The sequence below is a fragment of the Acartia tonsa genome, chromosome 14 (genome assembly GCF_053477335.1).
Source record: "Acartia tonsa isolate MP-2025a chromosome 14, ASM5347733v1, whole genome shotgun sequence".
NCBI lineage: Eukaryota > Metazoa > Arthropoda > Copepoda > Calanoida > Acartiidae > Acartia > Acartia tonsa.
In genome coordinates this window covers 9484434-9602283 of record NC_137273.1, presented here as the reverse complement: position 1 = coordinate 9602283, position 117850 = coordinate 9484434, and the positions used below count along the sequence as shown (strand labels likewise).

At 32.0% G+C, this 117850-nt stretch overlaps 3 protein-coding genes and 3 long non-coding RNA genes across 6 annotated transcripts; 4 read left to right on the top strand and 2 right to left on the bottom strand.

The window, feature by feature from the left end:
- Window positions 1-54532: 54532 nt before the first annotated feature.
- LOC145306686 (uncharacterized) lies at window positions 54533-57380 on the bottom strand. Its single transcript, XR_013875142.1, has 5 exons — window positions 57201-57380; window positions 56267-56335; window positions 55437-55512; window positions 54905-54951; window positions 54533-54650 (listed from the first exon to the last, which is right to left on the bottom strand). It is a non-coding gene; the product is annotated as an uncharacterized LOC145306686 (long non-coding RNA).
- Window positions 57381-71031: 13651 nt separating this feature from the next.
- Window positions 71032-84262, top strand: LOC145305894 (uncharacterized). Its single transcript, XM_080147750.1, has 14 exons — window positions 71032-71178; window positions 72106-72167; window positions 73087-73187; window positions 73838-73881; window positions 74693-74770; window positions 75277-75338; window positions 76116-76244; window positions 76585-76664; window positions 76864-76896; window positions 77524-77575; window positions 78469-78600; window positions 79112-79154; window positions 80042-80093; window positions 81354-84262. The coding sequence occupies exons 1-14, from the start codon at window positions 71037-71039 to the stop codon at window positions 81511-81513; spliced, it is 1170 nt and encodes a 389-aa protein (XP_080003876.1). The 5' UTR covers window positions 71032-71036; the 3' UTR covers window positions 81514-84262.
- Window positions 84263-90201: 5939 nt separating this feature from the next.
- LOC145305821 (uncharacterized) lies at window positions 90202-92980 on the top strand. The gene is made up of 4 exons (XM_080147644.1): window positions 90202-90290; window positions 91232-91313; window positions 91840-91888; window positions 92892-92980. The coding sequence occupies exons 1-4, from the start codon at window positions 90205-90207 to the stop codon at window positions 92978-92980; spliced, it is 306 nt and encodes a 101-aa protein (XP_080003770.1). The 5' UTR covers window positions 90202-90204.
- Window positions 92981-94228: 1248 nt separating this feature from the next.
- On the top strand, window positions 94229-95442 carry LOC145305820 (uncharacterized). The gene is made up of 3 exons (XR_013874716.1): window positions 94229-94306; window positions 94852-94901; window positions 95345-95442. It is a non-coding gene; the product is annotated as an uncharacterized LOC145305820 (long non-coding RNA).
- A 1053-nt stretch (window positions 95443-96495) lies between these two features.
- LOC145305819 (uncharacterized) lies at window positions 96496-98072 on the top strand. The gene is made up of 4 exons (XR_013874715.1): window positions 96496-96661; window positions 97090-97185; window positions 97559-97652; window positions 97983-98072. It is a non-coding gene; the product is annotated as an uncharacterized LOC145305819 (long non-coding RNA).
- A 6955-nt stretch (window positions 98073-105027) lies between these two features.
- LOC145305849 (uncharacterized) lies at window positions 105028-116344 on the bottom strand. Its single transcript, XM_080147671.1, has 9 exons — window positions 115950-116344; window positions 113052-113085; window positions 112403-112466; window positions 111780-111865; window positions 111234-111337; window positions 109583-109665; window positions 108636-108757; window positions 106522-106618; window positions 105028-106121 (listed from the first exon to the last, which is right to left on the bottom strand). The coding sequence occupies exons 1-9, from the start codon at window positions 115971-115973 to the stop codon at window positions 105998-106000; spliced, it is 738 nt and encodes a 245-aa protein (XP_080003797.1). The 5' UTR covers window positions 115974-116344; the 3' UTR covers window positions 105028-105997.
- Window positions 116345-117850: the final 1506 nt, after the last annotated feature.

The following is a 117850-nucleotide window of genomic DNA, read 5'->3' as shown; positions in this document are numbered from 1 at the left end:
TCTATAATAAGTCTGTCTGTTTGTCCGTCCATATTTTTTCCTGCTTTGCTTTTAAATAAGCACATTGTAAGAATACTAAAACACCATGAAGAATATTATTGATATTTTCTGCAACAGTTTCATAAACATAACTCCGTAGTTATGAAAATAATAACCTTTTAATAACCTAAATTTTTAACACACGTAATAGTTATTTCTCGTATTGTATTATAAACGGCTTTCCGCGGATATAGAATGTACAATTATAAGATTAAAACTAGTTTTTTTAGCCCCGTGGTGCCGAAGGCACCGGCTAAAAAAACTAGTTTTAATCTTGTGATTGTACATTTCTATATTCGTAGAAAACTGGATATAATACGATGCTAGACATAGTTTTTTCGTATGGATGAGAACCGGTTCCTATCCACCGGATTCGAATGAATACGAGAAAACGAGTTTTCTCACAATTTCTATCTAAATAAAAATGAAAAAAATAATCTTTCTTGCAATCCAGTTTTCTATTTTTAAAAGCTAAGCTTTTCTATGATTAGGGCCGGTCCGTCTGCCCGAAAACGGTTGGTTCTTTCCATTAATTTAGGCATGTAAAAATTGTCCTATCGATTTCAAGCTTTGCAGGATGCTTCATGTAACAGTTAGGTATGATTTAGAAAGCGTAGCAACTCTATAATCGTTGTCAGAATGTCCGAATCTCCGTTACAAACATGTAGATTTTTAACCTTTTAAAGTTAAACAACCATTTTCATATTCATCTAATTTTTGGAATATTGATTCCTATTACAACAAGTTATAATGGTATGAGCGAAGCATCTCTATAATCAAGTCATAAAAATATAGGTAAATTGTTTAAACTTTATTATCTTTGTTACTTTTGAATGTTTTCATCCTTGTTATGTTAATATTGGGTAAGCTCATACAATTTTGTATTTGACTGTCTGTTTTCCTTTTAAATTACTAGAAATGTGTTCTTAAAAACCTAATGAAAATGTCTATCTCGCTTTGTTTCTCTTTTTCTTATCCTTTTTAGTAGCGAAGCTACTCTATAATTAACTTTGTCTGTCCATCCGTCAGTCAGTCAGTCAGTCAGTAACGCTATGGGGGAAACGTGATTTTCACGGCTCCTATTCAAGATAGACAGCTGAAATTTTTAGTGAAGATAACCATTATATATGCCCATTTAATATATACATTGTTTTGACCATATGTCTGTTATTTGGGGGTTAGATCCATTCCTAGATTTTTACGTTCTCGTGATTTTCTCAACTCCTTTTTAAGATAGAGGGCTGAAGTTTTCAGGGATTAATTAACTTTACATTCTACATATTTTAACCAAGTTTTATTACGATTTTTCTATTATTAGGGATGCTAGATCGATGCCTAGATTTTTAGGTTTTCTATTGTTTTCTCGATTTTTATTCAGGATTTGCGGCTGAAATTATCAGGGATTGAATATGCTCATATTCTACATTTTTTCATAAAGTTTCATTAAGATTTGTCTATAAATTGCGGTGCTAGATCGATTCCTAGATTTTTAAATTTTCATGATTTTTAAGGTTTTCTGATTTTCTATTTTATCAAGTTTAATGTTTATTATATGACACTGTTTTAGAGTAAAAATTTTCCTGATATCCCTTCAGCATTTTTCAGCTTCGCTACTTATGGATGTTGTCATCCTTGTTTAATCTCCTTCTCTCCTCTTTTATTTCTCTCTTTAACCTTATAATAAAGTAACAGGGTGTCATTGAGTTTGTCTAAATGTCTGTTAGTACCAATTAGAATCTTGATGACTGCTGAACCGATATGATTCTCCTTTACAATGTAGTTTCTAACTATTTTTTCACTTTAAAACTAAAATCAAAATGGGATGGGGATGTCAACTCCAAGCTCTAAGGGCGTAGTTTTTAGTGTTTATATAAGACCCTCTTAACATACTAACAAGGATGACAACATCCATAAAAGCGAAGCTCTGAAACGGTAGGACAAACGGACATTAACACTTGTATAATGTCAGAACTGAATAATCAGAATGTAAATGTATAAGAGTCAAAGCAAAATTGTAAGCAAATTTGTTGAAAATTTGCTTGATACAGGATAATGTTTATGGACATACTTACATTTTTAGGACTTGATTATAGAGTTGCTTCGCTTATAATATTGTACTTTGTTGTCCCAGGAATCAGTATACCAAAAATCAGACCACTCGGATAATTGGGTCACATACAAATTTGTTGTTAAAATTGTAAAAAAAATCAACATATTTTAAATGGACGTACGGACATTCTGTTAATGATTATAGAGTTGCTACGCTTTATAACTCGTACCTAACTTCTAAAGGAATCACCATGCAAAGTTTAAAATTGATAGGACAATTCTAACATGCCTAAATTAACGAAAAAAGCTATCCGTTACGGACGGACGGACGGACAGACCCTAGTTATAGAAAAGCTTCGCTTTTAAAAATAATTACAGATAGCCTTGATGAACAATCCCTTAATTCTACCGATAGTATCACAGTGTAGGGCGAATCTGACCTCATTATTGACTAGAAATTGTACACAGCTTGGCATGAACGGATAGAAGTTTTCCATTTTATGTACATGATTAGTCAGCCACAAATAGATGAATTTCTAGGATAAAACTTCAGCTAGAATTTTATTTTTTCCAAGGATTAAAATTAAGGAGGGGGTAATGGTTCAAAAAAAGGTTTTAGTAAAAACATTCCATATACATTAAAAAGTTTATGATAATTGAAACACTCTATTGTATATGTTAGGCCTAGACGCTGTAGGCAGGCGAGCCTAGCTGTATCACTAGGTCAACCAACTTGCAAAAATGCACATTCAAATATGGCGAGCTTCAAAATTTCAGTCAGGCCAAATATGTTACACACGTACATACACTGGCAAACACACACACATTCATATGTGTTTGTATATTGTGTAGTACATTTATTTCAAATTAATTAAGAAGGAAGTCAAGAAATAAGTTGACGCACTAAATGCATAATGAGATCAAGGGCTTCAAAGCTTTTTCATTTGGAGGGAGATTTAAAATTAAAAATTTAAATTTTGGGGGTGCCTAATCATATGGCACCCCTTAATCTATTTAAAATTTAATTTAAATTAACTTTAAATTCATTGGGGGGGGGGGGGGGTATCACCCTTTTACCCCTTCGCTGGACATCCTTAAATGTGGTTCTAAACCTGCAAGCCATAACAATGCCAAATGAATATAAAAAAAATGTAAATAAAAAATTAAAAAAACAACTACTAGATTTATGTCTTGGTAAATATAAAGTTTTTTTTGTTCATATCTTTTAAAGTTGTATTTGATAATGTGGTTGTCTGCGAAAAAAACAAAAATATTTTAGTCATTTTGATGGGAGTATTAGTTTGCTATCATTACATTTTTTAAAAGTAACTTTTTCAGCTCATATCCTTAGGCACATTTTATTTTTACAAAAAAATTTCTATGCAATATTTGCAAACATATTATATATTATCATATTTATATCATTTTGTAAATTCCTCCTATGGTGTCATTCAAGGTGCTATATGAGTTTGTAAGTTTTGAAGAATTAATACAGAGAAGGATTAACCTTATTACATAGAATATGTTTGGTCCAGATTGATTTCATAAAAGTAAAGCTTTTCTATAATTTAGCTCAGTCCGTTTGTTTGTACAGTTGGCTTAATTCATTAATTTAGACATTTTTAAAATTAATATCAATTTCTTCTCTCAACCTAAGGGAAAGAGCGCCTAGAAAAAAATTCCTATATAAAATTGTTCTATTCTGTTTTGAACAAAGGTTCTGTTAGTTAAAAAAAAGATTACTAGCTGATAAATAAAGCCTATTGTTGACGACTTCATTTTAAAAACTTTGCAGTAAACCTACTCTTGCATATAAAGCTGCGTGCTAAACCTTCAGACTAAGAAGTCTGCAATTATCTTAGGAATGTTTTTGGTCTGTGAACAGTTTTAAAAAATATGTTAAATCATAATAAGTCACATGTATAAGTTGTTTTGATTACTTAATAAGTAATATTGAAACTTTGAAACTGCTGAATAGTTGGGTCAATTGATTTTTTGGAATTTTGTAAAGAAAATATGAAGATAACAAGCAAATTTACAAAATGATTTCCTTGATTGCCCCTCAAACTCTGTTTTAAACTAAAATGTTTCTCTTTGTGTAACTAAACAATTACTGGGGGGTGGTGAGGTAACTTTCTTGCCCCTAAAAATAGGTAAAAAGCTACTCGTGTAAAACAAGCTGATTATAATGTTTTAAAACCTGTCGATGAAATATTTCTTGATTATTGCAAAGTAATGTTTGTATGAATACAAATGAAAGTGTGTGTGCTGAACTCAAAGACAAAGTACAATTATTATTGAAAATAGATTAAATATAAAGAAGATTTAATTTTGATGTTTTGTTCTGAATGAGAATCTACCAGAGTAATCATTGAAGGTCTAGATAATCAACCATTGATAGGACTAATACTAAAAAGGCGTTGAAGCAATCTGAAAACATTAATGGTTATAAAAAGTTAATTTAAAAGGGATAATTTTATTTTAAATTTTAATTCATATGATAAGTCATTTAAAGACAATTGCCTAAAAAAAGCTGCCAATAATCATCTAGAAGAGGAGAAATTTCATCAGATTGATAAAAATGAATGGCTATCCATTTATAAAAATCTGCAGCATACGAGATCACTTATAGTGTGTGAGTATTTTTAAAAATTTATGTGCATAGCATTCCCTGTCCATGCGAGGTTGTGTTGTGCATGTGAGCATGCAAAATATCAGACGCGCGTGAGTGTGAGAGAGAGAGTGCGCGCATATGAAATATGATGACATACTTTTTAGGTGACTTTGTAATTACACTTCACAAGAATCATTTTTTCAGGATATAATAATTTTAAGAATGCAAAGAAAGTTTTATATTTTAGGGTTCGCCAATATGAATTATTCTAGAAATGCGCTTTGACAATTTAAATTAACTAGTAAGTTTAGATACGAATTTAACTTCGCAAAAAAGTTAAGGGCTAGGTTTTCCAAAAAAAAAATGCTCAGTCTAAGAGTCAAACAGAAAGTAAATTCTTTTTTTGTAACAGGGGGGGGGGGGGTATATCAAACCTTACTAAAGAGATCTCACGGTTAGCAGGATCAGTACATAGCCTGCCTTGAAAGGACAGAATACATCACGAGCTCTTATTTTTTAATTGTTGTGCATAATTATAAAGTTACACCAACTTTAGACAATGCACCCTTTGATTGCACGACCTTTGTCTGAGTCCTAACTGTGCATGGTTATGAGATGGATGCATGGCCAAGGCATTTCCCCTTCTCTATTCATGTCGCACACCCGACATAGCAGTAGTAGGCACCACTATAAACGTCTTTGGTGACGTGGCCGAGATTCGAACCTTTCACCTTCCCGTTAACGAGTGGTTTCGATAAGTATTACGTAACAGTCGTATAAAGAAGAGTATAAAAATCACTTGATGACAATTATGCACTAAAAGATTCTGAAATTAATAAGGTAAATGTTATTTACATTAGACTATAAAAGTTTTAAAGATTTTTAATCAATATAATAGATTTGAAATCTGCATAAAATTTTAAGGATTTTTTATAAAATTAGTTTTTTATATAATTCTTTATTTAAAGGCGCAAATACAAATCAAGTTAAATAATTTTGAGATCTGTGATTAATGGATTGAAAACTATCTGCGCTCTGATTGGAGAAGCTTAAGTGACGTACATCATTCAACCAATTAGAGCGTAGGTAGTTTCCAATCCAGCTATCCTATTGGTCAAAATTTATTAACTTAAATCGTATTTGCGCCTTTAAATAAAGAATTATATAAAAAACGAATTTTATAAAAAATCCTTAAAATTTTATGCAGATTTCAAATCTATTATATTGATTAAAAATCTTTAAAACTTTTATAGTCTAATTTACATAGCTGTTGCCAGGGAAAAATATTGCATGTCTGTCAATTGCTCTTTTATATTTATGAGATTAGGTTTCACGGATGTCGACATCCTTGTTTGTAATCGGCTTTGATATCCTTTATAAAAAACTAGCGGCTTCGCCCCTAGCCTCTAGGGGCTTTGCCCCAAGAGATGGTAAAAAAAGTGTGGAAACCTTCCACAAAGGTAACAAAAAAAAAAAACAAAAAAAATGCAGCCTGCGGCAGAGCAAAATAAAAAATAAGGGGTGGGGGATTTTTTTGTTTTGTGGGGAGTTGGGGGTTTCCCACCCCCCAAGAAAATATTTTAAAACCACCACAGGACCAGTAGGTATATTCCCTGAAGAGAAGAGCCCATTCGGTTCAGCGGTTACCGAGATCTTAAGCTTCAGACGGACAGACAGACGGACAGACATCGTTCTACTTTGTATTATAGATAGGAATTTTTCAACAATCATATCGATTGATAATTTTTTTAAAATACGATTTTGCCCCTTTTTTCATCTTTTTCACTATATAATAGCGGCTACGCCCCCAGAAGCCTCCAACACATTTTTATTTAAAAACAAACAAAAAAAATTTAGGGAAAAATTTTTGCTCTAAAAACGATATCTCTTTGAAAGGTGGTATTGACGTACCCCAAAATAGATACATTTAGGGCCTTCACTGTAATAGATAACCAGAGCAGTTCAGCGGTTAACGAGATCCTTCGGTGAACACATCAGTCAAACAGACAGACACTAGATTCATAGACATCTTATTATTTTTATATAAAGATTTTAAATTATTGGTTTTTATAAGGCTAACCTGTGCAGAAATAGCCACCTAACCCCTCATCTATGTGTATCTATGCATTTTGTTAAACACAAAAGATTTAAAACAAAGAACAATTCTCCCAAAGTGCAGTTTTTTGGTGTTTTATAATTGTAACCGACTTAAATTTTGGTTGTTAAATCTCCCCCTAATCTAATTTTTTTTGATTATCAAAGTGGTGTCCACCAACCCCCCTCTTATCCCTCCAAGGATCCTCAAACCTGTCTAGTATCACTACTAGTCTTTTGTGAATCTATTCCAGGCTATTCTAGATTATTTTTGGGCCCATTTTGCCAGTTCTAATGATTTCGGAACGTAGTCTGCGCAAATTACCTACCCTTGCGCATATCCTACTCAAGCCTGTAAATATAAAAGTTACAGAATGTCTGTCTGTATGTTTGTACTGATGGATCTCGCTAACCACTGAAACGTTATGGTTCTCCTTTGAAATTAAGCTTCTCTAGTTCCTGGGAACCATGTTGGTACTGGTCCTGGGTAGGATCGATCAACATTCCAAGAGAAATCGCCCCTTAAAAAATTACCCCCATCCTTTCACTTTTCCTTATTAAACCTAAAATTGAAAATAGGGAGGGAGGGTTGTCGACACCCCCATCCCAAACCACCACCCCTAGACGCCTCTATCTAGCAGCGAAGCCGTTACTAGTTAATCATATAGGAAATTGTTTGTTTGTGTGTGAGTAAGTGGGTATTTGAGGAGTCATGTAACTTCTCAAATACACTATTATTAAATTCACGGATGAAAAATTCTACAGGCAGCTGTGCTAATACAAATGGAAAAGTGTGTAATTTTACATTTTTCAACGAACATTCTGTTTTAGTGTAATTTCATTCAAATAATTTTAAATTTTACATCTTCACGTTTTTTTGTCCAATTTTCCTTACGCTGCGCGATATCATAAACACAGGGATATGACATTGGAAAATAATTTAACCAATTTTTTATTTTGCTTAAAGTAGAGGGTAATAAATTGTTTTTGTTTGTAACTAAAGATACTTATAACAGTAACCAATGAACCGATTGAGTTCTCCAATTTATAGAGGCATAACATAGATTCTAAGATTATTTTTAGATATGGTTATTGAGTTGGTTTTCTGCTATTTTTCTATCTTTCCCTTCGAAATTTTTTTCTTGGATACATCCCGGCAGCTCTAGCAGCCATTCAAAATCCAATTATTGTATACAGGTATATTTTTAAAGGTCTCAATATAAATTACATAATCACATTCTTGATGACTTTTTTTGCTATCATCTTCGAATACAGAGCCCCTAGAAGCTATAATCGTGTCCGTTAGTACCTTAAATGACAATAAAACTTAACTTATGAATGTAAATGTCCTTGTTACACCTTTTAAAGAATTGCCATAAAAATATTTGTAACGTATATAAATGGAAAATATACAATTTATGGGATTACTAGATTTGGTTCTCATATTTATACACTAGCGGCTTCGCCCCTAGCCTCTAGGGGCTTTGGCCCAAGAGGTGATCAAAAAAAATTTAAGCGAACAGACAGACAGATAGACATCAAGCTACTTTGTATTAAAGATTATATATAAGCCCTTTTTATTCAAGAATAACGACCTTGTCAACAAAGTTTTAAATAGAATTATTATAACACAGTAAGGAATTGAACATTTTCCTTATCAAAGACAAAATTTTGCGTTTAAAAACAAGGATGAACAAACAGATAGAATAACTCATAGAGTAACTGTTTAGTGGTCTTAAAAAAGGAGAGGTATAGAAAAATACTATAAAAGCACTACACTTTTACATATCAACATAGTAAAGTCTTTTGTAGCCTGACTAACAGACTGACGAACCAAGTAAGTTGACTACCAGATGCTTGTCTTTGGTAAGGGGTATCTTCACACACAAAAAAACAGAAATTTATCTTGAGTAGCCGCCGAGTAAATCACGCTTCTCCTGTACAGTTAATGGACTGACAGACTGACGATTGGGTCGACGGACAGACAAAGTGAATTATAGAGAAGTTTGATACTTAAAATAGTAAAATTACACAATAATAAGACAGTACACAAGAATGCTGTACAAATATAAGAATTGGGATTTTTTGTTTCCATTGCTAAACAACAATTTATCTTTCTGGAAAGAAAGTCATTAATTTTAATTTCATGCAAACGCATAAAATTGCTGTGCAAAACGTAGCTACTCTAAGAATTAATAATCAACATATGTCATAAAGTACATCACAAATAAAAATTATTTATTTTTACTTTACAAGTGCACTAACCCTGCCAAAAGAACCTCCCTTCCAAAAAAGTATATATTTCTTATCATACAGTTTTATTTCAACATTATGGCTCCGAATCCAATCATTTTTTCTACTGGATCAAAACCATTCCTAGGTCATACTGAAAAATCATGTATCGTACCGTATAATATGGATAATTTTCCCCAGAAAAAAAATAATCAAAAGTTATAAAATTAATCACTGTTTTGATAAGTTCAAGGGCTAACAAAACTGTCTATAAAACGATAAAATTAATAACTATTCCAGTTAAGGATAGAATATTTTCATTCTTGTTGAGTTTAAAGAAAAGAAATACGAAGTTGGCACTTTGAATTTGGAAATTAAGATTTATTTCAAATGCAGAATAAAGAATTTTATTAATTTTAACGGGATATATTTACGACATATTTAGAAACAAGGAGGACAACAAATATCCATAAGTAGCGAAGCACCAATAAATATAATATGTTTTTTTTTAACTATGACCGACACACAGACAGACCAAGTAAGTTAAATACTGGATGCTATTTGGTATGGGATATCTTCACCAGAAAAATCAGCCGTCTATCTTAAATGCAGTCAAGAAAATTACATCTTCCTCAGCCACTCATTCATATTGCTCAAATTTATATAATTGCTGTATGTGACCTTACCCTAAGAATGTAGTGGCTTTGCCTGTATACGATTAATATTGCCAGAAAAAAACTTTCTTTGTGGATCATTTACATTAGTCTTGTTACCTTAAACAAGGATGACAACATCCATAAAAGCGAAGCACTGAAACGGTAGGACAAACGGACATTAACACTTGTATAGTGTCAGAACTGAATAATAAGAATATAAATGTATAAGAGTCGAAGCAAAATTGTAAGTAAATTTGTAGAAAAACTTGATACAGGAAAATGTTTATGGACATACTTACATTTTTAGGACTTGATTATAAAGATGCTTCGCTTATAACATTAATCTTTGTTGTCCCAGGAATCAACATACCAAAAATCAGATCAATCTGATGATTAGATCACATAAAAATTTGTTGTTAAAAAAGTAAAAATCAACATGTTTAAAATGGACGTACGGACATTTTTGTAATGATTATAGAGTTGCTACGCTTTCTAAATCGTACCTAACTAATAAAGGAATCACCATGCAAAGTTTGAAATCGATAGGACAGTTCTAACATGCCTAAATTAACGTAAAAAGCTATCCGTGTGTGACGGACGTACGGACGGACCGACCCTAATTATGAAAAAGCTTCGCTTTTAAAAATAGAAAAAGAAGAATTGTGTTTCAATCACACCTTCACCCAATTCTTTCTTCGTGCTATTGTGGTAGACGGCATCATACGGACAAGCCTTTCCTAGAGTATACCACGCTCTGGGATTCCCGGCAAATGCAGATGTTAAAACTCCACCCATCAACTTTAGATATGCTATAAAAAGACGGTCATTTTGATAAGCAGTCACCCAACCCATTGTTATGGAATACAATGGCCACCTGGGCATGGGGAGGGGATTACCCCCCTCCCCCTTTCCGCAGCCTTCCCTTTTCTCTGCCATCACCTGCCTACCCCAAGGAGGCAGCCTTCCCTCCTACCCTTGCGCCTGTGGACACAGCCCCAGCTCAAAGGAACCCCTCACCAGCTACCCCTCATAATCTATTATTATACTTCTATTTGCTATATAAACCTGTATATCTATTGTAATGAATCAGTTCAAAATATATCCTTTAATCAGTAACTACTTGTAGTTATTTATTGGTAGAATCTTTAAGGCTAGGGGCTCGTTTGAATCGAACTCGCGATTGTAGGGTTGAAACGCTTCACCCTACCACACTATCAATTTCACAGATATTTTTTAATGATGATTATTTCTTCCATTGTTTATCCCTTTGTCTCTTTGTAATATGCAGAATATTACAGGAAACCAATGAGGGGACTTTGAACTGGTGCTCAAATAAAACACGTTTTCCCAATCGTTGGCTTAAAAACTTTAGATAAACTAGGGTTTTAATCATTAATCATTTTAATCTACGAAAGGTTATTGTTTTATTTTCATCAATTCATCTTCCATTGTCTTATCCCTTTAGATCCACGCTCGGAGAATAAAGGATATGCTCAATTTATCCTCTAATGTTCTATGCCTGTACCCCTGAGAATGTGTTTGCACTCATCAAACATACACATTCAATATTTATAGCCATCATTATTTATCCTCCAATGTTCTATTCCTGTAAACCTGAGAATGTGTTTGCACTCAGACATACACATTCAATATTTATAGCCATCATTATTTATCCTCCAATGTCCTATCTCTGTACCCCTGAGAATGTTCATTTGCACTCAGACATACACATTCAATATTTCTAGCCATCATTATTTATCCTCCAATGTCCTATCTCTGTACCCCTGAGAATGTGTTTGCACTCATCAAACATACACATTCAATATTTATAGCCATCATTATTTATCCTCCAATGTTCTATTCCTGTAAACCTGAGAATGTGTTTGCACTCAGACATACACATTCAATATTTATAGCCATCATTATTTATCCTCCAATGTTCTATCTCTGTACCCCTGAGAATGTGTTTGCACTCAGACATACACATTCAATATTTATAGCCATCATTATTTATCCTCCAATGTTCTATCTCTGTACCCCTGAGAATGTGTTTGCACTCATCAGACATAAACATTCAATATTTATAGCCATCATTATTTATCCTCTAATGTCCTATCTCTGTACCCCTGAGAATGTGTTTGCACTCAGACATACACATTCAATATCTATAGCCATCATTATTTATCCTCCAATGTCCTATCTCTGTACCCCTGAGAATGTTCATTTGCACTCAGACATACACATTCAATATCTATAGCCATCATTATTTATCCTCCAATGTCCTATCTCTGTACCCCTGAGAATGTTCATTTGCACTCAGACATACACATTCAATATTTATAGCCATCATTATTTATACCCATACTTTTCAACCCCTGTCTCTTTCTCTTTTATCTCTCTCTCTCTCTCTTTTTAAATCTATCTCTCTTTTATTCTTCTCATTTTTTATCTTCTTTTATCAGTTTTTGCAAATCTCATACTTTTCACCCTCTCTCTCTCTCGTTCTTTCTTTCTCTCTCTTTCAATGTTTTATTTTTCTCATTTTTAAAAGCGAAGCTTTTCTATAATTAGGGTTGTTCCGTCCGTACGTCCGTCCGTCCGTAACGGATAGCTTTTTTGCTAATTTAGGCATGTTAGAATTGTCCTATTGGTTTCAAACTTTGCATGGTGATTCCTGTAGTAGTTAGGTACGATTTAGAAAGCGTAGCAACTCTATAATCATTACCAGAATGTCCATACGTCCATTTTAAACATGTTGATTTTTTTACTTTTTTAACAACAAATTTTTATGTGATCTAATAATCCGAATGATCTGATTTTTGGTATACTGATTCCTGGGACAACAAAGTACAATATTATAAGCGAAGCAACTCTAAAATCAAGTCCTAAAAATGTAAGTATGTCCATAAACATTATTCTGTATCAAGCAGTTTTTTAACAATTTTACTTAAATTTTGCTTAATTACATTTATACATTTGTATTCTGATTATTCAGTTCTGACACTATACAAGTGTTAGTGTCCGTTTGTCTTACCGTTTCAGTGCTTTGCTTTTATGGATGTTGTCATCCTTGTTTATATGCTTTTGTCTATTTTTTGCAAACCTCATTCTTTCCTTCATATCTTTCTCATTTTCATACCTCTCTCTCTCTCTCTCTCTCTCTCTCTCTCTCTCTCTCTCTCTCTCTCTCTCTCTCTCTCTCTCTCTCTCTCTCTCTCTCTCTCTCTCTCTCTCTCTCTCTCTCTCTCTCTCTCTCTCTCTCTCTCTCTCTCTCTCTCTCTCTCTCTCTCTCTCTCTCTCTCTCTCTCTCTCTCTCTCTCTCTCTCTCTCTTTTATCTCTTTATCTCTCAATACAGATTACTCTATTTTTTTCTTTTATATCTCTATCTAATTCTTTCATTTCTCTCTCTCTTTTCTTTCTCTCCTTTTCATTCTTCCCCTCCCCTTTTCTTCTTTTTATCTATTTTTTATTTTATGTTTAGTGGACAATTGAAACTTTTATTTTATTCACCTTATTTTAATCATATTTTTTTCATTCTTTTCATTTCTTTGTTTTCCTTTTTAATTTGTTTGACATTTTTTCAAAAATATATCATATAAAACATTTTTTCCAATTACATTATCCTCGAGACTCTTTATCTGAATAGGCATAGTTACCTATATATTGAATAGACTTTAGGCTATTCCTAAAGTGCCTTTGAAACGAAATATTACAGCAAATTTGCAGTACTCTTTACTCTATTGAATCTTATAAATAACAATTGCCTAAGAAACAAACCCAATACACATACTGACATTTAAAAGGCCTATTCTAGAAATATGCACTTGTAGACAAAAAAAAATAGGGGACCTTAAATTTTTTTTATAGTTTCCGGCTTTTAGTTCAACGAACCCGTATCTTTAGCTTAAATGGTTCGATTCTGGACAGCATTGCGTCATGCTAAAGACTTTAAATATGGTACTAACTGCTTCTTTACATGGCAGACAACACTAATAGCAAGAGGAAGGGAAATATTTTGGCTTGTGAACAGGCGTAACTTACCTTTCACAGCAAGGACTTCCAGAAAAAGGTCGTGTAATAAAAGGGTTGGTTGTCTAATGTTGTTTTAGTAGACATTATTATACTGTGTCTTTACAAGTGGATTATTCATTAAGGTCTAATAAAAAGTTTACATTATTTAAAAGACTAAACTTTAAAATTTATGGCATTCGCTTAATATCTATAAAAACAAATAAAAATTAGGCAAATCTGCTGTTAAGATAGGTTTACCTCTTAATAATTCTAATAACAATGACCTATTCCATATATTTGCCTAACAAAGTACCAAAACCTGCCTACTGTATAAAACAGCAAAATACAAAAAAAAATCCTTATTGCAGAAATGATTTTTTGTTTTGTTTTCTTAAAATGTAATTATTTAATTGTTTGTGAATTTTCTTGACCCACTTTCCCATAATTATTTGCAACAAAATAAAATAAACTGTAAAGATTTCTTAAAAAGGGAATCTGCTCTAAAAATTATGGGTGTCTGTCTGTTGGTTTAACATACAACTTTATAAGGTGAAAAATGAGGTAAACACCCCCATTCGGCACGCTTATGTATGGGATTAAAAATTGTTAGGAAAAAAGCCTTAGATAGGTGAGGCTATTTATTTGAATTGTTTACTCTTTATTGTGATTAGGTTAGGTAGTTTATTTTTGCTTATATGTTATTCTCCCAAAGGGGTCAGGCTCCCTTTAGATGCTAGGGACTTGGATAATTAGTAATGTTATGTTAAAACTATCAATAATTTTTATTTTTAAAGTAGTATTTTCCTTCAGAAATTAGATGAAAATATTGTTAAAATAAGGCAAAACAACAACAAATACAGCTTTTGATAAAAAAAAGTGTGTCACCCTTTAAAAACTTCTCTTTTCCTGAACCCTTTCTCTTTAGCCAGACAGGCGTGTGTGTGTGTGTGTAAAGGGTGTGTGAATAAATTGTGGGCCAACTTGCACAAAATAATCTGTGCACATAACTTTCCATTCAAGTAGTGTGCGTGCATCACAACCAAAAAATCCAATATTACAATTAATGATTAATGTCTATTTTACTTTTTTTTTAAAGAAATTATAAGGGTAAAACTAAAAGCCAAGAAGAATGAGATCAAGATTTTATTTTTATTTTTGTGGAAATTTTGATAAAACTCCTGTTTTTTTTTAATTTGATTCAGAACTGGTTTTATCCTGTGTAAAATGATTGAAAAGAGACCCTTAACAAATCACTTGAATGGCTATATGTTTTCTTTGTAATCTATTTCTGATATGATAAACTGTGCACATACCAAAAACCATTACTATCAAGCATTAGAATTCTTCTCAAAAATCCAACAAATTACCCTTACATACCCCCTTTTTTATTTAAACATACTTTAGATACTTTTAACAGTTATAAATCTATCTCAACCATAACATTTATAAATTAGTAACTACTGCTGCTTCATAACGAAATATATTTCAAAGAAAAAAATCTTCATTATCAATTGCATCTGTAACAGAAAACAACAACATAAATAAATGAAAAAAAGCATTAAGAATTATACAAAAACAGTCAATATGTTAAAATATATCATAAAAAATAAAATTTTAAATTCACAGCTACTGTTTAGATTTTTACTTGAACACAACCAAACAACAAATAAAGGAGAAGCGGTCAAACTGGCTGTGTTATGAGAGAGAGAAAGGGAAGGGTATATAGTTTGAAAAAAATATTTTTTAAAAACAATTGCAACTGCATTTTGAATCAAGTTCTACGATTTAGATACTTTAGATAGATTATAGTAAGTATTTGCTGATTCATAAAATTTGTTGTAGTATTTAAAAACCCATTCAATTCAAGCACCCACCAATATTTTAAATTTTAGTTTGAAGCCGGCAGACAAACATACACACACTGAAAAACACACACAAAACATTAGAGTTTGCATGTACAAATTGTCAATAATTTTATTCTTCTTTAAGATTATTTATTATAGTTAAGCATAAGAAATTTAATTTTTTTTTATTTCCAGACAACAGGAACATTACTATTCATCTTCCAGATTTTTTTTTCAGACAAACAGTCAAGCTTTTACTAAGTTTGCATAACAACAAGTTCAATGTTATTTGCACTGCACATTGGGGCAAATCAACCAAAAAGGGGATTTAATTATTTAGTACCCTTAAAATTCATCTCACAAAAATTTCATTTTATACTTTTTTGTAGGTAATTTAACAACAAACAAATTTGCTTTTATGTTTTTTTTCTGTCATTTGAATGGAACATGGAGATAAAGGTCATTTTATGAAGGTAGATAGAAAATTACCAGATTAACCCCTCCCGAAAATAGCCCCCCCTTACCCTATCCATCTATCTACCCATCAATCTATCCATCTATCTATCCATATATCTATCCATCTGTCTATCCATCTATCTATCCATCTATCTATCCATCTATCTATCCATCTATCTATCCATCTATCTATCCATCTATCTATCCATCTATCTATCCATCTATCTATCCATCTATCTATCCATCTGTCTATCCATCTATCTATCCATCTATCTATCCATCTATCTATCCATCTATCTATCCATCTATCTATCCATCTATCTATCCATCTATCTATCCATCTATCTTTCCATCTATCTATCCATCTATCTATCCATCTATCTTTCCATCTATCTATCCATCTATCTATCCATCTCTCTATCCATCTATATATCGATCCATCTATCTATCCATCAACTATTTATCTATTTATCCATCAACTATCAATTTATCCATCCATTAATCTATCCCTCTATCTATCCATCCATCTATCCATCTGTCTATCCATTTACTTATCCATCTATCTATCCATATATCTATTCATCTACCTATCCATCTATCTATCCATCTATCTATCCATCTATCTATCCATTAACTATCTTGAATTTCGTGTTTAAAATGTCTAATTAGGGGTTTTGGTTTTCAGAGCAATATGAGAATTTTTTAGTAGCGCAGCTACCCTATCCCTATCTTTTTGGGCCCTTTAAAGTGTAACTAGGTTAATTGTAGTCCGATTTTAGTGTTCAAAGTGTCAAATTTGGGGTCATGGAATTCATTTCAGTAGGAGGGGAGTGGATGGTGTAAATGGGGGTGGATGGGGATCCTTATTTTAGCAAGCTACAAATTTCACTTTATTTTTATGTTTAATAAATCCGTTATAAATGTGGGCATGATTAACATAAATTTTTATTAACTAATATCTATATTTATAATGATATTATGATTCTTGTTTACTGTTTATATGTACACTAGCGGCTTTGCCCCTAGCCTCTAGGGGATTTGCCCCAAGAGGTAATTAAACAAGGATGACAACATCCATGAAAGAAGCAAAGCTCTGAAATTGAAGGACAAACGAACATTAACACTTTTGAAGTGTCAGAACTGAAAATTAATGCATGTCTATACAAAATTGTAATTAAAACTGATTAAATACATGTTACTGTTTAAGGACATACTGACGTTTTTAGGACTTGATTATAGAGATGCTTCGCTTATAACAATAGATATTATTGAAATAGGAATCAGTATTCAAAAAATCAGATGAATAGGATATTTTTAACATTCAAAACCATTATTTGTTGTCAAAGTAAAAATCAACTTGTTATAAATGGATGTACGGACTTTCTGGTAACGATTATAGAGTTGCTGTGCTTTCTTAGTCGTACCTAACTGTTGTAGAAATCAGCATGAAAAGTTTGAGATCGATAGGACAATTATAGCCTGTTTAAGTTAAGTAAAAGAGCTAACTGTACCAAAAGTACCGACCCTAATTATAGAAATATGAAAAAATTGAGGGGGATTTTTATTTTTGAAAAAGATCTTTAAACAACCACAGGACCAGTAGATATATTCCCTGAAGAGTAGAATTCAATCGGTTTAGTGGTTAGCGAGATCTTAAGGGATGGGCAGACAGACAAACAGACATCAAGCTACTTTGTATTATATATTAACACCTAGGGATCTAAGGAACAAAACAATAACCGATTAATATGTACATCCCCAATATTGATACATATTTAATAAATTATATTACAAAATTATTTGTCTGTAGATGACAATTAGTGGTTGAAAAGTTTTGACACTCATCTTGATGAACCAACCAATAAAAAATCAATTAAATTTCCTGAAGTTCTTATGCTAACGAATATAAAAACGTTATTATAAAACTTTGAAGTTTGGGGACTAGTGTAATTAACAGTCCCCTCCCTTTCTAAATAAAACTGCTGACTTTAAACATGAATACCCTGTAACTACATAATTTAAAAACAAAGCATTACCAATAGACAGACACAAGACTACTTGCTAATTCCAATTTAGAATGATTATAAGAACCTCACGTTATTTGCATATTAACTTTACCTTTCCGCAGTGAGGTAGAGGACATTGGGCTGTTTATAACACTAGTCCCCAAAGTTTTACAGATGTGTGTTCAAACGTTTTAACTACTAACTTTAATCTACACAAGGGGTAATTTTGTGTATTATCATTGGGGATGTACAACAATTTATTGACCTTTGTCTTATCCCTTTAGATCCCTGACATTTGTAATAATCCATAGAAACGATTATTTAGTTACATTAAAACATCAAACATAAAGAGGTTTAGGTTTAGGTTTAGCCCCCCCCCCCCCTCTCCTCTCCATCATTTAGTGCAATAGAACTTGAAAATATTTATTATTAACTTTAATTCTAAGTTAGAATAAATATTTCCCAATATGTCTATGTTTTTGTGTCTTTTATTTATTTGAATTATATCTTAAGTTTTGACTTTAAAAGCGCATTTAAACGCCTTTTCTTACAAGCTTTTTGTGCACCCACGTTCAGAAAACGGGCTAAAAACCCCTACGGGGGCGCGGGGGGGTAAATGAAACCAGTACTGGCGATTAAAATATGTCTTTGGGTAATCAAATATCTTTTTTTTAGCCGGCGACACCCGGCGAAAACATGTTTCCTCTTACTATCTTCTTAAATGTTGATTAAAAAACAAACAAATAAAAACTAAAATCTTGACTTCAACTAGAATTATTTAGAACTAATTTCTTCAATTTGTGTTTTTTTCTTTTATACTGTCAAAATATATGTAATGCATGACTCATCAGAAGTTATTTTGTCTAATTACGTTAATTCTAAGAGATTTTATAATACTTTTAAAATTGTTGGTGAAACACAAAAAGTATGCCTTTTTCTGTAAGAAAATTTTTGCATTTCTTGACTTCCATGCATTAGAATGCTTACTTAAAAAGCGTATTTTTACGATTCCTTTGAAATCTGATGTACATTGGGTATGATAATACTCATAGAATGTTTAAAACTTGATTTGGGGGTGGTGAATTGTTGCCCCTTGTTGCCCCTATGTGCACTGGTTTAAAGAATAAACATGATGAATTGATAGGACACCAAGATTTAAGATTAGTAGAAAACCACCTGGGTTACATGAATGTTTTAATATTTATAGTTTTTTAAAGTTTGTGATATTGAAGATTCTTGACCTACTCTACACATGGTAAGCTGGTTATTAGTTTGAATCAGAGGCTTGCAAAAGGGGTGTGTGTAAACCCTTGCTTCTAAATTAAGGAGGGCTTACATTCCCCTAAATCAACCTGAACAAGATTAGTCTATATCTATTTTATCTTTTAAGCTTGCAAAAACACACAAACACAAAAATGTGTATAGGCCCAGACACCTGCATGATATTTTGCCTAAGTATTTGCTGGTATTGTAACACTTTGTACTTGACATTTATATTATTAAGAACACTGTTTAATTAAATATCTTCTATTTCAACTAACATGTTTCTGTATTTAGTGTGCAAACTAATTAAACATAAAACCTTGATAAATTGTGTTTAAGAATGAAAGTTTTACATTTAATTTGCATCAAATATCCCAAATGTAAATGATTAAGCTTCTATACAATTTTACAATCAGGGAACAATTTTTTAGTGCGTATTTTTCTTCAAACTATTCTGGCAGCTATAGGAACTCTCTAAATTCTGGGTTTGGTAGTTACACATTTTAAAATCATATCAGTTTAATTCTGGTGTAATGCACACATTTAAAGAGGTATTCTTTACCATGATTTATGTGATTGTGTCACCAATGCAACTATGTAGAACTCAGAAGCTCCCCCCTTAACACCAAGCTCATAGAATTTATGACTAGGATGAAAAAACCTTTAATTATGAACTTATAAGTTTTGCGTATATTGCTTGACCTATGTTTTCTGACCAACAAAAGTTTCTGACATGAGTCATTTATAGAAATTAAAGATATTATTATTCTATTTTTCTGTTTTATTTTTTTTTATCATCTCATAATTATAATTGATTCATAATTTTCATATTATTAAATTGTTAATGAGGAATATGTAACCACACCCTTCCACTCATGTTTTGTTAGATTGTTAGAGTGCAAAATTGGTTATACAGCAAGGTAAACTGGTTGTTTATTGAGAAAAAGTTGTAATATAGCAACAATGTATGTTTAGCAACTTTTATCTTTATTTTGTTTCTCCCCTACCTAAATGATGGAATATATGATTGGGTCTTACTTTTTCACCAACTAATGCTAGTAATAGGCATGATTACATTACCAAACCTTTTAATTGCAGGACCTCCATTTGAATGTCCTAAATGTGCATTTACTTAGGACAAGGCATTTTTCTTACTTTGACAATTTAAGACATAGATCTGATTTTAACATATTTTAACATCTATAGCTATGGTATGTTGTTACGCCAAGTTTCTAACCAATTACCTACTGAATAACAATTGTATGCTCTACATGTTATGCATAGATTGGCCTTTCCCTAGCCTTTACATCACCTCCCTTAAATTTTTAAAAGATTAAATCTACCTTTTTTGCAGTGACAAACCCACACTAGCAATATATTAACAAATCGTACTTTTCTCTAATGTGGTACCTTGAAAATATGAAATAATAGAATCACACTAAAGTTGTAGTTTAGTTTAATAAATATTTTGGTGTGATTATTGAAATTGTGACCTTTTGAGGACCAGCTTTATGTCGGCCTTTTTACCAATCCATACTGCAAAGAGGTTCATTGACATTTAGATGACCGTTTTATAGACTCTTTAACCTACAGAGATGAGCTTGGAAGATAATAAAATCTAGCAACGAGATGAAAAAATTAATACAGTTTTGAGCGTTTTGATAATATCACCATAATAAGTCGTTAATGATAAAGTCTACTATATGTCAGCCATGGCCAAATAGTCGATATAAAATAGCTTTAGAATAACGACATGACATATAGATAATAAGTCAACCAATTCCACTTTTCTTTAATGACAAAAGTCGCCATAAACAATTTGTTGCTTTCAATTGAACTAACCCCCTCCCCCCCTTTAGTAAAATAAGGGGATGATAATTTTTTATGAATCATACTTGTGAGGTGCCTTAACCATGTGGGGATAACCTGTTCCAAACCTAACCTAAGCTAACCTGACTTAAAGTAAACACAAACACTTAAAAAATTACCACATATTACCACTGTTAACTTTCTGCTAAAAGTTTATTTCTAGAAAACAAAATTAAAAACAAAAAATAGGTTCTTAAATCCATCGTAGAGATCTTTATAGACAAGCAAAAAAAAGAAATGTCAATAGTTAAAATATGGTTTGGAACATAGAATTGTACTTTTAATACTAGTGTAACCAACAACTGAAATGGTTCTTTCACACAAAGTACTTCTTGAGCACTGGTAACCCCCCTTTCCTTACTGTGAAATATATTAAAAATAAGAGAAAGGGGGGGCGGATTTGTTTTCTCATATGCATATCTTCTGAGAATCATCTACCAACAGTGCCCTAACAGTGCCTCAACAGTGAAACAGAGGCTTCCCAGTACCAATTGGGGGAGTGGGTTGGAGGAGGTCCAGCACTCAACGAGATATTCAGCTACAGAGTGACACAAACAAAGACAGTCAGCTATCCTGTTACTTTTCTTTATGGATTGCAATGACCATATACCTACATTTCCTGATATAATAAAATCAATTCCCGAAGTTAGTGCACTTAAGTTGGCAAGTAGAATTTAATTTCATGTGCGAATACTAACCAGCCAAATTTATACTTAATCTGAAAATAATCTGCAGGCAGCCACTTGCACGACCTTTATCTGGAAGTCCTAACTAAGCATCGTTAGGAGTTTATCTTACTCGAACTAACTATAAATGCGCGCATCTAACAGAGCAGCAATAAGTACAATTTAAATCTATTTTGTGTTTTGAACGGTTTTGTTTGAATTTATCAAATTTACGAGAGGAAGGGCGACACAACTTGAATTTAAGAATTAAAACTTTTGCCTCAAAAATACACTAATTATGTACCTCCTTGTAAAACTACACTAGCCTATTATTGGATGTCATTTTTTAAAAAAAAAAGCGACACGTGATTAGTTTTATTTTAGCGCGCGCGCCTAATTCAAAAATTTACATCAGTTTTACGCTTTTTTTAACATATGTATATGTAAATATGCTTCCTATGTAGTTTGATAATATAATTTCATTCGCATGGCATAAATTGGAACTTTCTTATTACATTTAACTTAAATTGTAAAATAGTAGTGCTACGGAGAAAAGATTTATCCTAGCGTTTTCGAATGGACTCCAAATTTAATCAGCAATAAAATGATGTTTTGTCTTTTTTAACATCAAACTTATATATTCCACATTAGTGCAAAGGGTCAATGGACTTAACAATATAGGATAGATTTATTATTATAGATGAACAATCACAATAATCTGTCAGAAGGTAACAGATAAACTTACACAGTGAGTTATTGGGTTACCAGGATATTTACAGAAATATTCAGCTTACAGCTATTCATCTTTTATAACAGCTAAGAAATTATCATTCTTTAATCATTTAATGTTATCTGATGCCCTTCAGACAATTTCAGATGGACCAAAGAAGCAATAAAATTACAGATTTTTTGGTCAAAGGAAAGTAAAATATTTACAGAAAATTCAGCCTTATATCATTAAAAAAAATGAGAATCTTTTTTTCTATTGAATTGAAATATGTTTTGGAACATACCGACACTAAGTGTAATTTTAACACCTGTTTTCAGACATATATATATGATAACAGACAAAGTTATAGATTCGTTATCAAAAATCCATGAAAGAATCCCGAACCACAAGCTGCAAAACTGGGGAATGGACAGAATGGGTTTTGAACGATGCTCTCAGGTTAAGGAAATATCCATTTGTATTTCCGTAGTCCATTTTTGTACATTAGCCATTCATTTGTCATGTGATTCTATTCTATAAAGCAAAAAATGTACATATACAGATTGACCCACGAAAAAGTTTAGTTTAGCATCTGCAGCCCATATCTCTCAATGAAGTATTAAAAAATGTATATGTCCTTGTTCTTTATAGATTTCCACATAAGTAAATAAAAAAATATTCTTTTTTAATTCAATTAACAGCTGAGATTTTTAGAGCTAAAGTTTTGAAAAAGTGGCTGAGGAAAAAGTAACATTTCAAGAAAATGCTTTTTAAAAGTAAAATGACGTGTTTTCTTCACAATTTCAATACTTTTTATAAAACTAGTCTTATATAAAGATGTTTCCAAGAAATTTATTTCATGCTGAAAGCACTTTTTTCACTTATTCTAAAAGGCATTTTTAGAAATGTGTATTTTGCAAAAACACCCTTACACAAAGAAATCCTATAAAAACATAGTAGCAGATTAAAAGTTTATATAAACAGAAATCAAACACTTTTTATTTTATTAAATAAGTTAAAAAACAAAAAAGTTACAGCTACAAACTTTTATTAAACATTTAACAATTTTGATGATTTTTATGTGTCTTTAAGTAATTTGTATCAGTGAAAGTGAATTTATTGAGCAAGGTTGCGCTAATCCTATCGGTCATAAGCATAAATTGGGGTGGTTGGGGTTCATTTAAGGTCATATTAAGAAGTAGGGGATATTATAAGGTTTGTGGGTAAATGGTATAAGAAAAATGCATTCAATAAAATTTTTAAAAATAATTTTTCATATGTAAAACTAACATTTTTTATTGCAATAAAAAAGATATCTTTTGTAAACTTGGTCTTCTTTCTAATTTTGTTTTTTAATTGGTTGAAAAAATGTATTATACTAACAAAAAACTAAGAAACATTTAGAAACATGTTGCAGTTTCTCGAGCACTTTTTCCAAACTTTGGCTTTTAAAATCTCTGCTGTTAAAAAAATATCTTTATATCATCTGATGTGGAAATGTATATAGAACAAGGACATATGCATCTTTTAATAATTCATTAAAAAATATGGGCTGCAGATGCTAAAAAATACTTTATCATAGGTAGAATTATTATAAAGAAAAAATTTAACCTGTTTTATTTTGTTTTACAATTGAATACATGTTTTATTATTAAAAGTGAAGCTTTTCTATATTTACCTCTTATCCGTTTGTCCACATTTCCGGTTTTTAGTCTGTACGGCTGGAAAGATTGTTCTCTAATCGTAAATTTGATTTTATCTCCTACTATTGATTTAGTTACAAATTTACTTTTGCAATAATTCAAATTACCAATAAAAGCATTACGACTATTTACTTAATGATAATTTGCACTATTTTAGATTCCTTGCAGATTCGCTTTTTCTGCATATGTTATGATCCTTGTTTATGCAAAATTTAAATGCAATACTACTATTAAATGCATATGTTAAAACTAATTTCTTTTAAAAAGCAACACTACCCTTCACAAAACCCTTGTCCCCCCCCCCCCCCACCCTCATCCCCCTTCCCCACTTGTAATGTTATTTTTATATCTTTATACTAAATCATAATTATGTCCTTTGACCCCTTTTCTTCTCCCCTTTAATTTTTCCCCTTATTGCAATTTTCTTTATCGCCATTTTTCCCCATACCTTCCTCTTTACTCTTTTTCTCCTTTATGTATTCTTTTTCCCCCTTAATTTTAGCGGTGCATTTACTTTCGAATATTGTTATTTGTTATTCGCAAAAAGATACAATCCATAAACATATAAAAGTAACAGGATCTGTGTCTGTTTGTCTGTGTTTACTGAAGAGTCTCTGTAACCGCTGAACCGACAAGGTTCCCTTCAAGTGTAGCTTTTTATAGGATTTGATAAGATTTTTGAATATTTGGGGGAGGGTAACACCACCCCCGAAAGAGAAATTACCCCGTGAGAAAAGTATGTGTCGAACTTTCCCCCCAAACCCCCCCCCCCTCAAGTGCCCCTAGAGGCCTTTTGAGGCGTAACCACTAGTATCAAATATGCTACTTATGTTGTTGTAATAATATGCAGTTCTTTTACATATACTTAATATCATATTAATTTTACGGAAGTGTATGCACACTTCAATTTTCATTTGATTTGTCTACCCTTTCTCTACGTGTTTCCCTTCCCCTCCTTCCCTGTTATTCAAGTGGTGCAAGGAGGGTGTTTAAAATGCATATATGTAAGTGTGCATGTCTTCAGAGAAGTAGGGAGGGGACAATGGACTGTAAACTAAACAGGTACCCAAAGTTTTCTACATGCTTTATCATTCATTGGTAACAAAATTTTGATTTGTTGGTACAAACTATTTAGCAGTGTCCAACCGTAAAACCAATAATATTTTTCTATAGAAAGTGCAATTGATTGTAATTGAAGGTCCATTTATTAATTTATTGTCCATTGTCTTATCCCTTAAGATCCCTGGCATGTTTCTATGTATGGGATTTATGGATACTTCTTCGAAACCAATATCATTTTTCACATACTAGTTGATTAACTCCCTTTGAACCTATTTTCTTAATGAAAAAATCAAATTTTTTTATGGGGGTGTGAGAAAATTAATGAAACTAAAATTCCTTTACCCCTGAGAAATATACAATATACTATGCATTAAAAATATAATAATGCTCCTTATTTTTACCAGATTATAACCCCTTCAAACCATGGATACAGGGATGGGACATTGGATATAAGATATAATAATACTCCTTATTTTTACCAGATTATCACCCCTTCAAACCATGGATACAGGGATGGGACATAGGATATAAGATATAATAATACTCCTTATTTTTACCAGATTATCACCCCTTCAAACCATGGATACAGGGATGGGACATTGGATATAAGATATAATAATACTCCTCATTTTTACCAGATTATCACCCCTTCAAACCATGGATACAGGGATGGGACATTGGATATAAGATATAATAATACTCCTTATTTTTACCAGATTATCACCCCTTCAAACCATGGATACAGGGATGGGACATTGGATATAAGATATAATAATACTCCTCATTTTTACCAGATTATCACCCCTTCAAACCAGGGATACAGGGGGGGGGGTAATGGATATAAAATATAATAATACTCCCTATTTTTACCAGATTATCACCCCTTCAAACCAGGAATACTGGGATGGGACAATAGATATAAAATATAATAATACTCTTTATTTTTACCAGATTATCACCCCTTCAAACCAGGAATACTGGGATGTGACAATGGATCTAAAATATAATAATACTCCCTATCTTTACCAGATTATCACCTCTTGAAACCAGGGATACAGGGATGGGACAATGGATATAAAATATAATAATACTCCCTATCTTTACCAGATTATCACCTCTTGAAACCAGGAATACTGGGATGGGACAATGGATCTAAAATATAATAATACTCCCTATCTTTACCAGATTATCACCCCTTCAAACCAGGGATACAGGGATGGGACAATGGATATAAAATATAATAATACTCCCTATTTTTACCAGATTATCACCTCTTGAAACCAGGGATACAGGGATGGGACAATGGATATAAAATATAATAATACTCCTTATTTTTACCAGATTATCACCCCTTCAAACCAGGGATGCAGGGATGGGACAATGGATATAAAATATAATAATACTCCTTATTTTTACCAGATTATCATCCCTTCAAACCAGGGATGCAGGGATGGGACAATGAATATAAAATATAATAATACTCCTCATTTTTACCAGATTATCACCCCTTTAAACCAGGGATACAGTGATGGGATAATGGATATAAAATATAATAATTCTCCTCATTTTTACCAGATTATCACCCCTTCAAACCAGGGATACAGGGATGGGACAATGGATATAAAATATAATAATTCTCCCTATTTTTACCAGATTATCACCACTTCAAACCAGGGATACAGGGATGATACAATGGATATAAAATATAATAATACTCCTCATTTTTACCAGATTATCACCCCTTCAAACCAGGGATACAGGGATGGTACAATGTCATTTTTACCAGATTATCATCCCTTCAAACCAGGAATATAGGGATGGGACAACAGATCTAACATATGGATCTAATGGATCTAAAATATAATAATGCTCCTTATTTTTACCAGATTAGATTATCCCCCCTTCAAACCAGAGATAGAGGGATGTGTCAATGGATATAAAATATAATAATTCTCCTTATTTTTACCATATTATCTCCCCTTCAAACCAGGGATACATGGATGGGACAATGGATATAAAATATAATAATACTTCTCATTTTTACCAGATTATCACCCCTTTAAACCAAGGATACAGGATGGGATAATGGATATAAAATATAATAATTCTCCACATTTTTACCAGATTATCACCCCTTTAAACCAAGGATACAGGGATGGGATAATGGATATAAAATATAATAATGCTCCTTATTTTTACCAGATTAGATTATCCCCCCTTCAAACCAGAGATAGAGGGACGTGTCAATGGATATAAAATATAATGATTCTCCTTATTTTTACCAGATTATCACCCCTTCAAACCCTTTCCTCAGAGACAGACACCCATTAGACTGATAATTTACACAATTTTTAAAAATACAAGGGCTGGGCAATTTATCAATATCATTAGGAATCTTAATGGACAAATGAATGATAAATTGATATACACCCGCAATGATGATAAACAAAATTACCCCTTCCGTAGATTTAAATTATTAGTTGAAACCTAGTTTGAAACCAACCAATCACAAGTCAATTCAAGTAATCAAAGTCTTTTAAGCCAACGAATAAGATGCTGCGCTACTTATGGAAATATAAGTTCATGTTGAGAAATATCAATAAACTTTAACATAGTAACAATCATAAAAAAAATCTTCAGACAGAAAATTGCAAAATTGCAACGTGTATTTTTAGATCCTAATAACAAAGGGTGTGCAGGAAGGGGCTGAAATAACAAACCCGGCCCCCCCCCCCCCCTCATCCAAAAAATAGTCGGGAAGGGATTGCTTACCAAACCTTTTAACTTTGGACCATAAATTAAAACGGTACCCAAAGTTTTAAAACCACATTTTCTTATTCATTGACATTTGGGTACTTTAAGTTAATTTCCATTGGTTAGTTCCATACTATCCATGTCCAAACTTTTCAATCAATAATTTTAATCTAGAGAGGTGGTGATTTTGTTTATTATCATTTACACCCCCTAAGTTTAACGCTTCTCCTTCTACAAACTTCTTAAGTCAGTAAAGAAACCACCTAGATTTATGCCGCCCTTCTCTTTTTTTTCTATGCACGCCCCTACAAGTGAAATAAAGACTGGAGGATTTATTGCCTTGTTGTATTATGTTTTAACTACCTTTAACTAGACCATTACTCTTACTGTAAAAGGACTAAAGTAATTCTTACCCTATTTACTAGTAGCAAAGCCACTCTATATTTGCAAATATCCGTCAGTCCATCCATATTTACTTTAGAAATGGATTAAAAGTCTCCAAAGTTTAAATCTAACACAGGGAACATGTATTAATAAAACTTTACCAGTATTTAATATATATTTTTTACCTAATTTTTATGGGATCTATATAGGAGATAGGCTTCTTAGCCTTATGTAAAGATGACTTCATCCCATGGGAATCTACTATATTATGCTTGTCCGTCCTTCCAGGCTATTTTATGATCTTTATATTTTTGGGCTCCGCTAGTTATGGATGTGATCTTTGAAAGTCCTAATTTTATGACAAATATTTAGTAAGATTCATTAGATTAACTCTATAATCCAAAAGGGATAGATGGTGAGGAGGTGGAGGGTGGTTAAAAAAGACGCACCCCTTGCCACCATTTCCGTTTTTTATAATTGAATAATTTTATTTCATATATATTAACATCTTTACCAAAAATATATATAATTAATCAACTGCTAAACCCTAAAAAAGAATTACATACATAAACTTAAAGAATACCTTTCCAAAAATAGACTTACTTTTTGGAAAGTAATAGAATCTATTTTAAATTTGTTAAAATGTTATTTGTAATTTTACTGAAATAAATTAGGCTAATAATAATAATAAGAGAATCTATTTTAGGACTTAGGTATACTTGTTCCAGGTAATTTCAGAACAGTTTTTTTTCGGGTTTTATGGAGATCTTTAGCTTTTTTTCTAAAAATAAGATTTTCTTAGTGGCTTGGGGATACTACCATATATAACAACTTACAAAGTAGAATAACCTCAAAGATCAATTAGGCATACCTATTTTTATAAGTTATAGAAAATAAGATATGATTAGTTTATTGCTTGTTACTTCAGGTAAGGTTAGGTTTGGTTATATTGAGTATCCCCGCAGGGTTAGCGACCTTCGCAGGAGTTAGACATAGGGAAACCACCCCTAGGTGGGGTTAGTTTTCAGTGCTCAAAAAACACTTAGAATGAAAGCCCCTCCATTTTCAATTAGAATTGTATTTTTGCTAAACATTGGATTAAGTAAAGTACTCTTTCATAAGTTATCCTTGGCAAATTAGTCATTATCCTATGCAATGCAGTTTACAGGGTTCACCTCGAGCATTAATGATTACAGATGCCCAGTAGGCCGAGAATATACGCAAGTTTAAAAAGTACAAAGGCAAATAAAACCTAAAAAACTGCTTTTTGGAATTGATATTTTGTTTACTATTTGTTTTTCATTTCAATAGATAAACCTTTTAAGAATATCAACTAGAATTTATAACTTTTTCTTATTCTTTGGTTTAACAACTTTTGAAACTTTTATTGAATTTCGATTTGTTAGTTTATCAAGCTGAGTGTCTAAACGTTTTAACCACTAATTGTAAACTACTGAAGAGATAATTTGTGTATCATCATTAGGGATGTACCTCAATTAATCTATTAGTTGTAGGTATACATGGATAAAGGAATGTAAACATGAATGGATTTGGCCCTAGAAACATAGCTGGAAACATATTAAGAAATATATTGTATTATCCCTTTATATCCCTGAGAATTTGTGTACTAAATTGTGACCTGAATTACCTTATCATTGCATTACTCATAGAACTAACTAACTTTACACTTCTTCTACACCCCCCCCCCCCCCCATTCTTTCTAGGGCTATTGCAGAATAGTTGTTTGTACACAGGGATAAGGAATGAAAACAAGAGCGAATTTGGCCATAGATACATAGCTTTAAACCCCCCCTCCCCTACCTTTAAAGGATTCCCCAATTATTTATACTCCCATTGAAGTATACATAGATAAAGGAATAATAAATGTATTAAGTATAGATAATTGCCTGGATGCAGTGTTGGAGACCCTTTTTGTCTGCTATCAAATTGCTTTCTGATCTTATGTTGCGACTTGGCTGTGTTAATATTTCCAACATTATGGGTTGATATTCAAAGACCCTATTAAAAGTCGGCATGGGTCCTTGGGTCGGGGGACATACAGTTATTTAACCATTTCCCCCCGCTATTTTTTTACTTTAAGGAATGAAAACATGAAAGCAATTGGTCATAGAGGTATAGCTGCAAACTTACAAATGAATGTAAATTTTAATAAACTTATCTAAAACTCTTTTTATACGACTTTTGCATATATCTTTTCCAATATCTCTTACATAAATAAACAACTTAAATCGCAAATTGCAAGATATAAAAATCATTAAAATCAACGATTACTTAGTAAATTTGACCAATCACAAAAAAGCATCTGAAAATTGCTGAAAATATTCCTCTTTTCCGGATTGGTACCCCGGCATTATTCTATAGTACATAGAGACGCTATGTGCATGCACACATACACACACACACACACACACACACACTGTTTGCAAAATGGTGCACTTAATTCATTGCAAATTTTTAAACCCAATGCATTCAATGCCCTCTTTAGTTCTCCTTCTGTCTCTCCTCATTGCATTGTATCTCATCATTGCATTCTCTCTCTCTCTCTCTCTCTCTCTCTGTTATAGTGCACCAGCACTACCACAATTCTTAGAATCACAAAGGGGTGTGACAACATTATAGTTGTGGTTTTTACATTAGTTTGCATTGCTCAAATAACTGACAGTTTAAGTAACCAAATATAAATTAGTAAATAATATTCTTCACTTATTTACCGATATTTAAGCCACCTTACCCACTTTGCTAAAATTCTTGAAAGTCGCTTATATAGTGTATTGTGTTACATATCAAATGTTAATTAGTACATTGCACATTTTACAAATATGACACCACCTCACCTACTTTGTGAAAGCCTGAAAAGTCATCTTTTATTCTCCAGTTATTTTGTTGGTGTATTGTGTTACATATCAAATGTTAATTAGTAAATTGTACTAATATGCTTTGCCTATTCACAAATATTGATTATAACATAGACATCCAAGCTTTTTTTTGGGGGGGGGGGTAAAAAATTTGAAGGGGGGGGGGGGTAATTCGTATTTGGGGGGGGTAAAATGGTGCGCGAAGCGCTGAAATTTTATTTTTACCCCAGGGGTAAAATTTGCTTGAGGGGGGTAAATTTAGTTCCCCCCCCCCCAAAATTTACCCCCGGGGTAAAATTTTTGGGGGGGTTAATTTAAATTTTATTTAATATTTAGTATTCAAAATGTGCGCGAAGGGTGCAGAAAAATTTTTTATTAGAGATTTTTTATTTTGGGGGGGGGGTAAATACCCCCTCCTTAATGGTTGGGGGTGCCTACGGCACCCCCAGGGTAGGGGTAAATTTTAAATTGAACGTCTATGCCCTATAAGTTTAACTGCTTTACTAAAAGCCTTAAATGTTGTCTTTTATTCTTCAGTTATTTTGTTGGTCTATTGTGTTACATATCAAATGTTACACAATACACATCAGGTTTTACAAATGTTTGTATAATCAAGTTTACCCAATTTACTAAAAGCCTTAATAGTCGTCTTTTATTGTGTTACATATCAAATGTTAATTAGTAAATTGTACTAATACCCTTCGTGTGTTGTGCAAATTTAAAGAGTCTCTAGGATGAAAATGTTGGAAATGGTGCAAGCGAAAATATCCCCGAAAATTTTGGTGATCCAAAAGAAATCCCCACAAACCATAAACCATAAAAGACACTCGTCGAGTGATTGAAATTGATAATTATATTGGGATTAATGTAATTGAAACGTACTAGACCAACAGTCAAAGAAATAAATATGTAGACAATCAACATAATTAATTACACGAGAAAAAAAATAAACAAATTTAGATTTAATATTTAATATTTTAATTTAAATATTTAATAATTCAACTTTGTAAGTTTTAATCCTTAGCTTCAATAACAACTAAACCAAACGAGTTCTCTATCTTAGAGAAGATTGGATGTTCCTGGGAGGGTTTTGAGCTATTCATTTTTTATTTTAGTTTTCCATTTCCTTCGAATGCTTTGAGCACAGCTGCTAGTATTATATAATTTATTATGAAATTATAAAAAAGGTAACAAATCATATTGCTAAATTTAAAGACACAAATGTAACATGTAACTTTCTTAAACAGAGCTAGGGAAACAAAGTTTTAAAACACAATAAAAAATAGCAACATTTTGTTGAACAATACAGAAATGAATAATTTAATTTTGCAGTTTTGTCCAAAAAAAATCACTAATATGTGCAAAGTGGCCATTGAAATTAGACATAAAAGAGGGGGTAGATGTGTGGTCCATTTAAAAATTGTGGGATGTTTCCATGCAAGCGTTGCATAGTTGCATATACTCCACTTGCAAAAGAATCATTTTCCGTCCATTAAGCTCTCTCTCTCTCTCTCTCTCTCTCTCTCTCTCTCTCTGTTTATTTTTTCTCTCTTTTTCCCCTCTCTTTTTCTCTCTTTCATTGTCTTTTTAACATTTTTTCCTTTCTTTCTCTCTCTCTCTCTTTATCTTCATTTTTTATCTTTTCTTTTTTTTCTTCTTTTACTTTGCAATCTTTCAGTCACTGCATTATCTCCTTTTTCTTTCTCTCTTTCTCTCTCTTTCTCCTTCTCTCTCTCTCTCTCTCTCTCTCTCTCTCTCTCTCTCTCTCTCTCTCTCTCTCTTTCTCTTTCTCTTTCTCTTTCTCTTTCCCTCTCTCCTCTATCTTTTCCTTTCTTTTCTGTTTTATGCGCGTTTTTATTTCTAGATTTTTATTTGTTTTCATGTCTTGTCTGTCGAATTTTTTCACAAATTTCTTGTTCATTTCGTTTCTTAAAGTTTACTTTTATATTTCTAACACTTTTTGTCCAATTCTACATACATACTACTTTCATTATTTTATTAAAGGAAAATAAGAAACAAGAATAAAATAATTCATAATTAGTGCAGCACAAAATACCAATTGATAAAGTGAGTTATAGAACACAGATTCAGTTGTCAAAGGAAGAAAGAGAGAGAAAGTCTGGGAGAAGGTGATAATCAATAGAAACCACGAAACATTTTATACAATTATTTTTTTAGCACAGCAGACAGAAGAACGGACCATGTAATAAATTACCTGATGCTTCACACACCAAAAAACATCAGATGTTTAAGAAGCTGTGAAAATTAAATTTCCCCCAAATTTTTTAGACAATCACGCAGACATTCCGAATTTCAGAGTAGCTCTATTATGAAATTAATTTTCTACTAAAAAAGAGGACAGACATTTCGAGGGACTCCTTCTTATCCCGGTACGCTTATATAGCCCCACTCCCATGCTCCTATCAGCTATCACATATCTCAAAAATTATAAATCTCCCTAAAAGAAGCAAATCTAATAAAAAGAAAGATTTTAATTCATATTAATTCATCTAATTCATAACCACCACCATGGCTTCTCTGTTTATCGTTGAAAACGGCGATAACAGGAATTAACCAACAAAAGTAAAATGGTGCATAGAGAGTTTGATGAAAAGCTGTGTTTAGCGAAGGATTATAAAACCGCTGAATCGACATGGTTATCCTTTACAGTAAATTTTCATGGAGGTCCATTAAAAGTTTATAACTATTTTGAGAAAGGCTCCTCTTTCTTTAGAGAAATCGCCCAAAAAAAGATACCTAAAATTTTATTTTATTTCTCCTCTATCTCGACTTTTATTGTTTGCCTTAAAATATAGTTTTTATCTTAAACATCTCCGCTAACTTTCAACCCTGTTTTTATTTACTTGTGTCTATATAGCCTCTGTGAGAAGAGCTCTAACACTCAGAGGCTAACACAGCTCGTCGTTTGGGAGTCAGTAAGTTCCAATAACGGTCCAACCGCGTTTTAATACGTTAAAAGTTGTACCTGATCTTGCTATGTCAGATACCAGAAGAGGAGGAATGCCTTGGTCTAAGACAGGCGCAACTCATTATCATAAACAGACAGAAATTCCAAACGAAGGTCGTGCAATCAGAAAGTTGGTTGTCTGCAATAGTTGTTATTGGCTTTGGACCTACGTGGGTGTATGAACCTTCCTCAAAAGGTATTTTTCAGGTAAGCACTACGTATTTATAGCCACGTGGGAATATAACTTAACCAAAAACAAGTTTACAAATGCATTATTAAGTTTCCAAACCCTCCAAACCTCCGGGAGACCAAAACTTGCGGGACCAAATTCTGAGGTACCTTAACATTGCAGGGCTACCGAGTACCCAATATTACCTAACCTGGTCTAAAGTAACAAACAAAAAATCTAAATATACTCCCCCACACACACTCACTTACGATTTATTAAAAATATTTTTAAAAATTTAATTGGGGTATTTAGTGTTCGACAAGGCACTTAGAGGTAAATTGCCAATATATCTTCTTCTTTTCTTCAATATACAACTTGCAATTTCTATTGTCTAACAACTGAAGGGCTGGGGGTAAAAGGAGGGGAAGGAATAGAAAATATAGGCCTAACAGGAAGGCCTTTTTATGATAAGATGTCTGGGGAGGGGGGGGGTGAGGTTACATGGATGATTTGCTTTATTCAGGCCTTTTTAAGGCCTAATGCATCTTACAATATGTTTTTACAATACAGATAAATGGTAAAATAGCACAAATAATTTTTTTATACTATATTCTAAGGCTTTGCCCGTATCATATAAGAGCTCTGAATTCTAATGGGGAGTAATTGTAATTTTAAAAAAAGCTTTAAACAGTGATAAACAGTGTGTAAACGTAAATACTAAATACTAAAACCATCCCCTAACTCATGTAAAGCTTCCCTAAAATAGACAAATCTATTGATATTCTTCCAAACTAAAAGTATAAATAAAAAGAACTAATTAGCTTTCAACAATTTGATCTCAATATAAATTTAAATTTCTAAAATTATGAATTTATTTTCGTTATTTTGTTTAAACACTTTATTGTTTGGTTGATTTGGTCTGATGAGTTGAAAAAACTTTACGTTGGGTTTGTTTAAATTTTTTTATCCATAATTACATGACAGTAACATAGCATTAAATCAGTTAAAGTGCTGTGTTATATCAGTCATTTCAATCTTCAAAATCCGCCAAAAATAAGTAAGAAAAGGGGGAAGATGAATATAGGTTATAGGGTAGACTTTTTATATAGTGTTATTACAAAGCAACGAAAGTTTTACATTCTATTAAACAGCCAAAATAAAGTAAGCTATGACTTTTTTTGAATTTCCTTATTGCTTGATAAGTGATAATACAAATAAAGAAAACTGTTTAAGAAAAAATATCATCTAACTAGAGAAAAAATGGCGTATAATTGTGGTAAAATTGTTATTCTTCAGATGAATTATTCCTTTTCCTGGCTTTGATACCTTAAATACTGAGACTCGAACTTATATCCTCCTTGAAAAGTAACGGAAGCCATAATTGCATCTTATCATTATATACAGTATGACCCTCGAAAAAGTATTTTTTAGCATCTGCAGCCCTTATTTCTCAATGAATTATTTAAAAATGTATATGTCCTTGTTCTCTATGGATTTCCACATAAGTAGATATAAAAATTTTAATTTTACCTCCATTAACTCCAGATATTTTTAGAGCTAAAGTTTTGAAAAAGTGACTGAGAAAAAGAATTTTTTTGTTTCTTATAATTTTTGGATGGTTATATTATGTTTTTTCTGGCAACTGAATAATAATACACAAAGAAAAACAAGTTAACTAATTATTTCTTTTTTTATTCCACCAAAAAATATCAATTTTATATGGCAAAAAATACTACTGAATGAATTGATTATTTACAAATTCTAGGTTATTTATTTACCTTTATTTATGAAATAGATTAATTATGACAGTTGCTCCGCCCCCTTTTCTGACATCTCAATCATTTAATAGGGGGTTAATTAAGTTTTTTAGACTAAAAAATCATTATGTTCTAATTTTATTTTCTTTATAACTTTTTTGTTATTAAAGTTAGGATTATGAAACAAAAACAATTTTCCTGCCATATTTATAAAGATTTATTTGTTTTTTTAATCTAAACCAAATTTGCCTAATAAGTAAGTTTTTCAAAATATCATTAAACTAAAAAGACTCAAAAAAATGCTTTTTACTCAAAGCCAAAATTTTTTATTTCATTTTTGTATAAAGTTTCTTCTAGTAACAACAATAAAAGGACTTCTACCTTAATTTTGCTAAAAAAGTCGTTTCATGTTAAAAGTTACTTTTTCCTCAGTCACTTTTTCAAAACTTTAGCTCTAAAAATCTCCGGTGTTAATGGAGGTAAAAAAAAATATTTTTATATCTACTTATGTGGAAATCTATAGAGAATAAGAACATATACATTTTTAAATAATTCATTGAGAAATAAGGGCTGCAGATGCTAAAAAATACTTTTTCGAGGGTCATACTCTATAAGTAAAAGGATGTCTGTTTTTCTCTGTGTGTGGCGAAGTATTTCGCTAACCTCTGAAATCGAAAGTTAAGGGCTGAACTCTCGCCATTCCCATTGAGTTCCCCTTAATGCATCTAGGGGTGTAGCTGCTAGTGTTCAAAATAGAAATATGTACTTTTGAAGCCTACTGTAGGTTAGGCTAGGTAAAGTGAAGGTAAATAAAGCCCTATTATGAAATTACTCCTTGGGTTAGTCTAGAAGTTTGGGTTTGCTTTAGCCTTAATAAGTATCTGTCTATAGTGCCTAGCAAAATGGGGATAGATGTCACTGCTTTTGGCCTACCTATTCTATTGACGTCAGGAAATACCCTATACAACATCTCTTTTCTTTTCCCCTTCCCTTTCTCTTTCCCTCTATATGACGTAAATAGAATAGGTGACATATTTCCCCATTTTCCTAGGGCACCAAACACAGCTATGCAATCTTGTGAGGAATACATTTGAGAAATCACCAAAAACCTTATCATACACTAGCGGCTTCGCCCCTAGCCTCTAGGGGCTTTGCCCCAAGAGGTTTGATCAACCTAATTTTTCGTATTTTAGATTTAAAAAAGAAAAAGTAAAAAAAAAATTTTTTGGGGGGGGGGGTATTTTTCATTTTTTTGGGGGGTTGGGGGTGTCCCACCCCCCAAGAAAATAGCCTAAAACCATCACAGGACCAGTAGGTATATTCCCTGAAGAGTAGAGCCCAATCGGTTCAGTGGTTACTGAGATCTTAAGCTTCAGACGGACAGACAGACGGACAGACGGACAGACAGACGCACAGACATCGTTCTACTTTGTATTATAGATAGGGGCTTTAAAAACGGAAAATTTGTATTGTTTAAATGGATATAGAAAACGTTGAGGGAAAAATTTGCCGTCAACTTATGTTTTGATATTAATCTCATTTATTGATCAGTTCGTTCCTTCTAGTAAAAGGGGGCAGGATAGGGTAGAGGGAGTAACTATTTAATTAGCCAGCTGCGAGCATCACTTTATTAGAGTACATACAAATCTGGTGCAACATCATAATACACCTCTTATTGTATAGAAGCTCCGCTGGTAGAATACTTGTGTCAATGTAGAAACATTTATTGTACAGTCTAACTTTAAACCGGCATATGCAATTCTTGCGGTGACTGAGCGAAATTTTATGACTAGCCAATTGTGTGTTAATGATCATGGTTGTCAGGGTAAAGTTTTTGAGAAAGATAATTAAAATAGTACTTAGAATGTCTTTGTTGAAATCGACCCTAATCAGTGGTGAGCACAGGTTTTTTGCCAACAATATCAAATAAGTGTTCTTTGATTGGTAATTTGATTGATAATTTGTTGCCTGAAGTGAGCAAAGATTTCACCAGGGTGTGACGTTTTTAACTTGACACTGAACCCTCCCCCCCCCCCTTTGGCTGTTTTAGAAAGGTGTCTAGGAGGTTGTTGAGAGGTGTAGGGGGATATACACCCCTGTTCTTCTCTAAACCAATCATGCTCCTTTACAGACCTTATTACTCCTTATCTTCTCCACCCACCCCCCAAAAAAAAAATAATGTGTATAAAAAATAGCCACAGGGCTTAAAACATGTTATATATGTACTTACTGCTGCTAGTAACCTCACCCCTAGGAGAATGTATGTGTGTTTGTCTGTGTGTACTGAAAGATCTAGGTAACCGCTAAATTGATATGTTTTTGCGCAGTGTAAGTTTATTACTATTTTAGGGGAGGGTACGGTTCACCATCCTTGCAAGATAAATTGCCCCTTGAAAATAAGCCACACCCCCACCAAAAAAAAAATAAAAAAGAATAGGTATTGTTTTTGACTTTTTTTAAATCAAAAGGGAGGGTCGCCACCGCAGAAACAAAGCTTGGTATCCATGCTTATGTACTGTTTACATGGCATTTGTTACATGTCTTGCGATGTGATTTTTAACCAGAATTTATGCGCATGTACTGTCAATATTCATTGTTCCCCAAATACAATGGGAAATATTGACAGCTCTAAAAGGCAGAATATTACATATTAGCCTTATATCCAAATTGAAGCACACACAAATCTTGGAGAAGACAAAGGGACAAATTGAGTTATAGAGCAAGTGTTCAGTTGTCATAACAAAGAAATGAAAAAGAGAGAGTATGCAAAAACTGAAAGAAAATAAAGAAACCTTTTAAAAAATAAGGTTTCTGTCTTTTGAAGCATGATCAACAGACAGACGGACAAAACAATGTATATACAGCAGATGAGCATCTGACTTCATGTAATATTCAACTGTCTATCTCCAATTGCAGCCTAGAAAATCACATTTCCCCCATAGCTTTACGGACTGACTGACAGACATACAGACAAAGTAGTTTATAGAGTTTCTTCGTCAATTAAGACGTAAATCTAAGAATAAATAGCCGCAATCTATACAGGGACCTGTAATGCTTCCTTGTGAATGAAACCAGTTTACTAGTAATTTAAATCTAGAATAACAGTTGCAGAGAACTTAATTAGCAGAACATTTATTTGTAAGTGGTTTCAAAGCTGTACATAAATTTGTTGCAAAATTGGTTAAATACAGGATACTGTAGATGGACATACTTTCATTTTTTTGGATTTGATTATATTTTTCATACTAGCTTATATTGTTCTTCTAGGAATATTTAAAAAAATCGGTGAATAGTACAATTATATCATAAAAAAAGTTGTTGGCATTGTTAATGATAAGTAACGAATATAGAGATGCTATTCTTCCTGAAATCGTACCGAACTATTATTGGAATCGATCGGACAATTCTATGAAAAGACATATCCAAAATGAAAAGAGCTATCCATTACGGACGGACAAACTTACGAGTCGACCGTAATTATAGAAAAGTATTGCTTTAAAAACGTTGCTAGTACTTCCAGTAATTTGACATATATCCATAGATTAAGACTCACAAAGACATTTCTCAACTTATGACCAAAGTTTCTAGATCAACTCCCCTTACCCACCAACCCCCGCTCCCATCCATCTCCTAAAATAGTTTTCTTTCCCCCCCCCCCCCTCTCCTTTTAGAGAAAGGAGAAGTCCATTCACCTTCTTAATTTCTTTTATTGACTTCCACTTAATCTTACCTCTCCCCCCCCCCCCCTAAATCACCCCTTTTTGGATATATTTCACCCTCTTCATTCTCTCCATATTTTAAGGGATAAATTGTTAGGTAAAATATCCCATATATAGTTTTCTGCAGATAAAAATTTAATTGGAGTAGATCTCGTTTTGTTAGCCCCGAGTGGTCTAAGACTGAGCCGACAAAACAGGGATTATTTTAAGATTTTCATCTTAACTATTGTAAAATATTCTTTATGATACATGTTTAACATGAGTAATAATTAAAAAACAAGGATGACAACATCCATAAAAGCGAAGCACTGAAACGGTAAAACAAACAGACATTAACACTTGTATAGTGTCAGAACTGAACAAACAGAATATAAATGCAAAATTGTAAGTAAATTTGTTGAAAAATTGCTTGAAACAGAATAATGTTTATGGACATACTTACATGTTTAGGACTTGTTATAGAGTTGCTTCGCTTATAGTTTTGTACTTTGTTGTCCAAGGAATCAGATCAATCGGATAATTAGATCACTTACATTTGTTGTTAAAAAAGTATAAAAATCAACATGTTTAAAATGGACGTACGGACATTCTAATAATGATTATAGAGTTGCTACGCTTTCTTAATTGTACCTAACTACTACAGGAATCACAATGCAAAGTTTGAAATCGATAGGACAATTCTAACATGCATAAATTAACGGAAAAAAGCTATCCGTTACGGATGTTCGGACGGACCGACCCTAATTATAGAAAAGCTTCGCTTTTTACAATAGCATCCCTTACGTAGGTACAGACGGACGGACGGACGGACGGACTGACTGACCCTAATTATAGTAAAGCTTCGCTTTTAAAAAGCATCCCTTATTTTGATTTGCTATAAAATTTGCACTATTAGTTTAGAACAACCAATCAAGAATAAGATTTAAAATCCCATTTTTTTTAAATGAGCCAACGAATAAGAGACATATATATCTATGAAACTTTTAGCAAAATTTACAGTTCAATGTCACCTTCCTCTCTGGTTCAATAAGATTTGCTTTTATTCGACGTAATTGTTCTTTTTTAAAGCAAATTTGTCAATCTCTTAACCCTATGAATCATAGTGACTATTTGCGCATGCAAAATTTTACAAAGTCCTCTCCATAGTATCTTACAAGTCATAAGTTGACCATCCATAACACCCCCGGCCTCCCCCCTCCAACACCCCTCTTTAAGCCCTTATAGATTTTAACAATTTTTAAAAGAAGAACAATTGGATAATGAATTTATTAAAATTCTTTGGGGACTTCCCCTTCATAAAAATTGCCAAAAACTTGACTAAAAGCAAATTCTAAAATGTTAGACAACTCGTTATAATTCTAGCTACGATAGATAGGAGAGTTAGGTCAGGTTAGATACAGTTCAGGTTGGCCCTGAAGGGTTAGTATTCCAAGGGGCTTAATTAAAAGGGGTATGTGGGAATGGTAAGTCTTAAAGTCGATTAATGGGATTCTGCCCTCTATTCTCATTTCTTCATTTTGCATTAACGTTTGCATCATATAAGAATACTGAGCAGAATCTATCTTTTACCCCTTTAGTAGATTACAAGTATTGGTCAAAAAGTTCAGACACTTATTTTTTTGTTAGGCAAGGGCATTTAATTATTATGCTTAACCATGTGGGGCTACACAGTGACCATAATAACCTAACTTAACCTGAATAAAAGTAATAAACAAACTAACGAAAACTGCCCCCCCCCCGCCCCCCCCCCCCTCCACACAATTTTAATCATTTTTTATTTGGGTATGTTAGAACTATCCTACGATTTTCTTACTCTATTTTTGTCTTTCTGATTTATTGAGCTTTGAATTATGTCTTTTGTTGTTTTATCAACATTATTAAGCAGTTAGGGAGTTGAATCCATTTTTATAGAAGCAGAAATATAATCTATGATTATGGTTTGGACCCTCTAAAACTGTAATCTACCCTTCCACTTTCCCCTCTCTTGGTGAAGATATCTTCAACGCCGATGCGATTTTTGAAATGTAAGATTCTACATTCCCTTCTCTTGGTGAAGATATCTTCAACGCCGATACGATTTTTGAAATGTAAGATTCCACTTTCCCCTCTCTTGGTGAAGATATCTTCAACGCCGATACGATTTTTGAAATTTAAGATTCCACTATTGCCTCTCTTGGTGAAGATATCTTCAACAAGAGAGACAAAAGTGGAATCTTATATTTCAAAAATCGTATCGGCGTTGAAGATATCATCACCAAGAGAGGGGAAAGTGGAAGGGTAGATTACAGTTTTAGAGGGTCCAAACCATAATCATAGATTATATTTCTGCTTCTATAAAAATGGATTTAACTCCCTAACTGTTAAGGTAGTTTGGTAAAGTTAAAATCACGAAAACGGTACATGTTACGCACACAAATATCAAATAAGAATATAAAACGGGGAGACGAGAATACTACTATACGTTTGTGTAGGGGGGGGGGGGGGGTAAGTTGAAGGGAGGGGGGGGGGTAGAGATATCACCACATTCCTTCATTTTCATAACTGCAATTCTTGCAAACTATTCTGCAAAATTGCATTCTCTATCTTACCATATTTTTCTCTCTTTTTCTTCCTCTCCTTCCTTTCCTTCCCTTACTTTGCTGTATTTTTAAGATGCATAGCATCTCTATAAATGTCTTACACAAACAAAAAACGCTTTCTCGTCCCTCCAATTTTTAGTTTAATCAATTTTAAGAATGTTGTTGATGTTTAGACTCTTAAATTTCTTATGATTTTTGGTGTTTTGTTAAAGTAGCGAAGCTACTCTGTAATTTCAAATGTCCGTCAGTCTCTCCGTTTTTCTATCTCTCTTTTCCTGATTTTCCCTCTTTTTTTGATGATAATATACAATCTGCTCTTTAACTTACTTTGTCCGTTTGATAATATTTGATTTTTTTGTGCCTCGCCACCAATGGCTGTTGTCATCCTTGTTTATCTCCGTGTATCTCTTAGCTCTTTCTAGAGTAAGTAGTTTAACCCTTTCTCTCTCATTTCTCTGTTTTAACTGTTACCCCACAAAACAACAAATAAATTCCTTAGCTTAATGAGCGTAGAACGATTCTATCTTTAAACCCAAACATATATGTATGTACATAGGAAAATCATTATTAAAATGGATTTTCATATCTAAAAAAGAACCCTCCCTCCAACCCCACTTAGTTATATATACATGTTACTCCATTTGCTGCTTTACCAAATTTGGTTGCTAATATTAAATCTTGATTGGTTGGTTTAAACCAGAAGTGTTTAAACTTTTTAACAAATAATTTCAACTTAAAGAAGAGCTAATTTTGTTCGTCATCATTGGTGATGTACATAAGCTTATAATCAATTGTATTATCCTATATTATCCCATGGTTTACTGTAGGTCTTTTCAAAAATTCTGGCTAAAACACCAATTAGACAGTAATGTGTGTATACAATACATACCCCAATTATAATCTACAGAATGGGTAAAATTGTTTATCATCTTTGGAGATGCACATGAGCTTATCATCCTTTGTAATTTGTATTATCCTTTAATATCCCTTAGGTTACTACAGTTCTTTTCTATAACACTGGCTAAAACACCAATTATACAGTAATGTGTGTAAACATACCCTAATTATAATCTACAGAATGGGTAAAATTGTTTATCATCATTGGGGATTTACATTCATTTATAGTCCTTTGTATTATCCTCTAAAGTTGGCTAAAATACCATTTATACAATAATGTGTAAACATACCACAATGAAATGCAATAATATTGCAAAGAGTGCAAGAGAACTGGGAAGTTAGTAGGGGGGGGGGGGGGGAGAATATGAAGGGGTTGATACCAATAACAAAGTTTGGCTAGAGTTGACTATATATGCAAAGTTTAGAGTTTTATTATATAATTTGAAAATAATGAATTGTATAAAACAAGAAGCATGCATAATAATAATTTAAAGAAGGTGTATCAACTTTTTTTATACTTAGCCGGTTCTTTTAGTAAGTAGTAGATGTAAAATTTTTCATAGAATTCAGATATGCAATCGGTTTTTTTGTAGACCTCTTATTTTTTAAGTAATTTAAGTTTAAAAAAAAAAAAAATTAAGTCGATTTTAAGGTACTAAAATGCAACAAAAAAAAAGAAAGAAAATGGCCATTATGAACAAAAATAGTAAGATCTTTAATTTGACACCTTACTTTTTCAATTCTGTCAGGTAATTATTGAAAAAATCGATTTTTTTAAACCCACGAGAATAAAAACTTTGAACTTAATTTTATTATTTCACAGATAAAAAAATATGGGTTCATATATACCTTTAGAATCAGAAAAATATTACGAATTCATTGTAAGCAAAATTGAAAAAAAAAGTTTACAATATAGTATATAAACTACAATAAAAGGAATTATATGAAAATATCATATTATATTGTACAGGCAACGTCTTAATTCTTGAATTGAGTATAAAAATGGGAAGGGGGTAAAGAGGGGGTAAAGAGGGGGTAAAAAAGGGAAGACGATAGTGTTGCCTGAACAAAAAATACAATTGGACATTTGTTTAATTTTTTATTTTTTTACTTTTTTTCAATTTTGCTTACAATGGATTCGTAATATTTTTCTGATTCTAAAGGTATATATGAACCCATGTTTTTTATGTCTGTTTGAGAAAATATTTAGGTCTAAAGTTTTTATTAAACTGAGGTTAAAAAAATAGATTTTTTCAATAATTACTCAACAGAATTTTAAAAGTAAGGTGTCAAATTAAAGATCTTACTATTTTTGTTCTTACTGGCCATTTTCTTCTTTTATTTTGTTGCGTTTTAGTACCTTAAAACCGACTTAATTATTTTTTTAAAAAACTTAAATTACTTAAAAAATAAGAGGTCTACAAAAAAACCGATTGCATATCTGAATTCTATGAAAAATTTTACATCTACTACTTACTAAAAGAACCGGCTAGCTATAAAAAAAAAAGTTGATACACCTTCTTTTAAGCAATATTATAATTATGTGCTGACAAAACATTGTTTTAATTTGCTGTATATTGGTCTATCATAATAATAAAGTAACAGAATGTCTGTTTGTCTATTAGTCTATTTGTCTGAACTGAAGGATCTTGCTAACCTCTGAACCAATCGGGTTCTCCTTCGCAGGGTAGCTTCTCATATGTCCCAGGAAGGTTTTTGGGGGAGAGTACCACCACCCTCCCAAGAGAAATCGACCTTGGAAAAAATTACCTTCCCTCCCCCCAAAAAAAATCAAATTATTTTTTTTTAAACTAAAATAAAAAATGGGGTTCAAAATTCAAATAAAAATAATAGGTTATGGGATTCAACTCCCCCCTCCTCAAGTGTCCCTAGAGGTCTCAAGGGGGCGTACCCGCTAGTATGTTATATAATAATATTAAGTGGTTACTTTATGTGTCTGTATCTTAAGATATCAATAATTAATAGGCTTTTCCAATTTTGGAATTTTTCCCATAGGTCTCAGAATGGTTTTGGGCTATTTTATTTTTAGATTCAAGTATTGAAAGAAATTTTGCTATTTTCTGCTGTAGAGGCTAGGACATCAGCCACTGGTGAGGAAAAAAATAATATTAAACTATTCTACTGTATGATAATAGTAAATCTTTGAACATATTGAATAAATTTATTTATTGAAATTTAAACAACAAAATATCCTGTTAATGTAATTTTCTAATAAGATTTTTTATATATCAATGACCTTCTCAGAAAAGTGGTGTTATGACCGTTTGACCGCTCCCTGACCGACTTTATGACCGATTTTTGTCCGGCTTTTACTACAGACATATATCATGAATATCATGGCTTCTATTACAGCTAGAGACCTATAAATTTTTTTGGTAAATCCTTGAGCAATAATAAACAGATAAAAATATTAATTTGCGCCGCCAACCGACGTTTTACTGCCGTAACTGCCGAAAATGGCGGTTTCAGTTATTTGCTGTTTTTCGGCGATGATCAGAAAAAGTAATTTAGCGGCTGGCCGCTAAAAAGCGGCTATGGAGCGGTCTGACCACTATGACTAGAAAAAATAATTTTCTATAAAAATAAACATGAACCACCAGAAAAAAATTTACGTCTTTATCCAGTAGCCGAGAAATAGAAGGGGGCTCTTGGAGCCCCCCCCCCCCCATACATGGATTCCAGGGAGTGGTGAAAAATTTGCTGTAGGTGTCTAGTATTTAGCAAATTTACGTTTATAAATTTATATATGCTTTTAATAAACAAATAGTAACTTTGACATAATTAACTTTCATGATTGATGGATGAACATACATCTAAAATAGAAAGATTTATGATTTGCCAATTAAAATCTTGCTGACCAATGAACTAATTAAGTTCTCCATTTTAGTAAAGCTTCAAATAGGTAATTGGTATTACTTTTTTTTATTCTATTCTTTTTCTTAAATTAAGACTTGGGTTGGCTTTCTCTGCCTCCTCATTTTCCCGTAAAAAAAATAGCTCCTAGATGCTAGTGGCGCATAATAGCCTATAATACACTATTTATAGAGTAGCTTTGTTACTTATAATGACATGGAAAGGGGGTAAATTTCTCCGCACATTAATCAACGACAAACCGTTTGGGTAAAATTAATTGACGAACATTAGCTGGATAATTTGATATGTCATGTCCCCTCTTTACTACAGTTTATCTTAATCACAGAAAAAAGCGAGGAGATGGAACATAAGTTTAAAAGACGTTATTTGGTAATAAAATTACAGCACAATATAGGGTTAAAGAAGGCTTGAATTATACTGTGATGTTATCAAAAATGATATTCTAGAATCCATATCTAAAGAATGCAAAGAGAGGTGAACTGAAATTAGTTTCCGAATGTGAACACATTTTCCTAGGTGTTATATTTGCTACTAGCTAAAAAACCTTCAAACTTCAAAAAAAAATCAAAATTTGAATATATTAACGATTTATACATTATACATTCAAAGTTTTAATTTTTCAAATTTTGATTTTTTTTTTGTTGGAAGTTTGAAGGTTTTTTAGCTAGTAGCAAATATTGAGATAGGATTGGGAAACACCTAGGAAAATGTGTTCACATTCGGAAACTAATTTCAGTTCACCCAAAGAGAGTATAGAATGGGTGCATAAAAGCAAAGAAGAAAAAGACCAATTTTAAACACAAAAATTTATTTGTATGACCCACTTAATATGGACAGAAATCGATTATTAACTTAAATAATCAAAATAGCCTATTAGATCACATATTTATTAGAAGAGAAACTGATAAATTAGATACCGGATGATCTCATTGGTATAACTTACAGAAGTTATTGAGTACAGGCTAAAATTATAACTAAGATTAGATTTTTAAAATGATCATTAAATTAGTATAGCAATTGGTCATCGAAGAGATAGAGAAATAAAAGATGAGAGAGAGAGAAAGAGTAAAATTAGAGAGAAAGAGAGAAAGAAAGAGATAGGGGGGAGAATACAGAAAAATGTTTATTTTCAGAAATGCACGGATTTATGCCATTTTCAATGATGCACATTTTTATTTTATTCTTTGTGTGCAACCCACGGTGATGCAGGGATGCAGCAATGGAGGATAAATTAATCTTCCCCCTAATATTGTAAAATACTGTCTTTGGAAGCCTTAGATTTTGGGAAACAAAGTTGTGGTTAAAATAATAATTCTAAGGAGGAAGGGGACATTGGACTGAAAATTATACTGGTGTCTAAAGTATTTCTTTTATTCGTTGGCTGTAACAACATTAAGTACTTTTATCAAATCTTGATTGGTTGGTTCAAACTTGCATCTAATATCAATCTACAGGAGAGGCAATTTTGTTTATCATCATTGGGAATCTGTATCAATTTATCGTCCATTGTCTAATCCATTAAGATTCCTATATCAATTTAAAAGAGTAAAATATATTCACAATTATCTTATCCCTGTATCCCTGCCCTGCAATGCACTCATGTGTCCAACATTGCAGAGGAGGGAAGGGGGGGGGGGATAAATTCATGAAGGGGTTAGATTACCCCCTACTCCCCCCCCCCCCGTCCTTAAAAATTTAACAAGGGTGCAAAAGATGCAATTGCAATACAGAGGGGGGGGAGGGTTACTACCCATGTCAAATACGAATGCAAAATTTAAGTGGAAATGGAGTATGGGAGGAGGGGGTGGTAAAATTTTGCAAATTTAAGTCGAGGGGTGCAAAGGGGAGTTTAATGCACCCATGAGCCTTATTGCATAAAATTACAACAAAGAGTATAATGAAGGGAGGGGATTTAAAGGGGGGGTGGTAGAAAATAATGCACTTAACCCTATATAGTATATACATATGTATATAATAAAAGTATATTTTGGTTGGCTATCATTAACGCAAAAATTAATAGATTATTAAACCAATAGATTTATTACCCTTGATGATAACTAATTATTCGGGCAATTTAAAAAAACTTATTGCAGACGAAGATTTTTTTATTAATGGAATTTTTGGACAGTATTATTTCTCAAAGCAAAGGTTTCTCCTAAGAAATTAAACTGATCATAGGTAATAAAATGAAGAAGAACCACCCTTTTGTTACTTGTACCAAGATATGTACACTATCTAACCAACCAAACATAAATATAGTTGGATTGTAATTGTGTTGATTAAAAGGGGTTTTATATATTAAATATACATATTTATTATAAATTACCTTTTACTTTCACTTTTAGAAGAATTACATTAGGTATAAGCGTGCCTTTGTATTTTTTTCAGTGTCGCGGAGCCGGAGCCGGGAGCCGTGGAGCCACCATATTTTGCTGGAGCCGGAGCCGGAGCTGGAGCAATAATTTTCGTTAATGCTCCGGCTCCGGACTAGATAAATAAAGAGATTTTTTATAAATTATAATTTGGTAACTTTATTTTGTCATGTGCAAAGGCCCCTTTTTAAGTTTTTCAAGTCAATTTTTATCAAAAATTGAACTTTTAAAACCTTCAAAAGTCAAAAATAGACGTGGGAAAAAAATATATTTTTCTTGAGCCGGAGCCGCACCAAAATCAAACGGCTCCGCAACGCTGATTTTTCTCCAACATTTTTTTTATAATTCGCTACTCTGGAAGCGATATCATGATGATAAACAAAATTACTTTTTCTGTAAATTAAAATTATTGTTTGAAAAGTTAAGACATTGCTATTTGGACCAAGATTTGATAAGATTTAACAACAAATAGGAGAACGTGTTCAGTTCAAAAAACTTTGGGGACCAGTGTAAAAGATTAGTGTATTTTGACATAATACTTATTTCCATTCCAAGTGTTTGAATCGGGAATGTCAATCGACCCTTTTTTTCATTCTCTAATGGTTTCATGCACATCCTCTTAGTGAATCGCTGTGTACGCCACTGCACTGGTTTGAATAGTTTGATAAGTTAAATAGGATAATGGGGAAAAATCCATATAATAAAGTATTGTGGACCCCCCCCCCCCCCCCCGAAGACGAAGAAAGTCCCTCAATGACGTCATAAATATGAGGGATGAGGAGGAGAGGAGCGGGAAAGAAAACCCCTAAAAAAGAGATGGATAATACCTCGTTTTGATGACGTAACATGCGGATTTTTTGATGAACTTTCTTTGTCCTCCCTCCCCTCTTTCTTCCATCCTAAAAAAAATATTTTTTTCACGGAGCAAGGACTATAAATTATACTGCTACGCATAATTGTATAAACACATTCTCTCATTTGTTGGTTTAAGATATTAGGGCTATTCATCAAATCTTGATTGGTTAGCACAAAACAGAAGTGACAAAACTAGATTGGGGTAATCTATTGATGGATATCCGAAAAAATAAACAATAGAGCAGTTTAATAAAAAAAAAACATTAAACTAAAAAATCACGAAACCTTGTAAGATTTAAAGTGTGAAAATCTAGGAAACGATCTTGCACCTCAACTAATAAGCAAATCATAATGAAACTTTGTGGGGATATGTATACTAATAACTTATTCAATCCCTGAAAATTTCGTTCATCTCGAATAGGAGTAAAGAAAATCATGAAAACTAAAAAATCTAGGAATCGAACTAGCACCACAACCAATAAGCGAAGCTCGATAAAACTTTATAGAAGTATGCAGAATATAAAAGTATTCAATCCCTGAAAATTTCAGCCATCTATCTTGAATAGGAGTTGAGAAAATCATGAAAACTTAAAAATGTAGGAATAGATCCAGCACCCCAACCAATTAACTAATCTTAATGAAACTTAGTGAAAATATAAAGAATATTAATATGATTAAACCCTGAAAATTTCAGCTCTCTATCTTTTATAGGAGCCAAGAAAATCACGTTCTTCCTTTCTGTCTCAGACGGACGGACAGACGGGCGGACATTTCGAATTATAGAGTAGCTTCACTACTAAAAGCACAAAAATTGCAATTAATACGGGGGGCTGTTGTGAATCTTACCTGACCTAACCTAAAAGAAACATAAAGAGAATAAAAAGAGTCATCTAAGTATATTGAGAAATCAAGCGATAGAGAGAGAGGGAGAGAGAGAGAGAGAGGGAGGACGGGAGGGAGGGAAAGAGAGAGAGGGATGAAGGGAGGGAGGGAGAGAGATTGGCAACAAAATTGAAATAATATGTACATTGTTAGGGGTTTATATAGAGAAGGAATGGAGGACATTCACACTCTAACAGTAGCTTCGCTACAAAAATTACAGTTAGGGGGGTTTAAGTGAAAATCCGCTGGCAGTTATATGGAAAGTTCCCGATAATGCAAAATTCAATATTACAATAAAATTTAAAGAATTGCAAAAAATTTCAACATTCTTAATTAAGTAAGAAAAATGCATTTTTAGGCATTTTTGCCAAAATTTGCTCCAGTTTTATTTAAAAGGGTTAAGATATTAATTTAAAATCTACTATGCAACTACCAATTATGACTTTAAAAGTTAAAATATTCATTCTAAAAGTCCCCAAAAATAACAAATATTGATATTTAATTACTAAATCACTGTATAATTATATCAGACTTATTGGTTCAATAGTTTGGACACTACTAGTGGGGGGAAAAAACAAGCAATCTAAATTCAATTAAAGTACTCAAAGTATTTGAGTAACGAATAAGATAACGTGTATATAAAAATTTGGGTACCACTGTAATTTACAATCCAGTGTTCCCTTCCTCCCTGTGAAACGATTAATATTCAAATTGAAATAGAAATAATTTAAATACACAAATTAAAACAATAGTAAAGGCAAATTGGATATTTTGCTAAATCACAACTAGTTAAAAATCACATTACAAATATTTAAGGATCTAACTCTGACAAATTACAAATATTTAAGGATAAAACTCTGACAAATTACAAATATTTAAGGATCAAACTCTGACAAATTACAAATATTTAAGGATCAAACTCTGACAAATTAAAAATATTTAAAACTCCAAATGTGACAAATTTGAAATATTTAAGTATCGAATTGCCAAATTACAAATATTTAAAGCTCCAAATCTGACAAATTTGAACTATTTAAGGATCGAACTGCTAAATCACAAATATTTAAGTATCGAACTCTGCAGAGAAAAATTACAGGGTTGATTAAACTGATGAAACAGTGCAAAACTTATGGCCAGGCCTAAAGTCTTTAAATCAACATTGTATTACACCACAAAAGTAGGATGTCCGTATATCTATGTATAACTTGCGCATTTGCTTTTTTTTGGAACTTTCGGCTACGACTTACTATTAAATTTAAATCTCTTTGTAGGTTTGAAGCATTCTCCTCCAAAATAGTAAAAATCTTCCCTAGACATTGAAAGTTTAATTGGCTGTATCTTCTATACAGTGTAGTTAGTGATTGGACTGTTTATAAAGGAACCAAATTATGTATAGGCAATTAATTTATGTACACCCCTACTGATGTTACACAAAATTATTATTAAGATTTAAATTATTAGTGGAAAGGAAACGTTTAGACACTGATAACTTTATCCAAACAAAAGTATTCAATTTTTTGAGCCAACAAATAAAAAAACGTGTTTACAAAACATTGGGTACCAGTGTTATTCACAGCCCAATGTCCCCTTCTTCCCTGGCTGTGATAGTTAGATATTAATATTCCCAGGAACCATCTTGATTTTGAATTGAGGTTAAGGAGAATGCAGTAATAAATATGATCATGTGTCAGATAGATAAATAGATAGATAGATAGATAGATAGATAGTAAGGTAGATAGATAGATAGGTTTTTAGTATCTCCAATAAGATCACCAAAATCGCAAAACCGATTGATTCCTTCCTAATGGGATAGTTGTAGGCTATGTTGCCCCTACTATTTCGAATACAAAACCTATATAAATGTTAAGGACGACACCTTTATTAGGATTAAAAATCTTAAATTAGTCTTAACTTGAACTTAATATACAGTCGTACTAACAAAGATAACCTATTATAAAATAGTTACGCTTTTAATAATTTGTGTAATTAAGCCCAATGTAACTGAATCCGCATATATTATTAATTAATTAACATATAAAATTAAAATACAGTGCAAAGATGAAAATATAATTTCAAATAGGATGTATATTGTAATAGGGATGCCAAAATATTCACTTTTACTCAAAAAAAGACTAAATCCACCTTAACACTTCTATCTAAAAGTAAAATAGCAAAACACAATCCCGGGTAAAGCTTCCCTGAAGTGGCTAGCGAGATCTAAACTAACAAAAAAATATTGCAATATACTACTTATAGACATTTCAAACTCAAAAATAGTTTATAACTTTGTGGATCCCTGTTGAAATTTACTCAAATTAGAATAAGGATGACAATATCCATAAATGCGGAGATAATACACTAGACGGCCAGACAAACGAACCGAATATTAACAAATGTAGAGTAAAATTTTTAGTAGCCTGAACAAAAATTCTGTATAAATATTAAATATATTCTAAATGTACAGCATACTTGATATAGACATTTTAAGACTTTATTACAGAGAAGCTGCGTAAATACAATATGCCCAATGGCCCTAGGAATCATCATGCAAAGTTTGAAATCGTTTTTATGTAATTTTTCCATATTTTAGCAGCATTAAATATAAAAATATGCACAAATATATAACACAATGATATTAATTAGTGTATTACATATACTGCATTTCAAACTGACATTGCAAAAAAGTTGCAGTAGTATATGCCACTTAAGTATAGCATAGCTACGTTAAGGGCACTTAAGGGGGGAAGGGTAAGTTAATTTAGATAAACTATTGTTTTATTTTAGATTTTAAAAGAAAAAAAATGGGAGGGACGTTTTCTAGGGACGGTTTCTCTTGAAAGGGTTGTGGTTACCTCACGAGAAAAAGTTATAAACCTTTCCAGGAACTATAAGAAGCAAATTATATAGAAGAACCATATCAGTAGAAAGATCATTCGGTACAAACAGACAGACTTTGTTTACAGAACACTAAGGCCGTGAAACAAAATCTTTTATGAATTAGCGTGCACAGAGTTTTCCTTAGGGGTGAAAAAATATTTAGAGCTAACTTACTCTCTTTGACACTCCCCCCCCCCTTCAAAAAAAATGAAGGGAGAATAAACTTTAGGGGTGTAATTTGAGTTCTTTTAACTTGATACCCCCTTGGCTGTTTGGTGAAATGATGGGTATTAGGGAGCGTATCCACCCACCCTATTTTTGCAAGGGGGTTGGAAACGCCATTGTTCACCACGCTTCTTGCTGTAAAACATACAATTATCACGGACTGACATACTTGGTCTAACTGTAGAAATGCTTCAACTTGGGTAAGGTAGTTGTCAATTTTCAAAAGTGGTTTAAAATATTTTTATTTAACAGGGAATTATATAGAGAAATATGAAATTAAATGTCGTCTTGCCAGAAAAAAAAATTTAAAAAGTGTCTCTCCTCTGAATCCTAAAGTTTTGCTGTAAGGAGTGTAAGATTTCGACAACTGCTTAATTTTCAGGAAAGCACATAATTGGTCCTTGACAGGTTTTAAACCATTTTCAGTACATCAGGGAGGGGCATATAACCATTAATAAATATAAATAACATAAAATTAACCATTGACCAACCAGTTTGGTCGCTCTTGAAAGTGGAAAGGGTTTTATAAAAATCAAATCATCATACAGTTAGAAAAAAAACAAGGATAACAACATCTATAAGTAGTATAAGAATGTTAAATCAATGAATTACATGAGCATAAAGTGATTTATAAAGCATAGGATCAGTCAGTAGTTATAAATTAAGAATGTATCACGAAAAATCATGAAACTTTTCACTTATGTTTCTTGTATAGGTTTTAGTATTTATATTTGTAGTATGAAAGACGGTTAAACGGAGCAAGTTAATTATACACTGGATCATTATTGGTATAAGTAGTCTTCAAACAAACATCTATCTCGAATAGCAGATAAAAAATTTCACATTGCTTTACAGGCTGATTGACAGCCTGACGGACGGACAAACAAACAAAGTCAACTATAGAATATTTTCAGAAAATAAAATAACAAATCTTGACCTGACATTTAAGATTATAAAGAAGTGAAAAGTTAAGGTAAACGGACAGAAAACATTATAGCTAAATAGTATTTTCGTTTCAGTAAAACACATTTTTTGTACAATAATGTATTTAAACAAATTCAAATTCCATCTATCAAACAGCTATGTAATGTATTTCTTGTTTAGGTAATACAGAAGGGCTTAATTCTCCCCTGGCAACTTGGCTCTTCACAAAATACATCCAATCAACCTAGAAAAAAAAGAACAGTTATGTCAACAAAAAACGTAATTAAAAAAAAGTGTCATGTATAAAAACTCCATTTTACTGATAAATTGACACACCTTTTTGGCTGTTTTAGGTTTGGAAAGGGGGGACACCTAGGGGGGAGTATATACCTCCTTAATTTTACCATGGGGGTGGATACACCCCCATATACCCCTCTTCTACATGCCTCTGATAGCTATCCTTATAAATTGTGGCTTTTTAATTTAAAAATAACTTACTTTATGTGATATAACTTTTAGGTCATAGCCACCTTTTTTGTAAACCTATGCGAAAAAAAGTAAAAACCTCTTTGTTAAAGAATTTAGATAATAAAAATCTTAGCAGACAAACGGACATACACACAATTATTAATACTGTATATAAAACTAGCGGCTACGCCCCTAAAGGACACCCCCCCCCCCGTCAATTTTAATTTTAGTTAAAAAATTATTTTTTTTTGGGGGGGGGGTGGGGATGTCCCACCCCCCAAGAAAATAGTTATAAACCTTCCCGGTACCTATGAGAAGCTACCCTGTTAAGGAGAACCCGATCGGTTCAGCGGTTAGCGAGATCCTTAAGTACAGACACACAGATACACAAACATCCTGTTACTTTAGTATAAGGATAAGGTTTTTCTCCGTTAACCGATAACGTTTTAAGTTCTCCATTTTTGAAGTCTTAACTAAGGTCCATAGATGGTTTTGGTCTATTTTTCTGCCCTCCCTCGGATAGTATTTATAACGAAATTTTTAAGGTTTTTACAATTTTCCTCGCTCATATGCTGTTCTGGATCACCCTTGTGTCCGCACGAAATTGGCAACATACCACAGCCATTGTAATGAACTATCTAAAATAAAATATATCAAAAAGTTGTGTCGTTGTAATATTCAACGCTAGCGGCTACGCCCCCTAGATGCCTCTAGGGGCACTTGAGGAAGGAGGAGTTGAATCCCAAAACCTATCTTTTTTAATTTAGATTTTTTTAAGTTAAAAATAGTTTTCTATTAGTTTTAAAAAAATTTAATTTAACTTTTTTTTTGTGGGGGGGGTAATTTTTTTCTATGGAGGATTTCTCTTGAGGGGGGGGTGGTACCCTCCCCAAAAATAGTTATGAACCTTCCTGGGACCTATGAGAAGCTACCCTATTAACCCGATGGGTTCAGCGGTTAGTGAGATCCTTCGGTACAGACAAACAGACACACAGACAAACAGACACAAAGACAAACAGACATCCTGTTACCTTATTATTAGTATGTAATTATTATGTCATTGGATTGTCGATATTTCTATATAATGTCAGCCATGTTGTCGACAAAAATAATTCAGAAAATGCTTGTCAATATTAAGTCACCTATAAAAGCTATAAAAACAGACAGGCGGTATTACTAATTGATTAGCTTTGCTTCTAAAAACTAGAATCATAATGTCCAAGAAAGAAAAGTTTGAATATTGATAGCATTTTGACATAATAATAACATTTGATTTAAAATGGTTTTGATCCTTATTGGAATTTTACGGAGGGAGCAGGCAATGAAGATTAAAATAATCTACAGACCTTTCTCCCCCCCAAAAAAATATGTAATTAAGCAAGTTAACCTTACCTTAAGTTTTTGATAAATACTGCAGAAATGGAAATCATCGAACAAATTTTTCAACTCAGCTCTCATATACTGAAATTAAAGCAAGAAGAGTTTGAGAGACAGCGCAAAGTGCATCCAAAAAATTGACGCCATACAATAAAAATGACCAACGAAAGGCATTTTATCATTGATCAATTACAGTGTATACTGGCCTATTATTGGTCAATTTTTTATGACGTCATATTTTTGGTGGCTTTTTACGCTGTCTCAGAGTGTTACCCAAAAGTAGCTAACCTTTTAAACAAGCATGACAACATCTATAAGTTTTAAAGTATTAAAAATCATTGAAGAACAACCGTATATAATGAGTTAAAGTGCAGATAATCAAAGAAAAGGGTGAAAAAGAAAAAGAAATGTAAAAGAAAATCACGAAACCGAACACAGTAATAGTGTTTGACTGATTATGACGTAACAAAAAAAATTAGCCAATGAGAGGCCGTTATTGACCAGTGGTAAAATTTATAGTGGCCTCTCATTGGCTAATTTTTTTTGTTACGTCATAATCAGTCAGGCACTATTACTGTGTTCCAAGAAACCTATGCAAAAAATCAACAGAAAAATTTGCATTTATTTTCTGAGTTATTGACTAAAGAGTGGATGGACATACAAGATAAATTTAGAATAGCCTAGATACTAAAAAATGTGATGTACAAAAATTTTAAAAATACAGGTATAAAACTATTCAAGAAATCTCCAAAATCGAAACTACTTTTCTTTTAGGATACTATCAATCCGTAGCTCTGATCAATTCTTGTAACTTTTTTTGTACATTTATCAGTTCTTTTGGCTGTCTTATTTCAATATCAATTTAAAAGGTCATACCGATTCTTTACTATGAAAATAGAGCTACGGATACAAAAATTCAAGAGCAGCTGTGCCTCTAAAATATAAATACCTCTAAACTTGTTTGAGCATTAAATTCGCATGGCAGAACGTAAAATAAATCAGGATGAATAAAATCTAAAAATAAAAAAAATCTTTGAAAATTTTAAATAACAGTTATTTCTCGCATCGTATTATAAACAGCTTTCCGCGGATATAGAATGTACAATTATAAGATTAGAACCAGTTTTTTTAGCCCCGAAGTGCCGAAGGCTAGAAAGCTGGATATAATACGATTCTAGACATAGTTTTTTGTATGAATGAGAAACCGGTGCTTATCCACCGGATTCGAATGAATACGAGAATAGTTATTTCTCGTATCGTATTATAAACGGCTTTCCGCGGATTTAGAGTGTACAATTATATGATTAAAACTAGTTTTTTTAGCTCCGAGGTGCCGGAGGCACCGGCTAAAAAAACTGGTTTTAATCTTATGATTGTACATTTCTATATTCATAGAAAACTGGATATAATACGATGCTAGAAATAGTTTTTTTGTATGAATGAGAAACCGGTTCTTATCCACCGGATTCGAATGAATACGAGAATAGTTATTTCTCGCATTGTATTATAAACGGCTTTCCGCGGATATAGAATGTACAATTATGAGATTAAAACTAGTTTTTTTAGCCCCGAGGTGACAAAGTTGCTCTGGGGGAGAAAGTCTCATCCCTAACTTCCTACAATTTTCTACATTATTATTATGGTAAAAATTTGTCCCTACTCTTTGCCTATTGTTAACATGAAAAGCAGAATATGAACAAAGGATTGATTGCTGAATGAACTTAAGGATTTACACAGATGAACTTTAATTTTGTGTACATTATTTCAATAGTGTATTCCATTCCTGGAATTGTTGATAGGACTGTTCAAGGCTTAGTATTCGGTAAGAAATGTCCAGGTCTTTACCTTGAAATATTTTTTGTTTAAATCAAATCATAATGAATCAAAGATTGTGGCTCTATGCAAAAAAAAAGAAAAAAAATCGTAGTTGGTGAATGTTCAAGTTACTTTTTAGATAAAATTCTGTAAGCATGTATCACAAGAGTATCATTGTCAAGATTCAATGTTTCAAAGACTTTGTAATAGAATATGATCATATGCTTTGTTTTATTTATTACTAGCTGCTGCACCCCTAGAACACCTTAGGGACAATTAAAAATAGTCAAAAACCTTCTTTGGACCTAAAAGAAGCTTCATTGTAAAAGAGAACCAAATTATCTATTATACAAAGTAAAACGATATCTGTCTGTCCGTCTGAAGCTTAAGATCTCAGTAACCATCTATAATACAAAGTAGAATGATGTCTGTCCGTCTGTCCGTCCGTCCGTCCGTCTGAAGCTTAAGATCTCGGTAACCAATGAACCGATTGGATTCTACTCTTCAGGGTATATACCTATCGGTCCTGTGGTGGTTTTAAGCTATTTTCTTGGGGGATGAGACACCCCCAACCCCCCCAAAAATGAAAATTTTACCCCCCCCCCCCCCCCGAAAAAAAATAATTTTCTTGAGAACACATTAGACTATGAGCAGCACCAGTAGTAATTTTCTTGAGAACACATTAGACTATCTTAATTTTTTTTTTTTTTTTTGCAGAAGATTTCCTTGGTCCTTTATATTTTTTTGGAGAAGATTTCCTTGGTCCTTTTTTTGCAGAAGATTTCCTTGGTCCTTTTACGAATTTTACCTTAATTTTTTTTATCACCTCTTGGGGCAAAGCCCCTAGAGGCTAGGGGTGAAGCCGCTAGTATAATATAAAGCATTAAGCTTTTTTGTCTGTAACGAAGGAAATCGTTAACTGCTTAACCGATATGGTTCATAACTTCATACAGCAAAGCTTCTTATGGGTTCAGGGATGGTTTATATCTATTTCGGGCATGGCTACCTCCACTTTTCCTAGAGAAATCGCCATAGGAAAAAATTAACCCCCTAACCCTCACAAAAAAAAATCCTTTCTTACAAAATAAAAGTTCATCTCTATTTACTCAAGCGTTCCTAGAGGCGTAGCCGCTAGTTTCTTTATTTGATCGGAATAAAATTGTATGTAAAAATACAAAGATTACTAAAATTCTAAAACTTCCATTTTAAAAACTTCCAATTCTTAAACGAGAGCTTAAGAATAACTATTAAGTACATGTTAGTAAGTTTAACAAATGATGACCAAACTGCAAAGTATAGGCTATACTAGTGTTTATGCATATCTAAAGATCAAAAGCTATGTTAATTAACAGAGAGGAAAGATTGGCCATTCGACTGTAAATTACACTGGTACCCAAAGTTTTACAAATATTATTCGTTGGCTCACAGCTTTTGGATATTTCAATTAAACAAACTATTCAATAATCTAGAGAGGGGTTAATTTGTATATTATCATTGAGGAAAAAATACATGTAAATTTATTTTATTGTCTTATCCCTGGTTAACTAACCAACCAAGGCCAAATTCATCCACACTCACAAGTATACAAAATTAAAAATGGAGTTATTATAATTTAGATCCTTCACAAGATTATCATGTATTCTTATAAAGTGAAATTTGTAGCTGGCAAAAATAGCTAAAACACCCCTTGCCCTTGAATGTAAGTGGGAGGAAAATATAACCAAACACCCCTAAAATACTAACCCTCTTTTTGTCGTTACTACACCTCTCCCACACCTACATCACGGGATGTTAAAATTTCAAAGCCCATTGCACGCCTCTGGTTAAACATTTTACAGTTGTCTATAGAATATTGGAGTTTAAATAGAATGTAGAATTTATGTTATTGTGCACTCTAAGAAAATTTTATTATAAAATGTCTGCATATTTTTTTTAAATTGTTCGCAAATAGAACCCACAATCCTCTTTCTTTTTAAAAGCGAAGCTTTTCTATAATTAGGGTCGGTCCGTCCGTACGTCCGTCCGTAACGGATAGCTTTTTTCGTTACTTTTGGCATGTTAGAATTGTCCTATCGATTTCAAATTTTGCATGGTGATTCCTTTAGTAGTTAGGTACGATTTAGAAAGCGAAAGCGTAGCAATTCTATAATCATTACCAAAATGTCCGTACGTTCATTTTAAACATGTTTATTATTTTCCTTTTTTAACAACACATTTTTATGTGATCTAATCATCAGATTGATCTGATTTTTGGTATATTGATTCCTGGGACAACAAAGTATAATGTAATAAGCGACGTAACTCTATAATCAAGTCGTGAAAATGTAAGTATGTCCATAAACATTATCCTGTATCAAGCAGTTTTTCAACAAATTTACTTACAATTTTACTTTGACTCTTATAGATTTATATTATGATTATTCAGTTGTGACACCGTTTCAGTGCTTCGCTTATGGATGTTGTCATCCTTTTTTTCATTTTCGATTCAATACCTGTTTTAGAACTGGTTTTAATTCAGCAGAAATGGCTCAATTTTTAGGCTGAAAATGGAGTAACGATCAGTCAAGCCGGTGACACGATTTTTCCGAAAATGCACATAACCTTTCATTTTATATAATAGGATTCCTTAAAATCTTAGCATAAAGTTTCAACTAATTGATATGTTTTTCAGAGTGTCGGTAAAGTAATGCAGCATTTAAAGTGTGTATTGTTCTTATTCTTTTATTTACAAAGCTGCTATACTGCAAGCTAGTGGCGTGCGCAAACAAGATGTAGAGATTGTCAACACCTTCCTAAAACAAGATTCATGAATTATATCTAGTACATAAGATTTTTTATATTTAAAAAAATCTTGGGATTCCTAAAAAAACATAAATTATGTATTCTTCACTTATACTATATTAAATGTTGGATGTACACAGTAATGGCCTTCCTCGTACTACCTAATACAAAACTTTACTAACAAAAATTGGTAAGTTTTTATTGTTTCTTTTTTGTTGTTGTTAAAAATGAATGATAGTTATCGAAAGAGTAAATTAACTAGATACTAGCTGCATAGCTGCTAGTTGTTTGTATATTAGCTACGCTACTTAATATGAGAAGGGGGAGGGGGGGTACTTTTGTCCACTTTCAACATCAAGGATACTATATAAGATGTAAGATAGTTTAGAAATAAGAAAAGGTAACCGATAAACTCTTTCTCATTGTCAGACAGAATAGGCTGGTTGCTTTTTTTGCCAAAAAAAAAATTTAAGGAACAATGCAAAATAACAAAATTCTAAAAAGTAAAAATAAAATAAAGAGGACAATATGTAGCACAAATTTTAAGCATGCTCACAATATTTTAATGCAGGACATGAGATGCAAATTTGAAAGATGCGGTAGTCTTAACGGCTGTTGCTTTACGAAATTGACTGAGGGGTTAGCTGTATTAATCCATGTTTGGCCACGTTTTGCGTTTTAGAAAAGTCTAATAGACGCATAACGATTCAATTTTAGAGTAATAACTCTAGGATTTAACATGAAAAATATGTTAACATAAGCAAGGTTGACAACTTTCAGAAGAATCAAGGCACTAATCTTAATTATTGTTGGACGGATAAATGATTAAATAGCAGATGTGTAGTGATCATAATTTAAGTACATTTCAAATAAAATAACCCCAAAACCCTTTAAATATCTTTCACACAAAACTAGTATTCTTAAATATCTATCTTAAATAGCAAGCGAGAAAATGACATTTTCCCACTAGAGTTACGGACATCCGGGCAATTAAAGCAAATTATAGAGTAGCTTAGCTACTAGAAATATGTGAGCCATCCTAGTGTTTAACGGTTAATGTGTAGCAAAAGCATCCATCATGTGTTCTATCTTTCTGTAAATGTTATATTATGTTATGAACAGTATGGCATGCCGTGATCTCTGCATTAGATGTTAGAGTAAAACAATAGAGGGAGAAAGGGTTAAAAACTGTATAACTCTCCAACGCAGTGTCCTTGTGCCGACTCTTAATCGGGTCATTGAAAATCATTAAAAATAAAGAATGGAATGATAACCTATTTTAAAACTTCAGAAATGCTAATGATTATAAAAATCAAATCCTACATATATATCTTTATCTATATGATGAATGTCTATTTGGTCTATCTCCATAGATGAAAATAGATAAAGAATAAGGTAGCTTACTGTGATTCAAGACACAAGACCAAAGAATGTAAAAGTATCCACATGGCTAGAGAAAATGCGCAATTATCCGATATTATTTAATAAATAATAATAAATTAAACAAGTATTGTCTATTCCATGTGCGCTTAACAATTAAACAAGGATGGTCTTAAACAGAGCTAAATAATTATACTTTTTAAATTGAACATACTGACTTCAGTGTAATAATTATAGTGTTGCTACACTTTCCAAATTGTACCAAACAGTTACAAGAATCATCATGCAAAGTTTGAAATCGATAGGACTATCAAAACAGGCCTAATATAATAACAAAGGCTTTCCATTACAAACGGACTCAACTCCCAAAACAAAGAAAAGCTTTACTTTCAAAATCACAAGATTACATCTTTTCATATTTTGAATATTTTCCATCGGTACCTTTTCCGCCAATTGTAAGTATTCTATATTATTATTCCATGGTTTAGTCCGCATTGTATATAGAAGTATTTTAACCCATTAACATCCTCTCATTGTATTATCCCATTGTCTAATGGCCTTTAGTCAACCAAAATATTAAACTTTATTCAATTACTAAAGGTATTGATAATCCAAATAATTTTCAAAATGAAAAATATGCTCATAAAAGATATACAAACATAAACTTTTTTGCAAAAAATTTTGTGACTTTGAACTTTTACAAGACTGATTATCTTTACAAGAGAGTAAATTCTTTTATCTATATTTTATTCTGCAGTTTTTGTTTTTTTGATAATGTGCAGGAACTTTTTACAAAAACTTCTCCATTAAATATCGCTTAATTAGTAATCTATCAATTAAACATTTATCTATTAGTAATCTGCCTTGTTATGGGACATATTTAGATTTCTATACAAGAAATGGGAAGATATACATCTTTTTTTTTTGTGATGATTCCTAATAAAATGAAATATACTATGAGGAGCTGCTATTATGAAAATATATGTCTGTTTTTCTAATTTGAAAGTCACTCCAATTATCTTCACGCTTGAATCCACTTTTTTCTAATTTATGAGCTTTGCTATTTGTGTATATTATTATCCTTGTTTATCTAAAACTGAGTAAAATAAAATGCATTTAGTTCAAGAGGCTTTACTGCCTTCATATCATCTCAGGGCTGAAAGAAAAGTTTCGCTTCTACATTAATCTTACTTTACTATAAATTTCATCATAAATTTATACCAAAAAGATATTACTCCAATTTTGATTGACAGTTTAGTGTAATTATCGCTCGCGCTTCAAGGCATAAGACACAGCTAAAATGGTCATCCCTTAGGCAATTTTAATGCACTTTTAGGCCCATTATTATCAATATACTTCCATATATGAGTAATACTGGCCTATCTATGGTAATCTATATGTGATTAACTAATGTTATATGTTTTTATTGAACTTTGTATCTATTGATAAAATAACCATGTAACAATTATGTAAACTAAGTATACCTAAAGCCACTGCTACATTTAGGTCATAAGCTTAACATACAGACACTGTCATGAACAGACAGAACATTAAATCCGGGTAATAAGTTGTCTTTATAGCTTGTACCTTCTAAAATCAGTCAGTTATTTACTAACTCTTGAACTAAAAAGTTCTCCTCTTCTCTCCTGGCTTAAAGGTAATGAACTTAGTTAATTTAGCATGCATTGTAGTTTAAATTTAGGTTCCTTAGTACTTAGCATGAATTGTGCATAGGTCTTATGTTAGAGGCCTAACACTATGCACAATTAGATGCTTTGGACTTAAGGCAATCTCCTGTCCTACACTACTTATGTTTATTATCTCCTATCCTGTATCGTTCATACTTTATTGATTTACTTGAAATGTAAATACACTTTATTAAGCCATCTTCCTTAATTTATACTTGATATACTTATATTATATAGATCGAACATTATAACCAGCCATTTATTCTTAGTTTAAAGCAATATAATACCGTGCGTGGGTATTTGTTGGACTGCCACGGGTTCAACCAAATTCTTAAAATACTTGTGGGAATAAAAGAAAAAGCATTCTTCACTGACAAGCTGACTTTGAGAATGTCTATGTGTATTGCAGTAAAAGTAGGATTTAAGTAGTACTCATAGAAGAGAGATCTCCATATCCCAGATTTTGGACAAGCGCCCCATTCGCACTACCACACTGAAACGGTAGGACAAACGGACATTAACACTTGTATAGTGTCTGAACTGAATAATCAGAATATAGAAGTATAAGCAAAATTGTGAGTAAATTTGATGAAAAACTGCTTGATACGGGATAATGTTTATGGACATACTTAAATTTTTAGGACTGGATTATAGAGTTGCTTGGCTTATAATATTGTTCTTTGTTGTTCCAGGAATCAATATACCAAAAATCAGATCAAACGGATAATTAGATCACATTAAAATTTGTTGTTAAATAAGAAGAAAAATTAACATGTTTAAAATGGACGTACGGACATTCTGGTAATAATTATAGAGTTGCTACGCTTTCTACATTGTACCTAACTACAACAGGAATAATCATGCAAAGTTTGAAATCGATAGGACAATTCTAACATGCCTAAATTAACGAATAAAAGCTATCTATCTCGGACGGACGGACGGACAGACCGACCTTAATTATAGAAAAGCTTCCCTTTTAAAAATATACATATAACTACAGTATAGGTTCTCTAACATTCAGTAAGCAAAGTTTGTTGATGGTTTGTCATGATTCTCTAATTTAACAAGGATGACAACATCCATAAAAGCAGAGCTCTGAAACGGCAGGACAAACGAACATTAATTTTTGTAGAGTGTCACAACTGAATAATAAGAAAATAAATGTATAGAAGTAGAAACAAAATTGTAAGTAAATTTGTTGAAAAGCTGCTTAAATACAAGATAATGTTTAGGGACATACTTACATTTTACAACTTAATTATAGAGATCCTTCTTTTATAGCATTGTACTTTGTTGTCCTAGGAATCATTATTAAAAAAATCAGATAAATCGGATAACTATATCACATACAAATTTGTTGTAAATTTGTAAAATTAGAAAATCTTCCAAAAAAGGGTCTCCGGTAGAGAAATGGAAATAAAGAAAATAATTTGTTTAGAGGCTCCGGGAGAAAAATGGAACTTTAATATGGGTCTCCGGGAGTAAAATTGAAATTTTGCTTTTCTTCCCTTTCCCTTTCCCTATCCCTATATCCTTGGTACAACTTCTTTGGTGCACTGGGTTCGATATCCCTAGAGAATTTAAAGGTGGACAGAAGGTTCTCTTTGATATTAGTAGTAGTGCAGCTACTATATAGCAAGACTTTGGGTGGGTCTGTTAGTTTATCATGTAAAGAAGTATTTACAAAATAGATCAAGGTAACGTCTCGTCCTTTAAAATAATATTCAGCATGCCTGTCTGTTTGTATAAAAAGATCTTGCTAACTGCTAGACCAATATGACAATGAAAGTTTTTTCAAAACTTCTTTTTGGGGAGGTTATTGGGGAGGCCCTACAACTAAAAATATCTAAAATTAGGCATTGACGTGAAAACCAATAACTTACATATAACAATTCATTTAAAATAACACAACATTTATTTAACTTTATCATCGTTGAACAGTAAGGAGGTTGACACCATTTTCATAAAATCATTTTTTAATTGAAAAAAACTAGTACATACCTTACAAATATGTCAATTTAAATATGGATATCAATGTTTATGAATATGCTGGTATGTAAACATAAATGTACATTCCAGTTTCGTCTCAATAGAAAGTGGAATGGTGCACTACAAAAAGCATATCGGCCATGATGTTATTATCACCAAGGGAGGGGAAAATGGAATAATACTTTACCTTTTTTTATAGGTTCAAAACCGTAATAATAGTTTATATTTCTGTTTTTATAAAAATGATTTTATCCTCCTAACTGTATAATAATAATTTTTTTTAGAATAAAGAAATAATCATAATAACAGTATAGCAGCTATCATTTACAATTGGTGTGAGTAAAATGCACTTTGTGCAAAGATTTCAAAGGTTGGGAGAATTAGAATTTACTTAAGTATAACATGATAAACTATCTATTTTTTAATTAATGTGTGTTCGTGTGTCTGTCACCTCGTAAGGAAACTTTAATAACTTAACCAAGCCTTCTTTTAATTTCTCTAACAGTTCAATAATGCAAAGAATAAAGATTTTTGCCTATTTAGATATCTCCACCTATTGATTTTCAGGAAAGCTTCACATTGTTCCTCATATAGTTTTAAGCTAGTTTTTGTAAATTATATCCTTTTAAGGCTATTATCTACAATTTTAATAGGGAGTTTGAGAATCTGGATAATGAAATAGCATAAACCCTAACACCCAAAACCTCATCCCCCAAGAAAAAATATATGAAAAAGAAAAGTTCAAGTAGGAATATAATATAAAGATATTCCAATTTAAAGTTGAAATTTTGCACAGATATATGTTACTAGCGGCCTCGCCCCTAGCCTCTAGAGGCAACCTGTTTTTTGTTATTTAAATCTAATAAAGAAAAATAAAAAAAATATTTTTTGGGGGGGGGATGTCCCACCCCCTAAGAAAATAGCTTAAAACCATCACAGGACCAGTATGTATATTCCCTGAAGAGTAGAGCCCAATCGGTTCAGTGGTTACTGAGATCTTAAGCTTCAAACAGACTGACAGACGGACAGACAGACAGACAAAAAGACAGACAGACATCGTACTACTTTGTATTAAGGATAGAGGAACAAAGTGGCTGCTTATTTTTGCTGTGCATGCTGACAAACTAATATGAAGAAAATATTCTGTTCGGCTGCGGCTTTTTTAAACCGTAAATTTTGCGGCTATGAAACAAATTATGTTAGATGCAGGCTGGCGACTGTAAATCAGAGGTGTATTCTTTAACAAAAGAGGAATTTTATTTAAATTTTTTGTTGTTTACTTTAATTCTTCGTTTTATACTTAACAACATGAAGAATAAAATCTGTATAAACAAGGATGACAACATCCATAAAAGCGAAGCTCTGAAATGGAAGGACAAACGAACATTAACACTAGTATAGTGTCAGAACTAAATAAACTGAATATTAAACATAAATGAATATAAACTGACGTTTTAGGATTTGATTATCGCTTATCACATTCGCTTATAACATTGTACCTTATTTTAATAGGAATCAGTATTCAAAGAATCAGATGAATAAGATAATTTTAACATAGAAAAATTTGTTGTCAAAAAAGTAATTTTAACATACAAAAATTTGTTGTCAAAAAAGTAAAAAATCAGCTTGTTTTAAATGGACGTACGGAATTTCTGGTAGGAATTATAGAGTTGCTTCGCTTTTTAAGTCGTACCTAACTTTTTTAAATAACGAAAAGAGCTAACTGTAACGGACGGACGGACGTAAGGACCAACCCCAATTATAGAAAAGCTTCGCTTTTAAAAAGAACAAGGATGTGTAACTGTACGTTTTTTTGTACCGAAAGAATTCACTAACCGCTGATATGGAACTCCAACATAGTGAAGCTTTCAGGGAAGGTTTCTAACTATCTTCTCGAACTTTTAGGAAAATATATCTCCAAAAACTATTTTATATTAATGTTAATAAAAATATATAACCAAAAATTACGGAATGACGGATGTACGTACGGATCGATCCAATTATAGAAAAGCATCGATTAAAAAAATTAAAGAAAAACTCCTTAAGAAGCACGACCTAATCGGTTTAGCTGTAACCGAGATCTTAATCTACATACGGATAAACGAACAGACAAACAGACATTGTCTAACTTTCTATAATATAGAGCCTAACTAAAATACTAAATAATTGTTATGAAAATTAAATAAAATTATAGTTATTTATCGTATTATAGACAGCTTTCAATAGATATTAAAAACCAGTTGTTTAGCCCCAAAGGGCCGACCTACGTAAACTGGTATTAATCTATGATTTTTATTTTAATATTTGTGGAAAATTGTTTGTAATACGATGCTAAACATGATTTTTCAGTATGGCTGATAATTGGTTCTAATCTAGTGGATATTAATCGGTTTCGAAGCCATACTGTAAAATATTGAAAGTCATTTTAAAGACTCGAGTTCACTATGACAGCCTTTAATGACTAATTCCCAGGGCCGGGTAGGGGTAAAACTCAACAAAAATATTCCTGCATTAAAAAAAATAACTAAATTAAAGAAAAGGAATCTAATTTTTGTTTGTCTTTTAAATTCTCGCGAACCGCTAACCAGATTGAGTTTCTTATTTTAGGGAAGCTTCAAAAAGATCCTGGGCTGGTTTTAGGCTATTTCATCTTTACATTTGTGTCTTGGGGGAAAAACAGGTTTTAAGCTATTTTTCACGTCCATATCTTCTTCCCCAAACATAAAAAAATTCTTGAGGAAAACTAAATTGTACATTAAATATTTTTTTAAAAGCCATTTTTTGCCAAAATGGCGCCACACCTACACTTAGTCTTAGTGAAAGTTAGGATCATATGATTCAACCTTTTTTGGGACTGGCTTAGTTTTCTAAAATCTTTATAGACATATCCTCTCCATTTAAATCAGTGAATATTCTTATATAAAAGTAACAGGATATCAATCTGCGCGCGTGTGTGTGTGTGTGAATGTGAAGCTTAAGATCTCGTTAACCGCTGGACCGATATGGTTCTCCGTTGCAGTGAAGATTTTCTTAGGTTCAGGGAAGATTTACAACTATCTTTTTTTTTTAAAATTAAAAATTAAGTGAAAGACTTTGTGATTTGTTTTTTGTTTAATAAATCTTTGTTTATTTCAATACAACATATGTTTTGGTTTATGTTTTGGATGTTATTACACAACTTTGTAAAAATTGTTTTTTTTTGTCTTTCTCCCTTTTTTGCCCTTCTTCCTAATCTTTCTCTTTCTCTCTCTCCCTCTCTCTCTCTCTCTCTCTCTCTCTCTCTCTCTCTCTCTCTCTCTCTCTCCCCCTCTTTTCTTTCTCTCTCTCTCTCTCTCTCTCTCTCTCTCTCTCTCTCTCTCTCTCTCTCTCTCTCTCTCTCTCTCTCTATCTATCTATCTGTCTATCTATCTATATCTATCTCTCCTTCTCTCTCTCTCTTTCTCTCTCTCTCTCTCTCTCTCTCCCCCTCTTTTCTCCCTCTCTCTCTTCTCTAACTCTGTCTCTTCTCTCTCTCTCTCTCTCCCTCTCTTTCTTTCTTTTTCCATCATCTTTTTTTCTCTCCCAATTTCTCTTTGTCCTTATCTCTCTCTCACACACACAAACACTCAATCTCTCTCTTTCTCCCTCTCATACTCAAACTCTCTTTTCTCTCTCTCTCTCTCTCTCTCTCTCTCTCTCTCTCTCTCTCTCTCTCTCTCTCCTCCTTTCTCTCACTTTATTATAATATTTTAAGCAAAGCATCTCTAAAATCATGTCATGAAATGTTAAGTAAGTTGTTAATCAAAATCCTGTATATATACCATTTTGCAACAAGCTTTTATTCAATTTTGTTGATACTAAATTAATCATTATTAATTTATTATTGTGCTTAATAAATACAATAGAAATAGAAGAATAGAAGCATATTCTGAACTCCTTTTTCGTCAAATCTAAGAAGGAACATTTCTAGCAGACAAAAGTATTGTTTACTTTCGACTCAAGCTGATGTGGATTCTTAAAAAAATATAGACTCGCTACTCGATAGTGAGGCAAAATTATTGTTGTGAAAAATCATCCAAAATCACATTAAAAATCTACAAAAATTAAACAAAATCATATGTTAATAACCCTTTAGTATTTTATTTAATTTTTGTAAATTTTTTTTACGATTTTGGAGGATTTTTCACAAAAATAATTTTGCCTCACCAGCGAGAATCCACCTCGTTTCGAAGCTTTCAAATTTAAACGAAATTTTTGGGCAATTAATTCTGATTCCGCAAAGCTTTCTACTAAGAAAATATACTGTTTACAGCTGACTTTTAACTATGTATAAAATGAAAAAAACATGCATTCGTGACAAGATGTGTACAAAATTTCAACCAATGAAATTAAATGTATGTACCGATGCGATTCTCCTATTGGCTCAATCAGACAATCCCTCTCTTTCTTAGTACCTTTATTATAAATACGCACCTTAAAACATACATAATTGCGATGTAAAGCGTCCATTCGCCCTATAGATTATCAACCCTTTGATTACACGACCTGATTCTCAGAAGTCCTAACTTTGCAATGTAATGAGTTGCGCCTTTTTTAATTATTTGTGTTTTTATTCAATGTTTTCAAAAACATTTAGAAGAAAAAAATCTTTGAACTGAAAAACATTTAGAGAAAAAAATCTTCCGAAGAAATATCCAATTATATTTGTAAATTTTGTTGGTATGTAGGTATGAATTTTTTAACTTGCTTTTCATGTATGTTGTCATCCTTGCTTTCTTTTTAAAAGCGAAGCTTTTCTATTATTAGGGTCGGTTCGTACGTCCATCCGTTCGTAACGGTTAGCTTTTTCGTTAATTTAAGCATGATAGATTTGTACTATCGAATTCAAACTTTGCATGATGATTCCTGTAGTAGTTAAGTACGATTTTAAAAGCGTATCAGCTCTTTAATCGTTACCAGAATCTTCGTACGTTCATTTTAAACATGTTGATTTTAACTTTTTTAACAAATTTTTTATGTATTTTTAAATATCCGATTGATCTGACTGACACTCTGACACTCTACAAGTGTTAATGTTCGTTTGTTCCCACCGTTTCAGAGCTTCGCTTTATTAATTTTGTCATCCTTGTTGTTTTCTTTTTCAGAAAAATAATATGAATATGTCACAATATAATAATTTAAATTTATATGTGAGTAAATATTTACGGCGAATAAGTCGGCAGCAATTGAAAACATTCGTTGCAATATTAATTTTTGGAAGTTTGGGTTTTCTATCCGTTGAATACACAAAAAAAGGTAAGAATTATTCCAGTGTGGCTGCGAAACCGACCGATATCCGATAGATTAGCACCAGTTCTCAGCCATACTGAGAAATAATGCAAAGCATCGTATTACAGACAAATTTCCATTAATTCTAAATTAAAAATCTATAATTTAGAAAAATAGTTTTATTGGTCCTGGTCCACGGGGCTAAGAAAATTGGTTTCAATTTTATAATTTTTAATTTTAATGTCCGCGGAAAGCTGTCTATAACACGATGCAATAAATATAATCATCATATTTACTTAATAAATGTTAAATTTTATGAAAATATGATTTAAACAAAACATCTCTATAGTTTATTCTTATTATCAATGTTGGTATTTATAACCAGGGAGGGAGGAGAAATTGGAATATGATTACACTAGTCCCCAAAGTCTTATGATGACATTTTCTTATTTGTTTGCTTGACAACTTTTGGACTTTTATTGAATTTTAAATAGATGGTTTATTTAGTAAAGTGTCCAGATGTTTCAACCACTTATTGTAATCTTAAAGGGGTAATTTTGTTAATCATCCATGGGGATGTGCATAAATTTATCGGTCATTGTCTTATTCCCTTAGATTCCTGATTCCTAACATTAAATATGAATCTGAAGCTGAATCTTAGTTTCCCATTTTGTATGTATAACTCTCATCCTATCTCAATATTTACTACTAGCTAAAAAAGCTTCAAACCTTAAAAAAATATCAAAATTTGAAAAATTTAAATTTTGAATGTGTAAATCGCTTTGTTTTCACACATTAAGATATTTTTACGTTTATGTTTTACGGGGTTGCTGAAAATAGCGTTTGCAATAGTTGGGTTATCTGTCGCACAACTTCGGAAATTAGGGAAAAAATCAATTGTATGTTTATCTCAAATATGGTTTATAATCAGATTCTTACTATTTATCTTTTCAGACTTAAATACAGTAGCTGATAATTTTGGTATTGACTGTAGTGAGGTTCAAAGACTTAAAAAGGTAAGTGTTCCTCTCATTATTAGTAGCCAAGATACTCTATAATTCACTTTGTCCGTTCGTCCATTTGTCACTCTGGGATGTTATGGAGAAAATGTGATTTTAAGCATAGAAATGACTAAAAACAACCTCTAAAAGTTGGCCAATTCTCGAAAAAAAACCTAAATATGGCGAATTGTAGTCATTTCTAAGGCTAGGAACGCAGTGAGTAAGGGAGGGGACAATAATTAACTCAATTTAAGAGTTTTCGCCGAAAGGGCAGCATAAAAACCATATTTATCCGGAAAATTTGAAGAAAATTTAAAAGGGTGTGTTAATCAAATTTTTAAACTATAAAATAAGAAAAATGTTCTAAGAAAAAAAACATTCATTTGAAAATTAGATTACCAGTATATCAGACTGACATAACCATTCTGTATTAATTAATAAAAATTGTCCCTGAAACTTGTTCACCCCATATTTCAAAATTTTAAAATGCCACTATATACAAGAATTAAATTAGATTGCTTATTACACAAATATCACTATAAAGTTTTTATCTATGAAATGATATTTTTGCAATTACCCAAAGTCTGAGACTCCTAAAATTGAATATTCGATCCATTGTCCCCTCCCTTACTCCCTGCTAGGAACGAGATATTATGAAATGAATAACAGTTCCCGATTTTACTCCTCAAGGCTTTTTTAGGAAGCACCATGAAGAACAGTTCTGATTCAATACATTTTTTACTCCCATTCACAAATAACTATACAATTAAATGTGTGGTAGCAAACAGTTTTTAGACTAAAGATAAATTTTATATCATCCAGAGATGTATTATACTTATAAAAAAACATTTGCAAGTTCCCGCTAAGGTTTCAGATAAAAATGTTTAAAATCAACCCAACTGATCACGAGATAACGCAATTTTATTCTTTTTAGGCAGGACTTTATGAAGAAAGCAGACGAAGGTTTTCAGATCTCATTGTTCATTATAAAATTAATAATTTACTGGATGAAGAACAAAGTAGCATAGATTTGAGGTATGTAACAATAGAATTGTCCTATTACATTAAAATTTATCTCATTTGCAGCTCAGAAACTCTATAGTTATGTATGTACGTCAGGAACTTTTTAGGGGAAATAATTTTCTCAGCTATCATTTTTGATAGAATGCTCAAATTCCTTATAAAGTTTTCATACCAACGAGCATTATCTGATGAAAAAAATACCCCTTCTGTAAATTAAAGACTATTGATGAAAAAGTTTAAATTTAATTTAATTTAATGGAAGATAAATTAATGTACTTCCCCAATGATGATACACAAAAATACCACTTCTGTAAATTATAATCAGTAGTTGAAACATTAAATGAACCAACCATTCAAAATCCAATAAATAAATAAGAAAATGTTTCTATGAGACTTTGGGGACTAGTGTGATAAACAATTTTCATCATATAGCAAGAAGAAAATTCATAATATTAATACTAGTTTTGTTAGCCCAGGCCACATTGGCTAACAAAACTGGTTTTAATCTTAATAATTTAAAGCTGTCTATAATACGATGCGATAAATAACTATTTTTTATTTTTCTTGTATGTTTGTTTATTATATTTTTTCAAATTTAAAAAGGTGTACGTTTTTATGAAAGCTAATCTGGTTAATAATATATATGTATATATTTATTTTAGGCCCTTCTTAAATTGTCTGGATGCAGATGATCCTTATTTAGCTCGTAAGTTGATTTTAAGGGATAAGACATTGGACTATTGTTGTACTTCCCCAATGATGGTAAACAAAATTACCCATTCTTTATCCGTTAAAGAAAGTTGATATATTTACATAGACAAAAATCTTCTAAAATAATTACTTCAAAATTTTCTTATAAGATTTTGTATCTTTCATTTGGAAGTTTATTTAATGAAACTTTAAAGGAATTATAGTAAAGTATAATTTCTCATAATTATTTTTCTACAAGTTATATATCATATATTTTTTTAAGTTAGGTAAATTTTTGTCATATTAGGTACAATTTAGCCCTGCAGAGTTAAAAATATCCACAGGGGTTAGACATGAAACAAATAAACTTATAACAATAGATAATGTACTATTAAATATAAAAAATATTACATATTATTTACTGTAATAATTAATGAATTTGATGTCCTAGCCCTAGTTGAATGTACAGACTGACGGACAATGAACGATTGAGTAGATTCAAGCTTATACCAACAACGAAATTAATTCAGAAAAAAAATCATGAAACCTATACATGATTTTCAGTTCTCGTTGGTAGAAGTGGCAACCTTTTGATATGCCCCCCAAATATTATTTTATAAATATTTCGCTTGTTGGTTATAACTAAGTTGATGCTGTTGAGTCATTGGAATCATCACACAAAAAATTAGTCATTTGTCTCTTTAACTTGCAGATTAATTTAAATTATCTTACAGAACAGATGGACAGAAGGACGGTTGCTTAGACTGACAGATGGATAGATGGATAGACGGATAGACAGACAAACTGTTTATAAAATCTATATTTAGATGTGATAGAAAATGAAATGTTGTTGTCACCTGCCCCAAATAATTCTGAATATAATCTTGTAAATCCTGGAAGAAAAGGTAAATATATAAATATGTCTGTCTGTCTTTTATATGTTTGTAAATCTATTTATCTATAATACATAGTAGATTTATGTCTGTCTGTCTGTCCGTCCGTCTCTCTGTCTGTCTGTCTGTCTGTCCGTCCGTTCGTCCGTCTGTCCGTCTGTTCGACTGTCCGTCTGTCCTTCCATCTGTCTGTCTGTCCGTCGGTCTGTCTGTCCGTCCGTCCGTCTATCCCTTAAGATCTCGGTAACCACTGAACCGATCGGATTCTACTCTTCAGGGAATATACCTTTTTTAGGGCGTGGGACACCCCCAACCAACCTAAAATTTCAAAATCCCCCCTCAATTTTTTTTAAGTACTTCCTCGTAGACTTTTCCTGTTTATGTTGTGGATTTTTCGTCAATATCCCATTAAACGGTCAGTAGTAGGCTGCCAAATCCTTTTAATTTTACTAAGATAGATAAAAAGCGGTTAAAAAAACAGTTTGCAATGGACAACCTTTATTTATCTATCTATTTAGAAATGGTAAATAACAACCAAGCCTTGGATATTATGGAGATGGTCTTTAAAAACAAGCTCAAGGTAACAAAATAATGACAACATCTATAACATGAGAAGCGATTACTGAGATCTTAAGCTTCAGACAAACCGATGAACAGACGGACGGACAGACATGATTTTTGTATTATATGAATAACAAAAGGTTATAAGTAATGCATTGTGTTTGATAATGATACAATAACATTTTGATACTGACAATAAAATAAAAAATCCAAAGTTTCACAGATTTTTAGATGAAAAAAATTTCATGACATAATATAAATTAAAATATTTTTGAAAAAAAATATGTTAGGGTGGGTTGATTTTGGACATTTTTATCTGATACCTAAGCGAGAACTTCTTGCACTCAATTTATATAAGTATAATACACCTCTAGATGTTATAAAATGTATCTTTAGTCTAAAAACCATTTACGTTCACACATACAATTGTATAGCTATTTGTGAATGGGAGTCAAAAAATGTATTGAATCAGAACTATAAGCTTCATGGTGCTCCCTGAAAAGGCCTTGAGAGGAGTAGAATCAGGAACTTTTGTCCGTTTCAAAATATCTTGTTCCTAGTCCTAGAAATGGGGTTTATTGAGAATTGTCCAATTTGGAGAGGTTTTTTTTTGAGATTTTCTCCCATTTACAAATAGCTATATGTGTGGTCGGGTCGCCAACGGTTTTTAGACTTAAGATATAAATTTTAAAGCAATCAGAGTTGTATTATATTTATATAAATCGAGTTCAACTTCCCACTTAGGTCTCAGATGAAAATGTCCAAAATCAACCCACCCTAATGTATGATAATCTAGAATGGCTTCTTCGTGGAGGCTGGAGCCGCAGATTGTGAATTTTCTGTCTCTCTACCACTCGAGGCTAATTATGGATGGACAGGCATTCTTGTAGAGGCAGTGCCAGGATTTTTCAAACATTGTAAAAAGGTACATAGATTAAAAGATAGATAGAAAGAAAGATAGTTAGAAAGAAAGATAGATAGAAAGAAAGATAGATAGATAGAAAGAAAGAAAGATAGATAGAAAGAAAGATAGATAGATAGGCAAATAGAAAAATAGATAATGCATAATTTTTCGAAAATTACTATTAATGCTATACTACTATTTAATATGTCATGTGCCTAACATAGCATCAGTAGGAACCATTTTAATATCTTTAGTATGAGGCAGGTTGCTGACCAATGCCTCAGGGTTCCAATCAGGTGCTACAGAAATCATTATGTCAAGTTTTAAAGTTGATAGGATAATTCTAACAGGCCTAATTCAGGTGAATAGAAGATCCTACCTGATCAATACCTGTCTGGGGACAGATACACATCCAAGCTTCATGGAGTTTAATATGCACAGGTACTCAGATAGATATTTGTAGCGACTTTCCTCCGGGAATATTTTTAAAGTATTCTTTTTCTCTTTGGAGGGTGGAAAAAGTTATAGACATTCTTAGGGCCTATGAGAAGCTACCCTGTAAAGGAGAACCATATCGGTTCGGCGAGACAGACAAACATCCTAATACTTTATTATAAGGATTATTTTTATGTTTTTTTAGTTCTGGTATTGCAGATGAGAAGACAAAGACAAAGTAAGTAAAGTTATTTCTCGCATCTCGGCACCTCGAGGCTAAAAAACTGATTTAATCTTATGATTGTACATTCTATATCCGCGGAAAGCTGGTTATAATACAATGCTAGACATAGTTTTTTCCTATCCACCGGATTCAAGTGAATACGAGAAAAATTTTTCCAATGTGACTTTGAAACAGATTAATATCTGCTGGATTTGAACCGGTTCTCAGCCATACCAAAAAATCATGTATAGCATCAGGTTAGAGACAATTTTTCATGATTTAAAAAAAGAAAATATTAATACCAGTTTTGTGAGCCTTTCCGCTATATTTCAATATTAGCAAAAAGCTGTACATAATAGGATGTGATAAATGACTACTATTTTCTTCATTATGTAATCACAGGCAGGATTGGATCATTGCCAGGGAGAAGCGAATGGAACAAAGGGCAATTAATTAGATTTAGAGTTTTCGCTAAAAGGCCATGAAAACCATGCTGCAGAATAGAAATATCTCAAAATATGTGAGAAAGGTTTCGTGATTCTTGATCTTAACAAATTACCTTTTGATCTCCTTGTCCGTATTCACAGCTATGATTTGTTGTGCTTCGCTACTTACGAATGTTGTCATCCTTGTTTATTTCAGGGCTATGGCCGGTTTCAGCTCTAATTCCAAATCTAAGAAGGATGTTTTTACGGTAATAGTTATTTCTCGCATCGTATTATAAACAGCTTTCCGCGGATATAAGATGTACAATTATAAGATTAAAACCAGTCTTTTAAACTCCGAAATGCCGAAAGCACGAGCTAAAAAACTGGTTTTAATCATAATTGTACATTTTTATATTCGTAATAAATATAATACGATGCTAGACATAGTTTTTTCGCATGGATGACTAACGGTTCTAATCCACCGTATATTAATCAGTTTCGAATGAATAGGAGAATTATTTTTGATAGTAAAGCTTATCTACATATAGGATGTCTGTCCGTCTGTCCGCCTGGATAGATATAGCAATAATTGTGAAAGTCCATAAATATTTACAGTTAACTAACAAGGATGGCAACATCCATAAAAGCTAAGGTAAACAAATCAGAATGTCAGACAAACTAATATTAACATATATAAACTTACAGAAGCATTACAAATGTCTTTGTATGAAGTAATAAAAATTTCTCCTCTAATCCCTCATTTTTATGACGTCACATAACTGATTTTTTTTAAACACTTCATCTTTTGAGCTTTAAACTTACAACGCATTAAATTGTAAAAAATATTATTAAAAAAACATTGTTAAAAATTGTTAAAAATTGATGTACAGACTTTCTGGTATTGATTATATGGTAATACAAATGTCTAAAATATATCTTTTTAGGTGGGGGGATATCCGGCTGATTTATAATATCGGATATCCGGTATCCGGCCGAATTCCTGGCCATCGCCAGATATCAAGCAAATTACCGGAAATCCGGATATCCGGCATTGTAAATCAGCCAGTTATCCTGTATCCAGATAGTGTCAATATCCGGTATCCGGCCAAATATTAAAAATGGCCGGATATCCGGCCTAACCCTAGAAATAACGTTTCAGATTCAATGTTTCCCCCTGGAGTCTATACTGTCAGCACTCTACAATCCTGTTGTCAACCTTTTTGTTCTGGATGTCGAGGGATTCGAGTTTGCCATTCTCAGGGCCATTGACTGGACTAAAGTTAATATAGAGGTAGCTGAATGGATAGATAGATAGATAGATAGATAGATAGATAGAGATATAAATAAAGATAGATAGAGATATAAATAAAGATAGATAGATAGATAGATAGATAGATAGATAGATAGATAGATAGATAGATAGATAGATAGATAGATAGATAGATAGATAGATAGATAGATAGATAGATAGATAGATAGATAGATAGATAGATAGATAGATAGACTTTAGATTCATAGATAGATAGACTTTAGATAGATTCATAGATAAATTCATTGATAGATAAATTGATAGATAGATAGATAGGTAGAATTAATCAAATGAATTAATACTTACATACAACATCTTATTATATACAGCTTTCCACAGATATTAAAATGAAAAATTTTAAGATTTTAAGATAAAACCAGTTAGGTATTATTTTTTTATTTTTTGTTATAATGTTTGTGGAAAATTTTCTGTAATGCGATGCTATATATGTTTTTCATCCTACTGTTCTACTGAAAATTTCTTCTTTTTTTAGGTTTTGTCCGTCGAAGTTGATTTAGCGGGAGTAATGATGAAAGGTGACTATCAGGAATCTAAAGGGATAAGACAATTGCCGATAAATTGATGTACATTCCCAATTATGATGCACAAAATTACCCCTTCTGTACATTACAATTATTGGTTGAAACGATTAAACACTCAACCAATAAAAATTCAATAAAAGTCCCAAAGGTTGTTAAGCCAGCAACGTATAAAAAAATGTTATTATTAGACTTTGGGGATTAGTGTAATAAACTGCCCAATGGTACCTCCCTCCCTGGGTGATTATGATTTTTACACGATTTTTTTAGGGGTGGAGAGGGGGGGGGAGTGGGAACCCGCTTTTGAGGTGAAGTGTTATATTTCTTTTATTGGAAGAAAAGCAATTATTTTGATTGGGGAGTGTCCTCACATAATCACTTAGGCAGTTTGCGAGATATATACGCAAAAATCTACATAAATAAGGGCTTTATTATGAGAAAAAATGTTAAAAACAATTTTCATTTTTAAAAATATTTTTCAGTCAGATTTTTTAAAATCGAAGCTTTTCTATAATTAGGGTCGTTCTGTACGTCTTTAGGTAACGGATAGCTTTTTTCGTTATTTGGGCATGATAGAATTGTCCTATCGAATTCAAACTTTGCATGATGGTTCCTGTAGTAGTTAGGTACGATTTAGATAGCGTAGCAATTTTATAATCGTTACCAGAATACACTTACATCCATGAAAACATTTAATTTTTAACTTTTTAAACAACATTTTTTTATTTAAGAAGTTTTGCAACAAATTTACGTATAATTTTGTCAAAACTAATATATTTATATTTTGTATATTCAGTTCTGACACTCTACAGGGGTTAATGTTTGTCTGTCATACCGTTTCAGAGCTTCGCTTTTATGGATGTTGTCATCCTTGTTATATTTAGATTCATCTGTAGAAATAATAAGAGATTTTATGAAGAGTAAAGGATATGAGAGGTAATATTTATATCTCTATATATCAATCTATCTATCTATCAATATATCTATCTATCAATCTATCTATCTATCAATCCATCTATCTAACTATCGATCTATCTAACTATCAATCTATCTATATATCTATCTATCCATCTATCTATCTATCAACCTATCTACTTATCTATCTATCTATCTATTTATCTATATATCTATATATCTATCTATCTTTCCATCCATCTATCTATCTATCTATCTATATATCTATCTATCAATCCATCAATCTATCTATCTATCAATTTATCTATGTATCAATTTATCTATCTATCTATCTATCTATCTATCTATCTATCTATCTATCTATCTATCTATCTATCTATCTATCTATCTATCTATCTATCTATCTATCTATCTATCTATCTATCTATCTATCTATCTATCTATCTATCTATCTATCTATCTATCTATCTATATATATATCTATCTATCTATCTATCTATCTATCTATCTATCTATCTATCTATCTATCTATCTAACTATCTATCTATCTATCTATCTATCTATCTATCTATCTATCTATCTATAAATATATCTCTCTATCAATCTAATCATTAATCTATCTATCTATCTATCTATCAATAAATCTATCTATCTATCTATTAATCTATCTATCAATCTATCTATCAATCTATCTATCAATCTATCTATCTATCTATCAATCTATCAATCTATCTATCAATCTATCTATCAATCTATATATCAATCTATATATCAATCTAAATATCTATCAATCTATCTATCAATCTATCTATCTTTCTATCTATCAATCTTTCTATCAATATATCTATCAATCTATCTATCAATCTATCTATCAATCTATCTATCAATCTATCTTTCAATCTATCTATCAATCTATCTATCAATCTATCTATCAATCTATCTATCAATCTATCTATCAATCAATCTATCTATCAATCTATCTATCAATCTATCTATCAATCTATCTATCAATCTATCTATCAATCTATCTATCAATCTATCTACCAATCTATCTATCAATCTATCTATCAATCTATCTATCAATCTATCTATCAATCTATCTATCAATCTATCTATCAATCTATCTATCAATCTATCTATCAATCTATCTATCAATCTATCTATCAATCTATCTATCAATCTATCTATCAATCTATCAATCTATCTATCAATCTATCTATCAATCTATCTATCAATCTATCTATCAATTTATCTATCAATCTATCTATCAATCTATTTCAGATTTACCCACAGAAACGACTTGAATCCAACGACTGGAAAGAATCAAAATGATTTGTATGTCCGACATGATATTGTCCAAAAGTACAATGTTGTACAGCTACCAGAGAAATCCACAGTAGTGGACAGTTTTATGGATATTTCTAATTATGATTTAGTTTAATCCTTATAATAAAGTAGCAGGATGTGTGTTTGTCTGTCTGTTTGTGCCGAATGATAACCGCCGAACCGATCGGGGTCTTCTTAACAGGGTAGTTTCTCATAGGTCTTGGGAAGGTTTATAACTATTTTGGGGGAGGGTACCACCACTACCCTCCAAAAAGAAATCACAAAAAAATCAATTTTTTTTTATGAAGAGAGTTTTCAACGCAACATAGCTAGGTATTGTAGAGATTTAAAAGTAACATAGATAGGTGACGAAGAGACTTGAATAAAAAAACAAAACATTTAAAGTGCCACTAGTGGCCTCTAGGGGCGTAGCCGCTAGTTGTCATTATAAAGTAGTGATATATTAAGTGGCATGGGGGAGAAGATATTGGGCTAAAGTCTTTATTTGTTGGCACAAACAGATGGTTCCTTTTTGAAATTTCATTTGGTTTAAAACTGTTAGTGTCCACATTTTTCAACCAATATTTCAAATCCACAAAAGATGTATTTTTATTTGTAGAGATATCAATTTATCGTCCATTGTCTTGATTACTAAATATATCACATGTTAAAGGCTAAAAGTTATGATTATACATCATAAACTTATGTACACATTTTCCTACTAATTTAAATATAACATAGAATAATGGATTAATTTCTTCTTAGTTCATTTTAATATTAAACTAAAGAAATTCTTAATGTATATACAACCAGAGAGTAAGGGAGGGGACAATGACCAATTAATTTATTTTAAGAGTTTTTGCTTAAAAGCCATGAAATCCAGATTTATTCAGAAAATTGTAAAGAGTGTGTTAATCAAATTTAAAAAACTATAATAGTTATTTCTTTCATTGTATTATAAACAGCTTTCCGCGGATATAGAATGTATTATTATCAGATTAAAACCAGTTTTTTTTAGACATAGTTTTTTCGTATAGATGAGAACCGGTTCCTATCCACCGGATTTGAATGAATACGAGAAAATAATAAAAAGTTCTAAAAAAACATTTATTTACAAATTATACTACAAATACAGGTATACCGACAAACGTCCTAATACGACAAACGTCCTAATGCGACAAACCTCCTAAACGACAAACATCCTAAACGACAAACATCCTAAACGACAAACGTCCTAATGCGACATCTCTTAAGTAAAACGTCCAAATTTTTTTTCAAAAATTCAATCTTCCAAATTTAATTTATAAATGTTCTAAAATAGAAGGAAATAGATATATATTTTTTTAATTTAGAAAATTAAAGGTTTATTTTTGTAATGCACGGTTGTATTGGGTTCGAAACCATTCCGTTTGTGATAGCCAACACTTTGACTTTGTGGGAAAACTGTCAGACAGATTTGTAAAATTTAGCCTATGGTTAAAGTTATTCGATTTAAAAAGTATTTTTTCCTGTGTTTTATCGCCATTTTGAATTTGATATTGTTAAATATTTTTATAATTAGAGGATTTTGCCCTTAAATTTTGAAGATTTTTTTATTTCATAATTTTTGAAAATTTTTAGGACGTTTTACTAAAGAGATGTCGCATTAGGACGTTTGTCCCTTTAGGACGTTTGTCGTTTAGGAGGTTTGTCACATTAGGACGTTTGTCGCGGTAGGACGTTTGTCGGTGTACCCAAATACATCAGACTGATTTAACCATTCTGTAATTTATTACTAGAATAATCGTCCCTGGAACCTGTTTACCCCATATTCCTAAATTGGAAAATGCAACTATATACAAGAATTAAATTTAAGGGTTCTTAGATTGTTTATTACATAAATATCACAATCAAGTTTTATATCAATGAAATGATATTTTTTGGAGAGAAAAAAACTGTTAAAACCAGCCATCTGCTAGAAATTAAGTTTATTGATACTTGTCTGCTATATTCAAAACTAACTTAGCGAGTTAGCGGCAATGATGCTCTAGTACTCAAAGTCAGCCAGAACCTGCTAAATTCTTGCACATTCCCTTGAAGTCAGTACCCAAAGTCTGAGATTCCTAAAAATTTAATAATCGATCCATTGTCCACTCCCTTACTCCCTGATATACAACATTTCCAATTTTACCGTCAAAAGAGTATGAGTGAAATATTCTACAAATCGTTCTTGTTATGTGGTAATGATTTGGGTGGTGAAATAGGGTAAAGGAATAAATTATAGAAACAAGGATGACAACATCCATAAAAGCGAAGCACTGAAACGGTAGGACAAACGGACATTAACACTTGTATAGTGTCTGAACTGAATAATCAGAATATAAAAGTATAATAGTCGAAGCAAAATTGTAAGTAAATTTGTTGAAAAACAGCTTGATACAGGAAAATGTTTATGGACATACTTACATTCTTAAGACTTGGTTATAGAGTTGCTTCGCTTATAACATTGTTCTTTGTTGTCCCAGGAATCAATATACCAAAAATCAGATCAAACGTATATTTAGATCACATAAAAATTAGTTGTTAAAAAAGTAGAAAAAATCAACATGTTTAAAATGGACGTACGGACATTCTGGTAATGATTATAGAGTTGCTACGCTTTCTAAATCGTACCTAACTACTAAAGGAATTATCATGCAAAGTTTGAAATCGATAGGACAATTCTAACATGCCTAAATAACCGAATAAAAGCTATCTATCTCGGACGGACGGACCGACCCTAGTTGTAGAAAAGCTTCGCTTTTAAAATATGTTAAACAATCAACCATAATCTAATATAAAATTTATGTATATTCTTGCTTTGTTAATAAATATTTACAATATTAGAGTTTACTATTGTTTATTGTTAATTAATATGTACAGGATGTATTAATGACACATTAAAGGGAGTGTGAACGTAAAAATTTCTCATCTGATTATCAAATCTTAACATTTACTAAGCACATTTCACTACACTGATCAACTAAAAATGTCCTATTCACAAAAATATCCAGAAATAATGCCTTGATTTTATGGTATTTTGAGAGGGAAAAAGGAAAAAACAGGGAAAATCTGAACGTTTTTGTTTCTTATAATGTTTGTAGGGATATTTAACTTGTCATATATAGTTGAAACAATTTACTTACTGTTAAGGATTTATTTTATGCTATAAAATTGCCAATTCGTTTTTTTATAACGTAGTAATTAGGTAATAAAGACATATTTTAAATTCGTATTATTGACAAAAAAAAACCTCACTGTCTACAAAGGGTTGAATCTCATAGGTTATATAAAATAATAATATCCTTTTTTATTGTGTTGAACAATAAATAACCCACTTTGGAGAATTAGTTTACACTTTTATCAGACTGTTTATAAAGAAATATTGCGTCTTTATTATTGACAAATTTGTAATTAAAGGTGGGCGAGAGATGGGTCATTTAAAGTTAATAGGATACTAATAAAAAACCTGTTTCTGGCTTTGTTATTGTATTTGGTTTTCAATAAAAAAATATTGCTTATTTTATCAATTTCTAAGTAACTATACATTGGATTAAAGCAAGGATTATGTTAAAAGTCAGCTTAACTGTTAGGAAAAATCTAGAACTATGTGAAAAAGTTTAATTTTAGCTGTAATGGGAGAAAAAAGCAATTTAATGCACATTTTATATAATACGGAATAGTTATTTCTCGCATCGTATTATAAACGGCTTTCCGCGGATATAGAAAGTACAATTATAAGATTAAAACTAGTTGTTTTAGCCCCGAGGTGCCGAAGGCACTGGCTAAAAAAACTGGTTTTAATCTTATGATTGTACATTTTTATATTCGTAGAAAGCTGGATATAATACGATGCTAGACATAGTTTTTTCGTATGGATGAGAACCGGTTCCTATCCACCGGATTCGAATGAATACGAGAAAATTTCTTCCTTTCCCCGTACCTTATAAAAATCGTCGGAAAAGCCGTTTTTTAAGCAAACAAAAGCGCGTTTTGCTCTATCTGTGAGATATTATGAATGAGATAATGTTAAGATTTGATATTAAGATGAGAAAAATTTACGTTCACAGTCCCTTTAAAAAGTTTAGAGCATCTATAAGTAATAGGTTCGAATCTTGGCCTAATACTGCGTTATAACTAAAAACGTCAAAAATGGTTCCTACCGCTGCTGTGTCAGATGGACACAATTAAAACTGTCCCGAATTTGTATTAATTTTAAGGAACACGACTCCAGTGACGTCATATTTTTCTTTCCCGAAAAAGGGAAGGGGGGAAGAAAATCTCTTCAAAAGAGATGGGGAAATCCCCCTTTCCTCCCATCTCTTTTTTCTTCCCCCCTTCCCTTTTTTTCTTTCCCCCTTCCCTTTTTCGGGAAAGAAAAATATGACGTAACTGGAGTCGTGTTCCTCAAAATTAATACAAATTCGGGACAGTTTTAATGGTGTCTGTCAGATGTGCAACATAGATAGTTAAAGTAGTGGGAATGCCTTGCAACCAAAATAGGTGCAACTCATTCAAAGTGACAAGCGCGAGCAGCGGACATAAATCAGTTGAACGGTAGAGAAGATTTACTTCTTAAGAAGAAAGTCCCTCAATGACGTCATAAAAATGAGAGATGAGGAGAGGAGGTGTTGGAAAGAAACCACCTAAAAAAGACATGATAATCCCTCGTTTTTATGACGTAACATGCTGATTTTTTTTTAGAGACTTTCTTCGTCTTCCCCAACCGCACAGATGTTTTATATACAAGTTTATTTATACACAAGTATGACAGTACTAAATTCAATATCTACATAAGTAGGCTGTGTTACATAAGATAATAATAGATTCCCTTTACATAATTTATGGAGAAAGTCGCTTAAAAAATCAGCCATGTGACGCCATAAAAATGAGTGATTATCCATCTCTTTTTTAGGGTTTTCTTTTCCACTTCCAGTTACGTAGATTTTACTAGTTGAAACGTTTGGAGGGACCCAGAAATACATGTACAAATCTCTCTATTTCTAAAAAAATGTTTACCTCACTTTAATCGGTTTAAGTATTGTTTTAGATCATTTTATTCCTCCTCCCTTCAACATCAAATACGTAGTCCCTAGATGCCAGGGGCTCTTCTAGTAGTTAATCTTTATAATAAAGTAACAGGATGTCTATATGTTTGTCTGTACCGAAGGATCTCGCTAACCGCTGAACCGATTGGGTTCTCCTTAACAGGGTAGCTTCTCATAGGTCCTTGAAAGGTTTATAACTATTTATTTTTATTCCTTATAATAAAGTAACATGATCTTTGTCTGTCTGTTTGTCTGTACCGAAGGATCTCGCTAACCGCTGAACCGATTGGGTTCTCCTTAACAGGGTAGCTTTTCATAGGTCCCGGGCAGGTTTATAACTATTTTGGCGAGAGAAATCACAATAGAGTTCAACGCAACATATACTTCAACGCAACGTAGACATATTTGAAATTTAAAAAAACATTTAAAGTGCCACTAGAGGCCTCTAGGGGCGTAGCCGCTAGTTAAATCATACTTTAATAATACAATTTATGTGGTTTGGATAATTATATAGAGCTTATCTTTTTTTAAAGCGAAGCTTTTCTTTTTATTACGGTCCGTACGTAGTATGACTGTACGTAAAAGTAAGCTATTTTCGTTTATTTAGGCATGTTATAAATAATTGTCCTATCTATTTCAAATTTTTAAAGATTTTTCATATAAAAGTAAGGTAGGATTTAGAAAGAGTTCGACCCCCTACAAGTATTATGTTCGTATGTTTTACCATTTGCATAGATTTTTTTTTTGGGGGGGAGGGATATTGTGATCCTTTTTTAAAAGCGAATCTTTTCTATATTTAGGGTTGGTCCGTTCGTCACTACGTCTGAGATGGATAGATTTTTTCGTTAATTTAGGCATGTTAGAATTGTCCTATCAATTTCAAAATTTGCATAATGATTCCTGTAGTAGTTAGGTACGATTTATAAAAAGTAGCAACTCTATAATCATTACCAGAATGTTCGTATGTCCATTTTGAACATGTTGATTTTCTTCTTTTTTAAAAACAATTTTTTATGTGATAAAATCATCCGATTGATCTGATTTTTTTATTACTGATTCCTATTACAATAAGGTACAATATTATGAGCGAAGCATCTCTATAATCAAGTATTAAAATATCAGTATGTCCTTAAACAGTATTCCGTATTTTAAAAGTTTTGCAACAAATTTACGTATAATATTGTAAAAAGTTATATATTTATATTTTTATATTCAGTTCTGACAATCTACAAGAGTTAATGTTTAACCGTCATACCATTTCAAAGCTTCGTTTTTATGGATGTTGTCATCCTTGTTTAAATTACAAAGGGAGTTATGCTTTTTTATCAGTAAATCATAAGAGGTGTTGAAAAGGCTATTCCATAGTACTATGTGTTTGAACGTCCGCCTGTCTGTCTGTGATCATCAGTCGATCAAAGAAATAGTTATTATTTAAAATGATTTTTAAAAAACGTCAAAAGCTGATGTTTTAATACTTGAAATATTAAGCTTTGACAGACAGACTTTTATTAACTTGTACAGTGGCTATATTACTAAATCAAGAATTAAAAGACAGATATCAAGAATCATCAAGGTCCATACAAAGTTTTATATAAGAAATCAATATTAAAAAATCAGATAATATGATAATTACATCACATGCTGTCAATAAGGTTAAAAATCAACATGTTTTACATACGGATATTCTGGTAAAGATTATATATAAAAGCGAAGCACTGAAACGGTAGGACAAACGGACATTAACACTTGTATAGTATCTGAACTGAATAATCAGAATTTAAAAGTATAAGAGTCGAAGCAAAATTGTAAGTAAATTTGTTGAAAAACTGCTTGAAGCAGGATAATGTTTATGGACATACTCTCATTTTTGGAATTGATTATAGAGTTGCTTAACATTAACATAGAGTTGCTTCGCTTATAATATTGTTCTTTGTTGTCCCAGGAATCAATATACCAAAAATCAGATCAAACGGATAATTAGAACACTTGAAAATTTGTTGTTAAAAAAGTAGAAAAATCAACATGTTTAAAATGGACGTACGGACATTCTGGTAATGATTATAGAGTTGCTACGCTTTCTAAATCGTACCCAACAGGAATCATCATGCAAAGTTTGAAATCGATAGGACAATTCTAACATGCCCAAATTAACGAATAAAAGCTATTTATCTCGGACGGACGTACGGACGGACCGACCCTTCGCTTCGCTTTTAAACCCCGAACAAACATATTATGCAAATCTGAATTTTCAAAATAGCAGCTTTATTATTCATTTAGGCTGATTTTACAATAAATATGAAATGTAGATGCCTCTTTTGGTTACAAAATTCCACTGTTATTTTTTAATTAATCAGCACCAATATAGCACAAGATCTCAAAAACAGCATTTGGGGGTAATACTGGTGAACAAATATATTATGCAAATCCAAAACAAAGCAACAAAAAAAAAGGTTTTTTGGCACTTTTCTCCTCTTTTAAAGATTGATTATGATAAAATAATATTTTTTTAAGGGATTTATGCATTAATTATTATGAAATATAGTATAAGGTAGAAATTAATGATTTTTCTAAATAAGAAATGATTGAAAAAAATAAATTCGATCCCAATCACTTTAGAGGACAGCTGCTGACCCCCAGTCTTATGGATGAACCTAAATACATGTTAAAGATAGAAATTACCCTGAAAATTATACAAAAATGTTTTTTGGTGTGTTGAAAAAATCTATTTTAAAATCTTGATTTTGAGGATGATGACCTTTAAGATGCCCCTATTGGTGGTGATAATGAGCCAAATGTTATCAAAGTGCATGTCCATGATGACAACTTATATATTAAACTATGATCCAATTTTTGTAGTTATAGCATCCTCCAGCCCAGCATTATTAAAAAAGAAAAGAATTACAATTTTATTTACTTCAATTCATAAGGTGAATATTGTAGTATTTAGAAGATGGTTATATTTCTTGTCGGAAGGCTCCGTTGGAGGCTGCTATGACTACAAAAAATGGTACATAGGTTAATAGACAAGTTGTTGTAATGGGCATGTACTTAGATAACATTTGGCTCACCATCACCACCAACAGGAGCATCTGAAAGGTCATCATCCTTAAAATCAAGATTTTAAAATGAATTTTTTTAACACATAAAAAAACATTTTTGTATACTTTTCAGGGTAATTTTTATCTTTAACACGTATTTAGGTGCATCCATAAGACTAGGGGTCAGCAGCTGTCCTCTAAAGTGATAGGGATCGAATTTATTTTTTTCAATCATTTCTTATTTAGAAAAATCATTAATTTCTACCTTATACTATATTTCATAATAATTAATGCATAAATCCCTTAAAAAAATATTATTTTATCCTAATCAATCTTTAAAAGAGGAGAAAAGTGCCAAAAAACCTTTTTTTTGTTGCTTTGTTTTGGATTTGCATAATATATTTGTTCACCAGTATTACCCCCAAATGCTGTTTTTGAGATCTTGTGCTTTATTGGTGCTGATTAATTAAAAAATAACAGTGGAATTTTGTAACCAAAAGAGGCATCTACATTTCATATTTATTGTAAAATCATCCTATATAAATAATAAAGCTGCTATTTTGAAAATTCAGATTTGCATAATATGTTTGTTCGGGGTTTAAAAACAGTTTACGTAGTTGACATCTTATCAATTTATCGTCTATTGTGTTATCCCTTAAAATTCCTGACTTTTCTTTGAAAAAAAAATTTTTTAGATAAAGAATGAAAAAATTTAAGCTAAAGAAAATAAAACTTGGAAGATTGGGAAACAGAAAAAGGAAATCTACAATAGAAGCTTCTAAGAAAATGTAAGATTTTAAATATCATTAGAGTACAAAAAAAGGATAACAATTCAACTTTTTATGGTAGGTATTGCCATTTAATCAATGAACAATACATTATAGATAAAAAAATGTTAAGCAATTTATTTACTCAATAATTAGGGCATTCCTTGGGTTTTATATATAGAACTGATAAAATACTTTCTAGCATTCGAAACCAATAATATCCGGTGGATTAGAACCGGTCCTCATTCATACGAACAAATTATGCCCATATCATATCATATCCAGTTTTCTATGAATAAATAAATGTACAATCATAATATTTAGGCATGGGCTAAAAAACTGGTTTTCATCTTAAAATTGTACATTTTATGTCCGCGGAAAGCTGTTTATAATATGATGCGAGAAATATCTATAATTATTTAAGAATTAAAAGACTCCTAAAATAGATGAGAGATATGTTATGAATTGTTGACATTGCATACTATCTATATGATGTTCTTATTCACCAAAAAATGAGAATAATTGGGTATAATCCCTCTTCAGGGGCGTTTCGTGGTGTTTTCACAGTAGGTTAGGTTAAGTAAGGTAAGGTGATTGCCCCGCAGGGTTAGGCAATTGGCCCTGCAGGGTTAGAGCAACCCGCTGGCACTAGGAATAGGGGAAAAGCTACTATGAAAATATAACGAAACGCTCCTTAAGAGGAGTTGCTAAGAAATTTAGGCGTTAACCTCATAGAAATTTTTTCAATTTTATACCCCCCCCCCCTTGACTAAATGACTGGGTTAGGTTAGGCTAGGTTAGGCTATATGGCTAGGGGGCCGAGCGCCCGCGGCTAGGCAGGCCAGGGGGCCGTTTTTCTTGGGGAGGGGGGGGGGGGTATAAAAATTGTCAAATTTTGAGAAAAATTTCCTAAGAGGATAATACCGAAATTTACTATACCCGAATAATTTTCTTTTTATTAGAAAGTTAGAGATTCGAATATTAATGTTGAACATCGATGAGAAGATGAAGAAATCTACCTTTAATAATAATAATAATTTACAGGTAAGCATTTTTCAGTATTGCTTTAGAACCGATTATTAATATCCATTGAATTAGAAATGGTTCTCAGCCATTGTAAAAAATCATGTATCGTATTGTAATATATCATGTTTTCTCAGTTTTGTTGGCCCTACCTTCCGCATTCGGGGCTATCAAAACTGGTTTTAATTTTATAATTGTTTATTTTTATATCTGCGAAAAGCTGTTTATCATAATGCGATAAATAACTATTATTTTATTTTATATTGTTATTCGACAGTTAAGAAATTCCAGATAAAATTCTTGCAATAAAAGGCGTTTTACCTCATAACGCCTAGTCAAGGACATAAAATAAGGGGAAGGGGTAGCTTTTTCTTTTGTTTTGTTTTTTTCTTTATGCCATATGATGTTTGGATACAATTGGTTCTGGGTGCCCTCCAGGGTTAGGGGAAAGCAGTTATAGTCCCCCTAGAGGTTAGGCATAACTCAGCTAAGCTACAAAAAAAATAGGTTTCATAATTTTTTAGCAGAATTTATGGATCTATTTCAGGATTTTGAAATGGTTGTAGGAGTAATCAAGATAAAATTCTACACAACAAGTAATCTATGTTTATTTAAGATTTTATTATTTTGGTTCTTGTAATGCTTATTTTCATGAGTCAATCTATGTTCAATTAAGATTTAAAAATACTCTTTTGTTTGTGTAATGATTATTTTTGTAAGGTAAGTATATAGTTTTAAAACTTTTAAGTTTTGGTTCTCAGTTCTTGGGTGGGTTTGTGCGACTTTTCCAACCCTCTTAAAATACCTTTTTTACAAATCAAAATATATGTATATATTTTTTTCTTTGGGGGGGGGGGTAGACTTAGAACTAAATCATTACAACTAAAATTAAAGCTACTAGTAAAATATAAGCTATATTAAATGTTTAGGTCATATACAATGTGTTTTTTTTATGAGAACTTTTTTGAAAGCAATTTTACCCCACTTATAGTTATCAGAATTTAATGATTAATGGCTTATTTTCTTCGTTTTTTATTGCAATTAATAGAACAACAAAAAATATTTAAGTTTTATTAAAAAGAAAACAGTAAAATCTAAAATTCAAAACTTAATGTGTCAACATCTAAAAATGGTTTTAGCGCATTTTCCTTATGCTCAAATATTCAACCTTTTGCAAGAATGGCTGCAAAACACTTCAAAGTTTAGATATAGAGCTAAAAATGTTTACAGATACTATTAAGGACATGTACTAGAACATATTAAAGTTTAAAGGTCATATCTCATCCAGGGAGGGAGTACTGGGCCCCCAAAGTCGACTACAGAAAATCTAATTTTTTCTTAGAAGATTTAGGTATAAGAAAAATGCGCTTAAACCATTTTTAGATGTTGACACCTAAGTTTTAAATTTTAGATTTTACTGTACTTTTTAAATGAAAACTGAAATATTTGTTTGGTGTTCTATTAATTGCATTAAAAAACGAAGAAAATAAGCCATTAATTATTAACTTCTGATAACTATAAGTGGGGTAAAATTGCTTTCAAAAAAGTTCTCATAAAAAAAAACACACTGTAGTATGTGAACTATCTGTATATGTATAGGTAGTAAAGTGATATCAGTGCAGTACGTAAACTACCTGGCACCAGACTGGATCATTTTCACATGTCAAAATTCAAAGGCAAAGGGATAATTTTAAAAAAATCTTCCAATCGGAATTTGGTTATTAGGCATTAAAAATATGCGCATTTTTTATAACTTTTCCTTTTTTCAAAATTCATTGGACTATTCGTATTCCCCTGAAGTGCCTAGTTGACCCCTTCCCCCTCCGCCATGCATTATTGAAATAATAATAATTTATAAAAATGTGGAGGGAGGGTAATTTATTTGTTTAATACTTTAAGTGAGGTTAGGTGTGGATGGCTCTTCCCAGTTTCATAAATAACCTTCAAATATAGAGATTTTCTTTTTAGTAGCGAAGCTACTCTATAATTTTTAGTAGCGAAGCTACTCTATAATTTGAAATGTCCGTCTGTCCGTCTGTCCGTCTTAGTTTGGGGGAAACGTAAATTTCTCGGCTCCTATAAAAGATAAAAGGCTAAAAATTTTTGACAACATTCCTATTATTAAGGAGCACAATTAACTATAAAACATCAATGGCGGTCGGACCGCTTTTTAGCAGGTTTTAGGCTATTTTTTTATTTTTCATATTTTTCTCCATATCTTTGGTGTTTATGGTCCGATTTCCAAATTTTTTTCAGTCAAAGATATCAAAATTTAATTTCCTGTCGATTTAAGAAAACAACTATGACGGTCAGACTGTCTTTAAGCAGGTTTTAGGCTATTTTTGTATTTTTCACATTTTCTTCCGTACTTTTGGTGTTTATGGTCCGATTTCCAAAATTTTTTCAGTTAAAGATATCAAAATTGAATTTCCTGTCGATTTAAGAAAACAACTGTGACGATCAGACTGTCTTTGGAAAGGTTTTAAGCTATTTTTGAATTTTTCACATTTTATTCCATACCTTTGGTGTTTATGGTCCGATTTTCAAAATTTTTTCAGTTATAGATATCAAAATTAAATTTTCTATCGTTTAAAGAAAACAACTATGACGGTCAGAATTGCCTTTTTTCAAGTTTTTGGGCTATTTTTATATTTTTTACATTTTTCCTCATTTCTTTGGACCTTAATGTTTATGGTCCGTTTTTTTTTAATTTTTGTAGTTAAACATATCAAAATTAAATTTCCCGTTGTTTTGAGCATCCACTATGCAATTTACTTTAACCATCAGTCAGTATATATGTCAAATATAAATATTAAGAAATTAAAAAAAATTTTGAAAAGGTTTCGTGATTTTTTCCTAATATACATGCTTTTGACAACTAATATCTAAATTCTTATTTAATTGTTTGTGCTTCGCTACTTATGGATGTTGTCATCCTTGTTATACTTTTATACCCTTTTCCAATAAACAGGGAAACCTTTCAGTTGACTGTCTTCTAGAACTATTGATTTTAGGTAAGCTTATTTTTAGTACTTTATACTTTTACTAGCGGCTACGCCCCCCTAGAAGCCTCTAGGGGCACTTAAGGTAGGAGGGAGAAAAGTCAACTTCATCCCATTTTAAATTTAAGTTTCAAAGAGTAAAAAATATTTTTTGGGGGGAGGGGGGTGAAGACACCCTCCTTAAAAATAGTTTAAAACCTTCCCAGGACCTATAAGAAGCTTCACTGTAAAGGAGAACAATATCGGTTCAGCGGTTAGCGAGATCCTTTACGACAGACAAAAAATACTACTTTGTATAATAGGATAATGTCTGCCTTTCAATATGTATGTCCGAACGCCAATCCGTCACAACATGAAGTATTTTGATAGGTTTTGTTTTTGTCATTCAAGCTTTTGTCTAATTCAAATGATGCTCTACTTTCTTGGAAGGGTTAAGGTACCCTACCCCAAAATAGGTATAAACCTTTTCTTGACCAATAAGAGTCTTTATTGTAAAGGAGAACCATATCGGTTACTATTATAAAGGATGACAGTTGAAAAATATATCTGAATTTCAGAGCAGTGTATAATTGGATCTAATTACAAATCTTTGATTCTGTGTCTACAGGTAAAGATATATTTACGTAGCTTACACCAATGCTTTTCTTCTTTAGAAGGGGTAATTTTTATTCGCAAAATTGTGGATTTTTCTCATCCCCTAAGATCCTAGGGAAAAAAACACCACCACCCCCCCCCCCCACCCCCCTCAAACTTTAAACACAATATTTTTTTGTAGCATAATCTAAAAACTTCAATAATTTTAACCAAAGAAGTATTTCTGTTTAACATAATTTGGGGTGTACAACAATTTATCGTCTATTATGTTATACCTTTAGATCCCGAGCAGAATCTTTAGAATAATATGTTATCGCAATATTCAGCCTTAAGTAGCTTAAATGTTGACAAAAAACATTTACCCAACTTTCTACGAAGAAGGAATTTTATTTATTTTATTTGTTCTACTTGTGTGTGTAAGGTGTAAATCATTTATTACAAATAAATTTAATATAGGATAACCTATCAGACTCAGTGATTGAGAAAGAAAAAGATTGTTGTGAGTTAGCTGAAAATGTTTCGGATGGTAAAAGGAAAATATTTCTGTAAAATTATATTCTTTTAGTAGTACAGCTAATTTTTATCTCAAATATAACTATGTTGACTGTCAGCCCTTACTTACAAAGAAAACTCAGCCCTAGATTCTTTTGTTTATATACATTTTTTTAGAATAACATGATTACTCCAACATCCAAGTTGAATTAGATAAAATCACAGAAATCTTTGCTATTAGAGAAATAGAAACAGCATTAGAGGAGAAAAATGAAATATCTGAGGAATATAATTATAATACTAACAGCAAACTAATAAATTTAGTTAAATATCTGTGAGGAATCAAAAAATTTAGGGAGGGTTGGGATTTTGGTCTATTATTTTTTCTACAGAAGTAATAGTTTTGTGTATCATTATTGGGAATAGAAATAAATTTTTGTCCATCCTATTATTATATAAAGTAGTAATATTTTTTGGATCTAGCTAACCGCTGAACCGATATAGTTCTCCATTTTTTGGAAGCTTATTATAGGTCTTTGTATGGTTTTAAGCTATTTAATTTATGTATCTAAGTTTGATATTAGGTTATTTTTTTGTTACTTTCCTTCCTCCTTCGAGCACAGTGCTTCAATATGGTAGGAGCGCAGCGCTAGTTTTTATTATCCCATAAGGTCCCGAATTAATAAGATCCCGACTATTACTGGATAGAGAACCTAATAGACACCATTGTTAGTAATTTATTAACATTGAGATGGTTGGTTCTGACGAAGAAACTGAAATAGAGAATGAATCAGGAACAGGGTTAAGGATTCTTAGATTTATGATGAATGCTATATGAAACATGGTCGCACATTATAACTGATTTAAAGTAACTAAGGATATGGACAAGACATGAAAATATTGAAATAATTCAATTTTGGAGTTCTAGCTCATTTGTCAAAACCAGATTTGTCGAGAAAAATTGCTATGGAAGTTTAGATAATCAAAGATTTAAATTTCAAAAATATAAGAAAAGGTTTAGGAAGTAGTAACGACGCTGAGTTTTGTAAGGTTTGAACTTTTTTTGCTACTGTTTTTGTTAATTATTTTCAGCTTAGTCTACTTAAAGAGTAAATACTCAGCAGAATTCTAGTACCCAATCTTTTAAAAAGAAGAATATAAATCCTTATTTCTGTAAATTAACAGATCTGGAAAGTGATACTGAAGAAAATATCTCAGAAACAGATGAGAAAGAAGTAGAAACTATGACTCATCAAATACTTATTCATGACATTGAACAAGGTATCAACACACCCTATAGTGACCCTAGAGGCTTTTATGGGTACTTTAGTGATTAGGGTTGAGGGTCAACCTACTGCCATCAATTTGGTTTAACAAAGAAAGAGAAATAATCATCTAAATTGAGTTTATGGTTGACACATTGATATACGTGGATTTATTAACAGGGAAAATTGTCGTCAATTTAGCTTGCTAATATGAATCTTATTTATTTGTCAGTTCATTCTCCTAGTCCTAGGGGATGGAATTGGGTAAAGGGCGTAGATATGGGGGATATCTTTATTTAGCCGGCGGCGGGACGAATAACTTAAAATTTAATACCAGTTTTGTTAGCCCGGGCCTTCGGCCCCTCTTGACTAACAAAACAGGTTTTAACCATAAATATCCGCGGAAAGCTGTTTATAATGTGATACGATAAATAATTATTCTAGGTATGAATGGTGAAAGTCAAAACTTAGAAGAAATAAATGAAAACAATATAATCACAGACACCCAAATCGAAGAGGCCAATAAAATCAGTAGAAAAGGTAATAAAAATCAGGGGGGAAAAGTATAGGACAAATGATGATAATTATAAATATTCCTCCATTCTCATTATGATTTTAAAATTTAGAGGACATCCAAGTTATCTGATTTGTTAGCTCAAAAACTTTGGGTATATATGTCAACTAATAAACATATGTCAACAAAATGGTTAACTATTTTTATTAATTTTTCGTCCGTTGTCTCATAGTTTAAGAACCCTGATAATTATGTCACAATGGGAAAATTGACAGATGGACATTTAAAATTACTATTTAAAACAAAAAATAACATTTGATCATTCTTGACTGGCGTAAAAGTTGAAGGCTTAATATATGTGATATTTTTTTTTCATCAATGCAATTTTCAAACATTTAGAAGAAATTGTTGTTGATGAAAAAAAGGAATCAGATGAATATGCTAGAGAAACTATACAACAGATTTTAGAAGATTTTTCAACGATACAACTAAGGTATAATTTAACAAGGATGACAACATCCAAAAATAAACAAAGCTCTTAAATCAGACGATAGGACAAAGAAACATGCAAACTGTCAAACCTTGATAAGCAAAATATTGTTACAAATTGCTTGATAAATAAACAGTTTTGTTAGCCCCGAGGGGCTGAAGTCCCAGGCTAACACATTTGATATTCTAATATTCATGAAAAATTTTCTGTAATACGATGCTATATGTACATGATATTTTTGTTTGGCCGAGAACAGGTTCTAATCCAGCAGATATTAATCGGTTGCGAAGCTATACTTTAAAAGTTTTTATTCATATTTTTTTTTATTTTTAGGTGTGAAACAGTAAAAGTTATTTCATCATTAAAAGCTTTATGTATTTCTATTGAAAAAATTGTTTAATCTAATTGTTTTTATTATAACAAGGATGACAACATCCATAAAAGCGAAGCTCTGAAACGGTAGGACAAACGGACATTAACACTTGTATAATGTCAGAACTTAATAATCAGAATGCGAATGTATAAGAGTCAAAGCAAAATTGTAAGTAAATTTGTTGAAAAACTGCTTGATACAGGATAATAATTATGGACATACTTACATTTTTAGGACTTGATTATAGAGTTGCTTCGCTTATAACATTGTACTTTGTTGTCTAAGGAATCAGTATACCAAAAATCAGACTAATCGGATAATTAGGTCACTTACAAATTTGTTGTTAAAAATGAAAAAAAAATCAACATGTTTAAAATGGACGTACGGACATTCTGGTAATGATTATAGAGTTGCTACGCTTTCTAACTCGTACCTAACTAATACAGGAATCACCATGCAAAATTTGAAATCGATAGGACAATTCTAACATGCCTAAATTAACGAAAAAAGCTATTTAAAAAAGTAAAAAAAATCAACATGTTTAAAATGGACGTACGGACATTTTGGTGATGATTATAGAGTTGCTACGCTTTCTAAATCGTACCTAACTATTAAAGGAATCACCATGCAAAATTTGAAATCGATAGGACAATTCTAACATGCCTAAATCAACGAAAAAAGCTATCCGTTACGGACGTACGGACGTACGGACGTACGGACGGACGGACGGACCGACCCTAATTATAGAAAAGCTTCGCTTTTAATAATATAACTATTAAAATTCAAAAAAGATAAAGTGATATAAATATCCAATGATTATAAACAAATTTACTCCTTTATAGATCAACACCATTGGTTGAAATGTTTGGACACCACTTGTTTGGAACCAACCAATCAAAATACAATAAAATACCCAAAGTCTTAAACCCAATGAATAAGATAACGATAACAAAACTCAGGGTACCAGTGTAATTAACAGTCCAATGTCCCTACCTGAATGTAAGTCCAGTTAGTAAATATAATAAATATACAGATTGGTTCTGGGCAGGTTTTAAGCTTCTTACGGAGGAGGGGGTGGGGGGATAAAAAATTAAGATCCTTATCACTGAGAAAATTAGCTAAAGATTTTTCCCATTGAATGCCTAAACCTCAAGGAGAGGGATATTATACCAGAAGAAAATCTATGAGTTGTTTGCAAAAAATAAAATTATTTTTTTTCAAGGATCAGTGAAATATAATGCACTAATAATTAAAAATTTTTAAGCTTAGAATATTGGTAACTGTAATAGTTATCTATCGCATTTTATTATAGACAGCTTTCCATGGACATTAAAATTTAACTGGTAAAAACTTTATGATTTTTATTCAAGAAAAATTGTCTATAATATGATATTAAGCAGGATTTTTCAATATGTCTGAGAACCGTTTCTTATGCATACTGGAAATAACGTTGTATAAGTTTGGGATTCTCTCTTAAAATTAAAATGTTATTTTTAACTGGTAGAAAGGTTAGTGGCAAAACAGTTTTTTCTGGAGGTATGTATATGTCCCCTGAGATGGGTTTTTTCGACATTTTTTAGACATTGATTGATTGAACGAAGACGATATCGTTATTCAGAGTATACAACTTAAGAATTCAAAATTTGAAAATTATTATTTTAGCCATTTGTATAATTCGCTTTTGTTGGTACGGCCTTCATAGAAGAAAAACAAATTATCTTCAATCCATTTTTGCTGTATATTAATTAATGCAACTTTTTAGAGCTGTATTAGACATTGTACAAATGGCTAAAATAATAATTTTAAAATTTTGAATTCTTAAGTTGTATACTCTGTAAAACGATATCGTCTTCGTTCAATCAATCAATGTCGAAAAAATGTCGAAAAAAAGCGGCATTCTTTTTTAAGAACCCATCTCTGTCCCTGTATAACCTTGCCATGAGGGTCCTGCAAAACTTCCTGTACTGTGCATCCACAACTTTTTTTAAGTGAAGCTTTTTCTACAAGTAAAGTATGTTCATCCGTCTGTCAGTCTGTAACGCATAGCTCTAATAGAAGAGTTATATTTGTTCTATCATTTTGTATAAAAAACTCGATTATCATTATCGTATCAAAAACTCATTCTGAATATTAAGATTTTTTTATAAACCTAGCTTTAATTTAAATAATGATTCCCAGGACAATTAGGATTAGTCTTTTAAGCAACGCAACTCTTTAAGAACATATAAAGTTGTAAGTAAGTTCTAATTAACCAACCAGCATTTAAAGGACATATAAACATAGACTTCTAAATAATATTTATTTCTTTATCTATATTTGCTAATGTGCGTTTGTTCTAAAGTCCAAATTTTTTGGCCTCGCTTTTATATATTTGTTGTTATCCGTGTTCTCTAGTGCGAACCCGGTATTAGTGTCGGACTGATTATGACGTAACAAAAAAAATTAGCCAATGAGAGGCTACTATGAATTTTACCATTGGTCAATAATGTCCTCTCATTGGCTAATTTTTTTTGTTACGTCATAATCAGTCCGACACTAATACCGGGTTCCTCTAGTGCACTAGGACTGGGAAAGATTTCAAAAAAAATTGAATTAAGTGGTATTTTGGCGTTTGATAATTTGACGTTTGACGAATGAAAATAAGGAGGTTTTTGTTTAGTTTGTCTGTTTATTAAAAGGTTAGGTTGGGTTAGATTGGATGCTGGGCAACCACGCAGGTATATGCCCTGAAGGGTAAGGCTTATTATCAAATTATGGGGGGGGGGGGGGGGGTCGAGGTTTAGTGCTCGATAGGAACTTTGTGGAAAACCACCGATAATATTTCTTGTTTATTAACAGATTCTAACAAATATATTACTTACATCACTTGTCATTGATTAAAACATTAACCCTTACAAACAGATAATTTATTTTAACAATATTAAAGCATTAATTTATTTAAGATATTTAAAGCTGTCAGCTTTTTATTGCTGCGCTGCATATAGACATAATTGTTCTTGTGGTTCCTTAAACATATCCCTCCAACCCTACTTGGAACTTTTTCTGTATTGCATTTTGGAAAATGGCATTAGGACATATTTTAGAACAACACACCCACACATACTTAAATACACACACATATACACTCACACACACACATATATATACACACATACACATGCACATACACATTACACATCCACACATATACACTCACACACACACACACACACATCCACACAACCAAACACACACACACACAATTACTTTAAATTTTAGGTAATGATCCTCATGCGTTTTATAAGTAGCAAAGCTACTCTTTATAAGAAGAATGCCTTTACATCTCAACGTTTGATAGTCACTTTCTTTTTGACACATTTGAAAGTTGTAAAACATAAATTGGTTAAAAGTAAATAATTAATTGTGATTCTCTACTTTATTGTTATTTTCTCCCTCAAATCCTCATACCTTGTTATTGCAGTGTTACTTATTTGATTTCTTACTTTATTTAAAATATCATAAAAACTGAAAAGTAACAAATTTAATGAGTTTCTTATGTTTTATTCTACTTCTAAAAGTTCAATTGAAGTTTGGAAAGATTGATTAATACATCTGTTAATAAAACATATAGTCAGAAAAACATATAGTCACAAATATTCTGTTACTTTATACTTATAATCAGGGATCTTAAGGGATAAAACAATGGACAATAAATTGATACCCGTACCAAATTATTTAAAATTATTCCTTTCGTAGATGAAAATTATTGGTTGAAAAATTTAATTTAACCGTTTAAAATTTGATTAAAAGTTAAAGAACTCAATAAATAAGTGAATTTGTATATTGATCTTTGGATACCAGTGAAATAAATGCAGTCCAATGTCCCCTCCCTTCCTGATATATATAGTAGAATCGAATTGTTAAAGTTACTCTCTGTACCCTGAAATATATTGAAATTGACGGCAAGCAATCTGAATTTTGATTCTTCTATGAATATTATGCAGGAATCAAGGGTATATATATTATTAATCAATGGGAGCATAATTACACCCCCCCCCCCCCTCCCCCCACCTTAATGGAATGTCGTTAATGAGTTAGTTACAACCAATTTTTTAATGTCATAAATGGTGGAAATTTAATATAATTTTGTAAAATGATTGGGGGCTCACACTAAATACAAATCTTATCCCTTGAGATTGCTGAAGATTTGTCCACTATGGGCACTTTGATATATTTAATGTTATATAGCTTAGTCGATAGAAACCATACCCGAAGTTTTGAAAATTTGACTAAGATGTCGACTTAACGACATAAAGGTTCTTTAGTGTTTTGAAATGCATAGCATTACATATACAGTGAGGGGGGGGGGGAGGTTATTAGTCAAATAAAGATATTAGGGAAAATCTATAAATCCGCGTTTCAAATGTTAAAACTTTCATACATATTTATTATCCTTCGTTGGGGAAAAGGCTTCGGAAAATACAACTTTTTTGTGATTTTTTAGTTTATACGCTAGTGGCTTCGCCCCTCATTTTATTTTCAGTATCAGCCCATGTATTGGAAGGGGGTTGATTGGACATACTAAAAATATCACAAGACTTAATTTTATTTTCACTGCAAGAGAGAGCCATATCGATTCAGTAGTTCGCGAGATAATTCACTAAAAACTTTAAGACAGACAGGCATCCTGTTACTTTTATAAAAAGGATTCAGTTCAACTTTGTATAAATATATGGTAATTATTATCCGTTGAAATTATATTTGAAAATTTAATCTCTGTCAATGCCTCTACATATTTTAGTTGAATTTAAAGTTAAGTGTACAGAAAATTGGTTCTCCATCAATCGCTTTGTTGAAGTCTACCTGTATGTAAATAAGTAAATTTGATAGTTGTTTAATATTTTTTTACATCGTATTATAGACAGCTTTCCGCGGATATTATAATGAATAATTGATAAACCAGTTTTGTTAGCCCCTGCAAGGGGCTGAATGCCTAGGCTAAGTCGTTGAAAATTGTCTGTAATACTATGTTTTCAGAATCGGTTCCAATGCAGCAGATATTAATCGGTCGGAAGCCATAATGGAAAATGAATTGGGTAATAAAAGCAAAATAAATTACACCTCTTTTGTTACTTTAATTTAATTATTATTGAGATTTTAATGTACCAGTTATCTGTTTATTTATCCAAATATTAAAATGTTCTTTAAAAATAAACAAAAAAGGCTTCTATAATCAAAATATGTACATACAGCCTTCTGGCCAATTATTATCCGCTGGATTGGAACCAATTTTCAGCCATAATGAAAAATCCTGTATAGAATTTTATCTAAGACAAATTTCCACGAATATTAAAATACAATGATAAAATCTAAACCGTTTTTTTTATTTTAATATCTTCGGAAATCTTCCTTTAATACGAGGCGATAAATAACTAAATTTTCATTTTTAAAGCTCCGCTTCTTTTCGCTTGCACTTCCCTTGTTATAATGCAAAAAATGCCTTTGAAAATCCTGTTCAGGCATAATTAGTTCTTGTTCTTTATAAGATTTTACATTGATGAAGTTAGTAAAGTTTCTCAGGGATGAAAAGACGGTATGACGGGTCGAAAAAGATATTTCAAAGCTGCTCGAAAATCATCATTTTATAAAAGTTTGAAGGGGGGTGTTTGCATTCTCCCCCCAACCCCCCCAAAAAAACTTTAATTGGTAACTAGAGACTAGCAGATAAGACAAATCGACTTTATATAATACAACCGGCTGTGCCCCTAGCATCTGAGGGAAGAAAAAAGCATAAAAAAGCCCAAACAATACTAAGACTAAAATAAAACTAAATTGGCATCCAGCCATCTCGGGACATATGTGAAGCTTCTCCAAAATGGAAGCCTCAGGCGTTTCAGTTGTTATTAAAATCTTAAGCTACAGAAAAAATTAACTTAAAATCAACCATTCCTTTAGCCCAAAAAAATGACAAATTGGCCTGAGTAAAAGTTTTTATTTTATGTAAGAATCTTTTTATATGCTATGTATGCACTTTTTAAAAAGTGTCCGGAATATGGATTATTTGTGTTCCTAATTGTTTCTTGCATTTAAACTTAACTTTAACCACATAATGAATATTGTAATTACGTTGTGGATGTGATAGGATTGAATCTCAGCTCACATCTAAAGACGTTAAAATTCATACTTACTTCTGCTATGTCAGATGCAAATCATACCAAGTAGTAAGAGTAGGGAGAATGTCTTGTGCATAAACAGTGCGTTAATTTGGACAAACTTATCCTCGTAAAAAAGTCAGTGTCCATGAAATTTAAATTTAAAAATTTTTATTTTCTCTCTCTCTCCCTCTCTCTCTCTCTCTCTCTTTTATCTGTGCACAAAAGCTAGTTCTAATCATTGAGTTGCACAAAAAAAAACTTTGTTAACAAACCTATCTTGGATGGCTGGACTCTAGAGGGGTGTTTGACTAATCAAACCCCTTCTCTTTTCTTCATGTATTTTAAGACAAATATTTTTATGAAAACTCTTCTTGTTTATAAATTAAATACTTTCTAAAAGCATAGCAAAAAGTTTGCGCTCTACCTGGATGACCCTACAAGGTTTGCTTGCATTCTGTGCCCGCCCGGCTGTATATAATAAAAAATCAAGTGTATGTATAATTACCAAATTTAAAAAGTTAGTTAGTTATAGGCTATATTATAATAGTCAATTTGATTAAATTGGTTAAATTATTAAATAATGTCACAATTGAAGGGACATGACAATGGAAAATAATTAATATCTACAATCACGCCATAAAAATCATATTTCTATCACGGCTTTTAAACCGTTTGATAAACTAATTTTATCTTTCACCCTTCTTTGACTGTTAAATTATTATTGGGAATTAAAATGATTTATTCAAAATTTACAACTAGTTGCTTAGTCCATAGCAAAGAATGTGGAGAACTCAAGCAGATCTTAACTGAAAAATAAAAATACTGTAAAATTTACATTTATAGAAAGGATATAATAATAAAACAATTTTGATAATATGCAAGTAAAATATTTATTTTAACAAGAACTTTAATCATTATAACATTTTAACAAATAATTAAATCTAAATGTATATACAACAACAAATTTATAACACCCTGTTAACTATAAGTCATCCATTAAAAGTAGCAATGATTGACTTAATATTTGCATGCCGAAATGGTTATTTATTGCATCGCATTAAAGACAGTCTTCTGCAGAATGTTAGATAAAAAGATGTATAATTAATTCCTTCTTTGTATGCCCCGAAGGACCTAAATACCATACCAATTAAAAGAATATTTTTTTGAATACTCTATAATACGATAAAGGAATTTTCAGTATTGCTTAGAATCGTTATTAACACAGCTAAAATGAAACGGGAGCCATACTGTAAAAGATATCATTAAAATTATTTACATCAACTAATTGACAATTGAAGGAAAGTGGTAGTGGCCAGCCATACAATATTCTAATGGCATTATGACTACATACGTCTTGTTTTGATATATGACAGGGCATTTTATTTTAATTTGACTAGCAATGCCTAAGGTGACTGTATCATCATCATAACAAGGACAATTTTGTCCATAAGTAGCGCAGCATTATAAATTATCAATAACAACAGTATAGAGTAGTCGCGCTACTAATAATTGAACTAATAATTTTCAGTAAAACCTGAAAATTAATAATAAAAATAAGTTTATGTAGACAAAATAGATCTAATAAAAAATTATGTCAATAGAAGATAAAACTTTAATTTAAGGCATTTACAAAAAGTTTTAAGTTTAAACAGCATTAAATAACTTTCTCCAACAAGACAAAACTTTCGTGTTTACTTTAATTACAGAAGACATTAATTCTAAACAAAAACAGTAATCAGAATTCATTGAAAGTTGCACCTTTCAGCCGCCATTGGAGGCTGCAAATCAGCTGTTCTAGCATACTTTTAACAATTGTACGGCTTCTGAGCTTTGCTGAAAGCTTAAATATCTTGAGAAATATTGGTATCTTTAACAATTTCGTCCGAGCTTATTTCAATACTTTTTAATGATTTGGTTCTGGATTTCTTGTTGTATAATCGGACACATGTTTCCCATAAGTCAGATCTGAAATAATAAGATTAGTTTGGTGGTTTCCCTTAAAGTGCCTAGTCGAGCACAGAAAACAACCTGCCTCTTTTAAAATAAAGTGAAAATAAGGAGGTATTTGTTGGTTATTACCCCAAGTCAAGTAAGGTTAAGCTATATTGGATACAGAGGGCCCCGTAGGGTCACAGCCCCTAGTAAGGGTTCGCTTAAAGAAAAAACTTAAATTATTTTTAAAACAAGGAGAAGGGTGTTTCTCTGCTTGCTAGAAACTTTTTGTACAAGTAGCATTAGTTTTTTTTAAAGCCTTTGTAAAATAGTAAAAACAAATTTAGTATTAAAGCAGTTCTTTTTATTATATTTTTTGGGGTGGAGAATTATTTATCGTCTATTGAACTATCCCTCAAATTCTACAATTTACCTGAAAATTAAGACGGCAATCGGTGAAAGAAGTTGGTAGCTGGTACCAAGGAGATACTTCAACATTATAAACAGGAACATATCTGATTTTATTACATCTAAACAAAGATAGAATAGTTGGTAGCTGGTTCCAAGGAGATATTTTAAAATTGTAAACAGAAACATATCTAATTTTATTACATCTAAACAAAGATAAAATAGTTGGTGGCTGATTCCAAGGAGATATTTTAAAATTGTAAACAGAAACATATCTAATTTTAATACATCTAAACATAGATAGAATAGTTAGTAGCTGGTTTCAAGGAGATACTTCAACATTATAAACAGGAACATATCTAATTTTATTACATCTAAATAAAGATAAAATAGTTTGTGGCTGGTTCAAGGGCGTCAAAGCTTTTTTATTTGGGGGGGGGGGGTAAAATTTTGAAAATAAAAATTTTTGGGGTACCGTAGGCTCATTTTTTTTTGGGGGGGGGGGTAATCTTTATTTTATAGCGACATTTTTTTTATTTGGGGGGGGGGGTAAAAATTGAAAATCCAAATTCATTTGTGGGGGGGTAATCACCCCTTTACCCCCTCCCCTGGACGTCTATGGGCTGGTTCCAAGGAGATATTTAACATTAGAAATAGGAATACATCTGATTTTGTTACATCTAAACATAAATAAAATAGTTAGTGGATGATTCCAAGAAGATTTTTCAACATTGTAAACAGAAACACATCTGATTTTATTACATCTAGATAAAATATTTGGTAGCTGGTTTCAACTCAACATGGTTAAGGTTTATCAATCATAAGCCTCGTATTTAATAAGTTCATTTTAAAATAGAGGGGGCGGAGGATTCTGTGCTCACTAGGCACTTTCAGGAAAATCACCCAAAATACTCCATAGTGAACTGTCATAATATGAATTTCTGAACTAGAGCAATCAACCCGTCGAACTTTTAGCTTTGCAAGTAAAAACTAGAAAGTCTAGGCCAAGTCTCATTTATATATGTAAAAAGTTAATTACTTCAGGTGGAACATTTAAATGTAAAGCTTTTCTACATTTAGGATTTTCAGTATCATGTTGTTTTATTATGCCTATTATTATTATCCTTTAAAACTTCGCATGAGAATTCCTGTAACAAATAATTAAAATTTTAAAATTAGCATCTTCGTAGTAATAAAAAATCAATTTTTAAAATTACAGAGATTTTTCCTAGAACAAATAATATAATTTATTATTTAAAGTAAAGCATTTCTTTAATCAACTCTATATGCTATACCAGCTAGGGGCACTTGAGGATGGGGGAGTCAAATTTGATTACCCAATTTCTTAATTTAGATTTTAAAAGAAAAATGTTTAAAATATTTTTGGGGGGTGGAAAAAAATTTTTTTGGGGGGGTTGCCCCCCCCCTCCTATCATTTTTAATTTTAGTTAAAAAATAAAAACAAAATTAATTTTTTTTTTTTTGGGGGGGGGGGGATATTTTTAAATTTTGGGAGGGTTGGGGGTGTCCCACCCCCAAAGAAAATAGTTATAAACCTTCCCGGGACCTATGAGAAGCTACCCTGTTAAGGAGAACCCGATCGGTTCAGTGGTTAGCGAGATCCTTCGGGACACACAGACAAAAAACAGACAAACAGACAGACAAACATCCTGTTACTTTAGTATAAGGATTTATTTTAAAACAACACAAAATTTTAAAGGGTTGTAACCAATGCGTTGGGACTCGAAAGGTTATAGCCCTCAGCAGTAGATAGAATTAAAAATTTAGTATATTGTGTCAAAACTTTTCAAGCAATGATTTTAATCTACATTATGTGTAATTGTGTTTTATGTTCATCAACATTGGGGATGTACAAAAATATACCGTCTATTGTCGTATCCTAAAAGATCCATAGAGGGAGAGACTTTTCGGTATTAATAACTGCCTAACCGGCCTTATCTAAACTGTCTCATTCAATGAAGTATTAAGGTATTTTGTTTTTTGTCTGAGTTAATCTTTACAGGGAAGGTTAACAAAGGTCACAGTATGGTTTTTGCCTATTCTAATTTATATTAAAGCCTTGGGATGGTCTTTAGCTATTTTCCTGGCCCCTTTGAAGAAAGAGTACTAAAAATTTACCTATTTCTGAGATAATCATATTGGCAAAGTAGGACATTGAGTAGATAAGCGCCAGACAGAGCAGTATTGGACAACTAGGGATTCTGTCCCATTGGGGGTTGAATGTCCCCAACTCTACAGACCTAAATAATTCAAAATTATAACAGGGTAGGAAAAGAACTATTATGGTTTCATAGACCCAACTGTATTAATCTAAATATTTCATAGAACAGAGAAGAAGAAAAAAGCAATAAGTTTTATTTGAAACTCACAGTACGGTTTCATGGGCCCTACTATACAGACCTAAATAATTAATTGATAAAACAGAGTAAATATGGAGGGGTAGTTTTTCAAGTGGCAAAATCTGTTGGTAGGGTGGGGCCTTCTTAAAATCAGTTTTAAACCTTCCCTTGGACCTATAAGGAGCTTTACTTCTAAGAAGAGCCTTGCTGGTCCAACAGTTAGCGAGATACTAAGCTAGAGACAAAATACAAATCAATTAAGATAGCTGAATTTATGTTACCCTATCCCTCTTGATAAATAAATTATATGGGTTGGGTCTAAATCAGAAAAAACATGTTTCAATTATCTCCTAGCAGTTAGAACAATAAATAAGAAGTCTAGAAGAACAATTCTAGAAAATTAAACCTCTGTTCCTTCTTACAATACAAACAATACTAGCTTGACTTAAACAAAGAATAGTTATTTATCGTATCGTATTATAGACAGCTCTCTGCAGATATTAAAATGAAAAATTAAAAGATTAAATCAGTTTTGTTAGACCAGAGGGGCCAAAGGCCCTGGTTATTACAACTGGAATTAATTGTATTTTTTTCATTTTAATATTTGTGGAAAATTGTCTGTAAGATGATGCTATATATAAGTTTCATTGTGGTTGAGAACCGGTTCTAATCCAGCGGATATTAATCTGTTTCGAAGCCATACTGGAAAGTGCAATCCAATCTTACCTTTTACACCTAACACAATAGAACCAAATTTGAGCTCCAATCATTGTAACAGGACCAAGTAAAAAAGGCAGAATTATCATTATCTAAAATAAATGAATATAATTTTTTATTAATGCAAGATCTTTTTTACAATTAGGATTTGTATTCTGAGTACTTTTTGTTATTCGTTGAATTAATAAATTTGGGTAAATTTATAAAAACTTTTTGGTTCGTAGCAATTTACACCCTTTTCAACCTATAATTGTATCTTGCCGAATTTTGTTTCATCATTGGGACTGTACATCAATTTATCGCCTAATGTCTTATCCCTTAAGATCCCTGAGATTAACTGCCCTTGTTCGTTTTCCAATAAATGGTAAAAAATCAGGGAAATAAGGATATATGACAACGGACTATAGTTTTTCCCTTAATTTCGTATGTAAGATTCTGCCATTAGCAGCTCAAAAATAATAAGGAGACGAAAAAGTGTATTTAAAGTTTCAATAAACTGCTATTGTCCTCTCTCTCCTTGAAAATTAATGGAAATAAACAAATTAAACTTTCATTAGAGCAAAATTATCATTACTACAAAAAAAATTGCCCCATTTTTCAAAAAAAAACTAATGATGTATTTAAAGCTGTACATATACTGAATAGGTCATTAGATTAATACTTAATCTCTCTCGCTCCAGCCGTTTACTATATCTTATCGGTCATACAGACTGCCTTAACATACTTGTTATTACATAGAATACTTACAACTATAGAAACAATATTGAGATGTTGAGTAAAATCATTGTCTATGGAGCTATAATATACTTGTTATTACATAGAATACTTACTACTATAGAAACAATATTGAGATGTTGAGTAAAATCATTATCTATGGAGCTATAATATACTTGTTATTACATAGAATACTTACAACTATAGAAATAATATTGAGATGTTGAGTAAAATCATTGTCTATGGAGCTATAATTTACTTGTTATTACATAGAATACTTACTACTATAGAAATAATATTGAGATGTTGAGTAAAATCATTGTCTATGGAGCTATAATGTACTTGTTATTACATAGAATACTTACAACTATAGAAACAATATTGAGATGTTGAGTAAAATCATTGTCTATGGAGCTATATTGTACTTGTTATTACATAGAATACTTACAACTATAGAAACAATATTGAGATGTTGAGTAAAATCATTGTCTATGGAGCTATAATGTACTTGTTATTACATAGAATACTTACTACTATAGAAACAATATTGAGATGTTGAGTAAAATCATTGTCTATGGAGCTATAATGTACTTGTTATTACATAGAATACTTACAACTATACAAACAATATTGAGATGTTGAGTAAAATCATTGTCTATGGAGCTATAATGTACTTGTTATTACATAGAATACTTACTACTATAGAAACAATATTGAGATGTTGAGTAAAATCATTATCTATGGAGCTATAATGTACTTGTTATTACATAGAATACTTACAACTATAGAAACAATATTGAGATGTTGAGTAAAATCATTGTCTATGGAGCTATAATGTACTTGTTATTACATAGAATACTTACTACTATAGAAACAATATTGAGATGTTGAGTAAAATCATTGTCTATGGAGCTATAATATACTTGTTATTACATAGAATACTTACTACTATAGAAACAATATTGAGATGTTGAGTAAAATCATTGTCTATAGAGCAGACAATATCCTTGTCCTTGTTGAGAATAATATCGCTCAAATGGCTGTTCACCACTGAAAAATAAGATATTATTTATTTCAATTGATTCATATAAATATTCATAAATTTTTTTATATTTTCATTTCAAAAATTTTGTTCCTACTGCTGCTCTTACTGGTGTCTACTATTTGTAAGAATATTGAGGAATGCCTTTGCTCATAAACAGGCGAGACTCGTTAGCATGAATAGTTAGAACTTCCAAACAAAAGTTGTGCTATCACTGGGTTGTGGCTGTTGTAGAGGTAATTGCCAGAATAGCTCAAGGTAGGGAGGGGACATCGGACTAAAATTACACTGGTACCCATAGTTGGATTGAAAAGTTTAGGTACTTTTGGTTTGTTTAAACTTTTTAACCAATAATTTTTATCATTAGAAGGTGTAAATTTGTTTATTATATTTGGTACATCAATTAATCGTGTGTTGTCTTATCCCTGAGAAAAACAATAATAAACTTACATCCAGAAATCCACAGGAACCCGAGGACAGATTTATCCTTCATCTTTAATTTATACGTCGGGGCATCTTCATCATCGTCATACGTTCTAAAAAAGATTTACATAACAATAACATAAGTTCTATCTTTCTGTCTGTTTGCGTGTCTGTATGCTTCTTAAAGGTCCAGCAGAGGGTACTTTAATCTTTCCAAGAGAAATCGACCTCTGAAAAAAATACCCCCCCCCCCCTCCCTCACAAAAATAGTTTATCGTTAAAAACTATGGTTGAAATTACCTCTAAGGTCATTGCTGCTGATTATATATAAGTATTTCCCTCAAATTGCCTGTTGAGCACTGAAAACCCCTTTCCACAAGTAATCCAGAGATGGTTTTATGCTATTTAGAGATGTGAGCGTTATCCTCTTAGAAAATTTGGGTAGGCAGGCAATGGGGCCGAGCGCTGCGGCTAGGCAGGCTAGGGAGTCGAGCGCTGCGGCCAGAGTTCATAGTTCGCTGTAGGGGGAGGTACTCAAATTTTCAAAATTGAAAAAAAAATTCTAAGAGGATATTACCGATATATGATATAATACAACCCCTCCCCCCCCCCCCCCCCCAATAGGTTAAATAGTTATATAAAATTCTTACTTGAAATCATTGCTACTAGATCTGAAAGAGTAGGGTGGTTGACTTGAAATTGTTCCTTCAGGATCTAAAAAGATTTTATGTGACCATACCTTCAAAAGTTAATCCATCTCCACCCCTTTACAAATTGAAAGTGATTATTTTAAAAAAGGGAGAAGGTCATAGAGGGCTGTAAACTGGAACAACTACTTTGTGCCAAAACTAATAAACTTGTATTTAAACTATCGTAGAGGTGACGGGTTCCAATCTCGGCCAGAACTCATCTACACTAATGACTTTTAAAGTTGTACGTCCTACCGTTATGTCATAAGTCCAAAATTAAAACTAAAACAAGGTGAATACCTAGCCCAAAACGGGCGCAACTCATTATAAAACACAGATAGTACTTCAAGATAAAATTAATGGAATCAAACTCAAAGGATAGACACGGATAAAGTTAGTGTAATCAAACTCAAAGGATAGTTGTCTGCAATAGTTAGAATGTTATTGCCTTCCTTTAGGATCTTACATAAAAATCTGACCAAAAGTCCCCAGATCTATCAATCAGATTTTCTACCTAAACGAACCAATTTAATCCTGTTTTCTACAACTTAGATTTGATAAAATATTAAAAATATTGCATTATATTTCTAAGTCAATAAACATGATTTACCTAATGAAAGACTGCAGTCTTCTTTGTCGCTTCTCTGAAAATAAAGTCATTTGTTACTATTTATTTATACCATATAGATGTTTATACCTCCCTTCCTTTTTCAAAGACCTCTTTCGTCTGCTTCTAAATTATTTTCTGCTACTTGGCTGTGGTAATATAAGCGACACCATTGGTTGATTTTCAATGACCCAATAGAAAGGTTGCACAAGGCGGTTACGATGAGGTGATACAGTTATTTAACCCTTTCTCCCTCTAGTGTTTTACTCTAATATTTATACAAAAAGGATGACAACAAAATATATTTTTGATATCAAGAAAACTTAATACAGCCATTTTAAGTTTTTAAGTAACAATGGACTTAAAGCAATTGGGTTAAAGAAGCGAAATGTGACTTTGATTGTGGTATAGAAGGGGATTTTTATCAAACACGGGAATTAAGAAGCTTCACATAAGAAATAAATTATCAATATTGAACAGCAACATAGTAATTAACATTTCCTCCATAGCGTTACGGTAAGATGGACAGACATTAGGAGTCAAAAAGTATCTTCTAATACAAATTATTCCAGTAATAAATAAACCTTTCCAATATATATTCAATTTAAACTCGAAAGAAAATTTGTTGAAATGTAAGAAAATCTTCTCTGATTTTTGTATTAGTGCCCAGAATATATAACCAGCCTTTAGTGACCAATCACTAGCAAAATAGTTTTGTACTTTTTATTCGTTTATGTACTTTTTTGAATATTGAATATTTTTTAGATCATTTAGTTAATCTTAAGAAACGAATATTCATTATCAGTTCTTTTGAGGGCATTGTGGATTTCTGTCCGAGACCATTTAACCATAAGGGGGGGTTGAGATAATTGAATCACACCTGTAAATAGCGTAGATCCTTCCCTGGATAACTTGTGGGAATGGGGGGGGGGGGCGGTCAACCATCCATTTTGCAGTTTAGATTCTATCTTTTATAGGGATTTTCTTTGTGGAGGTGGGAGCATTTTTCCAGAGGAATTTCTCTTATAACCTACCCTTTTAGACCTATAAGAAGCTGCACTGAGAAGGGGAACCATACCGGCCCAGCGGGTATCCAGAGAAATCTTAAGACACAGACCCAATGAAATACAGGCAGACATCCGCCAGAGAGTACATATTGTACAAAATTATGATTGTGCTTGTTGGTCACCTCCGTCATAAAAGTATGCGATGTGAATTCTAAGTATACGCTGATTGTATACTTAGCCTATTTTTGTCATTCTGTTGCATGGAGTAAAGGGACATCTGACTCTAAAGTACTCTGGTACCCAAAGTTTTATAACCAGTAAGATCAAAATCTTTGGGTACTTTTATTGAGTTTAATTTTTTGAATCCGAAATCAACTTTTCTACCCATAATATTAAATTACAGAAAGGTTAATTTTGTTTATCATCATTGGAGATGTATATCAATGTATTGCATAGTTCATTGTCTTATCCTTAAGATCCCTGTAACCTAGAGACAGTTGAGAGGACAATATTTACATTCTTCTCTTCAATGTAGCTTGATAACTTTCTCAATTGTAGTGCAAATAGCAAAATTCGTTTACAGGAATATTTTAGTGGATTTTTTTATGACCTTTTTAATGTTTTTAGTTTTAAGAAACTCAACTAAAAAATTTTCTGTAAATTGAAAAAAGATCTTTTTGTGTTTAGTATATTACATGAAATATTTGTCGGACAGAATGAGAAACTAAAGTTCGGTTCTATAAATTATTGTAGGGCTCGTGCCCCGTCAGGGATAAGAGCTCACAGGAACATAGCTAACAATAACAATCCTCTTTTATTTAATTCAATCATAGATGATTTTCAATTGATATCTACGTGCTTCCAACAACAACTTCCTTTTTTTTTCCTTAGCACATAAATTTCTAAGCCTTGCTAAACCTGTTTAATAGCGCAGCTACTCAATAATTAAAGAATGACCTTTCGTCAACTTTCAATACTGAGATATTTATGGATATAATTGTCATTATTTTTCTCCGCTAGCTTGATCCATTTCGTTATTGTATACTAAAAGGATATATGGACAACCTTTTAAGAAATATACACACACAAAATTTTGTCAAAATTTATCATACTAGACGTTTTGTTCTTACATCAAGATAAAAGTCTCTAAAACTAAAGGATATATTATTACTTGGATATTACACCAGATTTTCATGTTCTCTAATAAAGTGAAACTTGCAGCGGGCTAAAATAAAAATTAATCTCCTTTTACCCAATTTACCCCATTTTCTCCCCTCCTACTGAATGAACAAACTGACCAATAAACGAGTTACATATTAACAAGCTAAATTGACGAAATTTTTCCCTATCATAATATCCACGTAATTTCGACATCCATTCTAAACCTCAGGAATTTTTAGTGATAAGACAATGGAAGAAAATTTGATGTTAACCAAAATTGTCGAAGGAAAGATTGTGCAACACAATCAAGATTTAGTAAAAGTAACAAAAGAGTTAGAGACAAGCTTTAAAAATTTTGGGTACTAACTTGATTAACAGTCAGATGTCACCTCCCTCCCAGCATAAACTTGATTCACTACTCAAGAAGTGTACTTTTGTGACAAAGACCAAAGTGTGTTAAAAATCACCCATGTGACGTCATAAAAATGAGGGAGATGAGAGGTGGGAAAGAAACCCCCTTAAAAAAAGATATGTATGTATCGTATAATCACCTATTTTTATTTTTAACACACTTTGGTCTTTGTCTACTTTTGTAGATGAAGATTTTAGGTAGGATAAATCTAATTTTAAGAATTTTTAAATAAGAATATACCTTAATTATAGAATAGCCTTATAGACTAACAGACATGTATGTTATGCAGTGTTAAAGAGAAGCTTCGCTACCAAAATTTACCTTAATAAAATTGTATATGTACATAATTCTAAGCCAGGACAGGAGCACTACCGACCATGGCAGGATAGCCCAGGTGGCTCGGAAACTGCAAAATTACACACACACAGATGTTTACCTTATTGTCGAAAACAATCGAATTTTACAGAGCTGGATCTTTAAATCATTTTAGTGGTGAGCCAAATCGGGGTGAGCCGAATTTTAGCCAATCACAGCCCGACATTTCATGAAATGCTGTCCTCTCATTGGTGGAAAGTTGGCTCACCCCGATCTGGCTCACCACTAAAATGATTTAAAGATCCAGCTCAGATTTTGTAAGCCTTTTTTTAAGGAATCTAAATCCTATCATCATATAGTATTTAGGTCATAAACAAACTATTTTTTTAGGTTAGGTTAGTTGAAGTAAAGGTTAGAAGATGTCAGAAATGTATATTTTTAAAGAATATTTCACCCCATCCCCACCAAAAAATTAACCCCTAAGAGTTTTTGAGGCGTTGATCGCTATACCCCCCACCCCCTCCCTCCTCCCGAAAAAAAACTTTTAAATTCATGAAAAAATTTAGCTTGAGTAAAAATATAAAAATAATCCCCCAGCAGAGATTTAGCCCTCCCCCCCCCCCCCCCAAAAAAAAAAAACCTTTGATGTCCTTGGGTTGGCTTTTAGGTGTCCTACTGTAAAATGCAAAGAATTTGGCCCCCAATGTTGCATATAATCCAACTATTTTCTTTAATGGCTCTTAATTTCACACAGGCTGAATATATTCATCCAACAAGAATAAAAATGTTTTAAAGCTACATTTTTTGCAAAGAAGCTGCTTTAAAAGTCCTTCAAGGTTGTCGGCTGAACCTATTGGATAACAGAAACCCCAGCCCAGCAGGATCTTAAAAATAAGGAAAATTTAGACGATAAAATGAGGGTCACTCAAAATTAAGATAAACAAAAATCATTCACTTCTATTAATCTTCTAAAGATAATTGGATACTGCTAGCAAGAGCCTTCGGCATCTCGGGGCTAAAAAAACTGGTTTTAATATTATAACTGTACATTTTATATCCGCTGAAAGCTGTTCATAATACGATGCAAGAAATAACTATTTGTTATAATCTCACGTCCCGTACCTCATGCTTCCCTCCGCCCCTTGTTAATGACAACTTATAAAAAAGTGTTTCTATCCCTTCTAACCCAACCTTAAATAAGCATAAAAAAAACTATCTTTTGAATTGCAGCAAATTATTTTAGAAAATTACATAAGTAGCTTCAATTTATCTACAACAAACATTACTTAAGATTTTTATTTACATTTATAATTTTTAAAATGTTTTTAACTGGTAATATTGCTTCGCAGTAAATAAATATAATTGTCGTTGTTTCTTTATAAACTTTGATTGTACTGAAGGTACTGTTTGTAGAGGATATACAGGGAATGGACAATGAATTGTAATTTAATCGTCATTTGCCCTCAAAGTTCTAGTCAAGCAACCCTTCCCCCCCCCCCCTTTTAATATTGAATTAATATTTCTGGGGGGTTGGTTTTCCGTGTGTTATTTTAAATTCTAGGTCAGGTCTATTAAGTTAGGTCAGTAAGGGTTTCACCCCCCCCCCTCCACCCTCCACCCAGGGAATAGGCATGAAGAAAAAGCTACCCCCCCCCCCTACTCTCGTTATTTTCAAGGGTTTTTGTGCTTGCTGGGCAATTTGACAGAAAGCACCAAATAACTTTCTTCCCAATACCTATCTCGTGTTTTAAATTTCAGTTTTGGTAGGTTGTAATTATAATTGGAATGAAAGGGTTGTAGATTATTTTAACCACCATTATTATCTCCTTCCCTCCTGGGGGAATGTACCTTTTCTACAAGTTTAGATACTTACAAACACAAACTTTAAGATGTCCATTCATTGTTAC

Bases quoted from the DNA above. Each gene is read 5' to 3' on its own strand.
- LOC145305894 (XM_080147750.1), top strand. From the start codon at position 71,037: ATGAATATGTCACAATATAATAATTTAAATTTATATGTGAGTAAATAT. The intron at 71,179-72,105 runs GTAAGAATTATT...TTATCTTTTCAG, and splicing joins CGTTGAATACACAAAAAAAG to ACTTAAATACAGTAGCTGAT. The intron at 77,576-78,468 runs GTAATAGTTATT...ATAACGTTTCAG, and splicing joins CTAAGAAGGATGTTTTTACG to ATTCAATGTTTCCCCCTGGA.
- LOC145305821 (XM_080147644.1), top strand. From the start codon at position 90,205: ATGAAAAAATTTAAGCTAAAGAAAATAAAACTTGGAAGATTGGGAAAC. The intron at 91,314-91,839 runs GTAAGCATTTTT...GATCTATTTCAG, and splicing joins ATAATAATAATAATTTACAG to GATTTTGAAATGGTTGTAGG. The intron at 91,889-92,891 runs GTAATCTATGTT...GTATATGTATAG, and splicing joins GATAAAATTCTACACAACAA to GTAGTAAAGTGATATCAGTG.
- LOC145305849 (XM_080147671.1), bottom strand. From the start codon at position 115,973: ATGTACATATACAATTTTATTAAG. The intron at 112,467-113,051 runs GTAAATCATGTT...AAATCTTTTTAG, and splicing joins AGACTGCAGTCTTTCATTAG to ATCCTGAAGGAACAATTTCA. The intron at 108,758-109,582 runs GTAAGATTGGAT...TGAATTATTTAG, and splicing joins TATTGTGTTAGGTGTAAAAG to GTCTGTAGAGTTGGGGACAT.